At 44.3% G+C, this 144179-nt stretch overlaps 4 protein-coding genes and 1 long non-coding RNA gene across 14 annotated transcripts; 1 reads left to right on the top strand and 4 right to left on the bottom strand.

Moving 5' to 3' along the window:
• Positions 1 to 12033: 12033 nt before the first annotated feature.
• On the bottom strand, positions 12034 to 38158 carry LOC140455466 (class I histocompatibility antigen, F10 alpha chain-like). Of its 3 annotated transcripts, none has more exons than XM_072550347.1 (7): positions 36906 to 38158; positions 32766 to 33026; positions 28185 to 28460; positions 27802 to 28080; positions 15761 to 15877; positions 13967 to 14026; positions 12034 to 13857 (listed from the first exon to the last, which is right to left on the bottom strand). In XM_072550347.1, exons 1-7 carry the CDS (start codon positions 36982 to 36984, stop codon positions 13715 to 13717), a joined length of 1215 nt encoding a protein of 404 aa, XP_072406448.1. In that variant the 5' UTR covers positions 36985 to 38158; the 3' UTR covers positions 12034 to 13714. The 3 variants fall into 3 exon arrangements, with proteins under 3 accessions (XP_072406448.1, XP_072406449.1, XP_072406450.1); XM_072550348.1 differs by having other exon boundaries at positions 15761 to 15874; XM_072550349.1 differs by lacking the exon at positions 36906 to 38158 and adding an exon at positions 35112 to 35727.
• Positions 38159 to 43070: 4912 nt separating this feature from the next.
• On the bottom strand, positions 43071 to 56785 carry LOC140455462 (uncharacterized). The gene is made up of 2 exons (XM_072550343.1): positions 56374 to 56785; positions 43071 to 49051 (listed from the first exon to the last, which is right to left on the bottom strand). Exon 2 carries the CDS (start codon positions 48594 to 48596, stop codon positions 47505 to 47507), a length of 1092 nt encoding a protein of 363 aa, XP_072406444.1. The 5' UTR covers positions 48597 to 49051; positions 56374 to 56785; the 3' UTR covers positions 43071 to 47504.
• Positions 56719 to 138672, top strand: LOC140455464 (uncharacterized). 6 transcript variants are annotated; one of them, XR_011952862.1, is made up of 7 exons: positions 56719 to 57052; positions 65327 to 65430; positions 66689 to 67493; positions 124151 to 124204; positions 124314 to 124400; positions 136537 to 136599; positions 137106 to 138672. It is a non-coding gene; the product is annotated as an uncharacterized lncRNA (long non-coding RNA). The 6 variants fall into 6 exon arrangements; XR_011952860.1 differs by lacking the exons at positions 136537 to 136599; positions 137106 to 138672 and adding exons at positions 127312 to 127451; positions 128130 to 128461; XR_011952861.1 differs by lacking the exons at positions 124314 to 124400; positions 136537 to 136599; positions 137106 to 138672 and adding exons at positions 127312 to 127451; positions 127717 to 127884 and having other exon boundaries at positions 56725 to 57052.
• LOC140455052 (uncharacterized) lies at positions 91550 to 92771 on the bottom strand. Its single transcript, XM_072549721.1, has 2 exons — positions 92745 to 92771; positions 91550 to 92176 (listed from the first exon to the last, which is right to left on the bottom strand). Exons 1-2 carry the CDS (start codon positions 92769 to 92771, stop codon positions 91550 to 91552), a joined length of 654 nt encoding a protein of 217 aa, XP_072405822.1.
• On the bottom strand, positions 113873 to 127330 carry LOC140455463 (uncharacterized). 3 transcript variants are annotated; one of them, XM_072550344.1, is made up of 2 exons: positions 127293 to 127330; positions 113873 to 117113 (listed from the first exon to the last, which is right to left on the bottom strand). In XM_072550344.1, exon 2 carries the CDS (start codon positions 116667 to 116669, stop codon positions 115638 to 115640), a length of 1032 nt encoding a protein of 343 aa, XP_072406445.1. In that variant the 5' UTR covers positions 116670 to 117113; positions 127293 to 127330; the 3' UTR covers positions 113873 to 115637. The 3 variants fall into 3 exon arrangements, with proteins under 3 accessions (XP_072406445.1, XP_072406447.1, XP_072406446.1); XM_072550346.1 differs by lacking the exon at positions 127293 to 127330 and adding an exon at positions 127034 to 127204; XM_072550345.1 differs by lacking the exon at positions 127293 to 127330 and adding an exon at positions 122917 to 122981.
• Positions 138673 to 144179: the final 5507 nt, after the last annotated feature.

The following is a 144179-nucleotide window of genomic DNA, read 5'->3' as shown; positions in this document are numbered from 1 at the left end:
GTAGGAGGGGAAATGGGGTCGGCCGTAAGGGGTGGAGGGGGTATTGTAGGATGGGACATGGGGATGGGCTGTGGAGGGGTGGAGGGGGTAGTGTTGGAGGGCACATGGGAATGGTTAGTGGGTTTAGTGGAGGGGACTTGGCGATGGGAATTGGGGGGTTGGAGGCTGTAGTGTAGGAGGGGACATGGAGATGGGCAGTGGGGGCTTGGGGGGGGGGGGGGGGGGGAGTGGTGATGGGGACATGGTGAAGGGGCAGTGGGGGTGGAGGGGGGAGTGAAGGAGGTGACATGGGGAAGGCAGTGAGTGCGGTGGAGGGGGGAGTGAAGGAGGGGACATGGTGATGGGCAGTGGGGTGTGTGGGGGGGGAGTGGTGATGGGGACATGGTGAAGGGCAGTGCGGCGTGGAGGGTGGAGTATAGGAGGGGACATGGGGATGGGTATTGGGGGTTGGGGGGGAAGAATAGGAGGGGACATGGAAAGAGGCAGTGGGGGGGTGGAGGGGGGAGTGTAGGAGGGGACATGATGATGGGCAATGGGTGAGTGGAGAGGTGAGTGCAGGAGGGTATATGGTATTGGGCAGTGGGGGGAGTGGAGGGGGCAGTGTAGGCGGGGATATGGTGATGGGCAGTGTGGGTTGGAGGGGGCAGTGTAGGGGGGAATATGGTGATGGGCAGTGGGGTTATGGACGGGGGACTGTAGGAGGGGACACAGTGATGGGCAGTGGGGGGGTTGGAGGGGGGAGTGTAGGAGGGGACATGGTGATGGGCAGAGGGGAGGGTGGAGGGGGGAGTGTAGGAGGGGACATGGTGATGGGCAGTGGGGGGGTGTAGGGCGAGTGTAGGAGGGGACATGGTGATGGGCAGTGGGGGGGGTGGAGGGGGGAGTGTAGGAGGGGACATGGTGATGGGCAGTGGGGGGGTGTAGGGCGAGTGTAGGAGGGGACATGGTGATGGGCAGGCGGGATGACGGGGACACGGTGAAGGGCAGTGCGGGTGGAGGGTGTAGTGAAGGAGGGGACATGGGGAAGGCAGTGGGTGCGGTGGGGGGGGGGGGGGGGGAAAGAGTGTAGGAGGGGCCATGGTGATGGTCTGTGGGGGGTGGAGGGGGGAAGGGGGGACATGGTGATGGGCAATAAGGGGGGTGGAGCGGAGAGTGTAGGAGAGGACATGTGGATGGGCAGTGGGGGTGGAGTGTAGGAGGGGACATGGTGATGCGTAGTGGGGGTGTGGAGGGGGCAGTGTAGGAGGGATCATGGTGATGGTCAGTGGGGGGTGGAAACGGGAGTGTAGGAGGGGACAAGGTGATGGGGAGTGTGGGGGGATGGAGGGGGGAGTGTAGGGGGGAAATAGGGAGTGGCAGTGGGGTTGGAAGGGGGAGTATAGGAGGGGACATGGTAATGGGCGGGGGGGTGGTGGGGACATGGTGAAGGGCATTGCGGGATGGACGGTGGAGTGTAGGAGGGGACATGGGGAAGGCAGTGGGTGCAGTGGAGGGGGGAGTGTAGGAGGGGACATGGTGATGGGCAGTGGGGTGGTGAAGGGGGAAGTGGAGGAGGGGACATGATGAAGGGCAGTGCGGCGTGGAGGGTAGAGTGTAGGAGGGGACATAGTGATGGGCAGTGGGGGGTGTGGAGCGGGGAGTGTGGGAGGGGACATGGTGATGGGCAGTGGGGTGGGGGTGGAGGGGGGAGTGTAGTAGGGGACATGGTGATGGGCAGTGGGGTGATTGGGGATGGAGTTTAGGTGTGGGCATGGTGATGGGCAGTGGGAGGGTGGAGGGGGTAGAGTAGGAGGGCACGTGGGGATGGGCAGTGGAGTGTGGAGTGTAGGAGGGGACATAATGATGGCAGTAAGGGTGGAGGGGGGAGCGTAGGTGGGGACATGGGGATGTGTAGTGGGGGTGGAGTGTAGGAGGGGACATGCTGATGCGTAGTGGGGGTGTGGAGGGGACAGTGTAGGAGGGATCATGGTGGTGGTCAGTGGGGGGTGGAAAGGGGAATGTAGGAGAGGACATGGGGATGGGGAGAATGGAGAGGAGAGTGTAGGAGGACACATGGTGATGAGCAGTGGGGGGTCGGGGGGTGAGTGTAGGAGGGGACATGGTGATGAGCAGTGGGGGGTCGGGGGGTGAGTGTAGGAGGGGACATGGTGATGCGTAGTGGGGGTGTGAAGGGGGCAGTGTAGGAGGGGTCATGGTGATGGTCAGTGGGGGGTGGAAAGGGGAGTGTAGGAGGGGACATGTGGATGGGGAGAGTGGAGGGGGGAGTGTAGGAGGGGACATGGTGATGGGCAGTGGGGGCTTGGAGGGGGGAGTGGAGGAGGGGACATGGGGATGGGCAGTGGGGGGGGTGGAGGGAGAACTGTAGGAGGGGACATGGGGATGGGCAGTGGGGTGTGTGGGGGGGAGTGGAGGAGGGGACATGGTGAAGGGCAGTGCGGGGTGGAGGGTCGAGTATAGGAGGGGACATGGTGAGAGGCAGTGGGGGGGTGGAGGGGGGAGTGTAGGAGGGGACATGATGATGGGCAATGGGTGAGTGGAGAGGTGAGTGCAGGAGGGTATATGGTATTGGGCAGTGGGGGGAGTGGAGGGGGCAGTGTAGGCGGGGATATGGTGATGGGCAGTGGGGTTATGGACGGGGGACTGTAGGAGGGGACATGGTGATGGGCAGTGGGGGAGTGTAGGAGGGGACATGGTGATGGGCAGTGGGGGAGTGTAGGAGGGGACATGGTGATGGGCAGTGGGGGAGTGTAGGAGGGGACATGGTGATGGACAGTGGGGGAGTGTAGTAGGGGACATGGTGATGGGCAGTGGGGGAGTGTAGGAGGGGACATGGTGATGGACAGTGGGGGAGTGTAGGAGGGGACATGGTGATGGGCAGTGGGGGGAGTGGTGGGGGAGTGTAGGAGGGGACATGGTGATGGGCAGTGGGGGGAGTGGTGGGGGAGTGTAGGAGGGGACATGGTGATGGGCAGTGGGGGGGTGTAGGAGGGGACATGGTGATGGACAGTGGGGGAGTGTAGGAGGGGACATGGTGATGGGCAGTGGGGGGAGTGGTGGGGGAGTGTAGGAGGGGACATGGTGATGGGCAGTGGGGGGAGTGGTGGGGGAGTGTAGGAGGGGACATGGTGATGGGCAGTGGGGGGGTGTAGGAGGGGACATGGTGATGGACAGTGGGGGAGTGTAGTAGGGGACATGGTGATGGACAGTGGGGGAGTGTAGGAGGGGACATGGTGATGGGCAGTGGGGGAGTGTAGGAGGGGACATGGTGATGGACAGTGGGGGAGTGTAGGAGGGGACATGGTGATGGGCAGTGGGGGGAGTGTAGGAGGGGACATGGTGATGGGCAGTGGGGGAGTGTAGGAGGGGACATGGTGATGGACAGTGGGGGAGTGTAGGAGGGGACATGGTGATGGACAGTGGGGGAGTGTAGGAGGGGACATGGTGATGGGCAGTGGGGGGGTGTAGGAGGGGACATGGTGATGGGCAGTGGGGGAGTGTAGGAGGGGACATGGTGATGGACAGTGGGGGAGTGTAGGAGGGGACATGGTGATGGGCAGTGAGGGGGTGTAGGAGGGGACATGGTGATGGGCAGAGGGGGAGTGTAGGAGGGGACATGGTGATGGGCAGTGGGGAGGTGGATAAGGGAGTGTAGGACGGTACATGGGCTGGTCAGTGGGGGGTGGAGGGGGGACTATAGGAGCAGACATGGTGATGGGCAGTGGGGGGTGGTGAGTGTAGGAGGGAACATGGTGATGGGCAGTGGGGTGAGTGGGGAAATGTCAGAGTGGACATGGTGATGAGCAGTGAGGTGTGGGGGGGGGGGAAGTGTAGGAGGGGATATGGCGATAGGCAGTGGGGAGGTGAGGGGGAGTGTAGGAGGGGATATGGCGATAGGCAGTGGGGAGGTGAGGGGGAGTGTAGGAGGGGATACGGCGATAGGCAGTGGGGAGGTGAGGGGGAGTGTAGGAGGGGATACGGCGATAGGCAGTGGGGAGGTGGTGGGGTAGTGTAGGAGGGGATACGGTGATGGGCATTTGGTGGGGTTGAAAAGGGAGTGTAGGAGGGTACATGGGCTGGGTAGTGGGGGGAGTGGAGGGGGGAGTGTAGGAGGAGACATGGCGAGAGGCAGTGGTGGGGGGGGGAGTGGAGGAGGGGACATGGTGATGGGCAGTGGGGGAGTGTAGGAGGGGACATGGTGATGGACAGTGGGGGAGTGTAGGAGGGGACATGGTGATGGGCAGTGGGGGAGTGTAGGAGGGGACATGGTGATGGACAGTGGGGGAGTGTAGTAGGGGACATGGTGATGGGCAGAGGGGGAGTGTAGGAGGGGACATGGTGATGGGCAGTGGGGGAGTGTAGGAGGGGACATGGTGATGGGCAGTGGGGGAGTGTAGTAGGGGACATGGTGATGGGCAGTGGGGGAGTGTAGGAGGGGACATGGTGATGGGCAGTGGGGGAGTGTAGTAGGGGACATGGTGATGGGCAGTGGGGGAGTGTAGGAGGGGACATGGTGATGGGCAGTGGGGGAGTGTAGGAGGGGACATGGTGATGGACAGTGGGGGAGTGTAGTAGGGGACATGGTGATGGGCAGTGGGGGAGTGTAGGAGGGGACATGGTGATGGACAGTGGGGGAGTGTAGGAGGGGACATGGTGATGGACAGTGGGGGAGTGTAGTAGGGGACATGGTGATGGGCAGTGGGGGAGTGTAGGAGGGGACATGGTGATGGGCAGTGGGGGGAGTGGTGGGGGAGTGTAGGAGGGGACATGGTGATGGACAGTGGGGGAGTGTAGGAGGGGACATGGTGATGGACAGAGGGGGAGTGTAGGAGGGGACATGGGGATGGACAGTGGGGGGAGTGTAGTAGGGGACATGGTGATGGGCAGTGGGGGAGTGTAGGAGGGGACATGGTGATGGACAGTGGGGGGAGTGGTGGGGGAGTGTAGGAGGGGACATGGTGATGGGCAGTGGGGGAGTGTAGGAGGGGACATGGTGATGGGCAGTGGGGGAGTGTAGGAGGGGACATGGTGATGGGCAGTGGGGGAGTGTAGGAGGGGACATGGTGATGGGCAGAGGGGGAGTGTAGGAGGGGACATGGTGATGGGCAGAGGGGGAGTGTAGGAGGGGACATGGTGATGGGCAGTGGGGGAGTGTAGGAGGGGACATGGTGATGGGCAGTGGGGGAGTGTAGGAGGGGACATGGTGATGGGCAGTGGGGGAGTGTAGGAGGGGACATGGTGATGGGCAGAGGGGGAGTGTAGGAGGGGACATGGTGATGGGCAGTGGGGGAGTGTAGGAGGGGACATGGTGATGGACAGTGGGGGAGTGTAGGAGGGGACATGGTGATGGGCAGTGGGGGAGTGTAGGAGGGGACATGGTGATGGACAGAGGGGGAGTGTAGGAGGGGACATGGTGATGGGCAGTGGGGGAGTGTAGGAGGGGACATGGTGATGGACAGTGGGGGGAGTGTAGGAGGGGACATGGTGATGGACAGTGGGGGGAGTGGTGGGGGAGTGTAGGAGGTGACATGGTGATGGGCAGTGGGGGAGTGTAGGAGGGGACATGGTGATGGGCAGAGGGGGAGTGTAGGAGGGGACATGGTGATGGACAGAGGGGGGGTGTAGGAGGGGACATGGTGATGGACAGAGGGGGAGTGTAGGAGGGGACATGGTGATGGACAGTGGGGGAGTGTAGTAGGGGACATGGTGATGGACAGTGGGGGAGTGTAGTAGGGGACATGGTGATGGACAGTGGGGGGGTGTAGTAGGGGACATGGTGATGGACAGTGGGGGAGTGTAGTAGGGGACATGGTGATGGGCAGTGGGGGAGTGTAGGAGGGGACATGGTGATGGACAGTGGGGGGAGTGGTGGGGGAGTGTAGGAGGTGACATGGTGATGGGCAGTGGGGGAGTGTAGGAGGTGACATGGTGATGGACAGTGGGGGGGTGTAGGAGGGGACATGGTGATGGGCAGTGGGGGAGTGTAGGAGGTGACATGGGGATGGACAGTGGGGGAGTGTAGGAGGGGACATGGTGATGGACAGTGGGGGAGTGTAGTAGGGGACATGGTGATGGGCAGTGGGGGGAGTGTAGGAGGGGACACGGTGATGGGCAGTGGGGGAGTGTAGGAGGGGACATGGTGATGGGCAGTGGGGGAGTGTAGGAGGGGACATGGTGATGGGCAGAGGGGGAGTGTAGGAGGGGACATGGTGATGGACAGAGGGGGGGTGTAGGAGGGGACATGGTGATGGACAGAGGGGGAGTGTAGGAGGGGACATGGTGATGGACAGTGGGGGAGTGTAGTAGGGGACATGGTGATGGACAGTGGGGGAGTGTAGGAGGGGACATGGTGATGGACAGTGGGGGAGTGTAGTAGGGGACATGGTGATGGACAGTGGGGGGGTGTAGTAGGGGACATGGTGATGGACAGTGGGGGAGTGTAGTAGGGGACATGGTGATGGACAGTGGGGGGGTGTAGTAGGGGACATGGTGATGGGCAGTGGGGGAGTGTAGGAGGGGACATGGTGATGGACAGTGGGGGGAGTGTAGGAGGGGACATGGTGATGGGCAGTGGGGGGAGTGTAGGAGGGGACATGGTGATGGGCAGTGGGGGAGTGTAGGAGGGGACATGGTGATGGACAGTGGGGGGAGTGTAGGAGGGGACATGGTGATGGGCAGTGGGGGGAGTGTAGGAGGGGACATGGTGATGGGCAGTGGGGGGAGTGTAGGAGGGGACATGGTGATGGGCAGAGGGGGAGTGTAGGAGGGGACATGGTGATGGACAGTGGGGGAGTGTAGGAGGGGACATGGTGATGGACAGTGGGGGGAGTGTAGGAGGGGACATGGTGATGGACAGTGGGGGGAGTGTAGGAGGGGACATGGTGATGGGCAGAGGGGGAGTGTAGGAGGGGACATGGTGATGGGCAGTGGGGGAGTGTAGGAGGGGACATGGTGATGGACAGTGGGGGGGTGTAGGAGGGGACATGGTGATGGACAGTGGGGGGGTGTAGGAGGGGACATGGTGATGGACAGTGGGGGGAGTGTAGGAGGGGACATGGTGATGGACAGTGGGGGGAGTGTAGGAGGGGACATGGTGATGGGCAGTGGGGGAGTGTAGGAGGGGACATGGGGATGGGCAGTGGGGGAGTGTAGGAGGGGACATGGTGATGGACAGTGGGGGAGTGTAGGAGGGGACATGGTGATGGACAGAGGGGGGGTGTAGGAGGGGACATGGTGATGGACAGTGGGGGAGTGTAGGAGGGGACATGGTGATGGACAGTGGGGGGAGTGTAGGAGGGGACACGGGGATGGGCAGTGGGGGAGTGTAGGAGGGGACATGGGGATGGGCAGTGGGGGAGTGTAGGAGGGGACATGGTGATGGGCAGTGGGGGGAGTGTAGGAGGGGACATGGTGATGGACAGTGGGGGGAGTGTAGGAGGGGACATGGTGATGGGCAGTGGGGGAGTGTAGGAGGGGACATGGTGATGGACAGTGGGGGAGTGTAGGAGGGGACATGGTGATGGACAGTGGGGGGAGTGTAGGAGGGGACATGGTGATGGGCAGTGGGGGAGTGTAGGAGGGGACATGGTGATGGGCAGTGGGGGGGTGTAGGAGGGGACATGGTGATGGGCAGTGGGGGGAGTGTAGGAGGGGACATGGTGATGGACAGTGGGGGGAGTGTAGGAGGGGACATGGTGATGGGCAGTGGGGGAGTGTAGGAGGGGACATGGTGATGGACAGTGGGGGAGTGTAGGAGGGGACATGGTGATGGACAGTGGGGGGAGTGTAGGAGGGGACATGGTGATGGGCAGTGGGGGAGTGTAGGAGGGGACATGGTGATGGACAGTGGGGGAGTGTAGGAGGGGACATGGTGATGGGCAGTGGGGGGAGTGTAGGAGGGGACATGGTGATGGACAGTGGGGGAGTGTAGGAGGGGACATGGTGATGGGCAGTGGGGGAGTGTAGGAGGGGACATGGTGATGGGCAGTGGGGGAGTGTAGGAGGGGACATGGTGATGGACAGTGGGGGAGTGTAGTAGGGGACATGGTGATGGGCAGTGGGGGAGTGTAGGAGGGGACATGGGGATGGGCAGTGGGGGAGTGTAGGAGGGGACATGGTGATGGACAGTGGGGGAGTGTAGGAGGGGACATGGTGATGGACAGTGGGGGGGTGTAGGAGGGGACATGGTGATGGGCAGTGGGGGGAGTGTAGGAGGGGACATGGTGATGGACAGTGGGGGAGTGTAGGAGGGGACATGGTGATGGGCAGTGGGGGAGTGTAGGAGGGGACATGGTGATGGGCAGTGGGGGAGTGTAGGAGGGGACATGGTGATGGACAGTGGGGGGAGTGGTGGGGGAGTGTAGGAGGGGACATGGTGATGGGCAGTGGGGGAGTGTAGGAGGGGACATGGTGATGGGCAGTGGGGGAGTGTAGGAGGGGACATGGTGATGGGCAGTGGGGGAGTGTAGGAGGGGACATGGTGATGGACAGTGGGGGAGTGTAGGAGGGGACATGGTGATGGGCAGTGGGGGAGTGTAGTAGGGGACATGGTGATGGGCAGTGGGGGAGTGTAGGAGGGGACATGGTGATGGGCAGTGGGGGAGTGTAGTAGGGGACATGGTGATGGGCAGAGGGGGAGTGTAGGAGGGGACATGGTGATGGGCAGTGGGGGGGTGTAGGAGGGGACATGGTGATGGGCAGTGGGGGGAGTGTAGGAGGGGACATGGTGATGGACAGTGGGGGAGTGTAGGAGGGGACATGGTGATGGACAGTGGGGGAGTGTAGGAGGGGACATGGTGATGGGCAGTGGGGGAGTGTAGGAGGGGACATGGTGATGGGCAGTGGGGGAGTGTAGTAGGGGACATGGTGATGGACAGTGGGGAGGTGGAGGGAGGAGTGTAGGAGGGTACATGGGGGGGTGTAGTGAGGGGGTGGATGGAGAGTGTAGGAGGGGACATTGCAAGAGGCAGTGGGGGGTGGAGGGTGAGTGGAGGAGGGGACATGTTAATGGCAGTGGGAGGGGGGTGGACGGGGAGTGTAGGAGGGGACATGGTGATGGGCAGTGGGGGGGTTGGAGGGGAGAGTGTAGGAGGGGACATGGGGATGGGCAGTGGGGGGGTTGGAGGGGAGAGTGTAGGAGGGGACATGGGGATGGGCAGAGGGGGGAGTGTCGGAGGTGACATTGGGATGGGCAGTGAGGGGGTGGAGGGGAGAGTATGGGGGAGACATGGGGATGGGCAGTGGGGGGAGTGCAGGAGGTGACATTGGGCTGGGCAGTGGGGAGAGTAGAGCGGGGAGTGTAGGAGGGGACATGGGGATGGGCAGTGGGGAGAGTGGGGAAGTGTCAGAGTGGACATGGTGATGAGCAGTGGGGTGTGGGGGGGAGGGGGAGGGAGTGTAGGAGGGGATATGGCGATAGGCAGTGGAGGGTGGTGGGGTAGTGTAGGCGGGGATACGGTGATGGGCATTTGGTGGGGTTGAAAGGGGAGTGTAGGAGGGGACATGGTGATGGGCGGTGGAGGGTGGAGTGTAGGAGGGGACATGGGGATGGGCAGCGGGGGGGATTGGGGATGGAGTGTTGGGGTGATGGGCAGTGGGAGGGTGGAGGGAGTAGAGTAGGAGAGCACATGGGGATGGTTAGTGGGGGAAGTGGAGGGGGGTGTAGGAGGAGACTTGGTGATCGGCAGTGGGTGGGTTGGAGGGGGTAGTGTAGGAGGGGACATGGGGATGGGTAGTGAGGGGGTGTGGGGGTGTAGGAGGGGACATGGGGATGGGCAGCGGGGGGGATTGGGGATGGAGTGTTGGGGTGATGGGCAGTGGGAGGGTGGAGGGAGTAGAGTAGGAGAGCACATGGGGATGGTTAGTGGGGGAAGTGGAGGGGGGTGTAGGAGGAGACTTGGTGATGGGCAGTGGGTGGGTTGGAGGGGGTAGTGTAGGAGGGGACATGGGGATGGGTAGTGAGGGGGTGTGGGGGTGTAGGAGGGGACATGGCGGGGGGCAGTGGAGGGGGGAGTGGAGGAGGGGAGATGGTGATGGTCAGTGGGGGAGGGGACGGGGAGTGTAGGAGGGGACATGGTGATTGGCAGTGGGGGGTGGAGGGGGAGTGTAGGAGGGGACATGGGGATAGGCAGTGGGGGGTATGGGGATGGCGTGTAGGTGTGGGCATGGTGATGGGCAGTGGGAGGGTGGAGAGGGTAGAGTAGGAGGGCACATGGGGATGGTTAGTGGGCGGAGTGGAGGGGGATGTAGAGGGGACTTGGTGATGGGCAGTGGGGGGGTTTAGAAGGGGGTAGTGTAGGAGGGGACATCGGGATGGGTAGTGAGGGGGTGGGGGGAGTGCAGGAGGGTAGATGGCGAGAGGCAGTGGGGGGGAGTGTAGCAGGGGACATGGTGATGGGCAGTGGGGGAGTGGAGGGGGAAGTGTAGCAGGGGACATGGTGATGGGCAGTGGGGGGGTGGAGGGGGGAGTGTAGCAGGGGACATGGTGATGGGCAGTGGGGGGGTAGAGGGGGAAGTGTCAGAGGGGACATGGTGACGGTGAGTGTGGGGGTGGAGGGGGGAGTGTAGAAGGGGACGTGGTGATGGGCAGTGGGAGGTTGGAGGGGGGAGTGTAGGAGGGGACACGGTGATCAGCAGTGGGGGGGTAGAGGGGGAAGTGTCAGAGGGGACATGGTGACGGTGAGTGTGGGGGTGGAGGGGGGAGTGTAGGTGGGGACATGGGGATGGGCAGTTGGGGTGATGGAGGGAGGAGTGTAGGAGGGGACATATTGATGTGCAGTGGGGGGAGTGGAGGGGTGAGTATTGGTGTAGGTATGACCATAGGCAGTGGGGGCACGAGTGGAATAGAAAGACAAAATGAAAGAGGGAGAAGTGGAATTGCAGGAATAGAAATTGGGGAAGTGGAGATGGGAAATTGAATGGGGGTTAAGGAAGTTGGGGAACTGGAGTTGGAAGTGGAAGGGTAGAAATGGAATGGGGCAGGTCGGGAGTTGATGAAGAAATGATGTGGTGGTGTTGAATTTGAGACTGTTAAAGACATATCCTCTCTGAATTTTTTCATTTTTTTCACAGGAGGCACATGGCAACTGATATACTAAATGTAAAATCTTAAAATTACTTGTCAACAACCCACAATAAATGATGAGAGAAGATAATTGGTTTTCATCAGGCTTTAGTTACTTTTACAGCACAATGACAAAGACACAGAATCAATTTTAGCAGGCCAGACGTTTCCCTCCTTTTATTGTAAGTATCCAAGGTGTTCCTCTGACCAGGAGTTTAGATTCCCTACAGTGTGGAAACAGGCCCTTCAGCCCAACCAGTTCACACCGACCCTCCAAAGAGTAACCCACCCAGACCCATTTCCCTCTGATTAATGCACCTCGCACTATAGGCAATTTAGCATGGCCAATTTACCTGACCTGCACACCTTTGGACTGTGGGAGGAAACTGGAGCACCCGGAGGAAACCCACACAGACACGGGGAGAATGTGCAAACTCCACACAGTCAGTCACCCAAGGCTGGAATTGAACATGGGACCCTGGCATTGTGAGCCACTGTGCCACCCCTTAATCTAAGAGTTATTGTCAAGTTGATGAGTTTCAGCATCCACATCTGGTTATAACTGTGCAAAGGAGGAGCAAGTGAGGACTGCAGATACTGAAGATCATAGTCGAGACTGTGGTGCTGGAAAAGCACGCAGGCCAGGCAGCATTGGAGGAGCGTGAGAATTGATGTTTTGGGCATAAGCCCTTCATTAGGATTCCCTCCAATCCTGATGAGAGGATTATGCCCAAAACATCAATTCTCCTGCTCCTCAGATGCTGCCTGACCTGCTGTGTTTCTCTAGCACCACACTCTCGACTATAACTGCATAAACCCAAACAGCAATCTGTTGCTGGCCGAATCTCACTCTGCACGAACACACGCCCCAATGGTGTGATATTTTTTCTCACTGCCTGCAAAGCAGCACTGTAAACACAACTCACAATGAGCTCCAGCAAACATGTTTTCAAATACACAGCCTTCCACAGTCCTCAATTTTAAAGCATTCTTTTTTCAATTGCGAATTGAGGAATACAACACATACTGATTACAGCTGACTATTATGTACAAACATTATATTCCTGAGGCACATAGGTGTCTGGGCTAACAGTAAACACTTTGATGACAGCAGAGGAATATGCTGCCAGTCGGTGTCATGCTTCAAGTGATCTGAGGTAAGATGGAGTATGAGATCTTCATACCCTCAAGTCACAAGCTATGAAACTGCAATGTCTTTTAAAATACTGACACTGTGACCATGAGGCATCTACAGCAGACTCACTTCTCATTTCTTATTTGCCTCAGTACGACCCTGTTCCTCTAAGTGACAAAAGAATTTCTGGTGCATAATGTCTCCCACCTTACACCCTATTCCAAACTTTCTCACCATTCCCATTTCATCTACATAAAACATATCACATGTCAAACTTGTCCCAGTTCAGATGAAAGATAATCGCCTGAAACATTAACACTGTTTGTCTCCCTGCAGATGCTGCCAGATCTGCTGAACGTTTTGTCTTTCTTCCAAAGGTCTAATGTTTTGATACTGCTATCAGAAGGCACGTTCCAGTGTCTACACTGGTCATTGAGATCTCTATAGGCCGTCTCACAATGTGGATTCCATTTCATGTCCTTATTTGTGAAACTGGCAACAGCTGTTGTCTAATTCTCTGATCTTAACTTCACATTCATGTTGTTTCTGAATTCATTCAGCCCTTGGCTCCAGTGATATTCAGTGCTGTGCTGTGTGTGCTCCCTGTTCATACAATCACACAGGACTCCACAGAAGGGACACTGCTCCCACAGCCACATAACGTTGTGGACAATTCACTGGATGGGGAGAACAGTGATTTCCCCAGCAATGTCCTTCTCCCAATTATTAACCCTTTCGTTTAGATCATTTGTTCTGATAAAACATTCAATTTCTTGTTTGAAGTTCGGGGCGTTAATCTTTTCAGACTGAAAAGTAACAGACCCCAGTGTCTCTTGTGGAATCTGTATCTCATCCCCCAGTTTTGCTCTAAATGTCTGAATGATCCCAGTAACTGACTGCTCATTATTTGGAGGTGTTGTGTCTTTCACAGTATCCCTCACCCGGGTGATAATCCTGTGCAAAACTTCCAAAGCGAGAGAGCGCAACAGAGGAACTTGTTCATCATTTGTGGCTGCACAGCGTTGGACAACTTGCTCTTTTAGCCGATCTTTCTCGAATGACACAGTGTGTTGTTTCTATCGGTTATATTCTTCAAAACTGTCTCTCTCTCCTTCAAATGCAGCCCACGCAATGTCCTACCTTTAATATGCTTGTGGTTATTAATTTTTCACCACTGTTTGAAACATCGAAAAACACATTTTTAACGAATCTGTATTGGAAGTTACTTCTATTTTAATACTATTGTAACTGTTTTCAGATTTTCCTTCCCTTTGTGAACAAGCTTGTTATTCTCAGTCATCATTCTCATTCACTCAGCTCCTCCAAATTCTTGGGGTCTGATTATTCTTCAGGTGATGATTTAGTTCCAGGGTGTGGACTCAGTAAAATCTACATTATTCCTGTTCTTTGTACTTGATTAGGAGAAAGTCATTACCTGGATTACTTTACACTTTATTTACATCATCTGTCAGAACCAGACTCAATTCTTGTTCGCTAGGAGTTTGGTTTCTCCCATTGGGTCAGGTTTCAGGTTCTGAGTCTCTCTGAACAGGCTCTGACTTGAGTAATGTGTGGGATTCAATTAGCTCCAGTTCCACTTTATTATCCATGGCTTCCTGTTGGTGGAGAGTGGGTCCCGTTTCCAGAAATGGTTGCGTAGAAACTAATAAAAACATTAAACACGTCAACTGTGCAACATTTGGGAAAAGTGTAAATGTGGATAGAAATAGATTAGTGATTTAATCAGTGTTTAGAAAAATTTGGAATCTCACCTGTTTGATGTTCTTCTCCAGACTTCCCATGGCATTGTTGCTGTAGGTTTCCAGGTTTATCTGTGGGCAAGAATTAGGAGTTTTAACTGTCAATGTATGCATGTAGATACAAGGATGTTGCCAGGGTTGGAGGATTTGAGCTATAGGGAGAGGTTGAGCAGGCTGGGACTGTTTTCCCTGGAGCGTCGGAGGCTGAGGGGTGACCTTATAGAGTCTTATAAAATCATGAGGGGCATGGATAGGGGAAATAGACAAAGTCTTTTCCCTGGGGTCGGGGGAGTCCAGAACTAGAGGGCATAGGTTCAGGGTGAGAGGGGAAAGATATAAAAGGGACCTAAGGGCAACTTTTTCACACTGAGGGTGGTGTATGTATGGAATGAGCTGCCAGAGGAAGTGGTGGAAACTGGTACAATTGCAACATTTAAAAGGCATCTAGATGGGTATATGAATAGGAAGGGTTTGGAGGGATATGGGCCAAGTGCTGGCAAATGGGACTAGACAAGGTTGGGATATTTGGTTGGTATGGACAAGTTGGACCAAATGGTCTGTTTTCATGTTGTACATTACTATGGTTCTCATGTGTCTTGCACTACTATTTTTTTCACCCCGCTTTTAATATGTGCTGGGGCCTATGCAAAAGTAAGAAAGACTACAACGGGAAACAGTAAACCTAAGAGATAAATAAACTCAAACCGAAATTGCTGGAAATGCTCAGCTTATTTCGGTAAGAGAGATAGAAATTAGAGCAACTTGAGCTCAGTGGCTGAAATAGCCTGTTGTACTCTTCAATACAATCATGTCTGCTCTTCTGCCTCAGCTTCATTTTCCTACTCATTCCTACACTCACATTGTTGGAGGGAGCATGTTGTCATGGAGAGAAGATGAGCTAGCAAACAGGAAATAGAGAGTAGGCATAACTGGGTCATCCTCTGGCTGGCAAGAAGTAACAAGTGATGCGCCACAAAGTTCAGTTTTGGGACTTCAACATTTTGCAATCTGTAACAGTTATTTCGATGAAGGGACGGAAGGTATGGGTACTACATTTGCTGATGACACAAAGACAGATGGGAAAGAAGATTGTGAAGGAGCTGCAAGGAGGTGACAAAAGGATATTGATAGGTTAGGTGATTGGGCAAAGATGTGGAAAATAGTGTATAATTAAAATATTGTCCATTTTTCGTAAAGAGCATAAATGTAGCATATTATCTAAATGGTGAGACATTACAGAACTCTGACATGCAGAGGGATATGGGCATCCTTGTGCACAAATTACAAGAGGTTAGTTGTACTGACTGGACCATAGGACTGCTTTCTCATAAGAGAGAGAGAGAGAGAAAGACAACAAGTTGTGACTTAACCTGAGGGTCACCATACCTTAAACAACTGGAAAGGTCGAGAATGAGAGTACTTCATGGTAATCTCAGCCAATGTGGGAATTTTGGAAAGCCAGCAGAATATTATTGCTCATTGCAAAGGGAATTGAATACAAAAGTAAAGAGATTGTGCTTTATTTATACAAGGATTTGGTGAGACCAATCCAGAATACAGTGCAATGCAGAGTGATGCCAACAGCATGGGTTCAATTCACCTTCCAGCTTAGGTTACCATGAAGGACTCACCTTCTAAACCTCTGTGGCATCCTAGAGGCTACAACAGAACAGAACTAGACTACCCATATAAATAGGTCAAGCCACCAGAATCCCAGAGCACAGTAAGGATGCTGTCTCGTTAAGGAAAATGATTAGTGATGGTTGAGGCTGCCTGGTTTGATATTCTACTTCCTCCGATACTCACCTCTCTGAGTCCTTTTCCACATTACTAATCCAATTATTCCAACTATAATAGCCAGTGGAGTGATCATGAATCCTAACATTTCAAGATGTGAGTGTCCAGCGCTCTTTCCTGGGACTTCTGAAACACATTTGAATAAGATCATGATTATTCCTCTGTTCCTGAACCCATTCAGTTCTGAATTAGCCTGTTTGCAAGTTGTCATTGCTCCCAGGATTACATTACCAAGAGGTGGCACAATTGATCATTCTCAAACCTCAGCTATTGACAAACACCTAATTCCCACTGAAATAAAGGCCAGTTTTGGCTGTATTGCTAAAGGTTTCTTGCTCATTGTTCTATTCAATGGGAATTGGTTTAGCTCAGTTGGCTGGCTTGTAGGTTTACAGAGCAATGTGACACCAATAACAAGATGGTATGAGGTTACGATAAAGGACTCTCCTTCTCAACCTCTTCCCTTGCCTGAGGTCAGGTGGGCCTCAGACTAAATCACCACCAGTCACTTCTTTCTAATGAGAGAGCAACCCCTGTAGTCTGATACAACTATGGTGACACAACAACAAAAAAAATCTATTCAGGACATGGGGGGATAACTGTCCCAGTGTCTTCTTTGAAATCTATGGCTGGTAATGGTTCCCCATTTACTTAAGAATGACTACTGTCTGTCTCTAATAGGTTTTTGCAAAGCCTTTTATTTACACTGTTGTGTAAAAAAAAGAGTAATTGAACATATGTCTCTTACAAGTAAAAACTATTCCATCATTTTTTCACCATCTTGTGCATATAACTGATTAAATCAAACATGATATCATGATCATCATATGCATTATTATAATACCACAGTGCCCCCAAGTTTCTCTCAACTTTTACATGGATGTTATTTAACCATTTCTTCCACCATTAACACCCCCCAACCAACAGCGATATCTGAACTTCACAGGTTGTGTCTTTGTAGCATCTTATAGTTTATTCTGGTCTTACTCTCATCACCACGGATCCAAGGGCAAGAGGCTTCAACCATTTCTGTGACGTAATTGTAATTCTGTACAATAGCCGATGTAGTTCTTTCTCAGTATCTCACAGTTTATGGGCATTACACTCATTCAGTTTTGTTGCCCTGAGTAGTCTTGATACTTTTTGGGTCCTTCTGAACATTCCTATCTGGTTTGGTCAATATGAGAATGTGATTGCTCTGCCTATCTGAGGACTGTGTTTTCTAACTTCCCTACTCTGGGCCATATTAAGTTGCACTGTCAAGTAACTGCACACAGCATTCACAACAAGGTAGGTGACCTAAAGTTACTGAAATAATTCCACAGAGGCTGGTATCCTATCACCAAGTCACCCTTTACTTACACGTGGAAAGTCCTTGACATTACTCCAGCTCTCTCAGAACCAGATCAGAGTGCTTTTATCTGTCACTCCTGCTTTTATCCGTCAGCTAGGGATCCCTGATTTGACCAGATTAACAGCCCAAATCAGGGTTCTCATCTTCACCAAAGATCCTCAGACAGCACCTGCCAAACCCATGACCACTTCCATCTAGAGAAATGCTGAAGGCATGAGGCACAGATTGATTGAGGGGAATTGAGCAAATACTTTAAAAAAGACTATCCATTTCCTTTCTACAGGCATGTCTTCCAAAGAACTATTACATGGGCGGCACGGTAGCTCAGTGGTTAGCACTGCTGCCTCACAGCACCAGGGTCTCAGGTTCGATTCCAGCCTCGGGTAACTGTCTGTGTGGAGTTTGCACATTCTCCCTGTGTCTGCGTGGGTTTCCTCCGGGTGCTCCAGTTTTCTCCCACAGTTCAAAGATGTGCAGGTCACGCGAATTGGCCATGCTAAATTTCCCGTACTGTGTTAGGTGCATTAGTTAGAGGGAAATGGGTCTGGGTGGGTTACACTTCGGAGGGTCGGTGTGGGCCGAAGGGCCTGTTTCCACACTGTATGTAATCTAATCTAATCGAATGACCTCAGCAACTATCCATTCCTCTAAACTTAAAAAAAGCTAGACATCATGACAAACAAAAGAAGTTCAGGAGTATATATGGTTATAATCAAAGGTCTATAAAGTTGCCTGAAACACCAGCAATTCTGAGGACCAAGAACATTTTGAGAAAAGGAAGAATAAATTATAAATTTAATCTTGCAGAAATATAAATATAAACTGGAAAAGTTTCAAAAGATACGTAAAATGGAAACAGTTGGCTAAGATGAATGAGTCCATCGAAGGCAGAGTTAGGACAAGTTAAAATGTGGAATATAGAATTGGCAGAGAAGCAAAGTGATTACTTTGCATCTACTTTGTGGGAGGAAAAAGCATAAGTCTCCCATAACTAGAGATCCAAGTGATTAGAGAGAACGAGGAGTTGAAGGATGTTAGTATGAGTAAAGAAGATTGCATTGGAGCAGTTAAAGGGGTTGAAAGTAGATGAATCACTTGAATCTGATGGTATACATCCTTAAGTGTTGAAGGGGGTGACTATAAAAGATAAGCTTTGGGTTAGGTATTGGTGACTACCTTCAAATATTCTTTATAATTCTGAATGATTCCTGCAGGTTGAACAATAGCAAATGACTCCCAACTATTTAAGAATGAAGTGAGAGAGAAAACTGGGGACAACATTCTACACCTTTACAAAAGTAGCAGGGAAAATTCTATAGAGAAAGGGATAAATAGACACTTGGTTAATAATGATCTGATTGAGCAGTATTCGCATGAGTTTGTGAATGGAAAACCATGTTTGACAAGCTTATTGGAGTTCCTGAGAGAGTTGATAAAGGAGAGCTGATGCATGCACTATACTTTGATTTTCAAAGGTCTTCAGGGGTAGATGGGAATGTAGAGTTTAAAACACACAGAGATCAGCAATGAATTGCAGAGCAGCCTCAGGGGACTGAACAATCCACTTCAGCTCCTTATTTGCATTTTTAGATGCTGTGAATCTCTGAAAGGATTAATTCACAAATTGGTGGACCACTGATTAAAACAAACTTATCTGAAAAACCCTTTGTGAAAAGATGTTCCACAGTGATTTGATCACTGCTTCAGTTATAGTGTGAAGCTTGGTAATGTTTAGTCACATAGAGAAAATGTGCTGTTAAAATACTTTGATAAACTATGCTGGTTCCCTTGAAAGTGGAAGAGGTCCATTTCCAAATTTCCATGGCCTGTCAGAGAGATCACAAGAAAAAAAATCATAGATCTGCTGGTGCCTGGCAGTTTCTGGATTATACATGTGTGGCAGAGTAAATCCACCACTTTTTAAAAATAGTTCCTGACCATCATTCATTACACGCAAACTCTAAACTTGTTTTTCCCCAAGTGATCTCCATAGACTTTCTGATGAATTTCTTTGGGCATTGCCTTTCGTGTTAGCAGGTTGTGATTAAAGATTGAAAAATCATCCATCACAAAGTACCAATTCACAAATTGTGGACCACTGTCATACAATATGGTCTGCTCAGGTCATGATGCTTCTATCACATCTGATCACTTGCCCAACCTTTTTGACAGAATTTTCTGATGTGGGCTATTCTGCACCAAACTTTAGCTGTCCCTGGTTTTTTGAAATTTCTTCTTAGAAGCTGGCAAACAATTTGTTTTAGAAGTAGAAGCATTTTTTGTTGCCCATAACAAAGACCAAATCTTTTTATTCAATACAACGGCAACAGAGAAGGGCTTCTGATCCTGGGTATCGTTCACTCCACCCAATTTTCTTTTCTTTTCTTCTCCTCCCCTCTCTTTCCTCATCCTTTTTTCTTTCTCATATTATTTTATCTCTGTTGAAGAGCTCGATTGTGGTGACAGCACTGTGCAGACTTATGGCAGTCCCCACCTCTGCAAGATGGTGGCTGAGTAGTCTTGGCCATTTGGCTTGCTCTTCTTCTTCCTTCTCTTTTATTGTTTCCTTTCTTTCAGTTTTAATTTTTTTACAAGTGTTTTTTGTCTACAAACTTACCTTCTGGGGCAAGGCAGTGGCGGCGGCAGTATTGGGCTCGTTGAATTTGGTGGCTAGCTCGATGTCTAATGTTAGGCAGCAGCTGGGGCCTGACCTGGGACTCTCAGAGAATTCCAGATGCCTGTGCATGGACCAAAGGTGAGACAGAAGATCTGCTTGGGTGACACTTTGATCAGAGCTTTGTCAGTCTGAGATCCAACGCATCGAGAGCGTGGTGCTTACAGCCCAAAGCGCTTATGCCCAAAACGTCAATTCTTCTGCTCCTCAGATGCTGCCTGACTGGCTGTGCTTTTCCAGTGCCACACTCTTGACTCTGAGTTTCAGCATTTGCAGTTCTAATTTTCTCCTCCCTGAGATCCAACGCAGCCATGGAGGATCCCTTGACATTTGCAGTGATGACGGAACATCGAGCGAATGTAGGAGGATGCGCCTTTTAGGAATTGCAGTTCCAGAACAGCTAAGCAATGGCTGAACATTTAGCTTTATTTCTTTTTTTTTGACATAATGTGAAGAAGGATTGTATTGTTTCATTTTATTCTTTAATTTTTCCAGCTATGCTAAGAGCAACTGTAATGTTTAGCTTTTAACTTTGCTCTTTCTATTCGTTCTTAAGTTTTTGTACCTAAGTACTTGGACCTAAGATGGCACTGTGTGGGACAGCATTGAAAACTTTTCACTGCACTCCTGTACTTTTGTACACGTGACAACAAAGTCTAAATCAAAATCAAAATCCACTGTATCTTGAGACAATATGTCAACTGCAATCTGAGCTTTGCCTGTTACAACTACTTCTTGGAGCCATTGCAAAAGGCTTGCCAAGATCGTCATACCAATATTAGTGCTTATCTTAAATTCTTTTGCCAAGCCTTTTATTTCTAGGGTGACTGAACATAATCTCCGGTTTTCCTCCGTAACTATCCATAAGAAATTTTTTTTTTTAACTTCCAATTTCTTGAAGCATCTGGTTTTTAGAGGTGTCATTTCTTTTCCCTTTTGCTATAATCTTTGATCTGAGAACTTGCTGCAAGTGACCAGTCTTCCTTCAACTCCTGGCCGTTCCTCCATTGCTCTTGTACTCCATGGTTTGCTGAGCTCCATAAAGTGAACACGATTAAATGGCTGCTGCACTGCTTTCCCGAACCAGGGACCACAGTCGAAGGACACTTGGCTAAAGCATTTAGGACTGAAATGAAGAGACAGTGGTGACCCTGTGGGATTTGCTACAACTGAAAGCAATTGAGACCAAGACATTGTATGATTTCAGGAAAGAGTTGGATATCGCACTTAAAGGTAGCAAAGAAAATGGGAGAAAAGCAGAAAGAACAGGGTGATCAGGATGGTCAGCCACAGTCGTAATGAGCAGGCTGGAGGGGCCAAATGAGATTATTCCTATCCCTAGTTTCTACTTTCCTGCTCTTTCCCTGTGTCCACAGGCTTTTGAGTGAGGAGGGCTGTCTCACTGAGTAATAGAGATAAACAGCATGGAAGCAGACCCTTCGGTCCAACTTGTCCATGCTGACCAGATATTCTAAATTAATCTAGTCCCATTTGCCAGCGCTTGGCCCGTATCCCACCAAACCCTTCGTATTCATATAGCCATCCAGATGCCTTTTAAATGCTGCAATTGTACCAGCCTCCACCTCATCCTCTGGCAGCACATTCCATACATGTACCACCTTCTACACGAAAATGTTGCCCCTTAGGTCCCTTTTAAATCTTTCCCTTCTCACCTTAAACCCATGCCCTCTAGTTCTGGACTCCCCCACCCCAGGGAAAAGACCTTGCCTATTTACCCTTTCTATGCACCTCAAGATTTTATAAACCTGATCACCCCTCAGCTTCTAACACTCCAGGGAAAAGAGCCCCAATCCATTCAGCCTCTCCCTATAACTCAAACGGTCCAACCCTGGCACTTCTGATCTACCTGACAAACTGAATCATCGAAAATTTAGGCATTTTCCCACATTACTGCCCAATTCTGTGTTTTTCCTTTGCCTTGAATACTGTAATGAACTGCTTGTTTAGGTGTTAAATCCTAGTGTTTAGCCCTAAAAAAAAACCTGATAGCTTTTCACTGCAGAGTCTGATGATGACCCGATCATGAATAAGCTCAACTCTCAATGCTCCACACCCGCATCAACTAACAAACTCTCACAGGCCTGTAAGAACTGATTCAATGGATTTCCCTGGAATCTGGGCTCTCTGAATAAATCACATTCACTCGATTGCAGGTATTGCTCTGGGATGAAATGGGCCTTGAATGTCTTTAAGGGGAGATTCTGAATCTGCAGTGCTCTCTTCCAACCTGTCTCAAAGGCCTGACTTCCAAGTGGAACATAAAGATCTGATGTCTCTGCTCAATGGCACACAGCTCAATACTGCTCGATACAATTGTTTCTTCGAAGTTATTGTGAGGAGGCTTTCTGAGTTTTTGAAGACTGCTGCTCACATCGTGACTGGCTTGCCCCAGTAAGAGTCTTCTGATATTTTTCTTTATCTCTTTTGAGGTTATCTGCTGATGTTTTCCTGTGACTCCAATGCATGATTAAATCAGAATCTCTATAAGGTTCCACACAGTAGGCTATTGGACAAATTGCAGAGGAATGGGATTGTGGGAAATATAACAGTTTGGATCAGTAATTGGCATGCTGAAAGGAGACATAGGGTGGTGGTTGATGGGAAATGTTCATCCTGGAGTCCAGTTACTAGTGGCGTACCGCAAGGGTCAGTGTTGGGTCCACTGCTGTTCATCATTTTTATAAACAACCTAGATGAGGGCGTAGAAGGGTGGGTTCGTAAATTTGCAGACGACACTAAGGTTGGTGGAGTTGTGGATAGTGACGAAGGATGTTGTAGGTTACAGAGAGACATAGATAAGCTGCAGAGCGGGGCTGAGAGGTGGCAAATGGAGTTTAATGCTGACAAGTGTGAGGTGATTCACTTTGGTCGGAGTAACCGGAATGCAAACTACTGGGCTAATAGTAAGATTCTTGGTAGTGTTGATGAGCAGAGAGATCTCGGTGTCCAGGTACACAGATCCTTGAAAGTTGCCACCCAGGTTGACAGGGTTGTTAAGAAGGCATACAGTGTTTTAGCTTTTATTAATAGAGAGATCGAGTTCCGGAACCATGAGGTTATGCTACAGCTGTACAAAACTCTGGTGTGGCTGCACTTGGAGTATTGTGTACAGTTATGTTCACCGCATTATAAGAAGGATGTGGAAGCTTTGGAAAGGGTGCAGAGGAGATTTATGGAGGGAAGGTCTTAAGAGGAAAGGTTGAGGAACTTGTGGCTGTTTTCGTTGGAGAGAAGAAGGTTGAGAGGTGACTTAATAGAGACATATAAGATAATCAGAGGGTCAGATAGGGTGGACAGAGAGAACCTATTTCCAAGTATGGTGATGGTGAGCACAAAGGGGCATAGCTTTAAATTGAGGGGTGATAGATATAGGACTGATATCAGAAGTAGTTTCTTTACTCAGAGAGTAGTAAAGGTATGGAATGCTTTGCCTGCAATAGTAGTAGATTGTCAACTGTAAGCACATTTAAGTCGCCATTGGACAAGGATATGGACGTACATGGAATAGTGTAGGTTAGATGGGTTTCAGATTGGTATGACAGGTTGGCGCAACATCGAGAGCCGAAGGGCCTGTACTACGCTGCAATGTTCTATGTTCTACTTACTATTACCATGGTTTGTGTTGTCATGAGACATACAGCTCAGTGTTCTGTTCTGCACATTGAAGAGATAGCAATCCTAACTCCTTCAGGTTGTATGTGGACTATAATGATTGCCCTCAGACTGACTCTAGTAGAGGTTTACAAACCCTAGAAATTACATCAATATACATAACACTGCAAGTTCATCTCTCAGAAGCACAGAACATTCTATCCTGTCTTTACAGGCTCCTGCACATGACAGCTGATGTCATTGTTAAATTATATTATAAATTGCCATGTCATTGTCATATCCAATCTCATTATACTATAAACTTTATACGTGTTGAAAATTTACTTCTACGTCTTGGATTTGCTGCCTGGCAACATAATAAAAGATCCTTGTAAAATATCTGCTTTTATATTCTAGTTGGTTCACCTTCATTCACTATCTTTTACCCCATTTTATTCCTAGCTTCCTTCTTAGTGGTTGGCGGGGGAGGAGAGAGGAATTTGGACTTGAAATTGGTCATGGGCAAGTAGCAGTGAGCACATCTGAGACACAATTAGTTCTTGAGCACTAAATTTTGGCTATCTTCACTGAAGCACTCAGTGAGCACTGGACTGTGTCTGCTGGTATGAATTGCCTTATTGTTCGCTCTTTGATCACTCCCTATTTCTGGAATGTAACGTTACCTCTTTTATATAGAGCCAAAATATTTGTACAAGGTCTCTCATTCTTTTATCACTCATTACAATTTATTTTGCCTCTAAGTGATCAATGTTTACTTTAGCTGATTTCTTTGTAAAAGATCTGCTTTTATATCCCTGGTTGGTTTACTTTTCTGTTCTATCTTTTACCCCATTTTCTTCCTAGTTTCTTTAGCAGGCCACAATTGGATTATTCTTGCTCAGTCCTTTTTCTCAATCAAGTGTATTTTCATTGAACATGTAGTTTTAAATATTTTTCTCCACTGATTATACCTTGTAATTTTATTTACAATTTCACTTTAGTTAATTTTCCCTTCGTAACAATTTAACGATTTGAGACTGGAGTTTTTTTTTCCCAAACGTAAGATGGAATTCATTGTATTATGAATCCCTTTTATCAGACAGTCACCTAATATGTGATTATTAATTGAATTGTGCTTCATTGCATAACACAAGCTGGAAAGTACCTTGCACTTGACCCATAGATGATTCTGCAACTTTCTTTTTCAGAAATCTGTTCAATACTAATAATACAGAAATTACTGTAGTAAGGATTAGAACAGATGTCGGTTGCTGGCTGTTGATGACTAATTGATGTCTGGATACATATGGGGGAGGGGGAGAGAGCTGGGACTGAGGGAGAAAGCTGTTAGATTGATACAATCAATATACTCTACACGAATGAAAGTTAAAAAATTACGTCTCGTAGTTCCTATTTAAGCATTAGATACAAATCCAATAAGAAAACATCCCACAAACATTATTGCATATTCTTTGTTGCACGCTTCGACTATTTTTTTGCTTAATGTTCTCTGTCTCTGTGAAATCGCTGAGGGGGCCTTTAAACTGTTCCACTTATGTTTCTGAGTCTTGTGATTCCTGCTCTTCATCTGCATGTGTTTTACTTCCTGATCCTCTGCACTAACTTCCTTTCCCAGTCTTGCTGTGATGACAGTGCTACCTAAACACCATCTTGATGGGACCCCATTTTAAAGTTTCAGATTGTGTGTGACTCTGGATTGAAAACCGTGGGAAGAGGACTAAGGGGGAGGGTGGGGTGCAGGTGAAGTGGTTTGTGGGACAGCTCTTTGCGTTTAAAAGGTAGGGCTTTAGAGCTACTAGCTTTAGCCCTCGGAAAAAGGGAAGACCCAGCATCTTACAGATCATGGTTGTAGCAGCAATCGGATCTCAAAGAACAGACAATGAAACAACATAACAAAAGCACAAACATCTGAAGGGGTCTTGCAGCTGACAAAACTCTCTCTGAGCCCCTCTGACCACCAGTATCATCTTGAAGCTAGAGACACTAAAATTTAATTCTGCAACATCACTGGGGAGAGGGAACGGCCGACAGGTTTGGAAATGTCCTGCTTTACCATGTTTTTTGGTGTAAGGTTATTATTCCACCTCCTCCACCACTCTTCCTGTCTTTCCAAAATTTTGTATTCTTGTGATATTTATTCCCCAGCTTTGGTCAGTTTGTAAACTGCGTTTCACAATGATGATTAGATATGAACCATCTATCTCTAACTTGTACCTATGGTTGATCCATCTTATTACAAATACTTTGCAAATTCAGTTAAAATGCCTTTGAGTATTTGCTACTACTATTTGCATGGACCTTATTCTCTGCTGCAGTATTAATGTCAAACTCTGTTTCTTTTCCCATTCTTGTTTATGCCCAAATCTTTTCACTGTTCCATTATCTCTATTTCCCTTGTTAGATTTCTAAATCTCCTATCATCCAAACCTGCCAGCCTCAAACCATCAGATTCAAGACTGCCTAGATACATTATTTCAGGACAATGAACCCAGCCCAGTTCAAACAAAGACCATCCTTAAAAAAAGGTCTCTTTTCTGAATATTGGTGCCAGTGCCCCGTGAATCAAGACCCGTTCTCTTTAAACTATCTTTTGAGCCTAACATTTAATCCACTTGATTCTATTCAGGTTAACACATGGCTGAGATAACAATCCAGGTATACATAGTTTTCTTATTAGATTTGAATATAACTGCTAAATAGGAACTATGAGACATGTAACTTTTTAATTTTTCATGCAGAGTATATTGATTGTATCAGTCTAACAATTTTCTCCCTCAGTCCCAGCTGTCTCCCCCAACCACATATGCATACGTGACAATTACTTCACACAGAGAGTGGTGGGCATTTGGAAAACATTGCCAGCAGAGGTGGTAGAGGCAGGCACAGTGGATTCATTTAAGATGCATCTGGACAGATGCATGTGTAGGTGGGGAGTAGAGGGATACAGATGCTTAGGAATTGGGAGACAGGTTTAGACAGTGGATTTGGATTGGCTCAGGCTTGGAGGGCTGAAGGACCTGTTCCTGAGCTGTAAATTTTCTTTGTTCTTTGTTCTAAATATCTTTGAGGTTTTGCATTTTAGCACACACCAGCTCCTCAAACTCAGTCAGTGAAAATTCATTCTGAGTTCTATTCCTAACATTGGCTCTGCATGGACCACAACAACTGAATCCCCTTGCTGCCCTTGACCTCCAGTCCAAGTTCTTCTCTAGATATGAAAATACATCCTTAATAAGGCACCAAGCAATGGAACACAAACATTGGGGAACTCTCACTCACAGTTGCAGAGAATCGTCATATCCCATTACTATCAAAATTCTTTCTACACACCCTGTCCCCACCACCAAACGGGATCCTGAATCACAGTGCTACAATTAGTCATACATCCACCTTACAGTCTTTAATCTCATTGCTCTGGTGGCAAATACTTCCCAATTACTGGCCAAGTCTCCCCTACCACTCCATCCTGAATCCCAGCATCTGCCTGACTCACAGTCACACTCTCCTGTTCCCAGTCAGTCGGCCAACTTTAAAGTTCGACTTAACCTAAATAATGTAACTGGTACCTCACCCTCTCGCTGACTCTCATGTCTGCAATTCCGAATCTATCTCGGTAACTCAGATACAAACATGTTGAAATTGCAGACGCTTACCATAGTTATGGTTCGTTAAAATTGCAGGACACTGCACGACCTGTCATTTTATTGCAATTATGACACACTATCAGTGCTGCTATCTTCATCTAAATGTATTTGTATACTTAGTTCACCAGTTACTCATTTGGTAAATTTATTTTATGTTACAGTATACTAGCTGGAAGATAAAACTCTCACCAGTTACTGGAGATGCCAAACAAACCTTGCTCGATTGTCTCTAACTATTGGGTCCCCACTCCCTCCCAGCTCATGCTTTGCATGAATGATTGAGGCCAATGTAATATTGAATATGCTTTTATATGGTGTCAAGGAATTATGGTGCCTCCAACTAAATGTGATTTGTGACAAACATCATTTTGACAAAATGTCTACACCAAATCTCTGGTAAATTCAGTTTCTCAGAAAGTTTAAGTGATGTGTAGAATTAACTGGTGGTCTGTTGCCAATACACAAACAACTCCATGGCAATCTGAATTCATTCAAAAATCCTGCAGCCAAGCCATCAGAAAAATTACAAAATGTAAAAATATATAGTTTGCTTAGTGACGTATTTCATTTTACTTTTCCGCATTTCTTTCTGTCTTATTCCTTTTTTTGAATCTGTTTCTTCGGCACAGTCTCAGTTTCTCTTGCCTGTAACTATGTATATCTCATTCATTCGATCCTTTTAGTTACACACACTCTCCTTGTTCTCTTTCTCCCTCACACATGAATATCGATTATAGTTCCTTACCCCACTGATAGAGCTGGGCCTCTGTCAGGCTGCTGTGTTCAATTTGACAGGAGTATTGATCCTCATCCCCAGCATTGACCTCAATCTCTTTCTGGACCTGATGGGTCCCATCGTGGTTCGGTCGTACCCCCGAGGAATGTGTCTCAGACATGACCTCTCCATTCCTTAGCCAGGTCACCTCGACGTCTACAGGATAAAACCCAGTGACCAGGCAGGAGAGAGTGAGTGGCTTGTCCTGACCATTGGGCTCCCTCCTGGAGATGAACACTTCAGGCTGAACTGTGATGGGAAAGGGTGAAAACACAAACAATAGACAGACACTGAATGGAATGGGAGAATGGTTTCATAGATCAGTGAGGTTAGATCAGAACTGAAATAAATACCTGTCCTTTTGAGATATTCCTTTCCAAAACGTAAGCGTAGTTTTAAGCGCTCAATAAGTTCTATTTCCAACTGCCATTTCCAATATTTGTTCCAGGATTCATCTGAATTCCATTTTTCTGCAGTCTTCACTGCAAACTGATTGGATGCCACCCATCTCATTCTGTCCGGCTCTAAACTAATAAAGTCCTTTCCATCAAATCCAAATCGCATCGCGATATTAGTGGAGCTGTCATCATTTATTTCAACTTTCCTTATCCATTGGAAAATGTGAATTCCTGTCAGTAATGAACGGTAAACAAAAGGTACTATTGTTAGAAAAGTATATTTATTATGTAATGGACTTCTCTGTGCGCTCAGTAATACAGTAATAGGTTTCTCTGTGGGCTGTGGATTGCTATACTAGTAAAATTAAACTAGCTGATTATTACAAGAGATTTCTTTATTGATTCTGTTCACAGCAGGATTTATTACTGTAAAACCAATTTTGCACACAGTACTGAAGGAACACTTGCATGGAAGAAATATATTGTTTGTGAATATCTTCATTTTGTGAAACCCAAGCAGTTCTCTGGAACTTGGGCAGTATAACCTAGTTTTGAGGGTATACAGGAGGAGGTAAAACCTGTTCCCCTCTAGGGACATGAAGCCATCCTGGCAATACCTGCACTGTCAATGAAAAAGGATCAGCAAGGAAATCAATGTGAGGAACTCATCTCCTGGGGAGTGTAGCTAATAAAGCAAGTTCAATGAACTCACGAGATAGGATCACTGCACCACCCTCTCTGCTATAATATCCTTCCATTCTGCTCCCTTCATGGTCATACAATCATCGCCCCACACTCCACAACACCAGTCCATCTTTCAAATGAAATGCCAAACCTGTACTCCTTCTCATATAGGGAGGAAAATCAGAATTAATGTCTTGGGTCTGGTGACCCTTCCTCTGTTTTTTTTGGACAGATACTGCTGGGCTTTTCCAGCAGCTTCCATTTTTATTCCATGTTATTCCAGGCATTCGGGTTGTCTCAGCACCACCGTATTTTTAATGTTTTGGAATTATCTCTCTGCCTCATTTAATCGGATTACAGATCACCCCTTCAGTTGTTATTCAGCTGTTGACATTTTACTCTCACTGTCTAACACCCTCGGTCAGCTGCAGCAACTTCTTATTTGGCACTCCATTCACACCACTTTTATGATCTTTTGATCTCTCTGCCCAGACTCTTGTCTGTATGCTTCTCTCTCACTACACCTGATGATAGGGCTACCCTCCGAAAGCTTGTGATTTCAAACAAACCTGTTGGACTATAATCTGGTGTCATGTGATTTCTGGCTTCATAGAGACACAGTCATAGAGATGCACAGCACAGAAAAAGACCCTTTTCAACCAACTCATCCATGCTGATCAGATATCCTAAATTAGTCTAGTCCCGTTTGCCAGGATTTAGCCCGTGCTCCCGTAATCCCTTTCTATTCATATACCCACACAGAGATTTAGTCTTAGCATAGAATCAGAGCTCAACCTCACTTCAAAGCAAATAAGAGATCTGCTGAAGCAGTCTCACATTATATAGCATCATCTCCAAGGTGAAGTCATCATCGTCCAACTGGACATAGGCTGCTCTCTCATCACAGAAAGACGGAACTGGTGATTGTTTAACCTGAGGGTATTGGTTAGCTCTGCTGGCTGGATGGTTAGTTTGCAATGCAGAGTAAACGAACAGATGGGTTCAATTCCCACACCAGCTGAGGTTACCATGAAGGATTTTCTTCGTCAATCTGTCCCCTTGCCTGAGGTATGGTGACCAGCAGCTCGCTCTCTCTAATGAGAGATGTAAAAGATTCCATGGCATTCTGATGACACATTGAGGAGTTATCCTCAGTCTGCTGACTAATATTTACTAGGAGATAGTAAGGACTGGAGAGTCAGAGTCAATAAAGTGTGGTGCTGGAAAAGGCACAGCAGGTCAGGCAGTATCTGAGGAGCAAGACAGTCGACGTTTCGAGCATAATCCTTCATCAGACCTGCTGTGCCTTTTCCAGTGCCACACTTTATTGACAAATATTTACTCCTCATTCAACATCATAATAAGTGGGGATCATTGTCACATTTTGCCATGGGAGCTTGCTGTGTACAAGTTGGTTACTCTATTTCCTATATTCTTGCAGTGATTCTCTGGAGCTGAGCTGTCCTGAGGTTATGAAAAGCCCGAAGTATATGTAAATTTTCCCTCTTTCTCCCAGCTTAGCACAGCTGCATTCCTCACTTCTCGACAACTCATATCTCCTAAACTGCAAACAGATTCATTCCTCTGTGACAGGCACCCAAATGAACATTATCAGTATTACAGTTATCATTAACTATTCACTGTTATTGGACAGGGTTGCAACAACTTTGGATGCTCTGTGACTTGGAAGTGAAGCTGAAGGTGTTAACAAACATCAACTTGTCTTTCTGGATAATGGAGTTTGCTAGTTTGAGGACTTTGTTAAACAAGTCCGAGTGGATTACTGCAGTGCATCTTGCAAATAGTACTCACTGCAGCCATTCTGCAGTATGGTGGTACACTGTGTGGGGAATTGTGCAGTATAGTGACAGGAGTGAATTTCAAAAGAGGTGGATTTGGTTGTAATCAAGTGGGCTGCTTTGTCCTGGATCGTAATAAAATCAGGAATATGGTTTGTTAGCTGTGAAACCATCAACTGTAATATCAAATCTATCCATCTGCTTCTCTACATGTGCTTAAGAACAGGAAGTCTGTCAGCATGTGACTCCTACAGCAATCTGTTGACTCTTAACTGGCCTCTGAAAAGGCTGAGCAAGTCATTCAGTTCATGTCAAATTCGGGACAGGCAACAAATGTTGACCTTGTCAGTTACACAAAAATCCCATCAAAGAGGGAATTAGCCTGGTTTACCTGATTGAATGCTGTAATACAGTGGACAGGATTGCCCATACATTGTATGTACACCCAAGGGTCATGGGTTGCTGTGTAACTACAGATGGATGCCCACCTGGCACTCACTGAACACAGCAGTCAGCTGAGAGATACTAAGTCAGCTAGCATCCACTGACAGGGGAAGAACTTCAGGTTGATGACCTTTGTCAGACGGGGAAAGTTTTTCAATACATAACAGGTTTTGAGCAAGTGAGAGTGGAAATGGAACAAGGGAGAAGATTAGTGACAGACTGGAATGGGGAGAGGTTAAATGACAAAGGAGTTGGTGTTGCAGAGCCAAAGGGAGTGTTGGTGGGTAAAGGTACAGAAATTGAGTGTTCAAAAGGATTACACAGGATTTCTGGCACAGAAACAGGTTAAACCAGTCCCTGCAAGTGCTTATGCTCAACCTGAGCTCCTCCCATCCTCTTTGCTGCAAACCTACCTTTGTAATCATCTATTTCCTTCCCCTCAAAATACTCTAGCTTCTCTTTAAATGTAACAATACTATTTGCTTTAATAACTCCCTGTGGTGGCGAGTCACACATTTTCTCTACTCTTTGGGTAAAAGTTTAAATTCTCTGTTGGGTTTTTCTGGTTATCTTACATTAAGGCTTTGAATGATTTTCCCCAAAAGTGGAAATGTTCTCTCCACATCCACTCAATCAAAATCTTCCAAAGTTATTAAAACCTTCAATATGCACTCGTGAGGCCTTTTTGCCTCTCAGGTAGAATGGACTCAACTTTCAATTCTTTTCTGATATGTAGTTGAAAAATGTGGTGCTGGAAAAACACAGCATTCTGATATGTATCCCATGTTATACATTCTCTCAGCACCATCTCCAGTGCCTAATGTTTTATCCTTTTCATTATATGGCAACAAGAGTTGCAGTGTGTGTTCAATACAAATTTAGCATACTTTCCCTAATTTTCAATGCTGCTCCTTTAGATATAAAACCTAGTACTTGGTTCACTGTTTATTGGCTTTGCTAAGCTGAAATGCAGATTTTAGTGAATAATGTGTTTATACGGCAAGATCTCCTTTTCTTCTTCCCCCACCTAGATCTGCAGCTACTAACAAATAAATAACGTTCCAATTCCTAGAAAACACAGCCAACTCCCTACAATTTCATGTCATCTGCACTTTACAAAAGTTTTGATTCCAAAGTCCAAAGGATTGACGTAAATTGTGAACAGCAGTAGTCCCAGGTCTGAAGACGTCCCACCTTCTGCAGCTCTGAATAAGTATCTTTTACTCCCATTCTCTATTTTGTCTTGAAGCCAACTTGTAATCTGTTCTGTTACCTTGACCCTGTCACCACACTCACGGGCCTTGTGCATTTGTCTATTGTGAAGACTGAGGTCAGAAAGGTCAGAGCGGAAACTCAGTAGATCATTAAAACATCAGCTGACAGGAAGCTGGAGTCACAGAGTGAACAGAAATGCTGTGCAAAATGGTCACCTGTGAGTGCATGATCTCTCCAGTGTGTGGAGACCACATCACAAGCAGTGAATATAGTAGGCTAAATCAAAAGGACTACACTCTACCACAAATCACTGCATCACATGGAAAAAGAGCTTTGGGTGAAGAAGAAACAACAAAGAAAGGGCAAGTGGAAGTATGTGTATTGTTGCTCTTACCGGATGTCTGGTTTGTATTCTTCATTATCATCTTCAAGTTCTCTTTTGCAATGGCACAATGTTTATTCCCTCGATTTGTGAGATATTCCCAGTATTCTTCATCAAAGGCATCTGTCATCCACTGCTGACGGGAGATTATCTGAGGGGTGCCGCTGTCATAATAGGCCACTGGAACTCCATTGATCATTCCCACTCCAACATACTCGGGTAAATCAGCAGTGCCAGAGGTAGCTAAATACATAACTGTAAATGCATTCCTGTCTGTAGAAAATAAAGATTAACAGATTCAAGGGACATCTGAATAAACACTTACAAACACTACCACCTGATCAAGGAAAACTCACCCACGTAGTGACAGTGTGAAATCAGAATGATGGTGTGAATGCTGAAATCTGGATAGTGTATCCACACCAGCAAATACCTACCATAGTTCTAACGGCAGCTGAAAAAGTCCCGAAGACACTGGCACACATCCTCTGATCAGGGTCAATACTGAATGCATTGACCCGACTGGTGGAGACTTCTGTAACCCGACCCTTTTCTGCTTTTTCAGCTACTTCTTTCAGTTCAAGAGGTGAGGAAAGAGTGACTGGCCCGAATTAGAAGTGGCAGTGGGCCCTTTGAGCCCATTCCGCCATTTAACATGATCATGGCTGATCTCATCTTGGTCTCACCTCCAGTTTCCTGCCTGCTCCCACAGCCCTTTATCCTGCATTTGACAAATATGGTATCAAGAAGTTCTAGCAAAACTGGAATCAATGGGTATCAAGGGAAAACTCTTCGCTGGTTGGAGCACACAGGAAGACGGTTGTAGTTTTTGGAGTTCAGTTATCTCAGCTCCAGGACATCTCCGTACAGGTTCCTCAGGATATTGTCCCAGGCTTAGGGTGTCTGGTTGTAATGATTAGCTGATCACTGGTAGACCCAGGCATTAAACTGGGTAACTTTACCTGGCCTAGCGTGTTTCTAGAGTGTATATACCTAACCCAAGTCTCTGATTCTGAAGTCCATGTTAAGAACAGTTGTGGAGAATCCCAGACAATCCCAGAATCCTGATTTGCGCCTCCCAATCTAGATCCCAAATCTGATAATTCAGAGACCTGAAGATTTGGATCAGTGAATCTTCATTGAGTGAAAATAGGGATGGGTCCAGGTGCTGGCAGGTGAGACTAGATTGGGTTGGGATACCTGGTCGACATGGATGGGTTGGACCGAAGGGTCTGTTTCCATGCTGCACATCTCTAGGAGTCTATACATCGGAAGGTTTCTGATAGGAAAGAAAATGCTCCTGGAAGCTGCCTTTTTATTGTCGACCATTCTTTCAGTTCAAGCATTAAACAGGCTGCTGTAAGCATTTTGAATCAACTTGTTACGACAAATCTCCAGGGTGGGACTCAGACCTTCTGACCTGGCCACAGGAGCCTTAAAGATGACTGCCCCTGGTATTTTAAGACAGACAGTCTCCTATCCAAATACTGAGGCTACTAATGAGGAGCAGACAACATCAGGCACTTTCAGACTCATGTGACAACTGGGCTTCAGAAACCAACAGCTCATTTTAGGTCTGTGGGGAAGGAGAAAGAGAGAGAAAAAGCTGTTTCCCTCAGTGCAAAAACCGCAGGGAGAGAGAAAGGGCAAGACTGTTAGACAGAAAGGAACAATTAAACAGACAGTGAAACATGTCCACGGAAAGAGGCAGGAGCACAGAAAAAAAAGAGAGCAAGAAAACCAGAGAGAGAGAGAGAGAGAGAGAGAGAGAGAGAGGGGCAACCAGAGAGAGGGAGAGAGAAAGAACCAGCAAGAGACAGAGACAGAGAGAGAACCAGAGAGAGAGAGAAAGGGAGGGACAGACGGAGAGACTGAGGCAGAGACAAAGAAGAAACAAAAACATCGGGATAAAAAGAAAGAGAAAGTGAGATACTTAGAGAGAGACAGAGCAGAGATCGAGGGACAGAGCCAAAGGAAAAAATATCCAGAAGGAGAGAGGGAGAGGCAGAGCTCCAGAGAAAGACACACATACATGCAGAAGGATACACAACACTCCCCCCCAACCCCAACCCCCCCGCCCCCCCCCCCCCCCCACCACCACACACACACACACACACACACACACAGATTGTGGCACACTGAGACACAGAAAGTCAGGGAAAGAACATAGACACACAGTGAGTGAGACAAACATGAAAGGAAATTAGCCCCTCAGCTCTTCACTAGTACAATTGTGACATTAATTCCTGACAGAAACCGACTGACATTTCCATTCCTGTGAAGTCCCAGGAGAATTCCTGTCTTTGCCCTGAGCTGGAGAAGAGAGAGAGAGAATGGAAAGCTGAATTCTGTACTTACCGGGAGAGACGCGGGAAAAACACAGGGAGATGGAGAAAAGGATCAGCAACATTCTGGGAATTTGCTGTCCTTATTCTAACCAGGGACTTGGAATAAAACACTCTGGGGTTGAGGGTGGGGATCAATTAATGTTTGCACACTGGAACATACAGTAGAACAACAATAAAATCGAATTAACTGTACACCTTGAACTTTGATCATTTCCTGAACTCAAATTCCAGACGCAGAGTATCAACTATTGGTTCATCTCAGGGATATAACCAATTAAAAAGACGAACAGTCACAAGCTGCTTCAGCCTCCAGTAAGCTGACTCATACTGTGTGATTCAGATTGTGAATTAAGAATCAGTGGAAGTGAGAGTGAACAGGGTCTGCCACCAGCTCAATAACAAACACAAGATTCACAAAAATCCTTGGCCTAACAGTACACGTTTTGACATTGGCCCCACTACCCGGGAAAGGTTAAACTGCATCCACTCAAGACAAGAGTTATGCATCAATATATTACAGTTAGACAACCTCTTTAATATTGTGACCAATACACAGACACTTCACAGAGAAGCTCACCAAACAGGAGGAGAATGAGGGGAGGGAGTCACACTGACACAGGGGAGAGTGAGGGGAGGGAGTCACACTGACAGGGGAGAGTGAGGGGAGGGAGTCACACTGACAGGGGAGAGTGAGGGGAGGGAGTCACACTGACAGGGGAAGAGTGGGGGGGGGGGGAAGTCACAATGACAGGGGGAGAGAGGGGGGAGGGAGTTACACTGACAGGGGGAGAGAGGGGGGAGGGAGTTACACTGACAGGGGGAGAGTGAGGGGAGGGAGTCACAATGACAGGGGGAGAGTGAGGGGAGGGAGTCACACTGACAGGGGGAGAGAGGGGGGAGGGAGTTACACTGACAGGGGGAGAGTGAAGGGAGGGAGTCACACTGACAGGGAGAGTGAGGGGAAGAAGTCACACTGACGGGGGAGAGAGAAGGGAGGGAGTCACACTGACAGGGGGAGAGAGAGGGGAGGGAGTTACACTGACAAGGAGAGTGAGGGGAGGGAATCACACTAACGGGAGTACGAGAGTAAGGAGTCACACTTAGCTCCATAAAATGAAGATTTATTCATGAGAAAGTGTTCATTGATCAGAATCACAGGGTTATGCTGTGTGTAAACTGTAAAATGCCTCAATGTTTGTTGCCTTGTCGGAATGGACTGTTTGTTTCCCGCCGGGATAATTTAGCAGCAGTAATGGGGGAGTTGGAGGACCCAGAAGTGGACATGTCACTCCGACCGCAAGCAGGTTGCCAGTGCTCCAGCTGCCATCAGGACAACAAGTAATCATTGCTTACATTTGTGAAGGCAGAGTCTTCGGGGTGTGAGAACTGGGTCACAGTAAACATAATACTATTGAATCTACATGAATACATAATGGGTTAACTGTCGGGTAAAAACTTGTGGGGAGATGTTATATATGGTAATGGTTCAAAAGAAGTAATATTGAGCTCCACCCAATCTGATGAAGTTACCTACAGTCTTTGGGTGGAGACAGTTGAATCCTACATGATCACCTTTTGGGAGTTCAATATGTAGTCTATACAGTTCCTAACAGTTCGAGTTATCATTTGTAATGCAAGTTGTACTTCTTGATTTCAGGCAATGAACCAGTTAACCAAGACCAGTACCTCTTCTCTCAAACCTCTTCACTGGTCTATCCATAATTCTATATTAGGACAAGCCCTGGACACAGTATAGAAAGAGACAGCGAACTACCTCAAAGAACCATTTCTCTGCACTACATACTTGCATGGGTGACAGGTGTCATAGTGGTCCCAACACAGGCAAACAGAGTAACACCATATCCAGGAATGGGATGTTTCATATATAAGTGTATCAGACTGAAAGTTTTCCAACTGAGCCATCCATTCTAAAAGAAAAAGATGAATCAGAAGAAGTATTGCAAAAGGATGCATTTTAGCATTCAGGAGACTGATATGGGTGGAATTAAGGAGTCAAAAAGTAGTTTTGAAGTGAAGACTCTGCCTTCACAAATATTAGTGGGGTTTGCCTCCAGTACTGATAACAGTGATGAAGTAATGGGAAGGTTATAATGAAAGAAGTGTTGTGTAAAGGAACAGTGGTTACAATAGGAAAACTTACTTGCCCAAAAATCATGAATTTCTTGAATACAATCAGAATAGTTTCAGAACAATGAGAGATCTTTTAACATGGAGAACCCTGTGAACTGGGGACAAAATGGTGAATTGGACAGGATGTCAGTAAATATATCATCAGTTTGCATTGAAACCTAGCACTAATATCTTTTAGGGAACAAAATCGCTCATCCTAACCTGGATGTTTATCCTTCTTTATCACATCCACTAACTCCACACAGAATCGCACACTGCTTTTATTCCAAACTCCCAGCTGAACAGTTGGCACGGTGGCTCAGTGGTTAACACTGCTGCCTCACAGCACCAGGGACCTGGGTTCGATTCCAGTCTTGGACAACTGTCTGTGTGGGTTTCCTCTGGGTGCTCTGGTTTCCTCCCACACTCCAAAGATGTGCAGTTCAGGTGAATCGGCCATGCTAAATTGCCCATAGGGTAGGGGAATGGGTCTGTGTGGAGTTGTTGGGCCGAAGGTCCTATTTCCATACTGTAGAGAATCTAATCATATTTGGGCGGCACGGTGGCTCAGTGGTCAGCACTGCTGCCTCACAGCACCAGTGTGCCAGGTTTGATTCCAGCCTTGGGTAACTGTCTGTGAGTTTGCACATTTCCCACAATCCAAAGATGTGCAGGTCAGGTGAATTGGCCATGCTAAATTGCCCGTAGTGTTAGGTGTATTAGTCAGAGGGAAATGGGTCTGGGTGGGTTACTCTTCAGAGGGTTGGTGTGGATTGATTGGGCTGAAGGGTCTGTTTCCACACTGTAGGGAGTCTAATGTAAAAAAAGTGCTTTCAAACTATTCCCTGAAAGAGGGCATTGGAAATCAAATCCCACTATTCCTGGAGTTGGCACAATGTGAAAATTTGATTAAATCACTGAATTCAAATTAACAAGAATCATTAACAAGAAAACGTATTTATTGTATTGTTCTGACAATCAGCCAAACCAAACCAGCCATTCTATCTTGGTATGCACAACACAGCAAAATTAAACTTTCAAAGACCCTCAATGGTTTCTAATCAGACTTGAATAACCAGTCTCAACTCAGTAAATAATCAATTATAAACACACTTTCATAATTAAACAAAAGACTTTGTCAGTTACTAACAACACAATAACTTTGTGGTTTAATTTTACTCTGCCAAAATAATTGTTGTCTGCCAAAATAATCTAATTGTTGTCTCTGTGTTAAACTCTTTAGTTGTCTTTTGTGTAAATGAGGCTGAAAACAGAAAAAAAAAGTTAAAAGGATGAATAAAACAACAAGACTAGCCAGATTACTTACATGATCTTCACGATGCATTAATTCACACACGGAGATTATTGTTTCTTGATCAATCATCTGAAGATGCCAATTAGGGTCACCTTTACAGTTCACCCAGATAAAGAGAGAAATACGTCTCACTTAGTTTTCCGTCTGAGCTGCCATGAACTACTCACGGAGGTTAGGCAGAGAGCTTTCAAATCTTCATCTTGTAACATCAACAGCCAGATGCACTGTCATAAAAAAAACACACTCCAAGATCCAATTCAAACTCTGACCACTCACTAACAAATTGACCGCTTCCTCCACAGGGTCCAAGTTATCATTTAACATCTGCCACCTGACTGAGCATCTTTTTCAGACTTCCTGGAACCAATTCCCAGATACTGACCTCATTAATAGCCAACTTCTGCTGGCTCTTAAAACACAGTCTTCTTCCTCCGCGATGAAGCACTGACAGAACGTTTTGATCAGGAACTAATGTAGAATTAACTTCTGGGCTTGGCCTCACAAATAAACAAAAGCTAGTTTGGTCTGCTTTCCTTTTAACATAAGCTTTTACCCACAATTCAAATGTTATCTTTTGCTCACAGGTCCCAATGGATAGCTCCAAACCAAAATTGATAAGAAGATAAACTAAAAATAATGAAACATCAATGAGAGTTCGAACAGCAACCAAACAAGTTTAACCAATGGTAAGAAAAAGAGAAGAATTGCTAACTTACAACTCTTTAAATTAAATTCTAACAAAAAAAATCCCATCTATGTACAAACAGAGATAAAGAGATAAGACACAAATATGGATGGATGGGGAAGGAACAAAACTGCCAGTGAAGTACAGATCTGGCACCAATCCGATTAGAGACCCATGAGCTATTTTATTTTTGTTTGATTTGGATTTCTTTCAACTCCTTTATGAGGACATGAGAAAGTGGACACACCAAATCTGTCTTTCATTCACTGGTTGAAGACTCATCCTTTCAGTATATCTAAATGTGTTTTTCCCCATTTCCTTTCAAGAAGGGAATTTGGAGGGGGGTGGGGGTGGGGGGGGGGAGGTTAGAGACACATAGCAAGAGCGAGATTTTCTTTTACTTTCCACTCAAAAGGTAGAGAGAAGGAAAGAGTGGGAGGGAGAGATTCACCTTTGATAGGTGAACGTTTGAGCACAATCACAAAGTTGTTGACACCTGCCCAGGAACTAATCAAAACGTTGTTGCTATGCTGAGCACTCTTCAACAGACACACAACTGTCCCGTTTGAACAAAAAAACAATCAAAAGTCAGTCACTGGGTAAAACTGGTCTGAATGGGCACTCACAGAGCTGAAACATGTAGCATCCTCCTCCACTGCTGTAAATCAGGCAGATATAACACAGAAGGAATCCCAGTGGTTCATTTTTTTTAACCCTACAACAACTTTGACAACAGTGCCTTGCTTTACAACAGTATCTTTTCCCGCTTCTTAATCCATAGTACATGTAAAGAAAATCTTTACAGGCATTACACCATGATTGGCTTGGCTTCGTGGCCAATAATGTGCATATCTACAAGAAATTTTCTTTTTACACATTTTGCAATATGCTTGTGAAATTTATGGTTGGGGGTTGTATTGAAGCCAAGAACCTGAGATATGATGCATATGGCTTTTGGAACAACGTTAATCATGGTCACAGAACCCACGCAGATGTGGGTTCAAATCCCACTCCAGGACGAGCAGAATTCCTCGCTGATTTCCTAGTGCAATAAAGAAGGTACAGAGACAGGCGAGGTGAGGCCAAGGAGGGATTTGAAAACTGACTCTAAAGCCTCACTGATGCTGATTTGTAGTGAACATCAGGATATTCCTTGAGTTTTATTGTTGAACACCTTTTGAACTGTGTCTAAACAATAGAACTTACCTGAATGAATAAAAACTGAAAGTTCATCAGCAGTACTGATTGATGACAATCAAGTGTCCATTCCAGCTGACATCAGGGACTTTACCAACTTTCACAGCTTTAGATACACAGACACGAAGACAACACTGACACCCACAGCTCTTTAATGTAAATCACATCAAACTTTGTCTATCTTTTGAAATTCACTTATGGGATTTGGCATTTCTGGCTGTGATCCATTTGATAAAAGTTAAAAAGCGCACAACACCAGGTTATAGTCCAATAGGTTTACTTGGAAGTACAAGCTTTCTGAGCACTGCTCCTTGGTCAGGTAGTTAGTGGGGCAGGATCATAGGACACAGAATTCTTTGTTCTCCACATCATTTGATAATAGGTGGACTCAAAATGCTGCTGTGAAGGGAGTTCCGGGTATTTGACCCAGTTATAGTGAAGTAAGGATGGTGTGCAGCTTGGAAGGGAACTTGTGGGCATTTGTATTCCCAGGTAACTGCTACCCTTGTCCTTCTCGGTGGTGGAGTTTTTAAATTTGAAATGCATTGTCAAGTACCCTTAGGGAGTTCATGCAATGCAGATCTTGTAGTTGGTGACACTGCTGCTGAAGAGTATTAGTAACTAATGGTGCAAATCAAGTGCTCCATTTTGTTCTTGATGTTGTCAAGCTTGTTGAGTGTTGTTGCATTCATCCAGAAAAGTGGAGAGTGATCTGTCACACTCTTCACTTGTACATTGCAGATAGTAGTCATGATTTGGAGAGTCAGGCAGTGAGTTATTCACTGCAGGATTCTTAGCCTCTGACCTTTTTTTAGCTGCAGTATTTATATGGCAAGTTCAATTGTACTTCTGGTCAATGGTGACCCCTACATTGGTGACCTTCAGTGATGGTAATACTATTGAAAATCAAGGTGCAGTGTTAGATTCTGACTTGTTTCAGATGGCCATTGACTATGGTGTGAGTAATATTTGTTATTTATCAGTCCAAGCCTGTTCAGGCCTTACTGTATACAGACACAAGCTGCTTCAGTACCTGAGAAGTGATTAACAGCTTCTGATACGTATTGTAGTCTTACGGCAGTAAGTAGTGGTCCTTGGGCCTGGCATTGCCTCAGCAAGGACTTCTGCTCTTGAGATGATTTCTCAAAGTGCAGTCTCTCCACGGCTAAACCTTTAGAAAGACTAGAATATTTGAACCTTCAGCTTTGGTGTTCTACTTAAACCAAAGGTCTGCAATGCGCAACTTTTAACCTTACTTTGCATGTTTTATGCTATAGTACAATTACTGCAATGTTTAACTTTGTTCTTTCTTTCTACCTTGTCCTTAAGATTCTGCATCTAGATACTTGTACATAAAGTCACTATGCATGGTGCTACCTTATACACTTTACGTACTCCTGTACTTTAGTACATGTGACCATCAAATCAAAATCAAATATGTGACATGAGATCATTTACAAAAAAACTAAGATGGCTGAGCTAAGTACAGTACTGAGCTAAGGATCTCCTGCAGTGCTACCCTGGAACTGAGATAATTGACCTTCAACACCACAGCTATCTTCCTTTGTGCTCGACAGAACTCTAGTCAGTGCAGTTACCCCCAATGGCCATACAACTGGCAAACAGTATGAATTACCATATCCTGCTACCTAATTGGCAATTCCGCTTTATCAGCCTGTGCTTGCAAATTTCAGAACACTGCATCTCACATTAGATCTGATTCTGCTGGTGGACAACATTTATCAAAGAACGCGGAGTGTTCTGTGAATTACACCAAAAAGTAATTGAAGATTTTTCAGTCAAACTTGCAACGTGATGAATTTGTGCATATCCAGAAGCTACATATATTAAAACAGAGGACCCTGCGTTAAAAGAGGCTATCACCTTTTTTGATGGAAAACGGGTCATGGTTCTACCCATCTCTGCTACATTCCCATGGCAATACCCTGACCAATCAGATTCCAGGTGCACAGTCTGAGAACTAAGATTAACTGTTCTTGTTCCATCTCTTCACCAACGCTGGCACAATTAATTAGCACCTTCTCTTCCTGTACAAATTGGACTCCCTTTCTCAAGTTAGCTTCTTGTATTTTAGTCTTGATGAATGCAAGACAAAAAGCTTCAATTTCACATCTCCTTTGAACACCGAATGTAGATTCCTGAGTATTTCAGTGAACAGGAAGACATTGTGCTGACAAATCAGGTACACTGAGTTACAGTGTAAGAATTTATTGAGTTATAAATCAATAGAGAAGACTGGTAAAATCACAAACATGAGTGTTACATTCAGCTTATAACAATCTTGCAACCAAACAAAACACTTGCAATGATTCAAAATCTGCCTCCAAGTGCGAATTTTGTTAACATTTTTTGGTTAGGCAAAGGGAGTAAGTGTGAAAGAATTCAGATATGGATTAGCCATAATCTAACTGAATGACATAACTGTCTCAAGGGATTACTCCAGCTCCCACATTTCTTAAAATTTCTCTCTACTCATCTCCAATAAGAAATAGTCAGTGTCATCCTCTTCAACCTCTAGCTCAGCCTCTGACCCCCCAGATCACAACTTTTTGGAGAGAAATTTGCATTTCATGGTTAGTTTAAGTTTATTTAGGATGAAATAATCAAAGCATGTTAATCAATTAACAGTATTATGTTTAATTCTAGCTCATTTAAAAAAAATACACAACATATCACGACTCAGCTGGGAACCCATCTTTAGTTAAAGGCATATCACCATTTCTCAGTGAGAATTTCCAGTATATCAAGATTGAAGGAGCGAGTTCCAACAACGGCTCATCCTACTACATCACCATCATACCTTTATCAAGTACCTGGCATAATGGCTGTTAGAGAAAAGGTAGAAAGATTTATTATGCAAATTGAAAAAGAGCAATAGATTTATTTTACATTAGTCGAGTTTTAATTTGCAGTGTTTTAGAAGATAAACCATGTTTAGCTATATCACACTATTATTTGTGTCAGAGTTTTGTTCTGTAATAGTCTTTACAGTACAATTCTTTTTGACCTTTATTCCATAATACTATGTATTAACCAAACCTTGAAGTATAATTATCAACAACACCTCATCTTTCATACACTGATTGTCATCATGCACATATTTTACACACACTCTATACAGATCAAGTATCATCTACTTTGCAATCCCTATATTTTAGGTTATATGCGAATTTACCAATGTTAAAAAGTAATTTGTTCCAAGCACCAATTGTAGTAACTATATTCCCCAGCAGATGACCTCTAAATCAGAATCCTATCAGTGACCATTTGATATAATGAGAATGCTCATCAACTAAGTCTGATATGACAGGCTCATGGTACCAAGCATGCGGGCAAGACAGTACATGTCCTCTTCTCCCGAATAAATGAGTAAAAAAAGCATATTGTAAAATGTGCCACTCTGTTTGTGAGAAGTTATAAAAATAAGAGAACAAAGTCTAATGAGAGCGAAGGTCAAATAAATAATTGACTTCATAGGAAACAGTTAGAAGATAATGGGAAGTCTCATCAGGAATAAGTGTGATTAAGAGCCAGAGATTGATCTCTCATTCCCGAAACCACTTAGAATCCAGCCTTGTCTCAGTTGGACCTCTCTCTCTCTTTCGACACTCATTTGTAGATCACAGTTTTAGGAAGGTTGTATCATTGGTCAGCTCCCCGTACGATGCAATTTTGAGCAGGTGACAGTTATCCAGACCAGTAATGTGACCCACCTAAGTCAGTTGGCCTTGCAGAACACTGGTGACATTACTTGTTTCCGAGACTTCAATGGTTGTAGTGCAACCCTCACAGTGGATCCTGAGAGGGTGTTGCAGAGGTGGTGCTATTGGAAGCACTTATGGTGTACATGTCTGCAGTGCTGAACCTCTAGCAGGGCATCATAAAGGAGGGTGGTGAGGGTTATGTCTTTGCACAGAAAGCTTCATCCTTGCACTTTACAATTCTTCACACATTACTAGAGTATGCTAAATGCTTTGGAAAGCCTGCTGTCTGCTTCCTTGTCTACAGTGGCATCAAAACTCTCCAAATTGGTAAAAACTGCTCAAAAGCATTCAGCTTGGTTCTCTCGATGATAATGCCTAACACATTGGAGTCCAGGGCATTTTTCATTTGAAGAATTGAATCATCCCGGAGTAACACATTGAAAATGCACTAATTAAACAATTAGCTCTTCTCCTTTGTCTTTGTACCAGAGGATGCCAAGATGGAAAAGATGAATGCCAAGAGGATTCATCTCCCTCATTGTAGCCAACTCCTGGCTCCTAAGACTTCCTTCAATGCCAGGAACTGTGATGTTGAAATTGCCAAGGACAAGTTTGGATGAGTTTTATTGAACTGCATAAAACATATCTTATTCAGCTGCATGAGTAGAGTTGCACACTGCTGGCCTTACAGCAGGAGGCGAAGGGATGTGATGAATTTGGAGTGGCTGATTGACAGACTCAAAAGCTTTGTGGCAACAGCTTCCTTCGTACAACTGACCAGTTTGTTTTCATTTACACTGCAGTTCAATAATATCACTGCATATGGTTGTGCCTAGAAAGTGTTAACAAAGCACCATCTTTCAAAGGTCAAAGCACATGTCAAGCTTGAAACTGAAGACCACAATCTGTTGTCCAAGCCAGAAGCTGAAGACAACAGCAGTGACGAAAAGAAAGCCTAAGTGTCACCTGCACCTTAGGTTGAATATGGAAGCAAGAACCATGATAAGTCAATAGATTTGCTACCTAGACTTAAGTATTATTCCTGTAAGTTAACAAACCTTTCCTGAGTTACATCAGTGCACTGTCTCCTACTGATTAAGTGGTTAAGGTCGCAACTGAAGAAATAGGTATTCAATCAGTGCAGAGTCATGGAATTTGAGTTTAAGTAAATTACCCATTTCAACACCTTCCCACCTGGCTATAGTTCATCCCTTGTGTAATCCTCATCCATGGTACTGATGCTTCTAGACTAGACTAATGCTCTCCTATCCAGCTTCCCATCTTCTCACACCATCCAGAAACTTCATACTCTCTATCCTAACTCTCAGATATCACTGCTGTGCTCACTGACCTACATTAGTCTGTACTTCCCCAGTACCTCCAATTATAAAATTCTCATGTTCAAACATAAATTGTTCCCTGGCCTCACTCCCTCCCTCTGCCAAACCCAGCCCCACCTCTCTCAGATCTCTGCAGTTCAGGTCTTTAGTATATCTGCCCCACTTCCTTCATGTCATCATGATGGCCAGGTCTTCAACATCTAGATTCCAAGCTCAGGAACTCCCCCCTCAAAACTCCACATTTTCTCTATACTCCCACCTTATATATCTTTTAAACTAAACCTTTAGAACCACTGCAATCCCCAACTCATCTGTCCCTCATTCATAGATGATGCCTGTTCAGAGTTGGGTGTTTCTGCTATTGATCTTTATGGGGCTGACCAGGCCAATTCCTGACCCATAGATCTTTGGAAACAAGGGGTACAATTTCCAAAGGGATTGTAGGAGAGAGCGAGCAGGAATTGCTTCCTTTTATTCTTTCTTTCCATACTATTGCGCTGCCTTATCACTAAGCTGTTGAGGCTGAAAGTATGATAGATAAATTGCTGCCATTCTGAAGTGCCTCTCTATCATTAAGATCAATCTATATACAACACCACAACCGAGAAGGGGAACAAATACCCTCCAGTCTATCCCAATCCCGGCAATCAGACAAAAAACAAAGCCTGCAGTCACAATGGTATTCCAGTGGAGTTCTTCTAAGCTGGCAGACATTTGCTCAAGTGAAGAGTCCATTCCCTCATCCCATGGATTTTCAGGGTAAATAAGTTTCCCTTGGCTTCAAGAATATCATAACTGTAGCTGTTCAAGAGATAAATTAGGCTGTGCAAACAACTGAGATGTTTCCATCTTGCCATAGCATGGAAAATGCTGACACATTCTCCTGAATTACCCACATATCGTGGTTGACGAAATCGTCAGGGATGCAGTGCTATTCCCCATCATATCTCCTTTCTTTTGGTGTCAATTTCTATATGATTGTAACTGCATGAAACACCTCAGGATGTCTTGCTGTATTGGTGCTGTATAAATGCACATTTTTGTAGGGGGTTGATGTCCTCTTTCCCATTCACTCCAATCCACAAGATACTGACTTGAACATTGAGTAACTTCTACTGCTTTGTTTGAGATGCCATTTGGCACATGGACAGCTAGATAGTAAAATGATGTGAGACAATGGAGACTGTCACAGTTGAACCACATCCTGCCCTACCTGACGTCCCAGCTGGACTGACTGATGAGGAACGGTATTCCTTCCTCATTCTCCCCCTGCATAGGCCAGAGACACTAAAGGTAATTGAGGTATTTCCATTACTATCCCAGGAATTGCTCATCTCAGAGTTCATACTGGTCAATCAGAAGCTGAAATCTTTTTAACCACTGTGCATCTGATTGTCTTCTTGGTCAGGGAGAGAGAGAGTCAGTGAGTGCCTTGTACCTGACACAGCACTGAAAGGACACTGAATTCATACAGGACCTTCTGTACATATTGATGTCTTCGTTTGGTGATCCAGTCAAAAGGTTAAATTTGACCTTTTTGAAATGAATGGATGATGGTGGGAGAGATTTGAGACAGACCCTGCTGAGGCAGATGATACTTTGGAATAACAGGTCCCCTGTGAGAGCACAGGAGGGTAAACAACACAGACAACTCTCAGTGCAACAGAAGCAGGTGACTCAGCTCCAAGTCTGTGTGGAGACATTGGTGTGCGGTTGACCTCACATCAACAGGAGTGTACTTCCTGAATGACTTCGCCTGGTGTGCCATGTTAGCTGAGAACCAATTAAAGGCAGTATTACTGAATTCACACTGAATGGGTCTCTCCTGTGGGAGAGGCCATGGTTTCTCACCAGTTGCATCTGCTGGTGCTTTAGGATGTCAGAGGAGTGGCTGAAAGTTTTGTTGCAAACATCATGGCTGAAGAGCTCCTTCCTTGTTTGAATACTCAAGGAGTCCCAAGAGAGTTGAAGAGGTCACAAATGCTTCAGCAGAAACCTCTCATTTGAAGGGTTACTCCCCTGTCTGGATGTCACGTGAGACCAGTAAGTACGGTGACTCAGAGAATGATTTGTTGCACACCTCGTATGTTAACTGTTTCTCCCCTGCATGAATGCGCTGGTGTTTCCGCAAGTTTGAAGAGTCAGAGAAGGATTTGTCACACACCTCGCACGTGAACGGCTTCTCCCCAGTGTGGATGCGTTGGTGGAGAAGTAGGGTCCACGACCGTGAGAATGACTTCTCGCACACCTCACAGGTGAAGGGGTTCTCCCCTGTGTGAATGCGCTGGTGCTCGAGGAGGGTCGATGAGCGTAAGAACGATTTATCGCATACCTCGCAGACGAAAGGTTTCTCTCCGGTGTGGATGCGCCTGTGTTGCAGGAGGGTCGATGACCGTGTGAACGATTTGTCACACACCTCACACGTGAACGGTTTCTCCCCAGTGTGAATGCGCTGGTGCACAAGCAGCGGCCATGACTGAGAGAATGATTTGTTGCATACCTCGCACTTGAATGGCTTGTCGCCCGTGTGGATGCGCTGGTGAGTCATGAGCGTCGCAGAGAGCGTGAAGGCCTGGTCACACACCTCACACTTGAATGGTTTCTGCCCAGTGTGACGGTATTGGTGTTTGCGAAGGTTTGACGGGTAAGAGAATGACGTGTCACAAACCTCACACGTATACGGCTTCTTCCCAGTGTGAATGCGTTGGTGCGCACGGAGATTTGACGACTGTGAGAACGATTTGTTGCACACGTTACATGTGAATGGCTTCTCCCCTGTGTGAATGCGATGGTGCACACGGAGGGTTGAGGACTGTGCAAAAGATTTGTGGCATACCTCACATGTGAATGGTTTCTCCCTGGTGTGAGAGTCTTGTCGATTGAGGAGGGTCGATAACTGTGAGAACGAGCTATCGTATCCCTTGCACGTCACTGATTTCTCCCCTGTCTGAATCTTTGGGTAGGACAGAAGATGGGAGGATTGAGTGAAAGGCATCTCAGAAACATCACAACTGAAGGACTTTTCCCAGGTATGCATCATCTGCCTCGGAGACATCACTATAGTTTCAGTACAAACCTCACAGTTGAATGGTTTCTCTTCCATGTGGCTGTCCCTATGTTCGCAGCGGCACAACTGAAGCACCTTGCGTGATTGGTGAGGTCAGGACTCTAACCCTCCGCACAAGCCTCACATTTGAACAGAAATGAGTCAGTGACTCCCAAGGCTTGATGAGTGAATGCAGCGCTCACCACTCAGAAGCCACTCACACTTCTTCCCAGCCTCACCCTGACCAATCACCCACAGCCGAACTTTCAGAAAGGTTAGTTCTGATGGAAGGCTACACACCACTGACCAGTTTCAGATCCGATATGTCAAAGCTCCCCTGACCCGACCAATTTCCAGATGATGGTTTCACTGCCCAACCTTTGTGTTAAGCAATGCTGTGAAGGGACTGGATATCTTCCCACAATTGTGCAGTTGCTCCTTGGTTGATGGCCAAGATTTATTCCCAGTATCTATCCTCTCTGTATCCTCTGGTGGAGTATGGTGCAATCCTTCTGTAAAACAAGAAAAAGGGAAAAAATGATTTTTCCAACTCACTTTCTTCCTTTGCTGAAGGGATCGATTCCCCTGTGTGGGAGACTCAATTACAAGATCTTGCTTTTTCCTCACTTGTGTGACACCCCATGAATCTAGCAGAGACAGTGGATAGTGACCCGAAGATAACAATGCCCAGAGTGTGGTGCTGGGAAAAAAAAAATCACAGCAGGTCAGGTAGCATACGAGGAGCAGGAGAATCGATGTTTTGGGCAGAAGCCCTTCATCAGGAATGAGGATTGTGGGCTGGGGGGCTGAGAGATAAATGAGAGAAGGGTGGGGCTGGGGGTGGGAGGTAGCTGGGAATGTGATAGGTGGATGAAGATGGGGGCAGGGGAGGGTGATAGGTCAGAGAAGGTGGAGTGGATAGTTGGAAGGAAGATGGACAGGTCAAAAGGGCAGTGCCGAGTTGGAGGCTTGGGACTGGTAAAATCCACATTGATCCCATATGCTTGCAGGGTCCCAAGGCAGAAGATGAGGCATTCTTTCTTTAGGCTTCGGGTGGTTAGGGCTTGGCAATGGAGGAGGCACAGAACCTGCATGTCCTTGGTGGAATGGGAGGGGGAGTTAAAGTGTTCAGTCATGGGCTGGTGGGGTTGGTTGTTGTGGGTGTCCGAGAAATGTTCTCTGGGATGATCCACAAGTTGGCGTCCTGTCTCCCTGACGTAGACGAGACCACATTGGAGCTATATTCTTTCCTCTGCATATCTTTCCAGGTACAGTGTTAACTGACATTCAATTCATCATAAGCTCAAGTCTTGCTGGCAAAGATAAACTTGATCTTTAGGATATGCATTTAACATAAATGCATATCAGGTGATATGTTGATTGAATATGTTGAAAATCCTCCTCTTATTTTCCAAAATTACTTGAAGAAAACACAAAGTTGGAAGTGTTAGAAGCAGAGGAAAATATTGATTAAGGGCACCTGGTTGAAGATTTATCCTGGGAAATTGATTAGTGGAGTGTGGGTTGTGCAATCAGCCAGAGCACTGGGTAAAACTATCAAACTCGAAAACGAGGCTTTTGGGAAAGGCCAAGCCCTTCTGGTAAAAATCTATAAATAAGGCATTAAAAGATATTGAAATAACTGTGTCTTCTAGTAATGACAGCAAAATGCTATGACACTGGATAATCGGTGATTAATGGTTCAAATTCAAACATGGAAAATTTGTTTCACAAATAGAATTATTGAGAGAAATGTTTACCATGGACATTCTCTCATCCCTCATCTCAGCAAACCCACATTTCCTTCTGTTAAACTAGATATTCACATGAATGAGAAATTATCATAAAAAAGGTATTTGTCTCAACCACTCCATACTGCGAATCTAAAGTTTGAAGTTTTAGGAATTTATGGATTAAAATCAAAAATGACTACATCAAAACATTCAGCTTATCCTAGAATTCTAAATATATTCCGTCAAGGAAGGGAAACTGCAACACTGCCTGTTCTAGCCTATATGATTACTCCACACACCATGGCAAACTCTGGCAGTCTTCTGAAGCAGCCGAGCAAACCATAGTGAACAATCACTACAAAATGTAATAAAGAGAGAAATTAGAGAGATCTGGCATTATGTCAGATTAAAATGAAGGTGATCTCAACCCAGTGAAGTCTGTAAACTCTCCCTTACCAAGGTCTGAGTCCCCAAGTGAGGAGAGCTACCCACAGACTGTATCAACTTGGAAACATAAACTCCTCTGTCACCATCCATGGGAATGTCCCACCCTATATTCAGCTGAGGAGGTCCTCAATACTGACTCCATGAGCGTCATGTCTTTCAACCAAACAAGTGCAAGAAAAACTAATCACTTTGCTCCCAACTGATGAATGAGTGTTATACCATGATAGTCATCACAACGGAAGTAAACTTAGAACATATTTGCACCATTGTAGATGGACATTGCATGATAAAATCTGTACAAAGACTGTAGGGAGAGGCTTTTCTGAGAGGAACATTTCTGAAACTGTCCAAAGAGACAACAGATGCAGATGGAAAACTACAAAAGCTAAACATTTGGACTATGCCTGGAATTAGCTTTTCAGGTTATAGTTTCGTTTTGGTAAGATCCATTGATCTGAAAATCAATCGCAGGTAGATCTTGTAGTGTTTTCTTGTTATGAAGGAAATCCTTTGGTATCTTTAGACTGCACACTCAGGATTCACTTTTAGGCTGATACAGTAAAATTTTGAGAAGATTTCCTCATGACGGATCTTGCATTTTTAATTAATAACTAACGACATACCTTGAGGGTATCTAATTATATTGTTTTAGCTGCCAGCAGGATAATAGAATTACTTTAAAATCAACAAAACCGTTAAGAGGATGACTGCGAATAGGTTACCACAAAAGGATAATGTTGATGGATCTGAATAGAAGAGACATGGAGTAATAGAGTTAATGATCAGGCTCTAGGGAGTTCTAAAGAACAAACAGGCCTACAGATGCAAGTGCATAGTTCTTTGAAAGTGTCACAGGTTGACTGGGTGGTGAACAAGGCATTAGGCACACTTGCCTCAAGATATTGCGAGGCCACTTTTAGAATACTCTATAAGAATGATGTTATGAAACTTTAATGGGTTCAGAAGAGACTTACAAGGATGGTGTTGGGGTCGGAGGTTTGAACTATAGAGGGAGGCTGAATAGGCTGGGGTTATTTTCCCTGGAGTGTGGGAGGATGGGGATGATGTTATCGAGGTTTATAAAATCATGAGGAGCTTGGATAGGGAGAAATGTTAAGGGCTTTTTCCCTCAGAGTAGGGGAGTAGAGGACACAAGTTTAAGGTGAGAGGCGAAAGATTTAAAAGCGGTCTGAAGGATATTTTCATGCAGATGGTGGTGTATGTATGAAATGAGCTGCCAGAGGAAGTGGCGGAGGCAGGTAAAATTACAACATTTAAAAGGCCCCTGGATGGGTATATGAATAGAAAGGATTTAGAGGGATAAGGACCAAATGTTAGCAAATGGGACTAGATTAGTTTAGAATCTGGACAGTACAGATGATTTGGACAAAAGGGATCCATTTCTGTGCTGCAACTAAGGACAAAAAGGTAATGAGGGAGAGAATAGGGACCCTCAAAAATCAGCAAGGCAACAGACGTGTGGAGCTGCAGGAGATGGGGGAAGATACTGAATGAGCATTTTACATCAATGTTTACTATGGATAAGGACATGGGAGACATAGAATGTGGGGAAACAGATGGTGACATTTGAAAAATATCCATATTAGAGGTGGTGGTGCTGGATATCTTGAAACACATAAAAATGGATAAAACCTCAGGACCTGATCAGGTGTACTGTGCAACTCTGTGGGAAAGTAGGGAAGTGATTGCTGGGCTCCTTGCTGAGATATTTGTATCATTGATAGTCATGGGTGAAGTACTGGAAGACTGGAGGTTGGTTAAAGTGATGCCACTGTTTAAGAAAGGTGGTAAGAAAAAAACCAAGGAACTATAGACTGGTGAGCCTGACAATGCTGGTGGGCAAATTGTTGGAGGGAATCCTGAAGGACAGGATTTACATATATTTGGAAAGGACTGATTAGGAATAGTCAACATTGCTTTGTGCCTGGGAAGGTATGCCTCATGAACTTGGTTGAGTGTGTTGAAGAAGCAAAGAGGATTGACAGAGACAGAGCAGAATACGTGATCTATATGGACTTCAGTAAGACATTCGACAAGGTTCCCTATGGGAGACTGGTTAGCAAGCTTAGATCTCATGGAATACAGGGAGAACTGTATTTGGATACAGAACTGGTTCAAAGGTAGAAGAGAGGGGGTGGCGGTGGAGGGTTGCTTTTCAGACTGGAGGCCTGTAACCAATGGTATACCATAAAGATTGGTGCTGGGTCCAATGCTTTTTATCATTTATTTAAAATGATTTGGATATAAGCATAGGAGGAACAGTTAGTAAGTTTGCAGATGACACCAAAATTGGAGATGCAGTGGACAGTGAAGGTTACCTCAGAATACAATGGGATCTGGATCAGATTTGCCAATGGGTGGTGAAGTGGCAGATGGAGTCTCATCTAGATAAATGAGAGGTGCTGCATTTTGGGAAAGCAAATCTTAGCAGGACTTATGCACTTAATGGCAAGGTCCTGGGGAGTGTTGCTGAACAAAGAGACCTTGGAGTGCAGGTTCATAGCTCTTTGAAAGTGGAGTTGCAGGTAGTTAGGATAGTGAAGGAGGCATTTAGTAAGCTTTCCTTTATTGGTCAGAGTATTGAGTACAGGAGTTGGGAGGTCATATTGCGGCTGTACAGGACATTGGTTAGGCCACTGTTGGAATGTTGCATGCAATTCTGGTCTCCTTCCTATCGGAAGGATGTTGTGAAACTTGAAAGCGTTCAGAAAAGATTTACAAGGAAATTGCCAGGGTTAGAGGATTTGAGCTATAGGGAGAGGCTAAATGTAGAACATAGAATAGTACAGCACAGAACAGGCCCTTCGGCACATGATGTTGTCCTGAGGATTATTCCTAATCTAAAATAAAATAACCTAACCTACGCACCCTTCAACTCACTGCTATCCATGTGCATGCCCAGCAGTCGCTTAAATGTCCCTAATGATTCTGCTTCCACCACCACAGCTGGCAACACATTCCATGCATTCACAACTCTCCGCATATAGAATCTACTTCTGATATCTTCCCTATATCTTCCTCCTAGTATTTCAAAACTATGACACCTCGTGCCAGTCAATCCTGCCCTGGTGAAAAGTCTCTGGCTATTGACTCTATCCATGCCTCTCATTACCATGCATACCTTAATCAGGTCACTTCTCTTCCTCCTTCTCTCCAGAGAGAAAAGTCCAAGCTTAGTCAACCTCTCTTCATAAGAAAAGCCCTCCAGTCCAAGCAGTATCCTGGTAAACCTTCTTTGCACCCTCTCCAAAGCCTCCGTATCTTTCCTATCATAGGGCAACCAGAACCGGACACAATATTCCAAGGGTGGTCTCACTTGTAGAGCTGCAGCAAAACCTTCTGGCTCTTAAGCTCAATCCCCTTGTTATTGAAAGCCAAAATACCATATGCTTTCTTAACAATCCTGTCCACTTGGGTGACAGCTTTGAGGAATCTATGCATTTGAACACCAAGGTCCCTCTGTTCCTCCACACTGCCAAGAATCCTGTTTGTAATCCTATATTGAGCATTCAAGTTCGACCTTCCAAAATGCATCACTTCGCATTTATCCAGGTTGAACTCTATCTGCCATTTCTCAACCCAGCTCTGCATCCTGTCTATGTCAGGCTGCAGCCTGCAATAGCCCTTGATACTATCAACAGCACCTCCAATCTTTGGGTCACTGGCAAATTTACTAACTCAACCTCAACCTCCTAATCCAAGTCATTTGTAAAATACTACAAAGAGCAGAGGCCCACGAACAGAGCTCTGCGGAACATCACTTACCACTGACCTCCAGGCAGAATACTTTCCATCTACAACCACTCTCTGCCTTCTGTCAGCCAACCAGTTCTGAATCCAGACAGCCAATCTCCCTGTATCCCATACCTCCTGACTTTATTAATGAGCCTACCATGGGGAACCTTATCAAATGCCTTGCTGAAGTCCACATACACCACATCCACTGCCCGATCTTCATCGACTCTGTCTCGTCACCTCCTCAAAGAACTCAATAAGATTTGTGAGGCATGAATTACCCCTCACCTAGCCATGCTGACTGCCTTTAATCATGCTATGCTTTTCCAAACAAACAGTCATAAATCCTATCCCTCAGAATCATTTCCAAAACCTTGCTGACCACAGACTTAAGACTGACTGGTCTCCAATTGCTAGGGATTTCCCCATTACCCTTCTTGAAAAGAGGAACAGCATTTGCCTCATTCCAATCCTCCAGGATGCCCCCATGGAGAGTGAGGAAGCAAAGATCTTTGCCAAGCAGCTGAGCAACCGCATTTCTTGTTTCCTGGAGCAACCAAGGATAAACCTGGTCTGGCCCTGGGGAATTATCTGATCAGATTCCCTATAGTGATGAAACAGGCTCGTCTGCCCAACATGTCCACACCGACCCTCCGAAGAGTAACCCACCCAGACCCATTTCCCTCTGACTAATGTACCTAACACTATGGGCAATTTAGCATGGTCAATCCACCTGACCTGCATATCTTTTGGTCTTCAATCTTAATGTTTGCTAAAAATTCCAGCACATCAACCTTGATCTGCTCAAGCCTGTTTCCCAGCTCTTCAAAGTTCTCATTCACAACAACGTCACTTTCCTTAATGAAAACTGAAGCAAAATAACTCATTTAGGGCTTCCCCTATCTGCTCAGATCCACGTACAAGTTCCCTACACAATCCCTGACCGGCCCAACCTTCTTCATGATCATTCTTATTCCTCACGTATGAGTAAAAAGCCTTTGGGTTTTCCCAAAGCTGGGACTGCTTCCCTTGGTGCATCAGAGACTGAGGGGTGACATTATAGATGTTTATAAAATCATGAGGGACACAGATAGGGTAAATAGCCAAAGTCTTTTCCCCAGGGTGAGGGAGTAAAAAACTAGAGGGCATAGGCTTACGGTAAGAGGGCAACAATATAAAACAGACCTAAGGGGCAATTTTGTCACACAGAGGGTGGTGCATGTATGAAATAAAATGCCAGAGGATGCAGTGGAGGCTAATACAATTACAGCATTTAAAAGGCATCTGGATGGGTATATAAATAGGAAGGGTGTAGACAGATATGGACCAAGTGCTGGCAAATTGGACTAGATTAGGTTAGAGTATAAGAGGCATAGACGAGTTGGACCAAAGGGTCTATTTCCATGCTGTGCATCACTATGACTTTAACTCCCGTAATTGATTAGCTCCTTGAACTGGGGTCGTCCAATTGCAGGGTTTTTTGTTGCATTCATTGTGAGAACCTTGACATTTGGGCCAGCATTTATTACTAACCCCTAACTGCTCATAGAGAGAATCAACCATATTGCTGGCGTTTTGAAGTCACACAGGTCAGATGAGCTAAGGAGAGAGTCAGGTGCTTTTATAACAATGTTTTCATTAGGCCATTGTTTCATTTCAGATATACACTGAGCTCGAATTCTTCATCTACCATGGTGCGATTTGATCCTTATCCACAGGACCTATTCCTGTACTGTATAACTCTGCGGCTATGAGTATTAAAAATACAGACCCCCCCAACCAGCATGTTAGAAAAGACGAGAGGATGGAACTAGCTGAATTACTCTTACAGAGAACAAACAGACTGAATGACCACCTTTCATCCAGCAACTATTGTACAGCCCTGCAGCTACACTCACCATCTCCTCATTGGATCTTCAGCCCCCGAGCGGAAGTGAACCTGCCCCGGAAGTGAATCCGCCGGAGTAGTAATATGATTGATGTTCCACCCAGCCAATGGAGTACTCAGCTCCACCAAAGCACGCGCACCAATCATGGTGACGCAGGCCGGTTGAGGACAGTACCATTGGTGCGCGGGCGCTGTGGAGACGCGGTCTCACCGGCTCTCTCTAAGATGCACCCACTTTTATCATGATAGAGGAGGAGGAGGAGGAGGAAGCGTGCTGTCTGAAGGGCGGTGCCGACTCTGCTTCCCAGAAGTATGGTCTTTCTAGGAAACTGAAGATTGGACGCGTTCTGTGGGAATGCGCGCGCAGTTGCTGGAGGCAGGCGCTGTGGTGGGAGCCCCTGTTTCCCCCACTTCACCCCGCTCCTACCTCCACGTGACCCTCCTTCGCTCCGCCCCTGCTCCTCTCCCCACCCTCCGGCAAAACCGCAGCGCGCCCCTGTACCACCCACGTGACCAGTGCCGTCCTTCCCGCCTCGGGTTCGCGCTCCCAGATTTAAACGCCCAGTCTCAACCGTCGCTGAGCCACCTTTTAAAAAAATGGGGTTTATAACCTGACGGTGGTCGATGAGACGGACTGAACCCGTCTGTTCCTCCAGTGGATTCATTTGAGGCGTCTCTGGCCGCCAATTGTAAGAAATCTAATCATTTGCTTCGGTTCTGTGGATATTTCCGTCAGTATTCCCCAAAGGGAGTCGGAGTCAGTCCGATGGTACCTCTCCCGAGTCTGTGCGGGATGCCGATTTTTTTGTAAAAATTCTATTATTTTCTACCCGAAAGCTGCTCAGTGACTTTCTGGGAAACCTCACCACGCAAATTGAGCGCCCCGTCAAGTCTGCCTACCAGTCGGTCGCTCATAACGAGTCGAAAGCGGAGTTAACTTTTCCACTTCTAGCCTAGCCGTAACTGTCCTTTTAACCTAACAGGAGCACTCCTGTGCGAATCCGGTTGTCCTACCCACACCATGGTAAAGATATGTGATCCCACTCCAGCTCGGCCATTCAAGTAAAGTCGAGGAGAGCTGATCCGATTTGTAACCTCCACCCTACCTTTGTGTATTCCCCCAGTAATTAGTTACAATTAAATAAAATAAGGTGGAGGATTGGTGATGTGTTGTTTCTGCAGATGTGGAGCTGGTGGACCCCATTGTGGAAATGTTTGGATGCTGGAAGAACTCTGCCTCAGAGTCGATGAGCTGGAGTCTGAGCTTCAAACATTGTGGCACATCAGAGAGGGGGGGGGGGAAGAGTTACACGAACACTGTTTTAGGAAACAGTCGCACCCAAGGTGGCTCAGTGGTTAGCACTGCTGCCTCACAATTCCCACCTCAGGTGACTGACTGTGTGGAGTTTGCACATTCTCCCTGTGTCTGCGTGGGTTTGCTCCCGCAGTCACAAAGATGTGCAGGTTAATTGAATTGGCCACGCTAAATTGCCTGTAGTGTTAGGTGAAGGGGTAAATGTAGGGGAATGGGTCTGGGTGGGTCGCTCTTCAGAGGGTCGGTGTGGACTTGTTGGGCTGAAGGGCCTGTTTCCACACTATCCAATCTAATCATTAACTAACTCAAATTCGGCCAGTGGTCAGGGACAGGAGGGTGTGGCTGTGAGTGAGGCGGGTAGAGGGATCCAGTAGGTAGAATTGCAGGAGCCTCAGGCCCTGTCCTTTTCCAACAGGTTCAAGAGTTTTTCTCTGTGTGCATGGGAATGGGGTCTGCAGGAAGGATGAGCTGCCTGACTGCAGCACTATGATGCAGGGAGCCATTCTAGTGGGGGTGGCGAGAAGATAAATGTTGTGGTTGGGGACAGTACAGTTAGAGGGATTGACGCTGTTCTCTGTGAGCAGGATCGAGTGTCCCGAAGGTTGTGTTGACTGCCTGGTGCTCTGGTGCGGGATATCTCGCCTGGGCTGAAGAGGAACTTGGAGTGGGAGGGCAGAGACCCAGCGGTTGGGTCCATGTAGGTACCAACAACATGGATAAAGCTAGGGCAGAAGTTCTTCTAAAGGAATACGAACAACTAGAAGCGAAATTAAAAAGCAAACCCAAAAAGTTAATAACCCCTGGATTACGACCTGAGCCACGAGCTAATTGGCACAGGGTCAATCAGATTAAGTAGGCAAATGTGTAGCTCAAAGACTGGTGTGAGAGAAATGGGTTTGAATTCATTGGACATTGAAACCAGTACTGGGGAAGAAGGGACCTGTTCCAATGGGACGGTCTTCACCTGAACCATGCTTGGACCAGAATTCTAGCGAATCGCATAACTAGGGCTGAAGATTGTTTTAAACTTAATTGTGGGGGGGTGTCAGTTGTAGGGGAAATTAGAAATCTCAAATTAAAGGAGGAGGTAAGAGTGCAGAACTCAGAGGTTATTAAAATGTCCAGCACAGACACAAATAGGACAGAGTATTTGGAAAGGGTTAGCAATCAAATTTTAAGCACAGTAGACAAATGAATGACAATAAGGAGGGATAATTAATACAGGACTGAACGTGTTATATCTGAATGCACGCCGTATAAAGGATACGGTAAATGAGCTTGTGGCGCAGATCAAAATTGGCAGGTATATGTGGTGGGCATTACAGGTGTGGCTGCAAGGGGAGCAGCATTGGGAGTTGAATATTCCAGGATATACATCCTATCTAAATGATAGGCAGCTGGGCAGAGGGGGTAGGGTTGCCCACCTGCCTATCTTTTTGATAGGATGTATATCCTTGAATATTCAGCTCCCAATCCTCCCCTTGCAGCCACATCTCTGTAATGCCCACCATGTATACATAAATTAGTAAATTAAATCAATAGTAAGAAACAAAGTAGGGTCAGATGGTATAAAAATCTTGCAAGTTTTGAGAAGATTTGTACGTCAGGTTGAGGTTCTGGATGTAAGTTTGCTTGCTGAGCTGGAAGGCTCATTTTGGGATGTTTCATCACCATACTGGGTAACATCAGAGAGCCTCTGGTGAAGCTCTGTTATGTCCTGCCTCCTACTTAAATGTTTAGATTTCCTTGGGTTGGTGATGTCACTTCCTGTCTCAGTGTTATCATTTCTGATTCTTTGGTTCTGTTTTCTCAGGGGGAGGTAGATGGGATCTAAATCGATGTGTTTGTTGATAGAGTTCCGGTTGGAATGCCATGCTTCCAGGAATTTTTGTGCGTGTTGGTTTGGCTTGACCTAGGATGGATGTGTTGTCCCAGTCAAAGTGATGTCCTTCCGCATCTGTATGTAAGGATACTCGTGATAGTGGGTCATGTCTTTTTGGGGCTAGTTGATGTTCATGTATCCTGGTGCTTAGTTTTCTACCTATTTGTCCAATGTAGCGTTTGTTACAGTTCTTGTAAGGTATTTTGTAAATGACGTTCGTTTTGGTTATTGTCTGTGTAGGGTGTTTTAAGTTCATTAGCTGCTGTTTTAGTGTGTTGGTGGATTTGTGTGCTACCATGATGCCAAGAGGTCTGAGTAGTCTGGCAGTCATTTCCGAGATATCATTGATGTAGGGGAGAGTGGCTAGGGTTTCTGAGCAAGTTTTGTCTGCTTGTTTGGGTTTGTTGCTGAGAAATCTGGACTGTGTTCAGTTGGCTACCCGGTCCTTTTGAATACACTGTATAGGTGATTTTTCTCTGCTTTTCGTAGTTCCTGTGTGCTGCAGTATGTGGTGGCTCGTTGACATAATGTTCCAACGCAGCTTAATTTGTGGGTGTTGGGATGACTGTTCAGTGTTTGGTCTGTATGTGTTGTTTTTCTGCAGATGTTTGTTTGAAGCTCCCCGTTGACTTCGCTCTACTGTGACACCTAGGAATGGCAGTTTATTGTTGTTTTCCTCCTCTTTTGTGAATTTTATGCCAGTAAGGATATAATTGATGGTTTTGAAGATTTCCTTTAATTTGTTTCGCTTTGTGATCACAAAGGTGTCATCCACGTAGCAGAAAGTTTGAGTTGGATGTTTGATAGCTATTTGTTCAAGTCTCTGCATTACTGCTTCTGCTGAGAACCCTGATATCGGGGAGCCCATGGACATTCCGTTGGTTTGTCTGTAAGTTTTGTTATTGAAAGTGAAGTGAGTGGTAAGGCATAGATCCACAGGCTTGACGATGTCCTTGTTGCTGAAGTTGGTAGTGTTTGGTGTATGTATCTTTGGTTCTTCTAATAGTGTAGTCAGTGTTTCTTTGGCCAGATTGATGTTGATGGATGTTAACAGGGCTGTTATGTTAAAGGAGACCATTATTTTATCCTCTTCTATCTTGATGTCTTTGGTGTTCAGGAATTCTTGGGTGGAATGAATGGAGTGGCATGACTCTTCAAAGTGTTTTAGTCTTTGGTGTAGATCCTGGAATCCATTGTGAAGGATGAGATTTCTGAATACTTGGAAGTGCATGGTAAAATAGGGCAAAGTCGGCATGGTTTCATCAAAGGGAGGTCATGCCTGACAAATTCTGAGTAAGTAATGAGTATGTTAGACAAGGAGAAACGTATCAGCCATGATTGAATAGTGGAGCAGACTCGATGGGCTGAATGGCCTCATTTCTGCTCCTATGTCTTAAGGTCTATTCTTTCCTCGCCTTGGTATTCATTAATTCATTTGCTTGTCCTTTGGTTCCCTTTATCTGACTCACTCACAGTCACACCTTCCTTTCCCTGACTGTGTCAGAAACATCTTGTCCGAAGATGTTCGAGTTATTGATTGACTGATTATTGTCATGTGTACCTAAGTACAGTGAAAAGCTTTGTTTACAAGCAGTACAGGCAGATCATCCTAAGCAAGGATGGACAGATCATCGGGTTAAAAAATAAACTCTGACAGAGACATGCAGGTCACACCACACAGAGCATGCTCTCGACAAGTCCAACATATAGAAGATCAGCATTATTTGAAGTTAGAGAATCCATTTATCAGTCTAATAACTGCAGGAATGAAGCTGTTCTTGAACCTGCTGGTGCGTGTGTTCAAGCGACTGTGTGACTGCTTCTTGGCATAGCAATATTCTTTTAACTGGCACCTTACGAACGGGCACTCTCAACCAACCAGCACAAAATTCTATACCTCAAAGACCAAAATGTTGCAATCTCTGAGTTGTCAGTTGATGGTGGAAGCAAGAAGGCAGTTTGCTGCTTAACTTTTTTAAAGGCCAAGTTGTATTATTATTTTAGTGAATAAAATGTATTTAAGAGTATAATCGTGATGTATATTTCCCCCTCATGTTATTATTAGTGTTTTGCATTGATTATGTGGACCTTTGATCAGCTGCAATATTTGATCAACTGGCACATTCCCCTGGTCCTATAGGCTCATAAAAAGTTTGCTGTACAAAGAATCCAGGTTAGTTTCCCCCTCATCTGTTCAGACTCCAGCTCATAAATTCTGTGAAAATTGAGTGCTCAAGGCCAGAGTGGACCATAGTATGACAAAGGCTGAGGGAAATTGATGTCTGAAATCCAAAGTGATGATGGCTCACAATTTGGTTTCTCCTAAACTCGTTCAAGAGCTGAATGTTAGCTTATTCTCGTCTTCTAGTTGGAAGAAACTTGATACAAATTTTTGCTCTGGTATTTTTAAAAAAACTTTCCTTTTCTAATCAAAAAATAAAATGCTGCAGATGCTAGAAATCTGAAGTAAAAACAAGTTAGAAGCCCCCAAGCTGAAACTTCAATCATTTACCAAAAAGGGGCTGATGGGTGACCTGAAAGAAGTGTATAAAGTTGAGTGGTATGGATAGCTGGAATCTTTTTCCCAGGGTGGAAATATCAAATACTAGTTGGCATAGGTTGAAAGCAAGAGGAGAAAAGTTTAAAGGAAGTGTATGGAGAAATTTTTTTTTTACACAGGGTGGTAGCTACCTGGAATGTGCTGCCAGGAGAGGTGGTAGAAGCAGATAAAGTAACGTTTAAGAGGCATTTCAACAGACACATGAACAATCTTGTGTAGGCAGATTGGATTAGTTTAGAATGGACATGGTGGACCAAGGGCCTGTCTCTGTGCTATTTTGTTCAATGTTTGTCCTGCATTGCAGTAGTATCCTTAAATTTCCACAGATTGCAGATTTGTTATATTACCTGTGCTGCTAGTCTTAATGAGTTTTAATTAATTATTATATTAATTACTTTTATGGTGATTTTTATAAATTTTATTAGCTTTACCACTAATGTGTATACAATGTTAAAACATGGAAATAGAATAAGAAGGTGACCAGTACCTACAAATTAATGCTTGCTTTTGTAAATACATTACTTTTGTCAGCCATTTCAAATTTTGGCAGATTTCCTCTTGTGGATTAACTGATGTTCTAACTGAGCTCAATCTGGGACTTACCCCTCAAGTTTTATTGACAGGCTCCATGACTGCCTTTCATCTCCAGGTTTGCTTTGCTGCCACTCTGACTGAGTTTGATCTGTGCCTCATCCCTCAGGCTTTTATTGAGCAGTTGCACTGCTGTCATTCACCCCCAGTTCACCTTGTTCCTTTCCAGCTCAGATTGAGTACTGACATCCTGTTTTTGATTAATGGTCCGACACAGATCACGAACTGAATGGTTCTTCAAAAACTGGAATTGGTATCTAAAATGCTGATCTGATCACATATTGAAACTTTCTATCCCCTTGCATGTCTGACGTGTTCTACAAAACTGCACTATATCTTCATGAAATCTTGGTCATGAAAAGTATCTGTTTATTGATGCCTATGTTACTGTTATACACCTTAGGTGCCCTGACATAAGAACTTCATATGAACTTCATGTGCTATTAGCAATATCTCCTTGTGATATCTGGCAATACCACAATTTGATGAACAACCATGAAATCTTCATCTGCAAGTCTGTGGATGTTTCTACTTCCTCATCAGAATTTTTTCAATAGCCTGGAACTCCTATAATCTCAGCTTCAATGTGAGCTATTTGTGTCCACTTCCTTAACTCTGGGACTATTTCATGAGCCTCAATTTGTGTTGACCTACTTCTTTTTAATTATCGTCATTTTTCATTAGAGTTTCAACTACTTCTACTTGTAGTGCAATATTACTGTGACCTCTGGTGACCTTTGTAGCACCATTGGTCTGGTTATCACTTATGATGGAAAGGTACGCTGGATCTGTTCCTGCAACTGTTGTCTCCTTAGCTTCAACTCAACTTTCCTTGATTACAGGCAGAGCTGTAATCTTCACTTCTATCAAGCAATTCCCTAGGAGTAAGTAATTCCATCCATTGGTAATCTCTTAACTATCCTGATGACCACCAGTCCAGAGAACAAGTCAAAATTAATTTGAACTTTGTACAATGGAACAGGATAATCTTCACTCATGTTGCTTACTAACACTTAGGTTTTCCTCAAGAGATTTAAATGAAAGACTAAATACTTCTCCATCAAAATAATTTTAGTAGCACCTGCAATCACTTCATCATTTGACAAAAAATGTGTTATCTTCCCTTTAGACAAAATCCTTTCTATCTCTCATCCATTCTATTCACTTCCTCTGCAGCAGTATTTATCTCTAGTCCCTTAGTTGTAGTTAAAGCGACAATTTAATGTGTGCTTTCTTCCTATTGAGTTTCTTTTTTGGACTCATTAGTCCCACCAGCTTTCCTTGCAAATTCCAGCATTCTGAATGAATATGTCTTCCTTTGTTACATTGAAAACACTTTGGCATTGATTTTTATTTCTAGCCTTAGTATTTTCCTTTCTAACCTGAGGAGGAGATCTTGGGCATTCCCAGCTATCCAATCTTTACCGTAAATGTGTCTACCTTTCACTCTCCAACTTCCCCTTTTTAAATTTATGGTGGGGTGAGGGAACGAAAAAGTGTTTTGAGTATGGATCAACTCTTAAGGAGAAATTGCTGGAAAAGCTCAGCTGGTCTGGCTGTATCTGTGGAGAGAAATTAGATTTAACATAAACTTTGATTTCCAGCATCCGCAGTTCCTTTTGATTTCATTCGGCTCTTAACGTGTCTAGCAGTTGTAACCAACAATAACAGATTCCGGGAGAAACTCGGAAGGTTTGGCAGCATTTGCAGAGAGAAGAAAGTTAACATTTTGAGTTTAGTGACCCTTCTTCATAGCCTCTCAACCTCTGTGATCCCGACAACTGCCTTATTCCACATTCATGGAGGAATCCATCTAGACTTGGACTTAAAACTACAACTTTAAGTTACACTCTTGGGCTACAGCATGAAGAATCATGCCTAACACTTATCTGCTGAGAGACCCTTCCTGAGTCTTATTTGGGTTTGGACACTTCCTGTGCATGTAACTGTAATAGATGACTCATGTCAAATGATACGTGAAGACAACAATTTTATTAGATTTACAATAATGTGTATTATAACAGTATTGACAGTTTTATTTTTTCTAGACAGCTCCCAAATATAATTTCCTCTAAATCAGTCATCTATCAATGTTCTTCCTTCCATCATCTTCTGTAGTTGACAAGTTTACTCTTCCTGCAGCAACAAATGCTAGATGATGTGTCTCTTTTTAAGTCCAGGCCTCCTTTTAAACTTAACTAAAACAAGAATCTGAAAACCACGAGTTCTTGTCAAATTCTCACAGGCACTACGAGGCATACACTCTGCAGGACTAAAGCTGTTTATACACTTGCCATCAATCAGGTTGTACTGTTCATCAGTCAAACTCCATTGCCTGTCCATCATGTGCAAAGCTATTTATTGCTGTGGCTTTTAGTTCAAACGTCACTGAACCAGTAAGAACTGACTCTTAAGTTATTACTTAATCAAATAAAGTGATCAATATTAATAACATTAACCATGGAACAGAAACAGAAGTTTCTGGAAAAGCTCAGCAGGTCTGGCAGCATCTGTGCAGAGAAATCAGAGTTAGCATTAATGTTAAAAAAAAGCCTGCCTTTGGATGATCTGGGATAATGAAAGGTGATATATAAATGTAAGTCTTTCTTTCTTAGGGAAATATTTGTGCTTCCTGTGAACTGGAAATTGTAAACCCATGGAGAAATTATTCCAGTCCACAAGTGACAGTGAACCAGAACTCACCATGCGGCCAAATAAGGTAATTTGGGTTAAGATTAAAAAAAATTAGTTATTGATAAATCTATACATTAGATGGATAAAACAGCAGTCAAACAACAGCACAATGTTTGGCATCCACTAAAATGTTACAACCGCATTCAAGAAATTTCTTTGAGTGAACTAACAATATGTCTAAGTGCATATGTCAATTTACAAGCTTCAATTTAAAAATAACCACCAGCACAGCTTGTTTTAAACAAAATAAAATTAATTTTATTGTGCAACTATTGCTAACAATCACAAGTAAAATTCCAGTTAAGAGCTAAAGTAATAAACAGGTAATTGTATATGAGGATGAAAATGTGATAATTCTCTGATATTGTTGCAAGTATAGATTGCAACGATTCTCTTTCTGAAATAAAAGGCCATGACGTGGAGATGTCGGTGTTGGACTGGGGTGGAGTGGGCATGATACGTTATAGTCTAAAAGGTTCTTTATAAATCACAAGCTCTGAGTGCTGCTGTTTCATCAAGTGAAGTGACTTGGGCAACACTCCTGAAGCTTTTGATTTCAAATAAACCTGTTAGACTATAACCTGGTGCCATGTGACTTCAGACTTTGGAAAAAAAAAGGTTGAAATCAAATTCAGTATGAATAATGGCTTCTGTATTGAAATAGTTGGAAGTTGTTCCCACAAGTGAATTCCGTAAACATAGCAGATTCTGGGAGGGAACACCTTTGTTTCATTTTTATGGCATTGCAGGCTGTGGTTCTTGGTAGTCTGGTTTAGCATAGCAGTTCCTTAACTGGAATTTTCTGGATGCCTTCCTTTGTCTTGTTGCTGTGAGCAATTTTTGTTCAAGATGTGTCTCTCCTGGGAGTGGTCAGATGATGATTCTCCTTTAAATGACTGTTCTCAGCTAATGTTATCACAATCAAATAAAATGGTTGCAAATATTAACCAATGTAGTCTTGTGTGTCATTGTTACACACAGTTCAGGCCTCGCTGCAATACAGGAGTGTAGTGGTGTCATTGTTTCTCTACTCTGGAATTTTTGTTGACATGTGGAGTTACATTGTGGTCATCTGAAGGCTGTACGTCATATGTATATATGATGATCCATTCAGTTTTGGCACAGAGGTGGCTCAGATAAATGAGTTACACATCAATGGTTTTTAACTTTGACACCGGAGGCAGTTGATTTTTGAGATCAGTAGCCACTGTCAGGTAAAGTGTAAATGGATGATCACACAGCCTTGTTTGACACTAGTCTGGATTTTGAATCTTCTGTTTCAGATCTCCCAGTCAAGAAAGTTACCATTTTATCATAAAGTTACAGGATTGTGATGAAGTTTCTTGGACATCCACATCACTGGAGTACAATATACAGAGTCTCATGATTTCAGAGTTGAATGTTTGGACACATTGAGTGTAATGAAGTGTTCCAATTGTTGTTCTCAAAATTTTATTTTTGTCTGCAATAAAAGTCAAATTGCAGGTTCCTCCTGAAAGCTCTAAATCTAAGAAATCTAATTGACGTTTATTGTCAATAAATCCACACGGGGGAATGCTGCTTGTTGGGTAAATCATTGACTTGTTCAAGTTCATGATAAACATCCACCCACTATGAAGACATTACAAAGTGCAAAGATTCAAGAAGAAAAATATCTAGCTCAGGTGAATAACAACCCAACAAACAGAATTTCGGGTGCTGCTCATGACCAATCTGGAATATCTTCAACCATCCAACTCCATTTCTAAACAGCTGTACTAAACTCCTGTGCCCAGGGTTTCAGCACTGTCATCACCAGAACTAGGTCGATGAACATGACTTTCAAATGTGACCTGGAACGAAAGTGATGAGCCTTCTTTGCCTGTCAGAATACCCAAGGTTATAAGCCATGAAGGTAGCATTTGAACTGCTCAAGATTGATGCCCAAACACACATTCACAGGATAAAGGACAATATGGTATTGGGGTGGAAGGACCAAATGATTCACACGACACCCAGCAGTAGACTTCCAGCATCAAAGAATTTATTAAAATTGCACCAGTGGGAAGCAACCCTCTGAAAATGTTTAGAGCTGTTTCCCAAACAAAGGCAAGACATATATTTTATATTTGTTTCATCCCACCTTTAACATTTACGAACCAATTATTAATTAATGGCACACATTTCCAATTAAGCTAATCATATGACTGCACAACTAGAGATGGACAGGCTTGGGACATCTTCTGGTAAAGGCTGACGATAGCTTCTTTATAGGCTGTTGTTTAAACTGTGTGTCATTTTATCTGTTGTGTTCAGGACAAGGCAATTGCACAAATGGAGCACAATTTGGGCACGAGGTCTTTAACTGACATTCTTTTCTATTTGTGACGTAGCCCTGGGAGGCTTCTTTTGAGTTTTAGGCCAATATGGAATGTGGCTGTCTGTTGGCAGATATACCGATATTGATCCCTGTTGGTGGCACAGCCCTTTTTTAAGTCTAGGCAATAAGACAAATAGAAGTCTATCTCTAATGAAGACAACAAATGCTGGCAATCACAGTGGGTCAAACGGCATCTATGGAGAGAGAAAGCTAATGTTTCAAGCCTAGGTGACTCTTCATCAGGGCTGAAGTGTGGAGGGGGCAGCATTTATGCCACAGTTGAGTGTTCTGGAGGGAGTGAGGTATAGACTGCTGGTGGAGAAAAGATGTTGATATTGTGACCACTTAATCTGAACTGTGAGAATGGCAGAACAATTGTGGTTCTGGTATCAGGAATATTACTGACCTTTGCTTGAATACCCCAAACCCAAAGCATAACTTTCTCAATGACGGGAGCTTGCCACTCACGTTATTCCAGTCTTAAGTCATAATCATTTCTATGGTTGGTACTAACTAATTCCACCTCAAAATCCCAGATGGCCTCCTCCTTCCACAATCGCAACTTCCCTTCCCATGTGGTTGATGATGCCCTCCAGCACATCTCCTTCACTTCACACACCACCGCCCTTGAACCTCACACCTCCTAACACAACAAGGACAGGACCCCCAAGTCCTCGCCTTCCACCCTACCAACCTCCGCATATAACGCATCACCATCATCCGCCATGTCAGCCACCTCCAAACAGACCCCACCACCAGAGATATATTTCCCTTTCCACCCCTATCAGTGTTCCAAAAAGATCATTTGCTCTGCGATTCCCTCATCAGATCCACATCAGCTCACACCCTACTCCTGACACCTTTCCCTGCCACCGCAGGAAATGCAAAACCTGTGCTCACACCACTCCCCTCACCTCCGTCCAAGGTCTCATGAGATCCTTCCACATCTATCAGAAATTTACCTGTACCTCTATCAATGTCATCTACTGCATCTGTTGCACACAGTGTGGTTTTCTCTACATCAGGGAGACAGGACGCCTTCTTGCTGATGGTTTCAGAGAACATCTCTGGGACACCCGCACCTACCAACCACACCGCCCTGTGGTTGAAGACTTCAACTCCCCCTCCCACTCTGTGAAGGACATGCAGGTCCTGAGCCGCCTCCACTGCCAAACCGTTACCACCTGACACCTGGAGGGGGAATGCCTCATATTCCGCCTTGGGACCTTGCAAAAACACAGGATAAATGTGGATTTTAACAGCTTTCTCATCTCCCCCCCCACAACATTATCCCAGTCCCAAGCCTCCACCAACTTGGCACTGCTCTCTGGACCTGTCCATGACACCCCCCCCACCCCCTCCGCCCGCCTGCCTATCACCTTCTCCCTCATCTTCATTCACCTGTCACTTTCCTAACTACCCCCTCCCCTCCCATTTATCTCGGTACCGATGCACAAGCCTCATCCCTGATGAAGGGCTTATACCCGAAATGTCAATTCTTCTGCTCCTTGGATGCTGCCTGACCTGTTGTGCTTTTCCAGCATAGAACATAGAACAATACAGCACAGAACAGGCCCTTCGGCCCACGATGTTGTGCCGAACATTTGTCCTAACTTAAGCACCCATCCATGTGCCTATCCAATTGCCGCTTAAAGGTCGCCAATGATTCTGACTCTGCCACTCCCACAGGCAGCGCATTCCATGCCCCCACCACTCTCTGGGTAAAGAACCTACCCCTGACATCCCCCCATACCTTCCACCCTTCACCTTAAATTTATGTCCCCTTGTAACATACTGTTGTACCTGGGGGGAAAAGTTTCTGACTGTCTACTCTATCCTCTGATCACCTTTATAAACCTCTATCAAGTCACCCCTCCTTCTTCGGCGTTCCAATGAGAAAAGGCCTAGCCCCCTCAACCTATCCTCGTACAGCCTATTCTCCATTCCAGGCAACATCCTGGTAAATCTTCTCTGCACCCTCTCCAAAGCTTCCACATCTTTCCTAAAGTGAGGCGACCAGAACTGCACACAGTACTCCAAATGCGGCCTAACCAAGGTCCTGTACAGCTGCAACATCACGACTCTTGAATTCAATCCCTCTGCTAATGTGCGCTACTACACCATAGGCCTTCTTATAAGCTCTAGCCACCTGAGTGGCAACTTTCAAAGATCTATGAACATAGACCCCAAGATCTCTCTGCTCCTCCACCTTACTAAGAACCCTACCGTTAACCCTGTATTCCACATTCTTATTTGTCCTTCCAAAATGGACAACCTCACACTTGACAGGGTTGAACTCCATCTGCCACTCCTCAGCCCAGCTCTGCATCATATCTAAGTCTCTTTGCAGCTGACAACAGCCCTCCTCACTATCCACAACTCCACTAATCTTCATATCATCTGCAAATTTACTGACCCACCCTTCGACTCCCTCTTCCAAATCATTAATAAAAATTACAAACCGCAGAGGACCCAGAACTGATCCCCGCGGAATTCCACTTGTAACTGGGCTCCAGGCTGAATATTTACCATCTACCACCACTCTCTGACTTCGACCGGTTAGCCAGTTCTCTATCCAACTGGCCAAATTTCCCTCTATCCCATGCCTCCTGACTTTCTGCATAAGCTTACCATGGGGAAACTTATCAAATGCCTTACTAAAATCCATGTACACTACATCCACTGCTCTACCCTCATCCACATGCTTGGTCACCTCCTCAAAGAATTCAATAAGACTTGTAAGGCAAGACCTACCCTTCACAAATCCGTGCTGGCTGTCCCTAATCAAGCAGTGTCTTTCCAGATACTCATAAATCCTATCCCTCAGTACCCTTTCCATTATTGTGCCTACCACCGAAGTAAGACTAACTGGCCTGTAATTCCTGGGGTTATCCCTATTCCCTTTTTTGAACGGGGGAACATTCGCCACTCTCCAGTCCCCTGGTACCATCCCCGTTGACAGTGAAGACGAAAAGATCATTGCCAACGGTTCTGCAATTTCTTCTCTTGCTTCCCACATAATCCTAGGATATATCCCATCAGGTCCGGGGGACTTGTCTATCCTCCAGTTGTTCAAAATGTCCAACACATCTTCCTTCCTACCAAGTATCTCTTCTAGCTAACCAATCCGTTTCACACTCTCTTCTTCAACAATACGGTCCCTCGCGTTTGTAAATACTGAAGAAAAGTACTCATTCAAGACCTCCCCTATCTCTTCCGACTCAATACACAGTCTCCCACTACTGTCTTTGATCAGACCTACCCTCCTTCTCGTCATTCTCATGTTTCTCACATACGCATAAAATGCTTTGGGGTTATCCTTGATCCTATCTTCCAAAGATTTTTCATGCCCTCTCTTAGCTCTCCTAATCCCTTTCTTCAGCTCCCTTCTGGCTATCCTGTATCCCTCCAATGCTCTGTCTGAACCTTGTTTCCTCAACCTTATGGAAGCCTCCTTCTTCCTCTTTACAAGACATTCAACTTCCCTCATCAACCAAGGTTCCCTCACATTACCATCTCTTTCCTGCCTGACAGGTACATACATATCAAGGACACGTCGTATCTGTTCCTTGAAAAAGTTCCACATTTTCACGACATCCTTCCCTGACAGCCTGTGCTCCCAATTTATGTTCCTCGGATCCCGTCTTACAGCATCGTATTTACCCTCCCCCGATTGTAAAACCTATCCTGTTGCACGCACCTATCTCTCTCCATAACCAAGGTGAAAGTCACAGAATTGTGGTCACCATCACCAAAATGTTCACCCACTAACAAGCCCATCACTTGTTACCAAGGACCAAATCCAATATTGCCTCCCCTCTGGTCTCAACTCTAATCTCCAGCATCTGCAGTCCTCACTTTCTCCTCCTTGGTACCAACTTCCACATGATGCCCTAATAAATCAGTGTTGAAGACTCTGAAAGTTGAACTTAAACTTGATATGATATATTTAAAATTCCTAATATGGTCAATTTCATATGGTGTGTCTAACTGCAAGACTGAAAAGAACAGACAGTCCCTCTGGGGTTGGGGAGTGGAGAGAGGATAAGGTGTGACGATGTTGTCATTTTAAACAAGTTATTTTGTCCTAGAGGTTTTTTTGAAGAAAGGTTGTAAAGGCAGAGGTACCAAAATGACTAAAGGTGCCAGCCTAAGTCAATAGGTTAAGAGACCTTTTGGTTTCTTTTTAAGCAATTGTAACTGTGGAAGCGAAGTGGCCAGTTCTTCAGGCTTTCAATTTTTTTTTAGCTGTGTCAGTGAGAAATTGTTTGGATCCCAAAAGAGTTGAAGCTTCAGTAAATAATACCTAACTGTGACCTTCTGTGAAAGCTCTTTTGATGTTGAACGGCATGTAAGAATATGTCTGAATTCACCTTTTTTGCCAAGGAGTGCGTTTATGGGATGTTACTATATTGGAAAATTAATTAGTAATGGTATTGTATCTATTATTCCATTATGTTTTCCAATACTTAAGTTATTCTAAATTCCTCTTTCTTTTGTTTGTATATTAACTATAGTGTTTAAATATGTTGTGTTTTACTTAACGTTGAGTAGGTTGACCAGTTACATCACGTCTGGAACACAATTCTCATAAATTTTAAAATAAAACTTTAGGGTCCAGGCCATTATCTTAAAATATTTTGTAGGGGTATGGTCTAGTCTGGTCCATAACAATAGTGACAGAATGTAAGAAGTAAAGCTAAAAGAAAGGGAAGATTGAGAGAATGTACTGCCTTCAACACCATTATCCCCTCCAGACTGATCTCAAAGCTCCGTGATGTTGGTCTCGGCTCCACCCTCTGCAAATGGATCCTAAGCTTTCTGATCCATAGACTGCAATCATTGGAGATAGTTAACTGCATCTCCTTCACACTGGAGCTCCCCAAGGATGTGTCCTCCGCTCTCGACTGTCCTCCCTGTATGACTTTCACATTGTCCATTTCCAGCACCTCCTTTCATTTCCTTAACCCCTCTGTCTCTATTTCAGGGAATACCCTGTCCATTGCCATCTATTTCAAAGCTACTGACTCCCAAAGCTACTTTCACTACAGCACTTCACTCCACACATCCCACAACCTATTCTCCCAGTTCCTTTGCACTCAGCAAATCTGTTCAGATGACCTGGTTTGCTTCTTCCATAATCTTGGTTTCCCACTCACTGTGGTTGACAGAACCCTCAATCCCATCATCCATGCTTCTGCCCTTGCCCCTTTCCATCACTCACAACAGTGTGATTGGGTCTCCTATTGTCCTCACTTTTCGTCCCACCAGCCTCTGCATTCAAAGGATAATTCTCTGCCATTTCAGACAACTCCAGTTGAACACCACCATCAAACACATCTTTCCCTCACTCCGCATATCTGCATTTCACACATCGTTCCCGACAGGACAGCATCCCCGCCACCCTCCCATGGTACCTTCCCATGCAACTGCAGAAGGTGCAGCACCTGACCCTTCACCTCCTTGCTGTTCACCATCCAAAGTTCTGAACAGTATTTCCAGGTGAAGCAGCATTTTATTTGTACTTCCTCCAATCTTGTTTATTGTATTCACTGCACCCAATGCAGTGAATACAATATGCAGTTCTATATTGGAGAATCCAAATGCATGACCCTGACCTACCCACAGCCATTTTAGTCACTTTAGCACAGTGTCCTGCTTGTATGCCCAGTTGTCTGTCCTCGGCATCTCTTCCTTTTAGGTTTACTTCTTGCATTCTCTGTCGTCATGACCTCTCTCCTCTCCCCAATGTGACTGTCTGGCAGTTAGTCACACTGTTGTTCTGCCATTCTCCCATTCTGATCACTTAATCTGAACAATCAACATCTTTTCTCTACCAGCACTCCATACCCCATCAACCCACACACATCCCCAACTTTGGCATAAATGCTGCCCCCTCCAGACTTTGCTTTACCTCTGAAGAGTCATCTAGACTTGAAATATTAGCTTGCTGTCTCTTCATAAATACTGTTAGTGCCATTGCTTCCAAATAAATCTTTTGGACTATAAGCTGGTATTGTGATTTTTAACTTTGTCCACCCAGTTCAACAATGGCTGTACTTCATAAGTGCTGTCTGACCCACTATGATTTCCAACATTTATTGTTTTCAGTACGCATTCCAGCATTTTTGGTAATTTGCTCCGGATGTCTATCTCAATGTGTCTCCACTACCCTTTCTATTGGACGCCTGCAAAACAGAGATGAGCTTTCTCCAATTTATCAAAATATCAAAAATGTCCAGTTTTCTGACAGTTCTGGTTTTTGGATAGCCAGACTTTGGATTACATTATTAACATATGGAGATTCTGCATCGCTTTTTCACTTCATTGGCTTCATGATCAATTCAGTGTGTGAAGATCTACAAGATAATTTCTTCACTCCTCTTACAAATGCACGCTCAATAAAAGGTGGGAGAGAGCAGGTTCTACAGGCACCCCAGAGCCTGAGGAATTATGCATGTGACCCCAGCAACAACTTTAATTCATGTTTATGAAGTAATCCAATCACCACAACGCACAAAATTCTCCTCTAATTCCCCTTGACTATTTGGGAGCCTATAGTGTGACCCCAATAACATCACCATCCCCTTTGTATTTCTTAGCTCCACCCACAAAGCGTCCCTGGATGATCCTTCAGTATGGGAACGCATAAAGGTGGATAAATCCCCAGGACTGATCAGATGTACCCTAGAATTCTGTGGTAAGCTAGAGAAGTGATTGTTAGGCCTCTTGCTGAGATATTTGTATCATCGATCATCACAGGTGAGGTGCTGGAAGACTGGAGGTTGGCTAACGTGGTGCCACTCTTTAAGAAGGTTGGTAAGGACAAGCCAGGGAACTTTAGGCCTGACGTCGGTGGTGGGCAAGTTGGAGAGAATCCTGAGGGATAGGATGTACATGTATTTGGAAAGACAAAGACTGATTGGGGATAGTCAACGTGTCTTTGTGCGTGGGAAATCATGTCTCACAAACTTGATTGAGTATTTTGAAGAAGCAGCAAAGAGGATTGATGAGGGAAGAGCGGTAGATGTGATCTATATGGACTTCAGTAAGGCTTTCGACAAGGTTCCCCATGGGAGACTGGTTAGCAAGGTTAGATCTCACAGAATACAGGGAGAACTAGCCATTTGGATGCACAACTGGCTCAAAGGTAGAAGACAGAGGGTGGTGGTGGAGGCTTGTTTTTCAGACTGGAGGCCTGTGACCAGTGGAGTGCCACAAGGATCGGTGCTGGGTCCTCTACTTTTTGTCATTTACATAAATGATTTGGATGTGAGCATAAGAGGTACAGTTAGTAAGTTTGCAGATGACACCAAAATTGGAGGTGTTGTGGACAGTGAAGAGGGTTACCTCAGATTACTACAGGATCTTTACCAGATGGGCCAATGGGCAGAGAAGTGGTAGATGGTGTTTAATTCAGAAAAATGGAAGATGCTACATTTTGGGAAAGTAAATCTTAGTAGGATTTATACACTTAATGGTAAGGTCCTAGGGAGTGTTGCTGAACAAAGAGACCTTGGAGTGCAGGTTCATAGCTCCTTGAAAGTGGAGTCGCAGGCAGATAGGATAGTGAAGAAGGTATTTGGCATGCTCTTTTTTTATTGGTCAGAGTATTGAGTACAGGAGTTGGGAGGTCATGTTGCAGGACATTGGTTAGGCCATTGTTGGAATATTGCATGCAATTCTGGTCTCCTTCCTGTCGGAAAGATGTTGTGAAACTTGAAAGGGTTCAGAAAAGATTTACAAGGATGTTGCCAGGGTTGGAGGATTTGAGCTACAGGGAGAGGCTGAACAGGCTGGGGCTGTTTTTCCTGGAGCGTTGGAGGTTGAGGGGTGACCTTATAGAGGTTTATAAATCATGAGGAGCATGGATAGGATAAATAGGCAAAGTCTTTTTTCTGGGGTCGGGGAGTCCAGAACTAGAGGGCATAGGTTTAGGGTGAGAGGGGAAAGATATAAAAGATACCAAAGGGGTAACGTTTTCTCGCACAGGGTGGTACGTGTGTAGAATGAGCTGCCAGAGGAAGTGGTGGAGGCTAGTACGATTGCAACATTTTAAGAGACATTTGGATGGGTATATGAAAAGGAAGGATTTGGAGGGATATGGGCCGGGTGCTGGCAGGTGGGACTAGATTGGGTTGGGATATCTGGTTGACATGGACGGGTTGGACCGAAGGGTCTGTTTCCATGCTGTACACCTCTATGACTATAACTCTGACTACTGCTGTGATATTAACTTTAATCAAAAATTTAAGCTGTCATTTTTGTCCATCCCTTAGCCATGTTTTTGTAATGGCTATAATAAATTGCAATTCAATCTAACAGGCATTCTTTGCTCCCTGTCCTTTTCCAGCCTGACCTGTTCCCCCTCCTCCCCACCACCCCCACACCCTGCCAATCTAGTTTAAACCCTCCCTTGCAACATTAACAAACCTCGTCACAAAGATATTGGTGCCCTTCTAGTCCTGTTGCAACCTATCCCTCTTGAACTGGTCACTTCTGCCCTGCCTGCACCAATTCTTCAGCCACTGCCATATCCTCCTGTTCTTACCCTCACTAGCATGTGACACTGGAGGTTATCTGGAGATTATCACAACAAAGTCCTGGTTTTTAACTTTTTTTCTAGAACTCTATAATCGCTGAGCAGGACCTCATCCTTGTCTCCTCCTATGTCATTTGTGTTAACGTGCACTTGAGAAGATGGATGATATGGAGCTGTCCTTAGATGCCGAGTGACATTTCACTAAGAAATACTTGAATTCCCTGCTGATAAATGATGGCCCATTGTCTGTCACCAAACACTTCTGAGAGTCCGTGTATTGTAAAAGATACTTGCAACTTTTCAATCATTGTTCCTGTATTTGGTGAATGATTTATGCATCTATGCATGTTTTACCACTTTGGGCATCCACAAAGATTAAAAACATAGAGCCCATGAAAGGACTGGCATAGTCGACATGTAACTGAGTCTAGGTATTACCCAAACAGTCCCACAAATGTGGGAGAGCTGCTGATGGTTATTTCTGTCTTTGTAGGCACTCTGGGCGCTGCCCTATCAACATGACTATGTTGGCATTCAATCATGGTCAGCAGATATATCTCCTCGATAAAATTTTAGAAACTCCTGGATGACCCTGGTGGAGTTCAGAAGGTATCTGATGGCTACCTTTGCTTGGGAGATACACTCTTGCTCCCCATGATAATATGTTATCCTCGAGAGTGATCTGGTCATGCCAGATCCAAACAGGTGATGGCCCTTTTGTCTCCTCTATCACCACCAGTTGTTTTAGTCTTGCCAGGATCTTTTTGTGTCCACAGTTTGATATTGTCAGCGGTGGACTGAAAGTTTAAAACGAGAATAGACTATTCTAGAGGAGGTGCTACCTATTCTAGAGGTATCCACCAGTGGAAGGCAGCTCAATACATCCACCTCTGCCACTTGGCCTCCCTGACAGTGTTCCAACTTTTAATTGTATGGTCTCCAAAGAAGAGCCCACTGCTGAATTAAACCTGAAGCTATGTGTGGCATGGCATTGTCCTCTTGCCCAAGCATGTCAATAAGATAAGTTGTGACCTGGAGTAGACCTTGTAAGCTGTTGACAATCGCCAGCTGGAAAAGAACTTAGGCTGACGATATTCCAAAAGGCAGTGTCGTATATTGTTACAAACCCTTATGGATACTTCTGGGAGTCCTTGTCTAATTGCAATTGCAGGTAGGTGTGGCTCATGTCCAGCTTCATGAAGGACACGCCTACTCCCCCTGCTAGTTTTGCATGCAAGTCCTTTATGTGAGGGATTGTGTATGTATGCAGCTGCAAAAAGTAGTTTACCGTTTCAAATCCCCACAGAGGAGAACCGGCCTGTTGGGCTTCACAATCGATACAACTGGTGCTACTTATTCTGCAAATCATACTGGTTTAATGAATCCTTTGCTTTCCAGTCTCCTGATTTCTGCTTCTACTTTTGTACACAAGGCAAATGGCACTGGGTGGGCCTTGCAGAATCGTGAAAGTGTTTCTTGGGCAACATATAAGGTAGCCTTGCCCCTTAGACCTTCCTGAAAAACATCTGGGTATTTCATTAGGACTTCCCTCAGTTGCCATTTTCTAATTGAAAATGTTCAGCCAATGAAATTGGCTGAGAAAGATTCAATTTTACCCCATCAAGCTCGGGCCCAAGCCTTTTAATATAGTCAATGGTAACTGAACCAGCTGCTTTTTTATAAGAGACTAGGACTGGAGTTGTATCCTTAATCTGGAGGGATTCTCTGGTACAGGTTCTAAGCCTCGCTGAGGTCTTACATAAACTTAAGGTTTGGAATACACAGTGAATTTTGGTAAAGGCTGGTTCCACAATCATTGATACAGTTGAGCGGTATTGACCTCTATTAGAACTTGGTGATCATTTAACCAGACGTTTATTTTGATTGGTTCTGATTTGGATGTTGCTGAGCAATTTAAGTCAACATTGATCCAAGCCAGTTTAGGTGGACTTTCCAGAGTGTGCACTCTCCAGGATACCGGCCTACGAATTTCCTTACTCAATTCAGGCTTAGTGGGAATTTCTTGCTGTCTTGAGACCGCATATTGGCAGTAACTACAATTGCCTGCCAGCCCAGATCCTCAAAATTATAATCGTTTTGGCTGAGGATTGACTTTGTTTTGGGATTTTACTGTCAGCTGACCTCGAGTCCCTCCGTTCAGGATATACCCTGAGTGAGGCTATGCAATGTTTTCAGTCAAGTGGTGTAGCCCAAGCTCAGTTGGCCCAGCGAGGGTGGCCACTTCCATGGGCATACCCTATGAGTCATGTGCACTACTTGCTGCATGTTCTAGTGACAAAGACAGTTGTAGTGCCTCTTTTAAGTCCAGTTGGGCTTCAGCTAGTAAGCATGATCACACCATTAATCTCACATCCCAAATGGTTTCTCAACATCTCACTTCAAGTTAAACCAAAATCACATGTCTCTGCCAGTCCTCTTAACCTCACCAAAGTCCTGATATGGATTACCCTCATTCTTGAATTGCTGAGTAAAATTGATAGCATAGTAGAATTAAAGGAGGCTTGGGATTGTAATATTCTTTAGCTAAATCTGTCAACTTTTGGAAGATTTTCATATTTCATGCTTCAGTGAAAGTTTGAGAGTCCACATGGTGTCAGGAGAATTACTCATACCTTTTCATCTGCCCGAATGTCATTTCCCAGAAAGCTCATGCATCCTTTCCTCATCCAGGGCCCAATCTATGACAGCAAGATCAAATGAGTCAACTTTCCAAGTGTTGGTATGATGCAAGAAAATCTTACCTCAATTCAAAGACAACTGTTGACAGTGAATCTCCTCAGGAGCATGTTTCTCTCTTGTTGCTACTGAAATAACTCCACGAAGACTGGTATCTCGTCACCAAGTCATTCTTTATTTACATGTGCACAGTACATGACACTAATCCAGCTAGCTCAGTGCTGGCTCCTCAAGTGAACAGAACTTCTCCTGTCAGCCAGAGACTCCAGGGCTCCCTGACTGGACCAAGTTAACAGCCCCAACCGGGGAACTCATTCTATGAGGTCCACCTGGCTGACCGAGTTCTAATCACGACACTGATTATTGTCCATCTTTTGTGATGAGTGGGAGCTGGTGGTATCTAGTGCTGAATGCTAAATGATGAACTCAAGTCTTATTGTCCTCAAATGTTTAACTGACATAGAAAGTCTCAATCCTGCATATCGTGTACAATTCTCATTGAGATGGATGTTTAGCAGTGCCAGCCTAAAGTACTATTTCACTGATGTGGAGATCCATATTGACTGCTACTACTTAACAAGGGTTAATCAAATTTAACAAAAGATTAAAAATCACAGTTGCTTGACACTTAAAATTAGATAATAACATGCTGAAAGTCAGCAGCAAAGACAATTAATGAGTATATATGAAGTAGCAATGCACAAAACTACAAAATACAGGAGGACATAAATTGCACAAATGTTCCAGCTGGGTCAGAATCCCTATTTGGGACTCCCTATTCCTCGCCTTCCCAGGACTTTTGGGTCCATTATCTAATGCAAGATCCACCCTTACAGACCTATAGCAAGACATTCTGCCAGACCTGCCGAGTTTCATGTTTGTTTTCCACAGACACAGTCCAAGAAACCCACAGGCAGCTGCAGAGTGAATCTTTGCAAGAGCAATCCTCCCTTTCCATGGCAGTAGTTGTTACATTCCAGTAAGTCAACACAATCTGAAGGCTACATAGCCACTCACAGCACGTGATTGATGTTAAGTGGGTGAGAGGTTAGTTTAGCAGATGGGTGAGTGGTTAGTGAGACAGATGGGTTAGGGTGACAGGTGGTTAATGGGGAGGGTTTAAGGAGGCAAGGAGGATGAATGGGTAGCAGGGTCAGATGGTCATGGTGGGTTTGGCGTTATGTGACAGGGAATGGTGTGTTTCAGATGTATCTGATGATGTTTGGGAGGCTTTTCATGAGTTGGGGAGGGCATTTAGGTGATGAAAGCATTGGCCATTGATGTTGGGGAGCAGTTGATTGGTCGTTTATCTGCTCAGCCAGGAATTCAAACATGTTTTGATTTATCTGACTTTCCTGGCACAGTACTAGGGTGGATAAATTGAAATCTTCCAAAGCCTGCAACTCTAACTCAGTACTGGACAATTTTTCAAATAATTCCAGATGCTGGCTAATTGACCATCCCACATCATCATTTCTTTGGGACATTTTGAGGAACCTTAACACGCATCTCTTATGGATTGTTTGGTCTTCATCTATCCATAGTTCAGAAGATCTGGGCCATTCAGTTGATGGATGTGCAATTGTGAAAGGGCAAAACTACATAAAAATTAATTCTTAAGATTGCAGAACCAAACCAGTGTTGTATTTAACTCAAGAAACAGAACTAAGGCTTGAAACCTCATAGGTGTTTTTTCACACAAGGATCCTTGTATTGAATGCAGCTGATTAATTGTAAGTTGTTGGGGGGGGGGGGGCGGGGGGTTTGGGGCTGTGGAGAATAGCTACAGATACGTCCCTTCAATCTTAACTGACTTTACAGTAACAGTTATACTATTAAACCATAATACACTAAAGCCCAACTTTACACACAAGCTCAGATCATTTGGGAGATTTCACTGACCGGATGCAGTTGCATATTTGCATGAAAAGGATGGACCATAAAACTGTAAGAAATAGGAGAAGAGTAGGCCATTTGGCCTTGAGCCTACTTTGCCATTGAACTAAGATAATTCTGATCCAACATTCCTCATGTTCACTTTCCTGCCCTTTCCTCATAATCCTTAATTTTCCTACCGATCAAGAATCTTTCTATCTCAGCCTTAAATAAACACAAGGACTCTGCACCTGCAGCTCTCTGGGAAGGAGTTCCAAAATCTCTCAACCCTCTAAAAGAGGAAATTCCTTCTTATCTCGGTTGTAATTTGCATCCCTTTATTCTGAGAGTATGCACTCTGGTCCTTGACTAACTCATGATGGGAAACACCCGCTCAACATTTATCCTGTCAAGCCAGTTAAGAATCCTACATTTTTTTAATTTCAAAATATACTTTATTCATAGAAATAAATCTTTGGTACTTGTACAATTTGCCTTGTCGTTCATAGATATATACATTGCATGTCTTAACATTACAAAGAACAGATTGAATTAATTGAATTTACAGTTATGATATTTACAGTTCCCTTTATTAACCATCCAGTCTCTTGGTATTTAGCTGTGGCTTCAGCGGAACCCACCTACTGAGTGGGTGCCCTGTTATATGAAAGCAAAGGAAACTTCTTTAACCCCCAGTTTATGGGGTTACCATTGTCCATTTGACTATCCTGTCTCTGGGGTAGCTGTCTACATCCCCATGGTGAGCACGAACTGCTGGACCTTCGCTGGGCTGAGGTAGCTATCCAGCTCGTCACTGGGGTCATTTACCCGCTCTGGTGTCATTGAGCCAAGGCAAGGGTCCACACTGTCCAGTTCTGTACCTGACAATGGGACTGTCAGAGGATCACAGCTCTGAGTTGCCTGTAGTTGTGGGGCAGTGCGGTTCTCACTGGGTGGAGGGTGGATTTCGGGGGTCCGTTGTTTCCTGGTTGGGAGGAAATGCCCTCTACCTACGCGCTCTGTCTCTTCTTCTGGTGGTGATGACCTTCTTTGTGCCTATCTTCCCCCTCCGAAGAGCTGGCAGTCCCTCCCTCGTGCAGCTGTTTTTTCCCCTTGTGCTGGGAGGCTTTGGGGGCCTGGCAGGATTTCCTCTTTCTGTTTTTAACAGGTATCCACTCCTCTGCCTGCTTGATTACCTCCTCCTCCATTTCTTCCATCTGCCCATCTAGAGCTAGGATCAGCTACTGTGTCTCTCCACTGGCTGCCGCCTCCTCCACTCCAGCCTGTTCTTCTTTCTGGGTGCCACCAGACTCCGATTCCCTGCTGCCTGGTGGACCTTACTGGTCTTTGGGGGGTCCACGGCTCACATTGCCACCTCCAGCCATCTGTGCGTAAGAGGGCCCCCCCGTCTTGGGCAGGTCTTGTACCTGTGGCCCGCCTCTCCGCACAGGTTGCAGCTCTTTTCTTCCTGACAGTCCTTTGTCAAGTGACCCTCCTGTTTGCAGTTCCTGCCTTTGGTCACCTTGCAATCCGCTGCCACGTGCCCCGACTTCCCGCAGGTTCGGCACACTTTCGGCTGCCCTGCATATGTCAGGTAGCCTCTGCTCCCTCCAATTGTGAAGCTCGAGGGTGGGTGGAGGATGGTCCCATTGTCATCAGCCCTCAGAGTTACCCTGACCTGCCGCTTACTGGTCCAGATCCCAAAGGGGTCGATCACGTCAGTGGCTTCTCCCTCAACTTGGACGTACCTTCCCAGGAAGGTCAGGACATCAGCCGCTGGAACGTAGGGGTTGTACATATGGATTGTAACAACCCGGTTCCTCTGTGCAGGAAGTATACACAATGGGGTCGCTGACAAGATGGAAAACAGCGGCTCCCCTTCCTTCTCCTTGAAGACCTTCAGGAGCTGTTCGCACTGCTTCACGCTTCTGAAGGTCACAACAAAGGAGCCTGCCCCAGGGAAATCCTGCAGGCAGTACACATCTTTTTTTTAATTTCAAAAATATACTTTATTCATAAAATGATTTGATGGTCTGTACTTTTGGTCATGCCATACATATGTCAACATTTACATACACAGATCAGAATTTATCATTGTTATATTCAGGTCTGTGCATTTCTCAATCATATGCCCATATATTTAGCTGAGGCATCAGCAGAGCCCAAAACGACTGCATGGGCCCCCTGTTCTTCTTTATTCATAAAATACTTTAATAATCTGTACAACTGAACATGCCATACATATGTAAACATTCCATTTGTTTGCATACCGAAAACAGAGTAATCATTCCTATTTACAGGTCTGCACAATTACATTTTTAGCTGAGGTGTCAGCAGACCCAAATGACAGCGCGGGCCCCCTGTTCTTCTTTAGGCAGGCAGATATTACACGGTGGTCTTTCCCTACCGCGCCTTGGCGGCATCTGCCCCAAGCTTCAGCATGTCCCTCAACACGTAGTCCTGGACCTTCGAATGTGCCAGTCTGCAACACTCAGTCGGGGTCAACTCCTTCAGCTGGAAGATCAACAGGTTTCGGACCGCCCAGAGAGCGTCCTTCACAGAGTTGATGATCCTCCAGGCGCAGTTGGTGTGCGTCCCGGGGAACAGGCTGCAGAGCACGGAGTCCCGCGTCACGGCGCTGCTCAGGATGAACCTCGACAAACACCACTGCATTCCTCTCCAGACTTCTTCTGCATAGGCCCATTCCAGAAGGAGGTGTGTGACAGTCTCGTCCCCCCTCCGCAGCCGCTTCGAGGGCAGCGTGTGGTGCGGCAGAGAGTCCAGGCATGCATAAAGGATCTCACAGGCAGAGCCCTTCTCACCACCAGCCAAGCCATGTCTTGGTGCTTGTTGGAAAGCTCAGGCGATGAGGCATTCTGCCAAATGGCTTTGACAGTCTGCTCAGGGAACCGCTCGATAGGATCCGCCCTCTCCTTTACCCAAAGGGTCTCAAGGACACTACGTGCTGACCACTTCCTGATGGACTTGTGGTCAAAGGTGTTTTTCTTCATAAACTTCTCCACGAAGTACAGGTGATACGGAACGGTCCAACTACTCGGAGCGTTCCGCGGCAGCGAGGCCAGGCCCATCCTTTGCAACACCGGGGATAGGTAGAACCTCAGTACGTAGTGACACTTGGTGTTTGCGTACTGGGGATCCACGCACAGCTTGATGCAGCCACACACAAAGGTGGCCATCAGGGTGAGGGTGGCATTGGGCGTGTTTTTTCCCCCGTTGCCCAAATCTTTGTACAGCGAATCCCTTCACACCCGGTCCATCTTTGACCTCCATATAAACTGGAAGATGGCCCAGGTGACTGCAGCGGCACAGTTTCTGGGAATAAGCCAGACCTGTGCCACGTCTCATAGCAATGACAGTGCCTCACACCTGATGACCAGGTTTTTCTCCCCCGATAGAGAGCAACCGTAGCTTCCATCTGCCCAGTTTCTGCCTCACTTTGCTGATACGCTCCTCTCAAGACTTAGCGCACGCCCCAGCCCCACCCCCCCGAACCAAATACCCAGCACCTTCAGTTGATCGGTCCTGACGGTGAAGGGGATCGAGGATTGGTCGGCCCAATTCCCGAAGAGCATAGCTTTGCTCTTGCCTTGGTTTACCTTGGCCCCTGAGGCCTGTTCGAACTGGTCACATATGCACATGAGTCTGTGCACGGACAGCGGATCCGAGCAGAAAACGGCGACGTCATCCATGTACAGGGAGGCCTTAACCTGCAGGCCCCCGCTGCCAGGAATAGTCACCCCTCTCAGGCTCGCATCCTTCCTAATGGACTCGTCAAATGGCTCTATGCAGCACACAAACAAGGCAGGAGAGAGAGGGCAGCCCTGCCTGACTCCAGATCTGACTGGGAAGCTATCTGATTGAGACTGCACTGACAATGTTGATGTAGAGCAGTCTGATCCAATTGCAGATTCCCTCCCCAAAGCCCATTTTGGAGAGTGCATCTCTCATATACCTGTGTGATATCCTGTCAAAGGCTTTCTCCTGGTCCAGGCTGATCAGGCAGGTGTCCAACCCTCTGTCCTGCACGTAGGCGATCGTATCCCTGAGTAGTGCGAGACTCTCAGTGATCTTCCTGCCCGGCACAGTACAGGTTTGGTCAGGGTGAATCACCGACCCCAGAGCAGACCTGACCCGGTTGGCGATTACCTTTGACAGAATTTTGTAATCCGCATTCAACAGTGAGATTGGTGTCCAATTTTTGAGTTCTTCCCTCTCCCCCTTCCGCTTGTAGATGAGGGTGATGATGCCTTTCCTCATGGATTCACTCATGGTACCTGCACGAAGCATACTGATGTACACCTCCAGCAGGTCCTGGCCAATCAAGTCCCACTGAGCGGAATAGAGCTCGACCGGTAAGCCGTCGCTTCCGGGAGTTTTATTCTTTTCGAAGGACTCAAGGGCCTTGGTCAGCTCGTCCAGAGATAGCGGCTGGTCCAGCCTCTCCCATGTTCTGTCGTCTAAGAGCTCCGTGATAGAGGACAGGAACGACTGGGAGGCCGCGCTGTCGGTCGGCTTCGCCTCATACAGACTGGCGTAGAAGGATTTACTGATCCTCATGATGTCTGCCTGAGATGACGTTATCGAGCCATCTTCCTTCAGGCTGCTGAGCACGGAGCTCTCTTTGTGCACCTTCTGGCAGAAGAAACGTGAGCACGTCTCGTCCTGCTCCACCGAGCGGACTCTGGATCAGAAGATTATCTTGGAGGCCTCCGAGGCAAAGAGCGAGGCTTGCTGGCCCTTCACCTCCTTGAGGTCTTCTGTGACATCTACCCCCATCATCTGCAGCAGGAGCAGGTTCTGCATACTTTCGTGGAGCTGGGACAGTTTTCCCCACCTCTCTATCGCCTCCTGAACACCCTTGAGGGTGAAGAACCTCTTGATGTTCCCTTTTACTGTTTCCCACCAGTTCGCTGGGGACTCAGAGGGGCTTCACAGTTCTCCAACCTGCGTAGTCCCTCTTGAGATCCTCAATGTTTCCAGGGGTCAACAGCTTTGTGTTCAGCTTCCACGTTCCCTTACCAGCCCCCTGCTCATCCTGTAGGTGACAGTCGGCTAGCAGGAGGCAGTGGTCAGAGAAGAACACCGGCTTGATGTTGGTGGATCTGACCGAGAGCGTTCAGGACACAAACAGGTAATCTATCCTTGAGCGGATAGACCCGTCTGCCCGTGACCAGGTGTATCTACACTGTGCTCTGTCTGCAGGGGTGCTGAAGACGTTGTGCAGCTTGGCATCTTTGACCGTGTCCATCAGTACTCTGGACGTAGCGTCCGGTTTACTGTCCCCCCCGCCGGATCGTCCATCTGCATCAATGATACAGTTGAAGTCTCCAGCCAGAATGACTGGCCTGGACGTAGCCAGCAGCAGTGGAAGCTGCTGCAGGATGGCCAACCGTTCACTCTTACCCACTGGGGCCTACACATTAATCAGTCTCGGGGGAGCATTCCTGTACATGACGTTGGCGACGAGGAGGCGCCCGCCCACCACCTCCTTAACCTCGGAGATGGTGAAGTTGCCTCCTCGCAACAGGATACCCAGGCCGGAGGCTCAGCTGTCATTGCCCCCCCCGACCAAACTGACAGTCCATGGGCCCACAAGCTCGACCATCTCCTGCAGCTGGTGAGGTGCGGTATCCCACACTCCTGCAGAAACAGGGCGTCGGCTTTAACGTTGGCCAGGAAGGCCATCGTAGAAACATATCGCGTAGCCGATTTGATGCTACGCACATTGATGCTGGCAATTTTTAACCCCATTTTAACAGTTTACGAGGTTAACAGTGTCCATTTGCTGCTGGTCTTGCCCCTCTGGGGTAGCTGTGTGCATCCCCGTGGTGACGGCAAACTGCTGGACCCTCCCAGGGCTGAGGTAGTTGTCCGGCTCCACGCTGAAGCCATTTCCCCGCTCTGGTGTCTTTGGGTCGGGCCCAGGGTCCACATCGTTCAGTTCTCCATCTGACAGCGGGGCTGTATCAGGACCGCTGCTCCCAGTTTCCTGCAGCTGTGGGCCGGTGGGTACCTCTTGGTTCTCACCAGGTCGGGAGAGGCCTTTACCCATCCCCCTCAGAGGGATCGTCTTTTCCTGCTTGGGCGGTGCTGCTCTCCTCTTTCCCCACGGCGCTCTGTCTCTTCCTCTGACGACCCTCCTTGCGCCCGTCCTCAACATCAGAAGAGCTGCCTGTGTCCTCGTCGTGTAGGTGTCGCTTCCCCCTTCACTGGGTGGCTTTGGGAGGTTTCCTCTTCCTGCTTTTGACAGTAATCCAATTCTCTGCTTCCTTTGATCCCTCCTCTTCCATTTCCTTCGTCTGTCTTGAAGGAGCTTGGATTGGCTGCTGCATCTCCCCACTGTCTGCCATCTGCTCCGCTACAGCCTGCCCTTCCTTCTGGGTGCCTCCAGACACTGTTCCCGTGCTGTTTTGTGGTACCTTGCTGGTCCTCGGCGGTCCACGGATCGTGTTGCCACCTCCCGGCCATCTGTGCGTAGGTGGCGGCCCCTCGTCTTGGGCAGGCCTTGTACATGTGGCCCCCACCTCTCCGCACAGATTACAGTTCTTGGCCTCCTTACATTCCTTGGTTGGGTGGCCTTCCTGCTTGCAGTTTCGGTAGACGGTCACCTTACAATCCGCCACCATGTGGCCTGACCTCCCGCAGGTTCGGCACCCCTTTGGCTGCCCTGCGTATGTCAGGTAACCTCTGCTTCCTCCGATGGCAAAGCTGGAGGGTGGGTGGAGGATGTTCCCACTGGCATCGACCCTCAGGGTTACCCTGACCTGCCGTTTGCTGGTCCAGATCCCAAAAAGGTCGACCACATCGGTACTCTCTCCCTCAACCTGGACCTTCTCAAGAAGGTCAGGACATCTGCTGCTGGGATGTGAGGGTTGTACATCTGGATTGTTACAACCCGACTCATTTGCGCAGGAAGCACACACAATGGGACCGCCGACAAGATGGAGAACAGAGGTTCCCCTTCCTTCTCCTTGAAGACCTTCAGGAGCTGCTCACAATTCTTCACGCTCCTGAAGGTCACATCGAAATAGCCTGTGCAGGGAAATCCTGCAGGCAGTACACTTTTTTTTATATTTCAAAATATACTTTATTCATAGAAATAAATCTTTGGTACTTGTACAATTTGCCATGTTGTTCATAGATATATACATTGCATGTCTTAACATTACAAAGAACAGATTGAATTAATCGAATTTATAGTTATCCTCTTTACAGTTCCCTTTATTAACCATCCAGTCTCAGTATTTAGCTGTGGCTTCAGCGGAACCCACCTACTGAGTGGGTGCCCTGTTATATGAAAGCAAAGGAAACTTCTTTAACCCCCAGTTTATGGGGTTACCATTGTCCATTTGACTATCCTGTCTCTGGGGTAGCTGTCTACATCCCCATGGTGAGCACGAACTGCTGGACCTTCTCTGGGCTGAGGTAGCTATCCAGCTCGTCACTGGGGTCATTTACCCGCTCTGGTGTCATTGAGCCAAGGCAAGTGTCCACACTGTCCAGTTCTGTGTCTGACAATGGGACTGTCAAGAGCATCACAGTTCTCAGTTGCCTGTAGTTGTGGGGCAGTGGGTACCCCCTGGTTCTCACTGGGTGGAGGGTGGACTTCGGGGGGGTCCGTTGTTTCCTGGTTGGGAGGAAATGCCCTCCTCTTTACCTACGGCGCTCTGTCTCTTCTTCTGGAGGTGATGACCTTTGCGCCCATCTTCCCCCTCTGAAGAGCTGGCCGTCCCTCCCTCGTGCAGCTGTCTTTTCCCCTTTTGCTGGGAGGCTTTGGGGGCCTGGCAGGATTTTCTTTTCCTGTTTTTAACAGGTATCCACTCCTCTGCCTGCTTGATTACCTCCTCCTCCATTTCTTCCATCTGCCCATCTAGAGCTAAGATCAGCTACTGTGTCTCTCCACTGGCTGCCGCCTCCTCCACTCCAGCCTGTTCTTCTTTCTGGGTGCCACCAGACTCTGATTCCCTGCTGCCTGGTGGACCTTACTGGTCTTTGGGGGTCCACGGCTCACATTGCCACCTCCAGCCATCTGTGCGTAAGTGGGGCCACCCCCCTCGGCTTGGGCAGGTCTTGTACATGTGGCCTGCCTATCCGCACAGGTTGCAGCTCTTTTCTTCCTGACAGTCCTTAGGCAAGTGACCCTCATGTTTGCAGTTCCTGCCTTTGGTCACCTTGCAATCCGCCGCCACGTGTCACTACTTCCCGCAGGTTCGGCATACTTTCGGCTGCCCTGCACATGTCAGGTAGCCTCTGCTCCCTCCAATTGTGAAGCGCGAGGGTGGGTGGAGGATGTTCCCATTGTCATCGGCCCTCAGAGTTACCCTGACCTGCCGCTTACTGGTCCAGATCCCAAAGGGGTCGATCACGTCAGTGGCTTCTCCCTCAACTTGGACGTACCTTCCCAGGAAGGTCAGGACATCAGCCGCTGGAACATAGGGGTTGTACATATGGATTGTAACAACCTGACTCCTCTGTGCAGGAAGCACACACAATGGGATCGCCGACAAGATGGAAAACAGGTCAGCACAACCAAACGATCCTCCAACGGGTAAGCCTGTCCTGTGATTGGCTGCAAGCACAGAGTGTGCTGAAAAATTTACAAATGTAACATTTGGCTGTGAAACATAGCAACTCAGCTCAGCTATGTCCCACAACACTTCAGTTTGAGCCAATCAGTTTAAATTATGCTCCAAGATATTAAAACCCAATCAAATTTTACTGTTTTGACAACATCAGTGAGATGATCTGATACTTTGGGGTATAAAAATCAGGCATCTTGAACAGTTAGCCAGAGAAAGAGCACCAACACATTGCCCGCAGAGACTCTCTCTGAAAGATATCTTTTTTCAGTCATAGATTTCAGATGAAATCTACAGAGCAAGAGAGACAGCTGGCTGATTTGAAATTTAACTTATGTTTTGTTCACTTGATTGGAGGGGGTTTATCAGATCAGTATATTGTTGTAGAGTGGAAAAAGATAAATTGAGCAGACAAAGGAAGCTTACAGTATAGATAGTTCTTTAATGTTCTCATTTTTTCCTTGGAATTAAAGAACAAATTATTAATTTTTTTCTTTAAAGAGTGGAATTTGGTAGTTCTTTGTCACTCATACTTTGACAGATTATGGGGTCAGGTGAGCTTTCTGTGTGTCTGGTTTAAGTTAGCAGAAGGGTTTTCCCCATGTTGTAACACTGTTTAACCTCTGCTCATAGACAATCTGTTCATACTGGAGATTATTCTCTTCTCTGAACTGCCTCCAATGACATTATCTTTTCCTAAATAAGAGAACCAAAACTAATCACAGTACTCCAGAAGTGGTGTCACTAGCACCTTGTACATTGTAGTAAGACTTTCTATTTGGACACTCCAACCCCCTTTGAAATAAGAAACAAAAACAAAAATTGCTGGAAAAGCTCAGCAGGTCTGGCAGCATCTGCAGAGAGAAGTCAGAGTTAGTGTTTCCGGGCCAGTGACCTTTCAGAATCTCTTGAAATATGCACCAACATTCCATTAACCTTCCTAAGACATGTGGAAACAATGATAGAATATTACATTATATTAGCAATTTTTGAGAAGATTTGTAGCTCAGGTTGATAAGTATGTAAGTTAGCTCAATGAGCTGGAAGGTTTGTTTTCAGATGTTTCATTACCATACAAGGTAACATCATCAGTGAGAGCTTCCAGTGAAGCGGTGGTATGTCCCATCTATCTATTTATAGGTCTTGGTTTCTTAAGATGGGTGATGTCATTTCTGTTTCTTTTTTTCAAGGGAAGGTAGATATCATCTAAATTGATTTGTTTATTGATGGAGTTCTACTTAGAGGCATGGCATACTAAGAATTCTCGTGTGTGAATTTCTTTCGCCTGTCCAAGGATGTGTGTGTTGTCCCAGTCAAAGTGGTGTCCTTCTTTGTCTGTATGTATGGAAACTAGTGATAGTGGGTCGTGTCTTTTGGTGGCTAGTTGGTGTTAGTGTATCCTGATTTCCAGACTACTCAGACCCCTTGGGATCATGGAAGCCCACAACCTACCGGCACACTTAAACAGTGCGTAATGAAACTAAAGCATCCATTAGATGTTACCAGCAAATCTAACATCATTTACAAGATACCATGCAAGAACTGTTTAAAAAAAAAGAAAAAAAAATTACATCGGACAAACATACAGGAAGCTTGCCACCAAAAGACACTACCCGCTGTCACTAATTTCCATACATACAAACAAAGAAAGACACCACTTTGACTGGGACAACATGCACATCCTAGAAACAAAGACACGCAGGAGGATTCTAACCAGAACTTCTTCAATAAACACATAGAATCCAAATCGATCTCCCTTCCCTTGGAAAAAAAGAACTGGAAATGACATCGCCCACCTTAAGAAACTAAGACCTATAAATAGAGCGGCGGGACATACCACTAGTGCTTCACCGGAGACTTTCACTGATGATGTTACCTGGTATGGTGACGAACAGCTTTCACTTGTGTAAATGTGTCCATGTACACAAAGGGATGATGGCTCAGAGAACTCGCCTCACATGGGAACAGTTTTCCCTATGTGCCTGTGATGATGATTCATCAATGCCAATGATTGTGTAAAACCCTCATTACACACCTCACAGCCAAAATTCTTTTTCCCAGTGTGAAAACGTCAGTGACTCACAAGTGTTGATGACCGTCCAAAGACTTGGTTGCAGACTTCACATCTAAATGGCCTCTCCCCAGTGTGAATGTGTCGGTGATTCACAAGTGTTGCTGACCGTGTGAAAGCTTGGTCATAAAGATCACACTTGAAGGGCTTTTGCCCAGTGTGAATCCTCTGGTGTATCACTAGTTCAGAGGATTGGGTGAAAGCCATCTCACAAACCTCACATATGAATGGTTTCTCCCCAGTGTGCATGCGTCGGTGTCTCACAAGTGTTGCTGAACGGGTGAAAGCTTTATCACACATCTCACACTTGAAGGGTTTCTCCCCAGTGTGGACCCTCTGGTGTCTCAGGAGATCAGAGGGTTGTGTGAAAGCCATGTCACATTCCTCACACTTGAAGGGTTTCTCTGCTGTGTGGTTCCTCTGGTGCATCAGGAATGATGTTGAGTTGGTAAAGGCTTTGTCACACACCCCACACTTAAATGGCCTCTCCCCTGTGTGAATGTGTTGGTGTTTTCGGAAGGAAGATGATTGCGAGAATGATTTGTTGCACATCTCACATGTGAATGGCTTCTCCCCTGTGTGAATGCGTCTATGATACAATAGGGTTGATCTTGTGCAAAACCCTCGCTACACACCTCACACTTGAATGGCTTCTCTCCAGTATGAATGCGTCAATGATTCACAAGTGTCGATGATAGTGTGAAGGCCTAGTGGGTGGCACGGTGGCACAGTGGTTAGCACTGCTGCCTCACAGCACCAGAGACCTGGGTTCAATTCCCGCCTCTGGCGACTCTCTGTGTGGAGTTTGCACATTCTCCCCGTGTCTGCATGGGTTTCCTCCGAGTGCTCCGCTTTCCTCCCACAATCCAAGAATGTGCAGGTTAGGTGAATTGGCCATGCTAAATTGCCCGTAGTGTTAGGTGAAGAGGGAATGGGTCTGGGTGGGTTGCGCTTTGGCGGGTCGGTGTGGACTTGTTGGGCCGAAGGGCCTGTTTCCACACTGTAATTAATCTAATCTAAAAAAAACTCACACTTGAATGGTTCTCTCCCGTGGGGATCCTTTGAGGTTTGAAGAGATCACAGGACTGGGGGAATAGTCTTCTGCCAGACCTCACAAATGAATGACTTCTTCCCATCATCAGTGTCTTGACGATTCATTGAGTGTTAATGACTGTGTGAAGACTTGGTCACATACCTCTTGCTTGAAATGTTTCTTTTCCATGTGGCTATCCTTATGTTAGCAGCTATGTAACTGATGCACTTTATGTGTGGAGCTCTTCTGACATATCTCACTCTTGAGGACCCTCTCATTCGTCACTGAGTTAGTGGTTCATGAGACTCAACGAATGATATAGTCTCTCACTACACTTGGAGCCCACTCACTTCTTGCCAGCCTCACTCTGACTGATCACCCAAGGTAAACATTCAGCAAGGGTGGTTCTGATATCAGGCCACAAGCAGTTTCAGATCTGATGTGTTTAAACTCCCTTGACTTAATCAATTTCCATATGACAGTTTCACTGTCCAAACTTCTCTGTTGAGAATTTCTGCAAAGAACTCAATGTCTTCTCATAGTTATGCAGTTGTTTCTTGGATCTATCTGTGGTGTCTATGCTCTCTGTCTTCTCTGGTATAGTAAGGTGCAATCCTTCTGTAAAACAAGAAAATAAAACTTGATTTCTTTCAACACCTTCTCTGCTGTTGAAGGGGCTAACTCCTTAGTTTAAAAAATGTAAAGCAGTGAGAGCCAGTCTGATATTCTCCTCTCTGGGGGGATTAAATACAACTCCTTCCTTTTCCTCAATTAACCATCACACACCTTTGTTTTTCAGCAGGGACACCGGATAGTGACCAGGATCAGACAATGTGGACACTTTCTTTGCTCTCTCCAGCCCCCAATATTCCCTGAGGACAAAGGAACAAACTGTTGGATACAGTGTGAAACAGGCTATCATTCTGGTGAAGATCAGCTATATTATTAGAGCAGGTGTTTAATATTAAACAAAACTCAGGAGAATTATTCACTCAAAGGAGATAATGACATTTCTCCTCTTGTTTTTCAAAAATACTTCACATTCAGACAGTGGGTAGGAAATGCTAAAAGCTAAGGAAGATATTGCTTTGCAGTTGACTGGTTCTGGTTTATTCTGCACAATATTACACTAAGTCAGATTGCAAATTCAGCTCTCAGTCATGCATTTGGCAAAATACCAAATTCAAGCTGAAGTTGAGATATCAAAAAAGAAATGAGTGACTTGAAGCAGTGTTGTCAGGTATGAAGCCAACTAGCTATCCTGCTGTTAACATTCAAGGGAAGCTATGTAAATAGTACTACAGTACAGAAACTGGTCTTTGCTGGTGAATATGTTTCGTTTCAGCCTCTTCCCAGCCCTATTCATTCCATTTCATTCACCATTTATGGCAGCTATGCTATGTACTTTAATCACTTGTTGCAAAATTTAATAAAAATGTCCGTATATTAGTTGACCAGACATGATTGTATTTGATAGTTGAGCATGCTCGATGGGCTGAATGGGTTATGTTCATATTGCAAGAATCAAATGTGAAGGATTATGACTGATCCCTGGGAATGTTAAACTTATCTTCTAAAGTAAGGTTGGATTGGGTGGGCCTCTATTCATTGGAGTTTAGAAGAATTGGTGATCTTATTGAAACATATAAGATCCTGAAGGGTCTTACTGGGTGCATGCTGCAAAAATATTTCCTCTTGTGGGAGGAACTAGAACTAGGACTAGGGGACACAATTTAAAAATAGGCAGTCTCCCCTTTAAGATGGATGTAAGAGAAATTCTGTCTCTTAGAGGAATCATTGGAAGTCTACTGGTGACCATGAAACCATTGCCAATTATAAGAAAAAAAAATCTGGTTCACTAATGTCCTCTGGGGAAGGAAACTGCCATTCTTGCCTGGTCTGGCCTACGTGTGACTCTAGACTCCCAGCAATGTGTTGATACTTAACTGGCCTCTGGGTAATTAGGAAGGCATTATAAATACTGGCCTGACTAGGGATGCAGCATCCAAGGAACAGGAGAATCGATTTCGGGCATCAGCCCTTCTTCCTGATTCTCCTGCTCCTTGGATGCTGCCTGACCTGCTGCGCTTTTCCAGCAACACATTTTCAGCTCTGATCTCCAGCATCTGCAGTCCTCACTTTCTCCCTGAATAGGGATGCCCACATCTCATGACGTCAGTCAGCGGCAGCAGCAGAATCATTGTACATTTTTGAAGAAGAGATAAATACATTCCTAAGTTCATATACGAAGATTTAAAAGTTTTCAGTTAAATAATCATCAGCTGATCTCATATCACACAAAAGAGTGTTAGCAAAAATTACAGACACTATAAGCAATAGCCTACTGACAAGTTCACATTTTTTGAGACCAGTTGGTCAAAATGATCAATATTTCCTGGAGGTTACTGCTCCCTCTCTGCCTACTGCTTCCGCTATGTCTGGGCTGAGATTAGGAATTAGCCTCAACCTTTCATGTAGGGAGGGGAACTGTAGTCTCAAGGAGGATCTTGTAGTGCTCCTGAATAAAATGAGTTTGAATTTGTGCAGCCATTTCCACCCTGCTGTTCTGCCTGTTTGAGGCTGCCCTCACGGAAAACTGCTTCCCATTGTAAACCTTTAATATTGTAAAAGATTCCAATGCAGTTAGTGTGCATCATCAGACAATGTTTCATAATGAGGTACAGAAAGTGATATTAAGAGAGATGATGAATTGCTTGATCATGGAAGTAGGTTTAAAGAAGCATCTTAAAAAGAGGAAAGAGATAGAATAATGGAACGACTTATTGAGGAATCCCAGAGCTTAGCACCCAGGCAGCTGAAGGCATGTCCACCAATGGTGGAACCATGACAATCACAGGTGCTCAACTGACAAAAATTGGAAGAGCACAGGGATCTCAGGAAGGTGTTGAGCTGTGGTGATTACTAAGCTTGCCTTAGAACATATCACTCACCACTGAGGAAGAGAAAGTGAGGACTGCAGATGCTGTAGATCAGAGCTGATAATGTGTTGCTGGAAAAGCGCAGCAGGTCAGGCAGCATCCAAGGAGCAGAAGAATCGACGTTTCGGGCATGAGCCCCACTGAGTCAGAGGTAGTGTGTTTCATTGAAGAGTCATAGAATCCCTACAGTGTGGAAAAAGGCCATTCGGCCCAACAAGCAACACTGACCTTGCGAAGTGTATCCCACCCAGACCCATTCCCCTAGCCTATTACTCTACATTTTCCATGAATAATGCACAGTTGATGACCTAAATACTTAAGCACTGTGGCTGCTATTCCAATACAGTACTGGGAACTGTGGCCTTGTCTTTCAGCTGAGAAGTTAAATAACACCTCTTCTCCTCTCCCTCTCGCTGTAAAAGATCCCATGAAGCTATTTTGAATTAGAGGGGAAGCGTTATCCCCAGCCTCCTGATAACATTACACCTCAAACAACAGTACTGAAAAACACAAACGACTTGGCCATTGCTGTTTGTGGAAGCTAGCCATGCATACATTTCCAACATCAGAACAATAACCACACTTCAAAAGTACTTTGTTAGGTCTAAAATTCACTATGACCTCAAATAATTGTGAAAGTCTTTATATAAGTGCAGATCATTATTTTTCTTTTCTGAGAAAGCTACACAAATGAATTTGCAAATACAGATAACATGCAGATTCCAACAGGCAGACAGAATTAACCATTCAGCCCACAGGGCATAAACCCGCTTCCAATGTGTCATAGGCTTCCAATATCCTATGTTTAAAATGGCCTGACCTCTGATGCAGCATTCTGAAAAGCTCTCTCAACACAGTAATCCATGCAGAGATCTGTGAAGAGAATCAGTGTAGAAGACACATCCCCTCGTAATGATAAATATAAATATGTGTTTTTGAATGATTGGACAAATAAGCGAACAGGTGAAGTGAAGGGAGGGGAGTACATTAGTTGGATAGTAGAGAGGTAGTTGAATGGTGGCAAAGTGGTCCCAGGTAATTCAAGGGGTAATTGGATAGGGGAAGGTAGTTGGGTGCTCGGGATGATATGTACTTGAGTGGCCAGGGGGTAGATAGAGTGAGTCAGCGACAAATTGAGGTGTCAGTTTTGAAGATGTCCAGGTGATAAATAGGTTATAATCTGTTGCCATGGAAGCTATCATGTACCGTGTAAGTAAGTAAAAGTTCTGGGAAGAAAGGGAATTCCCATTGGGAGATCAACCCAATGGACAGTTCCAACAGAGGTCAGCACATAAATGCCTCAGGATTCCAAAAGATCTCAATGTGCATGTCAGTCATATATCCGGCCTCTGATTTTGCCAAAACTGGAGTATCTGCGTTCCTCACACGTAGATAGAACTCAACAATATGAAATCAATAAGAATCCCCAGACAGCCTTCAACTTCCCAGATAATTACACATGGCCTTCTTGTTTTCAGGAATGATCCATTAACAAAACTCAGCCTGGAAATCAGGGGGAAATGCTTCAAATAAACACACTCAATATCCAACACACAGCTCCAGTCAAACAGTTCAGCACAAAGTACCGAGTAAACAGCTCTCTCAGCTGGATCTTCTCACTCAGCATAAGGGACATTTCCACCCCTGATTGCCCACAGGATAGTCAGACTGCCTGAAGATTGGTGTGGATATTATGGGATACTATTTGTATAAAAGCTGCTCCTTCACTCACCATCTCCTCACTTCAGTTCCTATAGGAAGGGAACCAGTTCTGGAAGAGGAAGAGGTGGGAATGTACTGTGTGTGTTTGTGTGTGTGTGTGTGTGAGAGAGAGATCTTTGATTGACGTTAAAAATCACATAACACTAGGTTATAGTCCAACAGGTTTAATTGGAAGCACACTAGCTTTTGGAGCATCGCTCCTTCATCAGGTGATAGTGGAGGACTCAATCCTAAGACACAGAATTTGTAGCAAATATTTACAGTGTGATGTAACTGAAATTATAAATTGAAAAATACCTTGATTGTCTGTTGATTCTTTCATCTGTTTGAATACCATGATAGTTTCACTTCTTTCATGTGTAAATCACAAAACATTTTTTTAAAAGTTGCATTCTCGGGTTAGCTGTAATAGCTAGACAATATGTTGAAGGTGTTAGCCCCCTGTGTTCTCTGTCTATGCCATGATGTTTAGATTGATTCTAATCTAAAAAGTGAGATAACAGAGTTTAACATGAATCCATGCAGTTTTTGAGCAAAGTACAATGTAACTCTGCAAGTACAAATTCATCCCACAAAATATATGTGTGCATGTGGGTCTTTGTCTGTCTGTGTGTGTGTCTGTCTGGGTTGGGGGTTGTGAGTGTGAGAAAGTGTATGTGTGTGTAGTGAGGGTAGAGTGTCTTAAGTCTGTGAGGGGCTGCATGTGTGAGTGTGGGAGTGTGTGGGTGTCTGGGGTGGGGGGTTGTGAGTGTCTGTGAGAGAGAGTGTATATGTGTGTGCATGAATGTAGAATGGTCTAAGTCTCTGAGAGGATGCCTGTGTGAGTGTGTGTGTGTCTGTAAGGGTGTGTGTAGGTATCTGTGTGCATGTCTGTGTATGTGTATGTCCGTGTGTGTGTGCGTGTGTGTAGAAGTGTCTGTGTGTGTATAGTGCAATGGTGCAATGGTAGTGACATGAACCCAAGGTCCTGGTTGAGGCCCTCCCTATGGGTCCCGAACTTAGCCATCAGCCTCTGCTCGGCCACTTTTCGCTGCTGCCTGTCCCGAAGTCCGCCTTGGAGGATGGTCACCCGAAGGTCCGAGGTCAAATGTCCTGGACCACTGAAGTGTTCCCCAACTGAGAGGGAACATTGACGTCATTCACATCCAATTTAACTATCTGATAGAACATGAGTTTCCTGATGTTTGGGAAATTGATAGGTGAAGTGGAGATGACTTTGAATAGTAGATCAGGCGGAGATTTAAACTTCTCATTGTCTCAATGGAATAAAATCTCAATAATTGCAGCTGTTATCTCAGTTCAAAGTGTGGGAATAGCATTCTTCATCCTTGGAGTTTCTCACACTGACAGGTGTATTATGTGTAACCTTGAAAGCGTTTGACAGCAGATCAGAAGAGGAAGATACAAAGAGTCCACGCTGGAGAATCTAAGACGGAGGGCATCATCTGAGAATAAAGGATTACCCAGTTAGGACAGAGATGAGGTTATACAGGTATTTCTTTTAGAGAGTAGTGAATCTGGGGAATTATTTATTGTACAGGGCTATTAAGGCTGGATCATTAAGCGGCTGAGTGCGCAGCCTTGCGGGTCACAGAATTTGAGGACCTGTTGTTGGCTATCTTTACTAATGCCAGTCTATGGATCAGGAAGTCGAGGATCCAATTGCAGAGGTGGGAGCAGAGTCCTAGGTTTGGAGTTTGGAGATGAGTTTGATTGGAATTACGGTGTTGAAGGTGGAGCTTTAGTTGTTCAATAGGTGTCTGACATAGTTATCATTGTTATCCAGATATTTCAGGGATGAGTGTAGAGCCAGGGAAGTGGCATTTGCTGTGGACTGTTGCAACGACAGGCTAATTGTAGAGGATCAAGGCAATCTGGGAAGCTGGAGTTGATGTGTGCCATGACTAACCACTTGAACATTCATAACTATAGATGTCAGAGCCACCAGTTGGTTGTCATTGAGATATGCTGCTTGATTTTTCTTTGGCACTGGGATGATAGTCACCTTCTTGAAGCAGGTGGGAATATTAAATCATACTAAGGAGAGATTGAAGATGTCCATGAATGCTCCTGCCAGCTGGTCTCTGCTGGATCTGACCTCACGGCCAGGGACTTCATCCAGGCCAATTAGCTTTCCGTGAGTTCACTGTCAAGAAGGCCAAGCTGATGTCTGCAGTGGTGACTGTGGGTAGGGGTTCACCCGAGGTTATCAGGGCAGGAGGCCGTTTCACTGATCTTTGGTTCAAAATGAGGGTAGAATGACTCTTACCAATTTTTCTAGATGCACCAGATGCATCACATCTTGATACAGCAACTGCTCTGCCCAAAACTGCAAGAAATTATAGAGTTGTGAACATAGCCCTGTCCACCACGCAAACTGTCTTCCATCTGTTGACTGAGTCTATACTTCCCACTGCCTCAGGGGGTAGTAGCTAATATAATCAAAGATTCTCTTACCTCAGTTATACTATCTTCCATCATCTTTTGTCAGGCAGAAGATACAAAAGTTTGAAAACATGCACAAACAAGACAGCTTCTTCCCCCACTATTATCAGATTTTTGAATGGACCTCTCAAGTATTAAAACATCTTCTTCTGCACCATCTCTGTAGCTGTAACACTATATTCTGGAATCTGTGCTGTAACCCTTATGTACTTATATGTGATATGATCTGCCTGAATAGCAGATAAAATAATACTTTTCATTGTATCTCAGCACATGGCAATAATAAATGAAATCAAACCAAAGAGAACTTTAAAAAAAATTCTAAACGGTGACACTCAGACGACTGTCTGTGTGGATTTTGCACATTCTCCCCGTGTCTGCGTGGGTTTCCTCCAGGTGCTCTGGTTTCCTCTCCCAATCCAAAGTTGTGCAGGTTAGGTAAATTGACCATAGTGTTAGGTGCATTAGTCAGGGGTAAATGTAGGGTAGGGGAATGGGTCTGGTTGGTGTGGACTTTTTGGGCTGAAGGGCCTGTTTCCATACTGTAGGGAATCTAATCTAATGTACAAGGATCTGAGTGTCACAAAAGGTTATATATAAGTACAGCAAATAATTTAGAAAAATAATTGCATGTAATCATTTATTGCAAGTAGAATCTATTACAAATGTAGAGTGATTATAAAGTAATTATACAAGGCTTTGGTGAAACTGCATCTGCAGTACTTTATACAGTGTTAGTTACTTTATCTAAAGAAGGATGTAAATGCGTTTGAAGCAGTTAAGGGATGGTTTGCAAGACTAATACCGGAAATGGAAGGTTTCCTTATAGGATAGGCTGGACAGACTAGACATATATCTGCTGGAGTTTAAAAGAGTAAGAGGTAACTTGACTGAAACATATGGGATCCTGAGGGATCTTGACACAGTGACTATGGATAACATGTTTCTTGTGTGAGAATCTAGAACTAACTGTCACCGTTTAAAAATAATCGATTCCCCATTTAAGACAAAGATAATAAGAAGGGAGGTTGACAGCCTTTGGAGGTCTCTTCACCCGAAGGTGGTGAAAGCCGTCAGTTTTTGAGTATTCTTAAGGAAGAGGTCAATAGCACATGGGTAGAAGACCAGATTGTTAAAGTGCCTTCAGCCAAAAAGACTGAGTTAATGCTCAAACTCAAGCTCCTCTTGAGGAACTGGAGAACCTCCTTCCCAAATCTCTCCAATCAGGCTCAGTGTTGAGAAGGGTCAAGTCAAAAATATGATGATTTCTTCCCACTCACATGAATGAGAGCATCTGCACCAACATTCAAGAGTCAAAAACACAATAATTTCCTATGACAATAATCTGGGGTGCTATCTTTAGATTCAATCTCTACTTCCTCTTACCCAGTGCGTTATCCAGTGACACCATATCATAATATTCTTTCACACTGGATACTGAGTCCTGAATATTAGTGTGGATGCTATGGGATATAAACTGTATAAAGACTGCTTCTTTACTCACTACATATTCAGCCTGGAGCACTCATGTGGACATATTGGTTATAACCAACATAAACTCTGCCTCTTCGTTCACTATCCCTTCATTTGTTTTTCAACAGGAATTTCAACAGGAAATTAACCGGTTATAGGGCGGCACGGTGGCACAGTGGTTAGTACTGCTGCCTCACAGCGCCAGAGACCCGGGTTCAATTCCCGCCTCAGGCGACTGACTGTGTGGAGTTTGCACGTTCTCCCCATGTCTGCGTGGGTTTCCTCCGGGTGCTCCAGTTTCCTCCCACAGTCCAAAGATGTGCAGGTAAGGTGAATTGGCCATGCTAAATTACCAGTAGTGTTAGGTAAGGGGTAAATGTAGGGGTATGGGTGGGTTGCGCTTCGGCAGGTCGGTGTGGACTTGTTGGGCCGAAGGGCCTGTTTCCACACTGTAATGTAATCTAATCTAATAGAAGGATGTGAGAATAGAAGGCAAAGTGCTGGGCTGTCTGATGTCCTTCACAGCAAGTTAGGGTTTAGAAGATGTCACAGTTCACCCAGAATTGTATGTCAATAACTCTGCTCAGCCAATCACATCGGTGGATACAGGACTTCCTCTTCATGCTTTCAGGCTATTCAAAGATTCAATTAAGTGGCTGTATCAAACAATTTAGTCAGAACATTGCAAAGCTCGCTCAATGTTGTACCTACAACATTATTGCCCTCCCTGGGTGGTGGACTGTTGCCCGTTGATGCTCCTCATTCCTCTGACAGTGCTTTAGTCCCTTATTGTCACTTGTCTAACTGTGGAGCACTTCTACAGCATTGCCAATACAACATTGCAGGGCTGCCTCAGTGCAAATGTTGCTAGTGATGGAATGGAAAAATAACAGTTTGAAACTACAGAAGATGGGCAGTCATATAAACATTGTACGTGAAAATATCAAATTTCAAAGACACATTGAAAGATTAAGTAAATGGTTAAAGCTGTGGAAATTGAATGAAGGTGTTAAAGTCTGAACAGAGTATTTTAGAAATTGTGAAAACTAGAAACATGGACCTTCAAAGTGTCTTGGTAATCATAAAAAAGGTAATAAACAGATACATAACTAATGCAATGCTGATCTTTTTATCTTGAGAAAATGAATGCAAGGGGGCACAGGTCATGGTTTTGTGATATAAAGTCCTGGTTTGACCTATGCTTGAAATACTGGGAACAGTTCAAGGTACCTCACCATTGGAAGCAGATACTAGCCCTGCAGGGAGTGCAATGCCCTTTACTAGAATGAGACCAGGACTGCAAGGGTTGAATTATGAGGAGGGATTAAAATCAGGTTATAGTTTCACTAGTTGAGGTGCCCAGGACTGGGGCATCTTCTAAAAATTAGCGTCAGACCTTTCAGGAGTGAAATTAGGAAGCATCTTGACACACAAATTACAATTGATTTATTGTTAGTATTAAATCTGAGTTTGGTAGACTTTTATTCACCAGAGGTTTGAAGAGTTATGAGGAAAACGAAGGAATATGGAGTCAGATCACAGATGTAGCATGATCTCACTGAATGGTGGGAAATGCTTGACACACCAAATTATCAGCTCTGATTCTTCTGTACTGTCACTCCTACCCTGAACATAGCAATATCTCTTCGATACTATCCCATAGTACTGTCACTCCGAAATAACATTTCTTAAGGGGAAATTGTATAAATCTCAGCCTCCAGCACCAGAAGACCACAGGCGTTTAAAATCAATTACAGAGAAAATGAAAGGAATCTAGGATAAAATTATTAGGAAAATAAGAGGAATTGAGGACTAAATTACGTAGGGTTAAACTTTGGTGTAGAAATTGTAGAAATTTTAATCAACCTATTTGAGACATGTTATGACACACCTACGGAGCAGATAGAACTTGAACATGTGCCTCCTGTCTCAGAGGTCCTCACACTTCTTTGCCACAAGACTGAATTATTGTATATACTTGTACATACAGAAAACTGTTTTTAGGATGAAATTAGGGGGTCGATTTATACATGAGGTATTGTTTCGAGGGGATGAAATTCATGCTTGGCATGAGTCAAAAAATGGACAAACAAGAGCTAGATCTCTATTTCCAATAATAAACAATCAAAGGAAAAAGAATTATGGCCATTATTAAATATTTATCGACAAAACAACTGCCTTCATTCTGCCTGCTATGGTAGAATGGTACTGTCGTACTGTATTCCAGTTATCAGCACCATAAAGTGCATTTAGGTATACACATATGTACAAAAGTTAATAGGCATACCACCAGGTGGTCAGACCATCTACCAGGGGTTTTTGTGCAACACACAATTCAGGAAATAAAAACAGAGGACCAGTAATATAAAAAAAAATTTGATAGTATTTTATTGAAAAAATCCACATGAAACTGTTAACAATATATGTTAAAAACACTTTACATCAAAAAACTGATATTCACAGCAAAAAACTCTTCTCATCGTGTATCACAAATATTATGGGATAGCTGCTTAAAACAAAAGTTACCGGTACATGCAAAAATCCATGAGAATCCTTCAAATTCACTGCACTCATCAGTTGCACCACTGAATAATTCATTCCAGTCGTCTGGGTCAAGCATATCATCATATGGATCATCTTCCTCTGCACTCTCAAAGGCATTATCAATTAATTTGTCATCACTTCCATCTGACTATAAATAGTCATCCTCCAAACCATCTAAAGCATTAGAAATTGTACATTTTTGAAGGCTTTCACAATAATTTCAGTTTTCCTGCCAGGACTCAACAATCCATTCACATAAGTTGCAATAGTTGCAACATGTTGCCACCCTTTGTGAAGTCTTTTTCCCCTTCTTGCATCCAAGTGTCCCACTTCTTCCGTACTAAGTCCTTAAAAAGTTTATTAATGCTAACATCCAGCGGCTACACCATGCTCGTAAGGCCTCGAGAAATCATTGCAATGTCAGTATTGTTAGCTCGAATTTCAGTGATAACACTTTTCATTCTGTGTGATCTGAACATATCCCAAACCAGTAAGCTTTTTTCTAGTCTAAGTCTACCTGGTCGCATATTCCAGACCTTCTTAATCCAAGTCTTGCAACCACTTTCATCTATCCATTATCTTTCATGGAGGAGGACAACAATGCCTTTTCGAAATTTGGAAATTTCTGTTTGAGCAGTTTTCCGCTTAAAAATCACCATTGGCTTTAACTTTGTTCCATCAGCCATACAATCAAGTACCACAGTAAGTCGACTCCTTTCATAGCTAGTAGTCTTAATTAAAACTGTTTTTTGCTCCAGTCTTGTCCACAGTTCTGTTCCCTGGCATATCAAAGTTTATTAGGGTTTCGTCCAATTTGCTGATGTATCAGAGCCTGTACCCGTTTTTCTTCCTTCCGGCTTCTGATTACAAAGCAATGGAACATTATTAACTTGTCATTAAGTTCTGCTGGTAGACGTTGGGCAATCTTGGTTTTCTGTCTAAGCACTAAATCATACCTTTTCATAAACCTACTACACCATCCAGTACTGTCTTTGAAATCACTGAGTCCATCTTGTCTTGCTTTGTTTTTGGCGCATATTCTGATACATTGTTGAGTCACTATGCTTCTGTTCTGATGACACTGAATTACCCAGTCAGCAATCTTTTCTTCTAGTTGTGGCTACTTGTTCAGCTTTTCTTGGTTTGCATACTTCTGTTTTGGCATAGCCTATAACTGTGTGGCTTTTTATTCTCCAAAATCGGGCAAGTGTTTCAGAAACACAGAACTCCCTGGCAGCTATACTATTGCTGTTCTTCTGTACAACTTCAATAACTTTTAATTTAAACTGTGCTGTATATTTGTTTCTTTGTGATGCCATTTTGTCAGAAAAAATTGGGAGGGTTTTACAGTAAGCTCAGAGCAAAACTGTATGCAACACCTACTTCGAGAAACTGAGACGACAGCAGGAAGGCAAGGTCAAGGGTGCCATAAGGTACATAGATATTTGCATGTACAGGTCAAATATATGAATGTATGTATTACATAAACAAATATATACAGTATATGTATACAGTATAGTTATCAACATTCAATTTAACGATTTGAAAATTGCATTGCACAAATATATACTGCTGCGTGTAATGTGATGATGCTGGTATTGAATCAAAAATGTGTATTTGAATTTAAAAATGTGCAAATCATACCCTTTAAGACTGCATATATGGTCGGGAACCTACCCCTGAAAAACTAGGTCCACTTATATATGAAAAATACCAGATTGTTTTGGCCAAAAGCAAGGGGTCGACTTTTACATGAGGTTGACATATATGTAATTATATGTAGGTAAAAACAATGACTGCAGATGCTGAAAATCAAATACTGGATTAGTGGTGCTGGAAGAGCACAGCAGTTCAGGCAGCATCCAACGAGCAGCGAAATCAACGTTTTGGGCAAAAGCCCTTCAATTCCTGATGAAGGGCTTTTGCCCGAAACGTTGATTTCGCTGCTCGTTGGATGCTGCCTGAACTGCTGTGCTCTTCCAGCACCACTAATCCTGTAATTATATGTAGTATATTCTTACAAAGAAAGGAGAACATTCCCCTCAACCACTATGGAAATGTCTGACATTCACAATTACCCCAGCAACCTGCAATTGGAAAATCTTTCACTCACCAAGTCTGTGTGGAGTTTGCACATTCTCCCCGTGTCTGCGTGAATTTCCTTCGGGTGCTCCGGTTTCTTCCCACAGTCCAAAGATGTGCAGGTCAGGTGAATTGGCCATGCTAAATTGCCCATAGTGGTTAGGTGCATTAGTCAGAGTGAAGTGGGTGTGGGTGAGTTACTCTTCGGAGGGTCGGTGTGGACTGGTTGGGCCAAAGGGCCTGTTTCCACACTGTAGGTAATCTAATCTAATCTAATCTAAGTGTCGTAATTGTAACAAGGTCAATCAGCTGGACATCATAGAATTCCTTGATTAGGGTTGTTCTGGCTGATATTTAAAAAGGGTGAGTGTCAGAGAGAGACTGACACTTTGGTACCTAACTCTGAATAAAACAGTACTAAAGTCAAGGTCTGTTCATTCATAAAGAAAGGGTGACCTGGCTTTGGATACCAGTCTCTGCGGTTATTTCAGTGGTGGTGGGAGTAAAACATGATCCTGAAGAAACTTTCTCACAATAATCATCTTTAAGTTGGGCGTATGCATTTATTCCATCAAACCTTTACTTGGGAAGCTTGGGTTATTCAATCCTGCCATCAAGGATTGGGCCAAATACGTGGAAAGAATGTATTATTTTTCCAGGCAAATGATATTGTGGCAGACGAGAAACAATGAGTCATTCTCCTGACAGCCTATGCAGCTGCAACCTTTTCTGTTATTAGGAGCCTAAGTTTCCCGGAGCACCAGATACTAAAACCTTTCAAGAATTGACAGACATAGTTAAGGAATATTATGACCCCAAGCCTCCTGTAATTCTGGGATGGAATTGATTTTACTTGGCAATTGGAGAACCACAGGAATCTGTTATGGGATTTCTGACTATGTTAAGACTGGCAGAGGCATGTGACTTTGGTTTAACCTTTAATAAGATGCTGAGAGACTGTTTGGCTTTGGGATTAATATTGTAATTGTACCTGGTGCCTACTAGTTGAAGCCCCAACTGGACTTCAAACAAGTGCTACACCTGGCTTTATCATTGGAAAATGCAGAAAGTGGAACATATGCAGAGTACTCTGTTGGAAGTGAACACCATTGCCAGTCTGACTTGAGCTTGGGGAACAGCACTTGAATGCAGGCAATTGCATAGTCTCACACAGGTCGTGTCCTGATCCGAGGCCCTCTAGGTCAGCCTACATCAAAGCCCCAAAACAAAACCAAGCCTCAGCGAAATGGTTAAAATTTTCTTCAAGATCTTAGCTGTCAAGCTATTGATTGCCAGTATGTGGATTTGAGATAGCAAAAGAGTCCTACTAGCTGTAAGATAACTCATAGACCAGTATCCAGGATGGCATCTATGACAGTTCATACCCTGGAAAGTCCACCTAAATCTAGCTTGGAACAGTTAAATTGCTTAGCAACATCAAAATCAGAACCATCTAGATAAACGCTTAGCTAAATCATCATTGGTTATAATGAAGGTCAATACTGGATTGGATGTATGAGTAATCGCAAAAATCGTTTTCAATAAAATTTAATAAAATTCAGTCTGGACTCCAGACCTCAGGCTAGGCTGAGAATCTATACTGGAGAACCTTTACAGATTAAGGACACAACTTTGGTTTCGGACTCCTATGAAAAGCAGCTGTCCATTTACTGGTCATTGTAGTCAAAGGCTCGGGCCTGTACTTAATGGTGCAAAATTGGTTGCAAGAGATTCACCTATATTGGCTCAACATTAATCAATTAGAAAATAGCTGCCTGAGTGAAGTCCCAATTAAATTCCCAGAAATCTTCCAGGAAGATCTAGGGATGATCAGAAGAACCAAGGCCACTTTGCATGTTGACCAGGAAGCAATTCCACAATCCTGCAAAGCCTGCCCAGTACCACTTATCTTATGAGCAACAGTAGAGACAGAAATCAGAAGGCTGGAAAGTGAAGGAATCATCACACCACTCCACTTTACAAACGGGCAGCACCAGTTGTATCAAATTTAAAGCCTGATGTGTCAGTTTGCCTTTGTTAAACAAACAGTAAACCAGATAAATACCCAATCCCTCGAGGAGAGGATTTACATGGTGGGGAACGGCTGTCCTTTACAAAGCTGGACAGGAGCCATGCTTACTTACAACTGCATTTAGATGAAGATTCCCAGAAGTGTGCTACATTAATACCCATATAGGCTTGTGCCAATATACACTTCTGTGATCAAAAGTGCCCTGGCTCCCATATTTGTCCAGGATGTAATTTCTTGGGCTGGTAAATTATTATGGAAAGTTCATACCTAACCTGGCATCTATCCTGTTATCTTTGCAACACCTTCTAAATCATAGTATCCCTACAGTGTGGAAAACAGGCCCTTTGGCCCAACAAGTCCACACTGACCCTCCAAACAGCAACTCACCCAGATCCATTCCCCCAACCCATTATCCTATAGTTACTCCTGACTAATGCACCTAACCTATACATCCCTTGCCCTAAATGGGCAATTTAGCATGGCCAATTCACCTCACCTGCACAACCAGAGCACCTGGAAGGGACCCACACAGACACGGGGATAATGTTCAAACTCCACACACGCAGTCACCCAAGGCTGGAATCAAACCCAGATCCCTGGCATTGTGCGGCAGCAGTGCTAACCATTGAGCCACTGTGCCACCCCACTGGGTGGCACTGTGGAACAAAAGGATTAGCCTTGGTTGCATAGACAAGCCATAGCCTTCAATGAAGTGAACGTCCAGATAGAAAAAGGATTGGGTTTTAATTTGGAATCTGGAAATTCCACCAAAACCTTTATTAGTGAAAATTTGAGATACTCACTTGGTGTGCTTAAAGAGGTCAAGACAGTGCCAACAATAGCTTCTTGAATAGGAAAGTGAGGACTGCAGATGCTGGGGATCAGAGTCAAGAGTATGGTGCTGGAAAAGCACAGCAGGTCAGGCAGCATCTGAAGAGCAGGAGAATTGACGTTTCAGTTATAAGTCCTTCATCAGGAATCAGGGCTTATGCCCAAAACGTGATTCTCCTGCTCCTCGGACGCTGCCTGACCACCTGTGCTTTTCTAGCACCACACTCTCGATAACAATAGGTTCAAGCCGTTTTCAGCAGTGGGCTCTAAAACTATGTGTTTATAATTAGAAGTTGGAACACTCTCTGGAAGGCTAAGTAGCAAATGTGGATGCTTTAAGCCCCCTCCCAATAGCAGATAAACCACCTGTGTTGCCCAATGGAAGAGTCTTTAATGATATTAAGTTCTATGGCCATAGTCCCAGTTACTGCTGACAATATCAGACTTTGGACACAAAACTGAAACAAGTGGTATTAATGGCAGAAATCAAAAGGGCCTCATAACTAGAACTTTTTGGAACCAGAGGAACCATCTCATGGTAGAGAACAGCATATTGTTAAAGGGAGCAAAAATAATTGTCCCAAGCAAAGGTCACCATCAAATATTGGCTGAACTGCACCATCCTGGGGTCTCCAAAATGAAGATGTTGGTAAGACGTTATGCCTGGTGGCCAGGATTAGATGCAGACATAGCTGCGTTGGTGGAGCAGTGTCTAGAGTGCCAACAAAATCAAAAATTATTACCAACACATTTCCCACATCTGTGGGAATGGCTGGGTACACCTTGGACTTGGCTGCATCTCAACTATACAGGTCTTTTCATGAGTTTGATTATCTTAGTCATCGTAGACGCCCACGCAATGTGGTTTTCATGTGCATAGGGTCCACTCTTCAAACATGGGGATAATGACAGAAATACTGTGCACATTGTTTTCAACACATAGAGTCCTGGAAGTGTTGGTCACAGATAACAGACCGTTGTTTACAAACAGAGGGTTTGAATATTTCTTAACTTCAAATGGGATTTGTCATATAAGGACAGCTCCATCCCAATAACCACGAAGTAAGAGCAGTCCAGATTTTGAAGGCTGGCTTGAAGAAACAACCAGCTAGATATTTCTAGATACCAAGCTATCATGGTTCTTATTTGATTATAGAACCACCCACATGCAACTACTGGCAGAGTTGCCAATGGGGAGAAGACTATCCACCAGGTTAAGTCTGATCTTCCCAGACCTGGGGAGGAGAGTGAATGGCATCAGGAATGCCAATGCTGGATACAAGAGTCCACCAAATGAGAGAAACAGTTTGATACACAGGACCAAGTTTGGTGTAAAAGTCATGACCCTGCATGGGTAGGAGGCATAATTGACACGATGTCAGGAACAGTACATATAAAGTTTGGGTTGGTCTGATGGTCCTGAACAAGCATGTAGACTGTGTGAAAGCTGCAAACTCACCAATGGGACTGCAGGAGCAAAATGTGCCCTGCCCCTTGGAACTGTTAGAAAAGCTGCTGAAACCTGTGGGTTTACCCTCTCTGTCAAACGTTACTGAGTTTTCAAATTCAGAGATGGATATGATGAGAGTAACTATATCGACTTTGCCACCAGAAGAAAAGAATGAAATTCTATTGAGCTGCTTCGAGCACAAGGGAGTGACCTCCTCTGTGTTACATGGTGCCTGTACCTGACCCGGTGCTACAGCACCCCAGAAAGCTCTCCAGGATAAAGGACTGGTCTGTGTCTGCGGATTCTGAGGGAGAGGAATGTAGTAATTATAACATTGTCAGCCATCTGGAACTTATAAATATGAGTTTCTTGATTCAGGCTGTTAATCTGGTCAGGGAGCCCTGGCTGATATGTAAAAAAGAGTGTGTCAGAGTGTCACTCTGAAATGAGGCAGTATTAAAGAAAAGGACTGTTCATGTGTAAATCAAGGGTGACTTGATGATGGGTATCGACCTCTGTGCAGTTATTTCAGGAAGATTGCTGCATGTGTGAGACCACAACTGCAGGCTGAATTTTACACTTCTCCCACCACTGCCAGAATGTTTGTACACAGTGGGGTGCTGGACCTCTGAATATACAAACAAGGAGTATGCCATTTCATCCTTTGAGCTCTTGAGCATTCTTTCATTTTGCATGGGAAGATGGAAGGGTACAGCAATCCACTTGCCTTGAGCCAATTGAGGGCCTCAAAAGACCAACAAATCATCTGATGTACTGCTGGCAGGGGCAGGCATCAACCCCTGTTCCTTTTCTTGAGTGCCCTAATGTCTGGCAAGATACGGAAAACCTCCTTTCGTGGTCTCCTGTGTCTACTGGAGGCATTTCACACAATGTCATACAGCTCCTACTTTTAACAACCATCCCCTTCCCTACAAATACTAATAGCCCAGATTATCCCAAATTCCAGTTTCCCTTCGTCGGTAGCTGTCTGTCATCCCAGCAGTCACCACCACTCGAATCTGGTACTGCTGAGACTGCAGAGCTGTCAGTCAATCGGATGGTAACAAAAGGCTCGCTTGAACTAATTAAGAAATAACGCTTTGTTTAATGAAAAACAGATGCAGGGTATCTAATGTTTTGGTAGAGAGGCACTCAACCAATGTTTACAGAATATGGTGCCACATTAAATTCAACAAGTTAAATCTGTCTTAAAGACTGACACATCATGAAATTTTCCGAAATCCTGTTCTCTGGATTATAACTCACCCATGTCGTTGCTCTCCGGCAACAGCTCACTTTTAAAAGTCTCATCTTCGTTCTCAAATCAATGATTTTGTTCTTCCTTAACTATATAAGCACCTCCAACTCCACAACCCTCCCACATCTTTGCACTCTTGCATTTTTTCCAGCATTTTCCATTTTATTTTTTTAACGGTTGTTCAAAGATACACCCGAGATATTAATTTGTACATGTACTATCAAGTGCTTGGAACTTTCAAAGATTATTTTGTGTTATTCTTCTAATTATGGGAGCTCAGTTTACAGATCTTCACAAAACAAAAGGAACAACCGGCTACTTCAAATTTCAGTGTTGGCGCCGAATTTTTAACCTGACGTCACGCAAGGCAGTATTTCTCGAAGCAGCGGACCATGTACTTGATGTATTTTAATTGACTAAATGAGACAGAGTAGTTCGAAGAAATGATTCCTCTGGTAGTACAGCCCATTACAAGGGGTAGAGCATTAAAATTAGAGCGAGGCTGTTGAAGGGTGATTCAGCAAACACTTCTTTACACAAAAGAAATCTGGACCGCCCTTCCCACAAAACAAAACTATGTTGCGGCCACTTGAAAGTTTTAAAATTGTGATTGTTAGGTTTATTGTTAGGTGAGGGGGTTACAGAGTCAAGAGTATGGTGCTGGAAAAGCACAGCGGATCAGACAGCATCCGAGGAGCAGGAGAATCGACGTTTCAGGCATAAGCCCTGATTCCTGATGAAGGGCTTATGACCGAAACGTCGATTCTCCTGCTCCTCGGATGCTGCGTGACCTGTTGCGCTTTTCCAGCACCACACTCTCGACTCGGATCTCCGGCATCTGCAGTTCTCACTTTCTCCAAGGGGATTACAGAATCAAGGCAAGTCGATATATTAAGATGCAGATTAGCTGTGACCTAAATGATATAACAGATTTGTAGGACTACTCCAATCCCCACGTTCCTTAAATTTTTCGTAATTGTCCTCTCCACTCTCAACTCCAACAACAATTAGTCAGTTCTACCCTCTTCAACCTCCAATTTCTGACCCAATATCCCCTCCATCACAAAAACCACCTACTATCCCCTCTGTAATATTCCAAACCCCTCTACATTAGTCCAACTGCTGTTGAAATTTTCATCCATATTTTTGTTGCTTCTAAACTGAATCATTCCAATGCCCTCCTGTCCACCTTCCCATGTTCCACCCTCCATAAACTTCATCTTCGCTAAAACTGCGCTCTCAATCATCTGTCACTCCAGTGCTCACTGACCTACTTCATAATCCCTCAGTGCCTCCAATTTAAAATTCTCATTATCAAGACAAATTACTCCATGCCTTTTCGCTCTCCCTCTCCCTGTCACCTCCAGTTCCACCTCCTTCCAATATTTGCACGTGTTTCCTCCAGTCTGGTCTTTTGTACATCCCCAGTCAACTCCCTTTGCTCAGCTATTGACAACCATGCCATGCAGATTCCATGCTTTACCTTTCCCTCTTTAAATCTCACTGTGTATTTACTTATGTCATCTCCTTTAGGACTTTTCTTAAATTCCACCTCTTTGATATATTTTTGATCATTCCCTCCAAAGATCTACTTCTCTGTCTCAGTTTTAAATTTCTCTCAGAAACATGTTGGTGTGTTTTATTACTTTAAGGCAGTCTGATAAATGCAACTGTTGTCCTTTCATTTTTCCTCAATCCTCAAAATGTTGACTCGCAGACAGACTGCAGATATTGATCAGCCTCTAGTACTCTGTTTGAGTGGCCGTTCAGCATGTGGAAAGCCAGACAGTGAATGCTGTGAGACAACAGACACTATCACAACTGAGACACATTTTGCTTTCCGTCTGACTGCCCAGTTGGGCTCACTGATGAGGAATGGGATTCCAGGGCTGATTCTCCCCTGCACAGACCAGAGACCCTGAGGCTAATTGAACGACCTTCTTTACGACCCCAGGAATGGTTTCTCCCCCAGGAGCTTGTGCTGGAGATTAGAAGCTGAAGCCTTTCTAACTGCCGAATGGTCAGAATGAGAGTCGGTGACTGACCTGTACCTGACTCTGCACTGAGGAATATGAATTTACATAGGAGCTTCTATACATATAGTGATCGGATCAAAGATTAAATTGACCTTCTTGAAATTTTTGTATTAATGATGGGAGAGATAGTAATTTGGAACAAAACTCCCACGTGAGCACAACACAGATCACTCCCAACATAACCGAAGCAGCTGACCCGGCTTTAAGTTCGTATGGAGAAGTTGGTCTATGGTGAGATGGAAAATATGGGTGCCCACCAGAATGTTAGGTTCTCTGATATTCCAGATAGTGTGAAAGCTGAGTGAAGATTTTAGCAGGGAACTCAAACCAATAGTGTTTTGTGTGTGAATGTGTTGGTGCACTGGGAAAATCTGTACATGCCTTGGGTATTATAACACTAATTCTGAGAGTCTTCGTTCACTTAATTTGTCCTTTTAAGACTTTGACGAAGCAGATATTGAGATAATCTATGGCTTCATAAATTCAAGAAATATTTATTCAGTAACAAAGGGTAACAGTTAATATTAGGCCATGACTTTAGTGGCTTAGCACAGGCCTTGCTACTTGATTAAGCCTTGGGGATCAGTTGAAATGTGGTTTTTCTCCTATGTAATAACATCTCCTGTTCAAAGCTGAATACAATTTCCAATCTGTATGAGTTCTCATCTTTACTCTCTGCATCTTTGTAGCACTATTTGTAGCAGAAAGCCACTGACTTTTAATGCATTTTCTGATGATCGCGATGAATGGTGTTCCTGGTCTCTGGTTCAAATAATGTGAGATCAGTCTCTGATCAGGTCAGTCAGTGTGTTATCAGTCTCTGATTGGGTCAAGCAGTGTTTGATCTGTCTCTGATAGATTTATTAGGGATGGCAGCCACTATTGATGTCACTGACTGTTAAGTGCTGACTCAGGTTCCAGTCACTTAGCAAGCCGTCCCTCTCTTTACAATGCAGTTACTCTTGAATTCAATCTTTCTACTCAAATAGTGAGACTCCTTATGATTGTCTCCTTGTACATGTTTTTTGATAAGGGGGAGCTAGTGATTTCTGCTGCCTAACATAAACTTGAGGCTCATGGTCCTCAAATGTTAAATTGATTTAGAAGTCTCAATCCTGTAGATCCTTTAGTAAATGCTTGTTTCAATGAGAACTTAGAGTTCTAGCCTAAAGTACTGTTTCACTGATATAGAGTTCCACAGCAACTGCTACTACTGGACATGGGTTAATTAAATTTAACAGTTACAAAATGGTACACAGCTTTAAGACTCATAGAAAAATCACCAACTTACTTCATACATAAAATTTTACACATAGCATGCAGAAGTCAGTGCAGAGTTACAGTGTGTAAAGATGTCAGAAGATTCACTGACAAAAACTGACATGTTTATAAGTAACTACAGCAAAAATTGCACAATGCTAATTAAAAAAAACTTAATTTGTAACCTTCCAGAACCAAAGCTATTATATAATTTGAAGGAAAGTAAGTATTTTTCTTTTAGACATTACAAGTTACTGTTATTATTAAAAGACTGATCTAATTCAGGACACAGAACTGAAAGCTTGGAAATTCATAGCTGTTTTCTCAAACAATGGGACATTTTCAACACCCCTCTGCATCTTGCATATTGAGTTCAACTGATAAAAGCTCATTGCTGAGAGGTTAATGACTGCAGACAGCAGTCCATTAAACATTGAGTTCACAGCAATAGCTATACTATTAAATTAAAATGCATAAGTCATAGCATTGCAGGTTACGTGGGAGATTTCACTTGTCAGGTTGCAGTTGTATCTTCACAGACAACGATTGCATTAATCTTGGACAACATTGACACTAATTACAATCAAAATATATGTATAACATTGAGTTGACTCAAATACGTTGATTACTTGATCAGAAAATGTAATGAGACTGCAGACTTATTATTAAACATGAGTTTTCTTACTAAAATTTACCACAGGAAATATATTGTAAGACCTGATTGATTTTTCATTGATGTGGATCAACTAGTACTTTTTCAGAACAAAGAAGTGGGTGAATATTGTTTCACAAACATTGTACCCCAGGAAGGTTGAAAACATCACAAAAAGTTTATTGTAAACCTCATACTTGTAAGAGTTACTCCCATGTGGATTCTGCGATGAGGCATAAAACGATGATTTTGTGAAGTTTTGTTATATGTCTCACAATTGAACATTTTCCACCTATGTGTACCAAAATACCAATGGCTCAGAAAACTCAACTCACATGGGAATGGTTTCCCTTGTGTGAATGCGATGATGATTCACCAATGCCAATGATTGTGTAAAACCTTCATTACACACCTCACAGACAAATAACTTCTCCCCAGTGTGAACACGTCGGTGATTCACAAGTGTTGATGACCGTGCGAAAGCTTGGTTGCACACTTCACATCTGAATGGCTTCTCCCCAGTGTGAATACGTCGGTGATTCACGAGTGTTGCTGACCGTGTGAAAGCTTGGTCACAAAGATCACACTTGAAGGGTTTTTGCCCAGTGTGAATCCTCTGGTGCATCAGGAGTTCAGAGGATTGGGTGAAAGCCATCTCACAAACCTCACATATGAATGGTTTCTCCCCAGTGTGCATGCGTCGGTGTCTCACAAGTGTTGCTGAACGGGTGAAAGCTTTATCACACATCTCACACTTGAAGGGTTTCTCCCCAGTGTGGACCCTCTGGTGTCTCAGGAGATCAGAGGATTGCGTGAAAGCCATGTCACATTCCTCACACTTGAAGGGTTTCTCTGCTGTGTGGTTCCTCTGGTGCATCAGGAATGATGTTGAGCTGGTAAAGGCTTTGTCACACACCCCACACTTAAATGGCCTCTCCCCTGTGTGAATGCGTTGGTGTTTTCGGAAGGAAGATGAGTGCGAGAATGATTTGTTGCACACTTCACATGTGAATGGCTTCTCCCCTGTGTGAATGCGTCTATGATACAATAGGGTTGATGCTTGTGCAAAACCCTCGCTACACACCTCACACTTGAATGGCTTCTCCCCAGTGTGAATGCGTCGATGATTCACAAGTGTCGATGATAGTGTGAAGGCCTGGTCGCATACCTCACATTTGAATGGTTTCTCTCCCGTGTGAATCCTCTGATGTTTCAGGAGATCGCAAGATCGGGGAAAAGCTTTCTGACAAACTTCACAAATGAATGACTTCTCCACAGTATGAATGTTTTGATGATCTATGAGTGTTGATGACTGTGTGAAGTCTTGGTCACATACCTCCTGCTTGAATTGTTTCTCTTCCATGTGGCTGTCCTTGTTGTGTAACAGTTGCTCTCTGTATATTCAGGGATCAAATGAGCCTGGCACTTGAATTGCCTCTCACTTGACTCTTTCATGAGTCAGTTGTTCATGAAGTTCAATGAATGATTGATGCTCTCACCACACTTGGAATCACTCACACTTCTTCCCAACATTACCCTGATCAATCACCCAAAGCTGAACCGTCAAAAATATTGATTCTGAAGAAGATTGCACACCACTGACCAGTTTCAGGTCTGATGATATGTCAAAGCTGCCCTGACCTGATTGATTTCCACAAGATGATTTCACTGCCCAACCATCTCTGTGTTGGGTAGTGCTGTGAAGGGACTGGATGTCTTTTCTCCGTTGTCCAGTTGTTCCTTTGGTGACAGTCAGGATATATCTGTGGTGTCTGTCCTTTCTGTATTCTCTTGTGGTGCACTCCTTCTGCAAGACAGAAAAAGAAAACATTATTTCTTCTAAAATTCTCTTCTTTGCTGAAGGGACTGACTTCTCAGTTAGAAACTTTTCCACATTAAGTGCTAGTCTGCTATTCCCCTGTGTGGGAGGATCAGACACAGCACCTTTCTTCTTCCCCACTTGACTGTCAGCCGTCTTTTAACATCAGATTTTTTATCCTATAATATATGCCAATAAAATTTACAATCAGCAAATAGCGATTTGAACTACAAAGCTATAAACAAAACCTTTTGTTAAGCTCTGGATCCACATCTTTGTCAAAGACTAATCAGTGCTTTCTTGGTCCATATCCTATGTTTAAATCTGTTATTTTGTTCATGAGATATGTTACTTACAAACAATGGGACTAACAAACAATAGCAAAGTAATTACTTCCACCCAGCTTCAGTAGTGGATGTAACTGTGGCAGAAAACAGAAGAATCTGGCACTAAAACTTAGTGGTAATTATACAAATTTATCCTCAAAATGAAATACAATATTATCCTCAGGGAGCATAAAATGTCTACTTGGGCTGGGTGAGGCTCCAGCCCTGGAGTTTTAAATTGAAAATGTGCCTATCACCATCGAAATTATTGCATGTGTAAATGTCGGATGATACAAAAATTGGTAGTATGTGGACAGTGAAGAAGGTTATCTAAGATTACAATGGGATCTTGATCAACTTGGCCAATGGGCCAAGGAATGGCAGATCGAGTTCAATTTAGATAAATGCAAGATTTTTCATTTTGGTAAGATAAACCAGGGCAGGACTTACACAGTTAAAGGCAGGGACTTAGGGAATCTAAGCAGAGGACAAGGAAATGGATCAATGCATTAACCATAATCCCTTTGACTGCACTTGCTGTCACATGTTACATTTAAAGATCTAGTCTGAATGTGTCAGGAAGCTTTGTGCAGTCAAGGAAGAGAGATCACATCCAGAATGAGTACATAGTTTGGGGAATTCAGTGCAGAAGTGAACAAGGTGCTTTTTGTTTACCTTTTTTGGCTCATAGTTGAACAAAGAGATTTAGGGATGCAGGTACATAGTTACTTGAGAGTGGTGTCACAAATAGACAGGATGGTGAAGGTGGTGTTTGGCATGCTTGCCTTCATTCGTGAGAGCATTGAATACAGGTGCTGAGATGTCATGTTTCTGATGTGTAAAACATTGGTAAGGCCACATTTGGGGTACAGCATACAGCTCTGGTCTCCATGACATAGGAAAGATGTTACTAAACTGGAAAGAGTGTCAAAAAGATTTACAAAGATGTTAATGAGACCGGAAGGTTTGAGTTATAAGGAGAGGCTGGATAGGATGGGACATTTTTTTCCCTGGGACATAGGAGGCTGAGGGGTGACCTTATCGAGATTTATAAAATCATGAGGGGCACAGATAAGGTGAATGGCCAATTTTTCCAGGTGAGGCAAGTCCAAACTAGAGGGCATAGGTTTGAGGTCATGATTTAGAGACGCCGGTGTTGGACTGGGGTGTACAAAGTTAAAAATCTCACAATATCAGGTTATAATCCAACAGGTTTATTTTGGAAGCACTAGCTTTCGGAACACTGCTCCTTCAGGTGATTGTGGAGAATAAGATTGTAAAACACAGAAATTATAGCAAAAGTTTACAGTGTGATGTAACTGAAATTATATTTTGAAAAAGACCTGGATTGTTTGTTAAGTCTCTCATCTTTTAGAATGACCATGTTGGTTTTAGTTCTTTCACATGTAAATCGCAAAAACATTTTTTAAAAGTTACATTCTCAAGTGCACTTTAACAATTGGTTACACAAATCCATGTAAGATTCTGTAAATCTGTTTTTTAGATTAGAATCAGTCTGACCATTGTGGCACAGAGAGCGTCATGGGGAGTTAACACCTTCAATACCTTATTTGGGCCAAATTAAAAATCACACAACACCAAGTTATAGTCCAACAGGTTTAATTGGAAGCACTAGCTTTCAGAGCGTCGCTCCTTCAACAGGTGGTTGTGCAGGACAAAACCACCTGATGAAAAATAAATTTTTGCTATAAATTCTGTATCTTACAATTCTATCCTCCACAACCACCTGATGAAGGAGTGGCGCTCCGAAAGCTAGTGCTTCCAATTAAACCTGTTGGACTATAACCAGGTGTTGTGTGATTTTTTAAACTTTGTACACCCCAGTCCAACACCGTCATCTCCAAATCATTATTTGGGCCAACATGACACCAATTGTTAAAGAATGTAACTTTTGTTAGGCGTGGCCTCCAGGCTGACATTAATCCCTTGATCAACATTCGCAAAAAACAGTGGTTTGTGAGAACTTGTTATGCACATACTGTTTGCCTTATTTTCTACATTACAATGGGGACAACATATCAAAAGTACTTCTGATACAGGAGTCTGAAGAACTGCCTCAGTGCAGAAATCTAAGCAGAGGACTGAGAAATGGATCAGTGCGTTCACCATAATCCCTTTGACTGCACTTGCTGTCACATGTTACATTTAAAGGTCAAGTCTGAATGTGTCAGGAAGCTTTGTGCAGTCATGGAAGAGAGATCACATCCAGAGTGAGTACATAGTTTGGGGAATTCAGTGCAGAAGTGAACAAGGTGTTTTTTATTTACCTTTTTTGGCTCATAGTATATAAGGTTATTTTTAACAGGATAAATAAATTGAAGCCCAGGATCAAGGGCCAGAACAACAGAGTGACATTATGGGTGAACCTGGCAGCATCCGAGGAGCAGGCAAATCGACATTTCGGGCAAAAGCCCATCATCAGGAATCCTGATGAAGGGCTTTTGCCCGAAACGTCGATTTTCCTGCTCCTCAGATGCTGCCTGAATTGCTGTGCTTTTCCAGCACCACTCTAATATAAAATCTGGTTTCCAGTATCTGCAGACCTTGTCTTTACGATTATGGGTGAACCGTAAGTTCATCGGTTGACAGCTGTCTCTTATAGATTACTTTCAAACAGAAGGTCAATAGGGGAAATATTTACAGGTTAGAAACAAAAAGACAATTACAACATTTTTAAAAATCAAATTACGAACTAAGTAATTAAAATAGAAGTGCTGAGCCATGTTGTAACTGCATGATGTGGGAACTGGTGGACCCCATTGTGGTTCATAGTGACCACATCTGTAGCAATATGTTGGTTGCTTGAGGAACTCTGGCTCAGATTAGGGGATGAGAGAGTTATCTGGATGCTGTGTTTCAGGCAGCAGTCACACCACTTAGATTAAATAGATTAGATATAATTAGATATAATTCGGTCAGTGGTCAGGGATAGGAGGGTGTAACTATAAGTGAGACAGGTAGAGGCATCCAGAGCTGAAGAGCCTCACCCCTTGAGCTTATCTAACAGATTTGAGATTGCTTTTCCTTTTGTGGATGTGAATGTGGGCTGTATGGAAGATGAACAAACTAACCAAAGCACCGTGGTACAAGAAGTCATTCAAGAAGGGGAAGGAAACAGAAATGTATTTATAACGGGGACAGTACAATCAAGGGAATAATTAGTGATCTCTGGGGCCAGCATCAAGAGTCCTGGAGGCTGTGTTGCCTGCCTCATGCTCAGGTTCAAGATATCCCAACTGGACTTAATGGAAGTTGGGCATGGGAGGGGAAACATGTCGTAGTTCACTGCAGATACCAATGATATAGGCAGAAAGGGGAAAGTGCTTTAGTTGAGGAAATATGAGCAGCTAGGGGCTAAATTAAAAGGCAGAACTATAAAGGTGGTGGTCATCTCTGGATTACTACCTGAACCACAAGCAAACTAGCACAGGCTGAATTTGATTAGAGGTAAACACTGGCTCAAAGATTGTTATGGGAGAATCAGGTTTGAGTTTATGGGTTATTGGCATCAGAACTGGAGAAGGAGGGAGCTGTTCTGATGGGATGGATGCCACTGAATCATGCTGGGACCAGAGTCCTGATAAATCACATAACCAGAGCTGTGGCTTTAAACTAAATAGTGGAGATGTGGGTTCAGTTGAATGGGAAATTAATGGAAAAATTTTAAGGTGGGGGGTTGGTGGGCGCTCAGCAGGGGCTATTATCAGTTGCAGAGCAAGTAAAGTGCAGACAGTAAGGAAAGAGTCAGGCATCTGACTTCAGGCACAGCAAGTTAGTGGACAACGATGAGAACAGGGACAGTCAACACAGAACTGAAGATTAGATGTTGTACTTAATGCACACAGTACACAAAACAAGTCCAAAGAGGTTAGAGTGCAAATTGAAATTGGCAGGTATAATATGTGGTTATCACAAAAGTATGGTTGGAAAGGGATCAGGGCTGGGAACTAAACATCCAAGGATAATGTCCTATCAAAAGTACAGGTGGATTTGGGGGGGTGCTTTGCTATTAAGAAATTAAATAGATAGCAAAACATTATATGTAGTCGGAAGGTGTAGAATCTGTCTGGGTAGAGTTGACGAATCAGAAAGGAAAAAAAAAAGGAAATACTCTTGCTAGGAGTTGCTTAAGGCTTCTGAGCATCACTGGAGAAGGAAACAAATCAGGAAATGTAAAAGGCATGTAAGAAAGGCCCTATTATAGTAATGATGAGGGACTTAAACACACATGGACTGGCAAAATCAGACTGGTAGTTGATCTCAAGAGAAGAAATTCATAGAATAGACAATGACAATAGACAATAGACAATAGATGCAGGAGTAGGCCATACTGCCCTTCGAGCCTGCACCGCCATTCAATATGATCATGGCTGATCATTCCTAATCAGTATCCTGTTCCAGCCTTATCTCCATAACCCTTGACTCCACTATCTTTAAGAGCTCTATCCAATTCTTTCTTAAATGAATCCAGAGACTGGGCCTCCACTGCCCTCTGGGGCAGAGCATTCCACACAGCCACCACTCTCTGGGTGAAGTAGTTTCTCCTCATCTCTGTCCTAAATGGTCTACCCCGTATTTTTAAGTTGTGTCCTCTGGTTCGGCATTCCCCCATCAACGGAAATATGTTCCCTCCTGCCAGAGTGTCCAGTCCTTTCATAATCCTATACGTTTCAATCAGATCCCCTCTCAGTCTTCTAAACTCAAGGGTATACAAGCCCAGTCACTTCAGTCTTTCCGTGTAAGGCAATCCTGCCATTCCAGGAATTGACCTCGTGAACCTACGCTGCACTCCCTCAATAGCCAGAATGTCTTTCCTCAAATTTGGAGACCAGAACTGTACACAGTACTCCAGGTGTGGTCTCACCAGGGCCCTGTACAGCTGCAGAAGCACCTCTTTGCTTCTATACTCAATCCCTCTTGTTATGAAGGCCAGCATGCTATTAGCCTTCTTCACGACCTGCTGTACCTGCATGCTTGCCTTCATTGACTGGTGGACAAGAACACCCAGATCTCTCTGAACAGCCCCTTTACCTAATTTGATACCATTGAGGTAGTAATCTGCCTTCCTGTTCTTGCCACCAAAGTGGATAACCAGACATTTATCCACATTAAACTGCATCTGCCATGCATCTGCCCACTCACCTAACTTGTCCAGGTCACCCTGTAATCCCCTAACATCCTCATCACATTTCACCCTACCACCTAGCTTTGTGTCATCAGCAAATTTGCTAATGTTATTGCTGATACCATCTTCTATATCATTTACATATATTGTAAAAAGCTGCGGTCCCAGCACGGATCCCTGCGGTACCCCACTGGTCACTGCCTGCCATTCCGAAATGGAGCCGTTAATCACTACCCTTTGTTTCCTATTAGCCAACCAATTCTCTATCCAATCTAGTACTTTGCCCCCAGTCCCGTGCGCCCTAATTTTACTCACTAACCTCTTGTGTGGGACTTTATCAAAAGCTTTCTGAAAGTCCAGGTACACTACATCCACTGGATCTCCCTCGTCCATCTTCCGAGTTACATCCTCAAAAAATTCAAGAAGATTAGTCAAGCATGATTTCCCCTTCATAAATCCATGCTGACTCTGTCCTATCCTGTTACTATTATCCAGATGTGCCGTAATTTCATCCTTTATAATAGACTCCAGCATCTTTCCCACCACTGAGGTTAGACTAACTGGTCTATAATTTCCTGCTTTCTCCCGCCCACCCTTCTTTAAAAGTGGCACATTAGCCGCCCTCCAATCCTCAGGAACCGACCCCGATTCTATTGAACTCTGGAAAATAATCACCAGCGCATCCACGATTTCCCGAGCCACCTCCTTCAGTACCCTGGGATGCAGGCCATCAGGTCCCGAAGACTTATCAACCTTCAGACCTAACAGTCTCTCCAACACCAAATCCTGGCAAATAGAAATTCCCTTTATCAACCTTCAGACCTAACAGTCTCTCCAACACCAAATCCTGGCAAATAGAAATGTCTACAAGATTTTACTTTGGAGCAACTTGTGAACAGCCTACTAGAGAACAGGCAATTCTGGATTTAGTGCAGTGTGGTGAGACAGACTTGATCAGGGAGCTGAAGGTGAAGGAACCCCTGGGGGACAGTGGCCATAATATGATAGAGTTCACCCTATTGTTTAAGAGAGAGAAGCTGGAATCAGATGCAACAGTATTACAAATGACTAAAGACATGAGAGAGGAGATGGTGAGAGTTGATTGGAAGAGGAATCTAGCATGGAAGATGATGGAGCAGCACTGGCAGGGGTTGCTGGAGGTAATGTGGGAGACAGAGCTTAATTTCATCCCAAGGAGAGCATGACAAGGCAAGTCAAGGAAAGCATAAAAGCAAGAGGTAAAGCATACAATGTGGTGAAGGTGGGTGGGAAGCCAAAGAATTGGGAAGCCTTTAAAACAAGTAGAGGATAACTGAAAAAGCAATAAGGGGGAGAAGATTCAATATGACAGTAAGCAAGCTCATATTATAAAACAAGATTGCATGAGCATTTTTACATACAAGTTATTCTGCTATAACATACATTTTGTTAATGTGAATTTGCTGTAACATGATTGATGAACTTTTAAGCATGAACTTTTAAAGCATTTATTGGTGATAATACAATTCTGGCCCCATTAGTTTCTACTAATACGCAATTTTCTTATAATGTAGGATTGCACAAGAATGGAACTACCGCATTATAGCAGAACCGACTGTATCTAAAAGGTAAGATAGAAGCAAGAGTTGACTTTGGACTGCTGGAAAATGAGGCTGGAGAAGCAATAATGGTGAACAAAGTAATGGTGGAGTAGGTAATTTGCATCAATTTTCACAGTGGAAGACACCAGCAGCATTCCAGAACTTCAAGAGAGTGAGGGGTGGAGGTGACGAATAGTGGCAATCACCATGAAGAAGCTGAAAGGTCTGAACGTGGATAAATCACCCAGTCCAGATGAACTACCCTCTGAAGAAGTTCACTTCTGAAGGAGATAGCTGAACAAATTGTAGAGGCATTGGTGGTATTCTTTCAGGAATCACTGGAGTCAGAAAGGGTCCCAGAGGGTGGTTAAATTGCTAATGTGACACTCCTGTTTAAGCAGGGAAGGAGGCAGAAGGCAGGAAACTGTAGGCCGGTTAGCTTGACATCAGTCATTGGTATGATTTTAGTCTATTATTAAGAATGAGTACTTGGAAGTGCGTGGTAATGTAGGGCAGAGTCAGCATGGCTTTGTCCAGGGAGGTCATGCCTGACAAATCTGTTAGAATTCTTTGAGGTGGTAATGAGCGAGTTAAATAACAGAGAGCCGGGGACATGATCTATTTGGATTTCCAGAAGGCCTTTGACAAGGTGCTGTATAGGAGACTGCTAATTAAGAGGGGAAAGGTATCAGCATGGACAGAGGATTGGCTGACTAGTGATGGCAGAGTAGGGATAAAGAGTTTTATTTCAGGTTGGCAGCCGGTGACGAGTGGTCTTCCGCAGGTGTCAGTGTTGGGATAACTACCATTCATGTTATACAATTATAATCTGGACAAAGGAACTGAGGGCACTGCTGCTAAGTTTCTAGATGACACAAAGATAGGTGGAGGGACACGGAATCGGGGAGGCTGCAGAAGGATTTGTACAGGCTAGGAGAGTGGGCAAAGAACTGGCAGATAGAATACAATGTGGGAGACTGTGAGGTTATGCACATTGGTTAGAAGAATAGAGGCGTAGACTATTTCTTAACAGGGAAAGATTTCGGAAGCTGTAAGGGACCTAAGAGTCCTAGTTCAAGATTCTCTTAAGGTTAACATGCAGGTTCAGTTCGCGGTTAGGAAGGTAAATGCCTTGCTAGCACTCATTTCAAGAGGGCTAGAATAAAACAGCAGAGATGTTCTACTGAAACTCTATAAAGTTCTAGTCAGACTGCATTTGGAAGAGTATGAGCAGTTTTGGGCTCTGTGCCTAAGGGCTGATGTGCTGGCATTGAACAGGTACAGAGGAGGTTTACAAGAATGATCCCAGGGATGAAGGGCTTGTCATTATGAGAAACAGTTGAGAACTCTTTGTCTGTGTTTGATAAGAATTAAGAATTAGGGAGAATCTAGTTGAAATTTACAGAATACTGAGAAGCCTGTATAGAGTAGATGTGCAGAAGATGTTTCAACTGGGAGGAGAGAGGAGGGCACACCCTCAGCGTGAAGGACAACCCTTCAGAACTGAGAGGAGGAGGAATTTCTTCAGCCAAAGGATGGGGAATCTGTGAAATTCATTGCTGCAGAAGGCTGTGGAGTCAAAGTAATTGAATGTAAGACAGAGATAGATAGATTCTTGATTGGTTAGGGGATTTTAGATTTCGGGAGAAGGTAGGAGGATGGGGTTGAAAAACTTAGCAGTCACTTTCAAATGGCAGAACAGACTTGATAGGCCAAATAGTCTTATTCTGAATGGGTGGGTAGGTGGGCATTTGATATATGGGTGAGATTGGTGACTGAAATGAGAAAGTGGTTCATTCATGGAACATAAATGAAAGCCCAGCCAGCAACATCTATGTGCCCATCTCTAAGTAACCTTGAGAAGTTAGTGGTGAGCTGTCTTCTTGAAATGTTGCAATCTTCAACATAGGAGTGTAGGAACACCCACAATGCTGATAGGAAGACAGTTCCAGGATTTTGACTTAGCAACAGTGAAGGAATGATAACATATTTCCAAGTCAGGATGATGTGTGACTTAGAAGGGAACTTGCAGATTTTGTCCCCATGTCTCTGCCCTTGTCCTTCTTATTGGTAGAGATCATAGTTTGAAAGGCATTGCTAGAGGAGCAGAAGGTTTGGTGGGTCAGTGAGTAAGGTGGTGAAGTGGGAACAATGCATGAATTGGTCAGCGATCCAGTCAGGAGGGTAGTTGGGTGTTTGACAGGGTTATCCAGGTCAGTTTAGTTAGGAATTTGGTGGGTGGGGGAGTGGCTGAAAAGTTTGGGGGGGTTAATCAGGTCAGGCGTTGGTGGATGTTTGGAGGCTTAACTGGGATGGGGGTGCAGGAGACCTTTGGATAGTCATTCAGTTAGTTACCCTGGTATTAGACGACCATTTTCAGCAGCCTAACAGTTGCTGGGTAACTACCCAGATGACTGTCCACGAATGTCCGTGTCTTTGTTATAGTCAGTGAAACGGGAATTGCCCACCGAAAGATCAAACTTCATGAGCAATTCTTACAGAAGTTAGGTCTACCACAGGGTCCCGGTTAGCAGTTAACGCACATGCATTGTTCGAGTTCATTTCGAAAGGGCCAGAATAAACAGCAGATGTTCTACTGAAACTCTATGGTTCTAGTCAGACCGCATTTGGAAGAGTATGAGCAGTTTTGGGTTCCGTATCTAAGGAACGATGTGCTGGCATTGGAGTGGTCCAGAGAAGGTTCACAATTCCCAAGTGTAGGTCCAGTCTGCTACAATCTCACGACTGGACGATTTGACATGCATGAATGGACACATAAGTCGGCCATACGCGCGCGCTCACACACACAGAATTGAACAATAGGAAATTAGGAAGAATCCTCAGAAATCTTCTCACATTCAGGAATGAACCAACAACAAATCTCAGCCTGGAAATCAGAAGAGAAATGCTTCCATAAACACACAATGTCCTACACACAGCTCCAGTCAAACAGTTCAGCACAAAACACCGATAAACAGCTCTCTCTCAGCTGGATCTTCTCACACAGCATTCGGGACATTTCCACCCCTGACTGCCCACAAGATAGTCAGACTGCCTGAAGATTGGTGTGGATATTATGGGATATAATTTGCATACAGGTTGCTCCTTCACTCACCATCTCACTTGATTTTCAGGCCCTACAGGAAGTGAAACAGTTCTGGAAGAGGAAGAGGTGTGGACGGGTTCTGTGATTGATGTCTCTCATAGCCAATCCAATTTTTTTGGGAGCAATATGAGTTTCCGGAAGTTTGGGAAACTGATAAGTGAAATTAAGGTGATTTTGTTCAGCAAAACAGTTGGGGGTTTAAATCTGTTATTGTCCCATCTGAATAAAACCTCACTCAGTTCCTTCAGCAGTGCTGGAGGCAATCGCGTAGTGATAATGTCTGGATTAGTAATCTGGAGCGAATGCTCTGAGACATGGGTTTCAATCCCACTGGTGAAAGTTTAAGAAAATTTGCAAATTAAAACAAAACTAGCCTCATTACAACTATGTAACCAATGTTGCTTTAAATAAACGCTTAATTAATACTTTTTAGGGAAGGAAATCTGTCACCTGACCTGGTCCAGCCCACAAGTGACTCCAGACACAAAAATTTGATTCAGTCTTAATCACCATCTGAAATGCCTGGACAAACCACTCAGTTCGGAGGCAACTCAGGATGGGCAGCAATATACTGTACAGGAATAAAAACGTTTGGCACAGATTCCTAGTGTGGGTTCAGCATTCTTTCTTGGAGAGTTTCAAACTGACAACATCAATATGAGACATGATTTGGAGAAAGACACACACACACAGACAAAAACCCACATGCACACATATATTTTGTGGGATGAATTTGTACTTGCAGAGTTACATTGTACTTTGCTCAAAAACTGTATGCATTCATGTAGAACTCTGAGCTCAAAAACTGCATGAATTTACATAAAACTCTGTTATCTCACTTTTTAGATTAGGATCAATCATGGCATAGTCAGAGAACACAGGAGGCCAACACCTTCAACATATTGTCTAGCTATCACCATTGTTCACAGCTAATCTGAGAATGCAACTTTAAACAAAAGGTTTTGTGATTTACACATGAAAGAAGTGAAATTATCACTATGTTCTAACAGATGAAAGGCTTAAGCGACAATCAGTTTTTCACTGTATAATTTCAGTTACATCACACTGTAAAGTTTTGCTATAAAGTCTGTGTTACGATCGAGCCCTCCACTATCACCTGATGAAGGATCGTCGCTCCGAAAGCTAGTGTGCTTCCAATTAAACCTGTTGGGCTATAACCTGGTGTTGTGTGATTTTTAACTCAACATGAGACGTGTAACTTTAACCTCAAAGACAAATGCCACTCACCTCTGGACAAAACAGAAAATCAGTTGTAAAGGAATGGCAAACAAAAATTTCATATGGGAGAGAAATGATCTGAGGACTTCAGCATGAAGCTATGCACCTTTGGCCTCCAATCGAAATGAGGACAGAAGTGTCAGCATAAGTAAGGGAGTGAAGGGTGTAGTAGGGTGAAAGGGGTGGGTATGGGAGTGCGAAGGAGGGGAGACAGAGTCGAGTGCATCATAAAGCTGTGGTCTGGGTTCTCGTCACTGGATTTTCAAGCATGCACTTCCAATTTCAGTGCTGCCCATGAATGGATTGACTTGCATGGTAACTGTGGTTGGGATTTTAATTTATTTCTCTCTTTGACATGCTGTGAGAGACATTAATTGGAGACCCCGTTATTCTGCCCATTCTCTGCACCTCCTCTTCCAGAGCAGCTTCACAATTTGTTGCGAGTGAAAACCAAATAAGGAGATGTTGAAAGAAGAAGCAGCTTTTGTACAAGTTGTCATCCAAAAAATCCACAGTGATGTTCAGAACTAAATGCCCAAGTGTGAAGGAGCCGTGGTTATACAAAAATTGTATTTTTCTTGTTATTCATTAACAGATTGTGGATATTTTTGGCTGCAAGAGAGTTTATTTCCCATTGCTAAATTCCCTAAATGAAGATAGTGTTAAAGTATATTCTTGAACAGCTACAAGAGTTCTAATTCTGAGCTGAGAGTGTGGTGCTGGAAAAGCACAACAGGTCAGGCAGCATCCGAGGAGTAGGGAAATTGACATAAATTCCAAGTTTTGGGCACAAGTCTTTCATCAGGAATGTTCTCCAGCATCTGCAGTCCTCACTTTCTTCTAGTTCTAATTTTGACCCAGGCAAGAATTTTAGCTCCTTTTTATTCCCTTTTAAACAGATATTTATATGGCTGGTCCGATTCAGCTTATGGTCAATGGTAAACCCCGGAAGTGTTGATAATGAGAGATTTAATGATCTTCACTTCACTTCACCTCTTAAATTCAGCTGTTTTACTCATGTTTGGGCAAAGACTGCAATGAGGTCAGGAACTGAGTGGCCCTTCTAGAACCCAAACTGAGTGTCAATGAGCAGGTTATTATTGAATAAGTGCCACTTGGTAATATGCCATTGAATGTCAAAGGGCAATGATTAGATTTTCTTTTGTTGAATGGATAATAACTGGCACCACACTATGATGCATGTTACTTGCTACTTCTCTGACCAAGCATAGATGTTGTTCAGGTTTTGTAGTGTATGGTCACTGACTACTTCAGAGTCTAAGGAATTGCAAATGGTGCCAAACATTATGCAACTGTCTGTGAACACCCCCATGTTTTATTTTATGATGGATAGAAGGTCATTGATGAAGCAGCTGAAAATGATTACATATAGCATATTACTCTGAGGAACTCCTGTGTAGTAATGTCCTGTGGCTATGATGATTGGCCTCCAATAACCACAATTACTATCCTTTATGCTAGGTATGATGCTAACTTTTCTCCTGATTTCCATTGATTATAGTTTTGCTAGGACTCCTTATTGCCACACTCAATCAAATTCTGCCTTGTCACCTTCACTTCATTTCTTAAATTCAGCTGTTTTACTTATGTTTGGGCAAAGACTACAATGAGGTCAGGAACTGAGTGGCTCTTCTAGAACCCAAACTGACTATCAATGAGCAGGTTATTGTTGAATAAGTGCCACTTGGTAATATTGTTAACGTTCTCTTCCATCACTTTGCCTGGAGTATATGTGCTGTATTCATTGGGTTCAGATGAGTGCTTGACATGTAAACCCAAGACCTTGGAAAAAGGGTGTATCAACTAGTCCTCAGAGGCACTTCTTCCTCTTCAGGTGACTGTTAATCAGGCAACAATCTTCTCTCACTGGAAGATGGATGAGAAAGGATAGAGAATGACTCATGGCAGAGTTGCTATCAATCTACCTGGAGAGCAGGATGCTGCATTTGCAAGCTATTGAGATCATTACATTCTATGCCAACCATCTGTTCATTCTTTGATATCAATGAACCACTCTTAATTATCTATTTAAATTTTCAATTTAAACTACTATATCTTTGCAAATTATATTTAAATTACTTACAAGTGTCAACTACTTATATTATGCAACTGTGGGCCCAAATCCGAGATCTTATGCTTTTTGTTTTTTTGCTCTGATCTGCTGTACTCCCCCAATCATTGACAATGGGATATTTGTGGAGTTTTCTTCTCCTGTTTGTTATTTAATTCTCATCAACCAATCATGATGTGGCAGGACTCTAGATCTGTGTCCGATCAATTGGTTGTGGGATTGCTTCACCTTGATTCTGCTTCTGCTGTTTGACAACCAACACCATGACCTTTTTTAGGTTTGCCTGCTGTTGTACTTACTGCATTTTTCTTTGAAACAGGGTTGATTCCCTGACTTGATCGTAATGGTAGAATGGTGGTATATTTAGACCATAAGATTACAGATTGTTGTTGAATACAATTCTGCCAAATTTATTGCTACTAATCATTTACCTAATTTTCTGCCCCAAGAAACTGTCACAAACATTCTACAATTCATCTGCTAAACCATCCTTGGCAATTTTATTTCATCATAAGGATTAAAGTCTCTCATAATTCCTATATTACCTTTGTTACAAGATCCAATAATTTTATTATTTAATGGTTTAACTACTCTAAGGAGGCTTACAAATTGCACTCACCAAATACTTTTTGACTCTTTCTAATGCTAATAAGTGCATTTACTAATTCTACATAAGAACTAGGAGCAGGAGTAAGGCCATCAATAAGATCATGGCTGGTTTTCTCGTGGGCTCAGCTCCATTTGCCCACGCTCTCACCATATCCTTAATTCCTTTATAGTTCAAAAAATCTATCTTAGCTTTAAAAACATTTACTGAAGTAGTGTCAACTACTTCACTAGAATTCCATAGATTTACAACCCTGAGTGAAGAAGTTCCTTCTCAATTCAATGCTAACTTTGCTCCCCTTAATTTTGAGGCTATACCCTCTTGTCCTAGTTTCACCTGCCAGTGGAAACATCCTTTTTACTTCGATGTTATCTATTCCCTTCATAATTTTATATGTTTCTATAAGACCTCCTTCATTCTTCTAAATTTCAGTGAATATAATCTCAGTCTACTTTGTCTCTCCTCATAAGCCAACCCCCTTCTACTCCAGAATAACCTAGTGAACCTCCTGTACACCCCCTCCAGTGCCAGTACATCCTTTCTCAAGTAAGGAGACCAAAACTGCACTTAGTACTTTAGGTATAGATTAGAGTTGTGCTAGAAAAGCACAGTCAATCAGGCAGCATCCGAGGAGCAGGAAAATTGACGTTTGTGCAAAAGCCCTTCATCAGAGTCCTGATGAAGGGTTTTTGCCCGTAACGTCAATTTTCCTGCTCCTTGGATGCTGCCTGACCAGCTGTGCTTTTCCAGCACCACTCTAATCTAGACTCGGATTTCCAGCATCTGCAGTCCTCACTTTTGCCTAGTACTCCAGGTGTAGCCTCACCAGCATCCTGTACAGCCACAATGCAACCTCCCTGCGTTTCAACTCAATCCCTTTAGCAGTGAAGGACAAAATTCCATTTGCCTTCCTAATTGCTTATCGTACCTGCAGACCAATCCTCTATGATTCATGCAGAAGGACACCCAGGTCCCTCTGCATAGCAGCATGCTGCAACCTTTTACCATTCTAGTGATAATCCTTTTTACAGTTACTCCTACCAAAATGGATAACCTCACAATTATTAACGTTGTATTCCATCTGGCAGACCTTTGCCCAATCACAAGGAGAAAGTGAGGACTGCAGATGCTGGAGATCAGAGCTGAAAAATGTGTTGCTGGAAAAGCGCAGCAGGCCAGGCAGCATCCAAGGAGCAGGAGAATCGACGTTTTGGGCATAAGCCCTTTTCAGGAATGAGGAGGGCGTGCCAAGCAGTCTAAGATAAAAGGCAGGGAGGAGGGACTTGGGGGAGGGGTGTTGGGAATGCAATAGGTGGAAGGAGGTTAAGGTGAGGGTGATAGGCCGGAGAGGGATGGGGCGGAGAGGTCGGGAAGAAGATTGCAGGTCAGGAAGGCGGTGCTGAGTCTGAGGGTTGGGACTGTGATAAGGTGGGGGGAGAGGAAATGAGGAAGTTGGAGAAATCTGCATTCATCCCTTGTGGTTGGAGGGTTTCTAGGCGGAAGATGAGGCGCTCTTCCTCCAGCCGTCGTGTTGCCATGGTCTGATGGAGGAGGCCAAGGACCTGTATGTCCTTGGCGGAGTGGGAGGGGGAGTTAAAGTGTTTAGCCATGGGCGGTTGGGTTGGTTGGACACCCTCCTTTGACTGACTGAACTGGTCCTCACTCTGAACAACTTCTCTTTCCAATCCTCCCACTTCCTCCAAACCAAAGGAGTAGCCATGGGCATCTGCATGAGCCCCAGCTATGCCTGCCTCTTCATCGGATATGTGGAACAGTCCATCTTCTGCAGCTACACTGGCACCACCCCCCACCTTTTCCTCTGCTACATCGATGACTGTATCGGCTGTATCGGCGCTACCTCATGCTCCTATGAGGAGGTTGAACAGTTCATCCACTTTACTAACACCTTCCACCCTGACCTCAAATTTATCTGGACCATCTCAGATTCCTCCCTCCCCTTCCTAGACCTCTCCATTTCTATCTCGGTCGACCGACTCAACACGGACATTTACTATAAACCAATCGACTCCCACAGCTACCTAGATTACACCTCCTCCCACCCTGCCCTCTGTAAAAACACCATCCCATATTCCCAATTCCTTCGCCTCCACCGCATCTGCTCCCAGCAGGACAATTCCAATACCCAACAACCCAGATGGCCTCCTTCAAAGACTGCAATTTCCCCTCAGACGTGGTTGACGATGCTCTCCACCACATCTCCTCCACTTCCCGCTCCTCCGCCCTTGAACCCCGTCCCTCCAATCGCCACCAGGACAGAACCCCACTGGTCCTCACCTACCACCCCACCAACCTCCAGATCCATTGTATCATCCTTCGTCATTTCCGCCACCTCCAAACAGACCCCACCACCAAGGATACATTTCCCTCCCCTCCCCTATCAGCGTTCCAGAAAGACCACTCCCTCTGCGACTCCCTCGTAATGTCCACACCCCCCACCAACCCAACCTCCACTCCCAGCACCTTCCCCTGCAACCGCAAGAAATGCAAAACTTGCGCCCACATCTCCTCCCTCACTTCCCTCCAAGGCCCCAAGGGATCCTTCCATATCCATCACAAATTCACCTGCACCTCCACACACATCATTTACTGCATCCGTTGCACCCGATGTGGCCTCCTCTACATTGGGGAGACAGGCCGCCTACTTGTGGAATGTTTCAGAGAACACCTCTGGGACACCCGCACCAACCAACCCAACCGCCCCGTGGCTGAACACTTTAACTTCCCCTCCCACTCCTCCAAGGACATGCAGGTCCTTGGCCTCCTCCATCGCCAGACCATAGCAACACGACGCCTGGAGGAAGAGCACCTCATCTTCTGCCTCGGAACCCTCCAACCACAAGGGATGAATGTAGATTTCTCCAGCTTCCTCATTTCCCCTCCCCCCACCTTATCTCAGTCCCAACCCTCGGACTCAGCACCGCCTTCTTGACCTGCAATCTTCTTCCCGACCTCTCCGCCCCCACCCCCCCTCCGGCCTATCACCCTCACCTTAAGCTCCTTCCACCTATCGCATTCCCAACGCCCCTCCCTAAGTCCCTCCTCCCTACCTTTTGTCTTAGACTGCTTGGCACACCCTCCTGATTCCTGAAGAAAGGCTTATGCCCGATTCTCCTGCTCCTTGGATGCTGCCTGGCCTGCTGCGCTTTTCCAGCAACACAATTTTCAGCTTTGCCCAATCACTTAAAGTATCTATGTTCCTCTGCAAAGTTTCACTGTCCTCTGCACACTTTGCTCTGCCACTCATCTTAGTGTCATCTGCAAACTTTGACACTCTACACCTGGTCCCCAACTCTAAATCATCTGTATAAATCGTGAATAATTGCGGTCCCAACACTGATCCCTGAGGCACACCACTAGTGACTGATTGCCAACCAGAATAGCACTCATTTATCCACACTCTTTGTTTCCTGTTAGTCTACTTAATGATTTTCTGAAGAAGACCTTATCACTGAAGTTCTTATCTCATCTTATTCTTATCATGGCTACCACACCTCCTTTACCATTCTATATGTTTCTCTAAAACGTTGTGCATCTTGGAATATTTATTTTCAACCTTTGATTATAGCCACATCTCTGTAATACGATACATTTATGTAATGTATTTAGGATGCTTTGTGCATTCAGATAAGAACCTTTAATTTCATTTTTTCACTTGTTTCCTGCAATTAGTTTTTTTGTTGATATACAATTTTTACCAATATACAGTTTTTGTTGAACTTTCTGTCTCTTTCTGTCATACTCTGTTGACTTTACCCATGTTGTTGTACTCTATTTCTACTCAAATTTCTGGCTGAAAAGAAGCTTACATTTGGATACACAAAGGAAAACTACAGGGTCCAGCTCATTGAAGAATTTACTGTTGAACATTGACTGCACTAAGTTATAACTCACATGAACTGATTTTTCAATATTTGGATTGATCAAAACATATAATGTGTAACCTATCTCCTCACTTGTCCTGACTTTCATAACTACCTGAGTGCTTGTATGTGAGATGGAGTGGCAGAGTAATTTCCCACATTTGGAATGTTTTGTTAATTATCTCTGTCATTTATTCCATTTTAAAGCATTTAGCTGTTAAATTATTTCTAAGTTTGGAATCTGTAAACTCGAGTTCAGGGAACATCACTCTTTCTATTTCGGTTGGGAATGAGTCTTAAAAAAGGAAAATAATAACTCAAATGATACCTCTCTGTCTTGGCTTCAAAGAGGAAGAATAATGATAATTTAAGTTCAACCCCATTCCCCCTTTGTATGTGTCAGGTGATACTACCTCCGAGAACAAAATGTCTATGTGACTCTGCCCCTCTGTGATCCCCTGCAATGTCTAAAACTTAGAACGCAGCTCATCAACTCAGAGCTGAAGTTGCACAGGCTGAAGCCATTTGAAGCAAACCTGGTTGCCCAAGACTTCACGGATTTCCCATATGCCCTTTATTTCCAATCTCATTTATTTACTTGATGGACTAGTTAATTATTTAGGGTCTAGATTAGAGTGGTGCTGGAAAAGCACAGCAGGACAGGCAGCATCCGAGGAGCAGGAAAATCGATGTTTCGGGCAAAAGCCCTTCATCAGGAATGAAGGCAGGGAGCCTTTATCTCTCCACCCTTCATTCCTGATGAAGGCCTTTTGCCCGAAACATCGATTTTCCTGCTCCTCGGATGCTGCCTGATTTGTTGTACTTTTCCAGCACCACTCTAATCTAGACTCTGATTTCCAGCATCTGCAGTCCTCACTTTTGCCTAATTAATAATTTACACAGCTAAAGAAACACAATAGTAACTTGCATTCAACCATCTTAGAGATAGTAGAAGAAAAAATCATCAAATTTTGGAGGCTGATTAAAAGAGGTGGAAAATTAAAACCTCTATCTCCTCTGGACCAAATACAGAGGAACCTTGATTATCCGAACGACATGGGCAGGGAGTATTTTATTTGGATAATTGAATAATGGATAATTAAATGCTGGATTCACAGTTTAGCTAAGCATTGGGACCTTGTGATCTTGTCCAGATAATCCAAAATTTGAATGATGGAATGCCGGATAATCGAGGTTCCTCTAAACTTTGCAAATACATTACCAGTGATTCAGAAGATTCTTCTTCCTATTCTTTCATAGTTAATGCTGCATTTACCCAGTTTTGATAAAACAAAAAAAGACAATATTCGCCAATCACTTATCTTCTTTGCTGCTATGTTACACTGCGATTTTATTTACAGTGCTCTGAACCCACTGACTGACCTGCCCTCTCTGCTCCCTCCCCAACTCTTCAACTCCTACGGCTGTTTTTAGGTTCCCCTCTCTGTCTGGGAAGCAACTCCTACCTTATGCAGCAATGGAAGGCTTATCAAAAAGGTAAAAGATGGAGCTCTTCTTTCTCAATATGCAGTAAATAACAAAATACACCTGTGTCTGTGTCTTAATTGGGCTTAGTCTACATGAGTGACTTGCTGTCCAACAAATGGAGAAATTTCATTTACATTTCCGTTTATGAATGTGTTATTTATTAAACATATGGCCCTTTTCCATTCAATTACCATTTAACTCTTTGCGGTCTTCTGAGTCTGACAAGTCAGGAGTAGATAACATTGAGATTTGCACTGAAAGGTAATTGAAATGAAATGTTTTCAGGCATTACATAACTTTTTTCCTTTTTAAAAAAAAATTATGTAATGCTCTTGTAATTGACTCATTGTAAGTGTAATGATGGTATTTATTTTGAAACTTACCACATTGTTACTTAGTAATTCTGAGTGTAATTAGCCTCTCTTATTTAAATTAGCAGTCATTGTTATTTAATGATTCCTAGTTCACAATTCAAGTTGATTGTAGCAATATTTATTATGGGATCTTATGATCAGGATGATGGAGCTTGGATGTACATGACTGACCCTTCATAAGTGCCCCACGGTTGGTGCGGATGTGCATTTGGAAAAGCTAAAGAAGCTACAAAAACAGAGATTGAGAAGCTGCAGTTGAAAAACATGACTTGCAGAGAAGTGGTTGCAGAAGTTGCAAAAATAATCTACATTGTCCATGATGAAGTTAAGGACAAATCCTCTGAGTTGGAGTTAAGCTGGGTTGGAGAAATTACAAAAGGTAGACATGAGCTTGTACCTAAAGAATATTAAGGAGGAAACAAAAAAATATGTCAAAGAATCTCTTGAGGAAGATGATGAATCTGATGACGACATGTGATTAGTTTCTTTTGAAATATACAGTACTGATAGTGCATTTTTCCTTATTTTTAAAACAAATGACAGTATCAAGTTAACTTGGTTTCTAATGTGTGTAAATTTGAACTATACAAAATACTTGTAAAACTGGATCTGAATGCAACTAAATATCCTATATCAAATATAAACCTTACCTGTTAAGGTACAAAAAAAAATCAAGTTGAGTGTTAGCCTTTTTGCAATCCATTCAACTGTCTTTTCCTTTGCTCTTGTGCTGCCTGGGAAGGAGAGGGAGAGCTGAGTGGAAGAAAGAAAGTGGCTACGTCGTCTGCCTCTCTTCATTATCCAGTGTCTCTGCTGGAAACAGAGGGTATGTGACAATCAAATGAGGAAAAAAAAGGACTCCCACACGGAGGAATAGCAGACTGGCAGTCATTGTGGAATAGTCTCAAACTATTCAGTTCCTTCAGCAAATGAGGAGGCGGAGTTGGAGGGAATAATGTCTTCTTTTCCTGTTTTACAGTAATGTACCTTATTACATCAAAGCACATAGAGAAGATAGACGCCTGCAATTCAAGAACACCTCCATGGAAACAGAACCATTTAAGTATGACCAGATCTTCATACAGTCATCTGAGCTCATGCAACATAAATATATCCACTCAGGGAAGAAACCATTGCATGGTTCAATTACATGTGGATGCATAACAGGGGAAAATGCATTTACATGCAAGTTGTGCAGCCCATCATTCTCACAGCCATCAAACATGTTAATGTGCATATTCATATAGGAAAGAAGCTGTTCACATGTAAGATGTGTGACAAAATCTTCACACAATTGTTGCCCCTCCTGCAACATCAAACATTTCATACCAGAGAGAAATCTTTCAAGTGTCAGGTTTGTGATAATGCTTTTGCAACATCAAATCTCTTGATGCACCCGAGAATTCAGACAGAGGAGAAACCCTTTGGCTGTGACATGACTTTCCTCAATCTCCCAATCTTCTGACTCACCAGAGCATTTACACAGAAGAGAAGTGCTTTCAAACAGCTGTTTAAGCTTATGTAATGTCACTACACTTGTACCAGGGAGAAACCATTCTCATGTGAGATATGCACCAAATCCTTCTCAAAATCATCAGACTTCCTCCTCCTTTTGAGGATTCATACAGAAGAATAGCCCTTCAGATTTTTTTTTCCAAAAAGGAATTCTCAATCTCTTAGGCTCACTTAGGGCACCAGAGGATCCATACAGGAGAGCAGATGTTTGTGAGAAAAAAACGATCGACCACTCATCTGCTAAAGCAGATTCACAATGGTGAGAAACTATTCAGATGGAAGGTGTGTGATCAGGCTTCACAAAGTCAGTGTGTCTCCCATCCATCAACATATGCACAGGAGCGAAACCATTTGGTGTTCTGTTAAAAGACCTCCCTGCAGCATCAGTGCAGCTACATAGAAACATTCCAGTGTGATGTGTTGCCAGGATTATGTCTTCCCCTCCTCCCTCACCATACACTGATATCACCATACATTCTTGAAGCCAGGTCTCCTGCTTCCGTTGTATCTAGAGTTGTCTATGTAACTCTAAATACAACGGAAGCAGGAGACCTGGCTTCAAGAATGTGTGGTGATGTCAGTGTATGGTGAGGGAGGAGGGGAAGACATAATCCTGGCAACACATCACACTGGAATGTTTCTGTGTGACTGCACTGATGCTGCAGGGAGGTCTTTTAACAGAATACCAAATGGTTTCACTCCTGTGCATATGTTGATGGACGGGAGACACACTGACTTTGTGAAGCCTGATCACACACCTTCCATCTGAATAGTTTCTCACCAGTGTGAATCTGCTTTAGCAGATGAGTGGTCTATAGCAAATCAATTGCTAGTTTTTTTTTCTTTTTTTTGTTTTCAAAAATATACTTTATTCATAAAATTATTTTGATTTCTATACAATTGGTGATGCCATTCATATGTAAACATTGCATTTCTTTACATACAGTAGTCAGAATTAATCATTCGTATATACAAGTCTGTACATTTTCCTCCATATATTTTGCCGAGGTGTCAGCGGAACCCAGTTACTGGTTGGGCCCCCTGTTCTTCTTTGGCAGGCAGACGTTACACGGTCTTTCCCCACCGTGCCTTGGCGGCAGCTGCCCCAAGCTTCAGTGTGTCCCTCAGCACGTAGTCCTGGACCTTGGAATGTCCAGTCTGCAACACTCAGTCGGGGTCAACTCCTTCAGCTGGAAGATCAACAGGTTTTGGACAGACCAAAGAGCGTCTTTCACTGAGTTGTTGATCCTCCAGGCACAGTTGATATTTGTCTCGGTATCCGTCCCAGCGAACAGACTCTAGAGCACGGAGTCCCGCGTCACGGAGTTACTCGGGACAAACCTTGACAAATGCCACTGCATTCCTCTCCAGGTTTGTAAAGTGTTTTCAAAGGAATCTTGGTGAGTTGCTACAGTGCATCTTGTAGATGGTACATAATGTTATCACTATACATCAGCTGTGGACAGACCGAATATTAGAAGTGTTAGAATATGGTGCTAATCAATTGGGATATTTTGTACTGGAGAATGTCAAGCTTCTTGAGTGTTGTTGGAGGTGCAGTCATCCAGTCAAGTGGGTTGTATTCATCACATTCCTGAATTATGTCTCATGGATGTGGAAGGTTTTGAGGATTGAGGAGGTGAGTTACTCACCTCAAAATTCCTTTCCCTTGACCAGTTCTTGAAGACACAGTATTTATATGGCTGATCCCATTCAGTTTCCGGTCAATGGTAATCCTTTGAACATTGATAGTGGGAGAATTAAGCGATGGGAAGGCCACTGAATGTCAAGAGATGATGGTTGGATTCTCTCTTTTTGATATGGTCATTGTCTAACACACGTGTCAGCCGGATGCTACTTGCTACTTAACAGTAGATGTTGGGATCATGTCCAAGCCTTGCTGCATTTTAACTGCTTCAGTATCTGAAAAGTCATGAATTGTGCTGAATATTGTGCATCCCCACCTCTGTCCTTATGATGGGGGGGAAGATCATTGACAAAATAGCTGGAGATGATTGGGCAAAGTACACCACCCTGAAGAACTCATACAGTGATGTCTTTGGATATCGTGAGTGATTTTCAACCATTACGATAATCATTTATTGTGCGAGATATGTCTCCAACCAGTGGGGAATTTTCCCCGATTCCCATTGACTAGTTTAACTGGACTCATTAAGGTTACACTCGGTCAAATAAAACACTGAAATCATTGGCAGTCATCCTTACTTTCCCTCTTGAATTTTCTTTTGTCCATTTTGTACCAAGGGTGTAATGACATTAGGAGGTAAATGGATCAAGTGCAACCCAAACTGAGTGATAAGGTTATTGTGGAGTAAGTTCCACTTGATGGCATTGTCAATGACACGTTTTGCTGACGATTGGGAGTAGACTAACAGGGTGGTAAGAGATTGGCTTGGAGTTTTGTGTACACGACCCAACTGGATGATTTTCCACATTCTTAGTAGATACTAATGTTGTAGCTGCACTGGATCAGCTTGGCTAGGTGCATGGCTCATTCTGGAGCCTTAGTCTTCACTGCTGTTGCTGGAATATTGTCTGGGCATAAAACTTTGATGGTATCCAGTGTCAAGATCATTCACTTGGCATGTCTGGCTGAAGAAAACGCTTCCACTTCAGTAAAGGAACAACAAAAACCACAGAAGACATGTACATTCCGGCAATTTGATTTGATTTAAGTGACCGGGATTCTTCAAATCACATGAGTGATTTGAGGCGAGTAATAACAAGTGACAAATTGTTATTATCACTTTGGAAGGTGGCCCTTACCAAAAGGGGGAATGTTAGGACAGCCATGACTGAGCAGCACAAAATGGCCAATGACTGCACGTGGGTGAAACAGCAGAACATGGCTGACAGTTGTCTTAGAGACCTTGGAAAAATATTTGCTGAATGTAGCCTGCACAACCTAGTAGCTCTGTGGACCCAAGGTACCAGAACTGAGATAGAATATGCAGCTGCAGTTGTTTAACCATAAGACATAGATAAGAAATTTTAACACTACATTTAATTAGTGAGTCTGTCTTGAATTATTTAGTCAATCTGTTACAATACTAATAGAAGCTTTTCGTTAAGATCCTTCAAATAATCATCGGTATGGATTCTGAAGTGGTTATATATTCATCTATATACCAAAAAAATCACTAAAAACATTAAGGGGAAAGATCCAAATAAAATCATGAGGGAAAACCAGCATCAGAGAGTAAAAGCAGCCTCTATATCATTACAGGGAGAACAGGTACAGAAACTAGAATGCAGGTTAAATGAACATATTGTAAGACACCCAAGGGTAAAGATCAGGGTGTCTCATAAACACGGTGAGAAAGAATTCTAACATTAAGTGGAAACCATATAACTTCATTGGAACTGATATTATAACAATTACTAAATTTTTTGCATTTCATGCAATGAGGTTAATGAGGAACTTAAAAAATCCTTAACTGATAGGTGACTATCCAATTAATTTACAGTTAACATGGTGCAGCTGACAAATACCTGGGCGGGAATGTACTTGAATACATTGTCCATTGTGAAAAGTCCCAACAAGGGAGTGAGGAGAGTCTGGGAAACATGAGACCATGGAGGACTCGGGGCTGACCACAAGCATGTCCATCTGTAGCTGTTTAGACAGACAATTACCTTAACTGAAAATATATGTAATTAATTAATGATTAGTTTGTAAACATTAAAGGCCGGTTGAAACAAATGTATAAAAATATATATTGCCCTTTGTTAGTGAAGACCCCTTTGGATTTTCAGCTATTTTTCTTCCCAATGGAAGAAACTCTTTGGTACTGGCAGTGAACTCCTGGGTATTGAGTGAATCATTTGGTCATTCCACCCTGACACTGGAAATCTGAAACAAACAGAAAATATTGGATATGTTCAGCTGAAGTCAACAGGGTCTGTGAAGCAAAAATATCCATTTACTCATGGTTTTGATTACCTTTCAACAGAAATTGAATGGAATATTGATGGTTAACAAAAGTTTAATTTTTCAGCTTTGGAGGTTATATCAGCACAATACCTACATACTACTTAAATGTTACAAGACTTTTTGACTCAATCACCTATTCAGTCACTGGGTTCCATTCTCTGGATGAAAAGAGTTTCTCCTCAATGCTTCTCTTGAACTTCTACCTCTTAACATATCCTTCGTTATTGACCCCTCCCCTCATGGAGAAGGTGCTGTCCCATTCACCCTCTCTACACCCATCATAACCTTAATACACCTCTGTCAAGGGTCCCCTCTCAATCTGCACTTCTCCAAGAAAAATAAAGGCAACCTAATCAATCTTTCCTCACCGCTCAGACCCTGCCTTCTTTTATGTCCCAAAATCTATATTGCAAGTACACACATCAGATTATCCCTCAGCCTTATCTTTCCCAAGGAAAACAGCTTTAAGTTCTCTCATACATTAACTGAAATTCCTCATCAATGGAAATCATAGATTCTTCAGTCTCTCCAATGTCTTCACATCTTCCTTTTGATGGTAGTTGGTGTTCATGTATCCTGATGGCAAGTTTCCTCCTTGTTTATCTGATTTTTGTTAACAGTTCATGCATGTTATTTTGTAAATTACGTTAGATTTGCTGGTAGTATCCCACGGCTCCTTTAGGTTCATTAGTCGCTGTTTAAGTGTGTTGGTAGGTTTGTGGGCTACCATGATGCCAAGGGTATGAGTAGTCTGGAAGTCATTTCTGATCTGTCTTTGAAGTAAAGTAATGTGGCTGTAGTTTTTGGTTGCGTTGTGTCTGCTTGTTTGGGTTTGTTTCTGAGGAATTGGAGGATTGTGATTATTGGATACCCAGTTTTCTTGAAAACGTGTAGGTATTTTTCTTCTGCTGTTTGTAGTTCTTCTGTGCTGTAGTGTGATGTCGCTCATTGAAATAACGTCTTGATGCAGCTCTATTTGTGGATGTTGGAATGAATGCTACTGAAGTTAAGTATTTGGTCTGTGTTTGTTGTTTTTCTGTAGACGCTGGTTTGAAGCTCTCTGTTAACTGTACATTCAACTGTCGTGTCTAGAAATGGGAGTCTGTTGTCATTTTCTTCCTCTTGTGAATTTTATGCCTGTCAGGATATTGTCGATGTTGTTGTATATGTCCTCTAATTTGTTTTGTTTTGTAATGACAAAGGTGCCATCCATGTAGTGGACCCAAAGTTTGGGTTGGATACATGGGAGGGCAGCTTGTTCTCGTCTCTGCATTGCTGCTTCTGCTATGAGTCCTGCTATTGGTGATTCCATGGGTGTTCTGTTGATTTTCTTGTAGGTTTTGTTATTGAATGTGAAGTGGGTGGTGAGGCACAGGTTCACTAGCTTGAGGATGTTGCCTTCGCTGGTGAGGTTGCTGCTGTCTGGTGTTTGCGGTCCTGGTTTTCCTAGTAGTGATGCCAGTGTTTCTTTGGTCAGGTTGATTTTAATTGATGTAACAAGGGCTGTCACATCAAAGTAGACCATTATTTCATCCTCTTCCAACATGGTGTCTTTGATGGTGTTCAGGAATAAATGGAGTGGCGTGAATCTTCAGTTTTAGTTTTTGGTGGAGTTCCTTGGCTAGTCTGTATGCTGGTGTACCAGGTAGAGAGAATATGGGCCTGAGGGGGGCCCCCCAGGTATGTGTATTTTTGGTTATCCATAGAAGCATGGTGTGTTTGATCCATCTGGTTTCATATATTGG

This window comes from Chiloscyllium punctatum, chromosome 30 (assembly GCF_047496795.1).
Source record: "Chiloscyllium punctatum isolate Juve2018m chromosome 30, sChiPun1.3, whole genome shotgun sequence".
NCBI lineage: Eukaryota > Metazoa > Chordata > Chondrichthyes > Orectolobiformes > Hemiscylliidae > Chiloscyllium > Chiloscyllium punctatum.
This window is presented reverse-complemented; position numbering and strand designations above follow the sequence as displayed.

What these genes read in the sequence shown, in the direction of transcription:
- LOC140455466 (XM_072550347.1), bottom strand. Translation starts at nt 36,984, where the DNA reads ATGAAACATCCCATTCCTGGATATGGTGTTACTCTGTTTGCCTGTGTT. An exon ending in GGAATATCTCAAAAGGACAG is followed by an intron (nt 28,081 to 28,184) that starts GTATTTATTTCA and finishes TTCCCATCACAG; the next exon opens with TTCAGCCTGAAGTGTTCATC. An exon ending in GGCCCAGCTCTATCAGTGGG is followed by an intron (nt 15,878 to 27,801) that starts GTAAGGAACTAT and finishes AATGTGTTTCAG; the next exon opens with AAGTCCCAGGAAAGAGCGCT.
- LOC140455462 (XM_072550343.1), bottom strand. Translation starts at nt 48,596, where the DNA reads ATGGAAGAGAAACCATTCAACTGTGAGGTTTGTACTGAAACTATAGTG.
- LOC140455052 (XM_072549721.1), bottom strand. Translation starts at nt 92,771, where the DNA reads ATGGAAAAGAAACATTTCAAGCAAGAG. An exon ending in AGAAACATTTCAAGCAAGAG is followed by an intron (nt 92,177 to 92,744) that starts GTATGTGACCAA and finishes TGAGGTGTGTAG; the next exon opens with CGAGGGTTTTGCACAAGATC.
- LOC140455463 (XM_072550344.1), bottom strand. Translation starts at nt 116,669, where the DNA reads ATGGAAGAGAAACAATTCAAGCAGGAGGTATGTGACCAAGACTTCACA.